The 144179-nt window shown below is 31.1% G+C and overlaps 1 protein-coding gene across 1 annotated transcript; it reads right to left on the reverse strand.

The window, feature by feature from the left end:
* Positions 1-138793: 138793 nt before the first annotated feature.
* LOC113402257 (NADH-ubiquinone oxidoreductase subunit 8-like) lies at positions 138794-140571 on the reverse strand. The gene is made up of 2 exons (XM_026642453.2): positions 140229-140571; positions 138794-139362 (listed from the first exon to the last, which is right to left on the reverse strand). The coding sequence occupies exons 1-2, from the start codon at positions 140500-140502 to the stop codon at positions 138929-138931; spliced, it is 708 nt and encodes a 235-aa protein (XP_026498238.2). The 5' UTR covers positions 140503-140571; the 3' UTR covers positions 138794-138928.
* Positions 140572-144179: the final 3608 nt, after the last annotated feature.

Here is a 144179-nt window from a genome sequence, read left to right on the forward strand (position 1 = left end):
TGAAAAAGATAAAAGCAGTCTACGTTTTTCTTTTGACATGAACGCGTGTCGTTAAAACTTATAGCAGATAGATCGTATGTATGTGCCGCCACCATTATGTGCCGCTACGGGCGTTCGGTAAGAGACAGGTGACAATAAGGCTTGGCGTGGTCGATGCGCAAACAAAGCCCTACAAATACTAGTTTACGGGTGGTTAAAAGCGTCCTGAACACGCTTGGCTTTTTTAACGATGTAACATGTAGCTAACTCCTCTTATAAGCATTAAATCTACATCTAATCTTAACTATTAATCCATATTTTTTTAAATCAGAAGCCGTAATACACAGTTACAATAAAGATAATTAATTTAAAACAAAAATGTAATAAAATATATATTTTTTTTATACAAAAAAAAAACGTTTCAGAATAATAACTTCCTAAAATGCAGATTGTGTGATTTTGTCCGGACTCGCTCCAATACCAATTTCGTCCATCACCTCTCACTTTATTTGATTGTCGTGTCGTGTCAGCGAGGCTTAACGCTATAAAATATTTTAGTTGTTATCTGGGTAGTCGGCTGGATAACATATTGAGGTATTTTCAATTGTTGCTGAAAAAAAATCCACCATCTATCGAATACTATTATTACGTATACTTTTGACGCAACAATTTTATAATAATCAAACCCAGAAAAGTGTGTCAACATTTTGTGCTCTTTAATTCGTTTGAATGATGAAAAGCTAACATTAATTATAAAAATAACATATTATCAATTCAAAATTTTAAATAACCATCAATTCGTTTCAAGCTATTTAATCTTTTGATAAAAGGAAAGACATTCGGAAGCACTTCGAATAGGATGTCGATAGAAAAACTTGCTTTTGAAGCATTGTTCTTGTGAACACTTAAGTAATTGGCTCTATTTTAACTTGTCCATCCAATTTCTCAAGGAGCTGAACAATAAAATTACCATCCACTAAAAGGTTGTATCAGTGACGGAGTGCTCCTCTGCAACTAGAATGTAATTAGCGTGTAACTTTTCTGGGTAATTGCCAAATTAACAGAGAGCTCGGAGAGTTGGTAAATTAGAAATGACGTCACGTTTTTGATTTCGTTTCGTATACGATGTGGTAATAATGTTAGAATGTAATGTTTCTTATATCACACGAAATTTAGTTTAATATTCGACTTATATGCTTTGAGTATTAGACACTGATTTTGTGAATCATTTTCTCTTATGCTTAGTGTTCAGATATGAGCAGTGGACTACCACAGCATGGTGGATTAGCTTCCTCAAACCTACCTCAAAATGAAATGAAATGAAATGCGTTAGCCTAGCAGTGGGATATTAACAGTCTATTCGTTAAAGGTAAAGTATTTAAGGTAGGTAAGAATAAAGACAAAGGTAAAATAATTTGAAAATCAATCGTTTATGAAATTGGTCGTGATATACAAACATATAGACCAATTTTTTGACATAAGAAATAACTTTGACGGTAACGGTACGGACATAAGTAATATGTGTTTTCACGACACGTATTAGTATGGAATTTAATCTGACAAATCGTTAAATTAGGTCTTAATAACCGTAATTATGTTAATATCAATCCAGTTATTTTTATTGTGTTGATATTGGAACAGCAGACAAGCCCAAGTGAATTATAACTGAAGACACCCAGTCAAACCCTGCAAACAACAATGTATTTTTTGCTACAAATTGATCTTATGAAGATTTTTATTATTATTTTGATGATATAAGAAACAGGGCCAGGAAAAGATAAGGATGGCATTCTGCCTCATATATACTCACTCGTAAGGAATCGTCTTGGTGTCATAAACTTTGTAACATTCCTCTTGAGATATCCGAGACATTTACAGGCTCCTGTTACTTTTGGCTGTATTCATATATCATTATCATAGCGATACGTTATATCATAATATGCAGTATAATTAACGATAATTAGCCTATTATATTATGATCGCAGCTGCATAGAAATTGGACAGTATTTGCGCTTTTTGGCAAACGTTGAGCGTGACTACACAATAGAAAATAATCTCTCATTAAATATTATAAGGTCTGTTTATTTGAACGCACTGATCTCAGCCTCTACCAGACTAATATGAAAAAAATATACATTTATTGAAATATATTATATAGTCAGTAAAAGGAAATAAAAACGGTAGAGCGCCAAAATTGTACTTTTGAGATATTATATTTAAAATAAAAACATTCTTTTTGAAAGCGGTAGATGGCCAGATAAACGAAGGACCTGTAAGAAATATTAAACATTCCTTACATCGCATCCACCAACCTTGCGAATAAGATGTTATGTCCCTTGTGCCTGTAGTTACACTGGCTCACACACCCTTCAAACCGGAACACAGCAATACCAAGTATTGCTGCTTGATGGCAGAATAATTGATGAGTGGGTGGTACCTATCTAGACGGGTATGCACAAATCCCTACCAAAATGTAAAAATCCTTATCCCCAATGAATTTTCATTATCCCTCATTTTCAGAAAGTAACACTCTAGCCCGTCCAGTTTTTCACTATCACTATATGACCTACTACCTAGCGTCAAGCTGTGACATACAGGCAGTGGAGATGTTTATTATATATAATGCACGGAAAAGTCTATGATAAAATCGCATGATTTGTGTATGATATAAAAATTCCTCGAGATATAGCATATATGGCCTATATAAGATTGAAGACTGTAACTTGTCTTTTAAAGGAGTCAAAAAGAAAATTTTCGTATTTATATTTCCACGAAAACACGAAACCTTCATCCGTCCGTGACGAACTCTTGGCAAACAGGCACACATGTCTTGTTTTTAGGGATCCGTCTTCCATGATTAGCTCTTCATTAATAATCAACTTTAAACGCGAAGGTACGCTGTACAAATTCTTACAGTACTCTGTTCTATCACAGAATTTTAATGTTGAACATTACACATGTTCATTGTTTTGTTATAAAAGAGAGATTTTGTTGAATTTTAGTTGTTGGTTCAAGAATTTCACAGGAAGGGTAAAACTTGGTAACAAAAGGGGCAATAGATAACGATCGAGGCGTATCAAATATTATTTTACAAATAAATTAACGGCGATATTGCAACACATACTAGCTATCGTATCGTAGAAGCCGATTCAACATACAATAATTTTGAACTTCATATCCTATCTATCTATCTATATAACTATCCTTGTGAATTATGATATGCTTACGTTTTCTTTGTTAATTATATTAAGCGTATATATGCCAATTAACAGCTTATTTTGTCTGTGTCACAAATAGACCACCTAATAGCATCATTATCAAGATATATTTTTTTTTTAATAAAACGCTTGACAAAATATAATACAAAAAAAAAATACTTTAGAAAACTAGTAAGAGTACGGTACCTACCCATACGGTAATTAGTTTAGTTAATAATTATTATATTTAGCGACATTGTGAACTGACGAATTTGAAAATATCATTGAATTGACAGATAATCGGTTTTCTTCAACAAACTTTCATTGAATTTGTTAAAATTGTCAAATAACATAGTTAGACATTAATTTCAAAGTTCTCTATCCCTTCTTGGATTAAGACCTTTCCTGTTGAGTTAAGTATTTCGGGTTTACTTCGCCTTCCTATATTGTTTCAATGCTCCATTGCACGTAACTTGATATAATTCTCCCAAAATGTCCGTACTAATAATATAAGCAATGAGAATATTATGCTGTTACGTAAATATAATTTATTTTGAGAATAAGACTTACAAATTACAATTTAATTTAAGCGTCCATCATTTAATTTAAAAGTGACCATATACTTTATATAAAAAAATATCGTCTGAAATTTATTACATTTCTGAGGTTTTAATCTGTTACTTATATTTTATATAATATATACTTACACTTATACTACTATAAAAAGGGGGAATTTTCAAACAGTCGTGGAGTGGAGACGAAGGGATGAAGCCAGGAATACCTACCACCGTACTTGGAAATTAATTAACCTTATGACTATTCGTTAACGACGAACGCTTACTTTTAAAACTTATTTTAAAACTCTACTTAAAACATATAAAAGAAAACGAACAATCCGCTTAAACTCATAATGAGATTAAATCAATTGTCCTAAACTCATTCATTCCTCTTCAATTTGCGTGTTCCGACTCGTGTTACTATGCGTAGGTTAGATGGAGCTGATTTACGTGGGATTGTAGAAAACATACGTACAATACTATTTGCAATGAGGTGGTTATTTTGCCGTTAATCTATAAATATTTAATAAATATTTTTTACAATTTTTATAAAAATAATATATAATAATCTTATATATAAAAATAAGTGGCATTTTTCGTTGTCACTTTATAACTCAAGAACGGGCTCATCTATCCAAACTAAATTTTCAGGGTTTGTTCAGACTATTTAGTAGATGGTTAATATGAAGTTTGCACAAAATCGGTCGAGTGGTTCTTTATTTATCACATTTTTTGTAACAAATGATTTCAATAAATGGCGGGTCATTTTGTTAATGGAGATTTTTTAGACGGGGAATTGTCTGTCAAATTAAAAGAAAGTATCAATTAAAAATGAGTACACTCATCCACCAGTTTCAATAGGTAATACGTCTTAATTCAATTTATTATTTCCAAATAACCCATGGCATAATTAAATACATATTAAATACTGGCATGTAACACAATTTCTTATTTTAAAAATGATTGAGCTGTCATTAGAAATAATACAAAAAACAGTTAGAACATCGATTCATTTCTTAAAAAAATATATTACTTAATTGCTAGCTATTTAAAAACTAAAATCATATAAATATTTATTTACGTTTGTCGATTTAAAAGTAGCGTGTACTTTCAATTTTTAAATTTTACTCAGTTTTTTAGTGCGCTGTGGGTGTTTCATGTAGTTAGCAGTTTTTTTTTAATTAAATTGTCAAACGCATTTACACAAACGGTAAGTTTTGAACTGTTGAAGTGATTACATGTATGTGTGTTTCTTAATTTGAAAAATACATATTACTGTGTATTTTATTATTTTGTAATGGATTACTTTATTGACATTTTTTTATACATTGACAACGAATGCAATTATATAGGTACAGGTTGAAATTTTGTTGGTTGTTTTCCCGCAAAGAATTGACTTTTGAATTACTTCTTTTTTATTTTTATTTTTACGCGAAACTGAATCGATATCTTGCGGGAAAATAACCACCAATATTTCATCCCGTATATTTCCAGACACACATATATAAATACTGATACACCACTTAATGTAGCAATTTGTTTTCAATTTCATTTTTTCTTTTGTATATGAAGGATGAAGGATCAATGCTACGAGCCAGACGAGCAAATATAGGTCGGCGAACGCGTAATACAAATTATGTGACATCATAAAGACGATCACAGACTGCAGATGAACGCACACAAGCTAATGCATCGCAGTGTGAACGTAGTGAACGAAATAGATCTGCTGACCCTGTGCCTGTACTGAATCTTCCACGGCGATCACGAATACGTCGTGCTACTTTATCTGAAACGATGTGTGCTGCTTTTAATTACAACAGTCAGATTGATTATAGTATGTACGGATACATTGGAATGATGGACGTAATATGTCCACATTGTGATGCGGCAAAATTTTCAGGTGAAACGCCCGGCATGATTTGTGCTAATGGCAAAGTTAGATTGCCAGCATTAGAAATTCCACCAGAACCATTATATTCATTAATATTTGGGACATCTCAAACATCGAACCATTTTTTGAGTCATATTCAACAATACAATTTGGCATTTCAAATGACTTCTTTTGGTGCTACTAAAATTATTAGAGATAATTTCATGCCGACGTTTAAGGTAAATACTTCAACTGGATTGTCCCATATTTATATCAATCTTAATCATAAAGTATTCGATAGTTTTAAAAGTTCTTATTCAACAACCTAAATTGCATACATGTTACAAATTCTGGGCCAGATTTATCATCAAGTTGGTTCGTTATTGCTGTATCCCGACGCTGATTATCAATTTTTGCAAATTTATTTTATTGGTGATGAAAATCGTGAATTGGATCAATGTTGTATAATTGTTTCTAATACAAGACGAGAAATTATTCGAGAGCTACAATGGTTTTTCCTTCAGCATAACGCATTAGTTCAATTGTTTCAAATTGCTCTCGATCTTATGCCATCTGATAATCACAAAATCGTAATAAGGGCTAATAGAACACCTTTTGGAGAGCATGCCAGGCGATTCAATGCACCGACAATTGATGAGGTTGCAATTGTAATTGTTGGTGATCAATTTCAATCCCGTGATATTGTATTTCATCACAGAAATGAGGAATTGCAACGTGTTTCGGAACTTCATCGTAGTTATGATTCATTCCAATATTGCATTGGAAAGGTTACGATGGCTACCATAACAATATACCAATGACTGATCCACAAACCGGTAAATAATTATCCTATTTTCTGTGTGTTGACATTTTCATTTTCCAAAGTTACATTTTGCATTTATTTTCAGGTCTACATATACAGAAAAAAGTTAGTGCCATGAATTTTTATTCGTATCGATTGATGGTTCGTCCACAAGCACAAAATTATATCTTGAGATGTGGTAAACTATATCATCAGTACATCGATGATATGTATGCCAAAATAGAAACTGAACGTCTTAATTTTATTCGTTTCAACCAAGCAAAATTAAGATCCGAAGAATATATTCATTTGCAAGATGCGATAAAGAATGATGCTAATGTAAATGACATCGGGCGATAATATAGTCAATATTGCCATCTTCGTTTACTGGTAGCCCACGGCATATGAACGAATATGTACAAGACGCAATGTCTTATGTACGAAAATATGGTCGACCTGATCTGTTCATTACATTTACATGTAATCCGCAGTGGGATGATATTAAAAACAATTTATTTGAAGAACAGTCGACAACTGATCGTCATGACATTACAGCACGTGTTTTTCGGTAAAAATTGAAAGCACTTATGGATTTAATTGTAAAATTATGTGTATTTGGAGAAGTGCGTTGCCATAACCCTTTTTTGCCACTCCATTGAATGGCAAAAAAGGGGATTTCCGCAAGCACTTGTATTAATTTGTCTGGTACATAAAATAGCTCCGGATCAAATCGATAACGTTATATCAGCTGAAATTTCCGATCAAACTGTTGATCCAGAGTTATTTCACGTTGTCGTTAAAAACATGAGTTTTTAACGACAACGTGAAATGTATCATACATGGTCCGTGCGGTGAAATAAATATGAATTCGCCATGTATGATTGATGGAAAGTGTTCGAAACGATACCCAAGGCAATTGACTTCAGACACAATAACGGGCATTGACGGATATCCGTCGTATCGACGTAGATCACCTAACGGAAATGGAAAAACTGCAATCATTAGGATGCGTAACCAGGACGTTGAAATTGATAATCGTTGGATAGTTCCGTATTGTCCATTATTATCAAAGATATTCAATGCTCATATAAATGTGGAGTATTGTAATTCAGTCAAATCCATTAAATATATTTGCAAGCAATTGGGAGAATATATACAGTACATCCAAAAAATGCTGAGTGTTTTTATTTGCGATTGTTATTAGTTAACGTCAATGTCCCAAAATAATTTCAAGAATTGAGAACAGTCAATGGTCATTTGTGTCAAACATATCGTGAAGCATATCAACTCTTGCATTTGTTGGAGGATGATGCACATTGGGATTCAACACTTCATGATGCATCTACTTCATAATACGAATGCTATTTGCCATTATATTATCAACGTGTATGCTATCAAATCCACTTGAATTATGGAACAAATATAAATATTATATGGCAGAAGATATTTTAGTTCATATGCGTCATCATGCAAGAAATCCTGATTTGTTGATTACCTTGGAAATATACAACGAATCTTTAATAATAATTGAAGATCTTTGTCTAACAATTGCAAATAAAGCATTAGCACAATTGGGTATGACCGCACCAAATCGTGACATGCATGATTTGTTTGATCGAGAATTGCAACATGAGCAGGAATTCAATTCTAATGATTTGCGTTTATTTATACAATCGAATATTACCAAATTGAATATTCAGCAAAAACATGTATATGACACAATCGTGCAAGCCGTTTCCAATAATTCAGGTGGATTATATTTCTTGGATGTACCTGGTGGTACAGGCAATACGTTTGTTATATCATTAGCAACTATTCGATCGGAACAGAAAATTGCATTGGCACTTGCATCATCGGGAATTGCTGCTACATTATTAGAAGGTGGTCGAACCGCACACTCTACATTAAAATTGCCATTGAAAGTACAGATGATTGAAACTCCAATTTGCAATATTTCGAGAAATTCTGTAATGGCAAAATTTCTGCGATTAACGTCAATTATTTTAGGGGATGAGTGTACAATGGCTAATAAAAAATCACTAGAAGCATTTAATCGAACAATGCAAGATTTACGTGGTAATCAACAGCTTTTTGGTGACGCTTTGATATTCAGTCCAGTCATGATTTGATGTCAGGGGATTTTCGTCAAACATTGCCTGTCCTTCCTCAATCAACTCCTGCTGATGAAATAAATGCCTGTTTGAAGTCATCAGTTCTTTGGAGATATGTACAAAAATTGACACTAAACATTAATATGCGTTTTAACCTACAAAATGATCCAGCTGCCCATGAGTTTTCAAAACAATTGTTAGAAATTTGTGATGGCAAAATACAAATCGAGAGGACCAATGGATTGACCGCTATACCAAACATTGCAAAACAAAAAGTTATTGCCAAATATGATCAAAGCTACGATCTTAACTGATCTAAAGGTGAAGTTTGTTTGATACCGCGTATCCCTATGATTCAAACTGATATGCCATTCGAGTTCAAACGATTACAATATCCTGTTCGTTTATCATTTGCGATGTCCATCAACAAGGCCCAAGGGCAAATACTTCACGTTTGTGGTGTGAATTTGGAAGAATCATGTTTTTTACACGGCCAACTTTATGTTGCCTGTTCCAGAGTCGGTACCCCCAGCCGTTTATTTAATCACACTCAAAATGGAAAAACCAAAAATATTGTCTATTCAAATGTTTTGAATTGAACATTTTTTAAATAGCTAGCAATTAAGTAAATATATTTTTTTAAGAAAAGAATCGATGTTCTAACTCATTTTTGTATTATATGTCTTTATACGTAGCGAAGCACGTACCGGGCCGCTAGTATTAATATATATACATATATAATATATAGAACTTTATTAATATTTTTAAGTTTGTATAACAATTTTTAATTTAAATTGTTAGTATTAATTTTAATCCATTATATAATAGAAAGTTTTACCTAAAAATTAAACTTACCTATTATTTTTTCATCAATATTCGGAATCCCGGTAAGATCTACCTGGTGCATCATGAGTGCCATTATGACAAAACGTCACCTAGTGCCCAATCTACCAAAGCTTGTAAAGTATCTTTAAATTTATCATTCATTTACGTAAAAGGACATTCCAACAAATATAAATAATCGGCACCTTAAGTTCAACAAAACCGGGGGCTGTTAAAAATTTATAAAGTGTGTAATTGAATTATTGTGTTATTATTTTTTAGGTAAATATTTATGACTAGATTTCGAATATATAGTATATTTGACAGTAGTATTCAGATCAGATATATTTAGTTGGTTACTTTTTTATGTAGCTTTCTTTTCGTCAACGTAAATTTAGATAATTTCATCGGACTTTTGGGTTAATTTTTCGTTAGTAACTTTTATATTATTACTGTTATTCGTGATAAGGTTCATCAAATAAGGAACTTGTTGGGATAAAAATTCGAAATGTGCATTGTTCACGGTTACCGAATCCTTTCTAGATTTACGTCTTTTTACGGAATGACATCACTAACAATATTTGTATTATTCGCTATATGCTTTTCGCTGTCTAAACTCGTTGTTGAACACAACCATTTTTTGGTTTGTATATTCTTCGATGACGGCTATTAGTTCTAAATTTTCATTTTTCATTTTTACGGAGAGGCTTCTCATAGTCTTAAATACTTAATTTAATGTAGTAAAGTACACTATATATAAATTTTAAAGATCGACTTATGACGACGTAAAAAGACGGCGCTATAATGACATAACGGCACCCAGTGCTTAACCTTGTAACAAGTTTAAAGCAATCAAGGACTCGTCATTATCGGAGAGGAAGTAGAAAAGCTGATTTACGGCAGAAAGATCGGTGCTTGACTCAAGATGGATTCCGGATATTGATACAAAACAAATAATAAAATGTATTTATGCTTGTGTCAGAATTATAAATCATGTTGTACCTTAAAATATTTTGCATTTCGATGTGTTACTTATATAATCATAGAAAAATATACATTGAAAAGAAAAAATATTCTGTTTTATTTATGTTTCCCTTCCATACCGCGGAGTGTTCGTCCTTTCCTCGTATATTAGAAACTTCCGGGAGTTTCCAAGATACGAGGAAAAGTCGCGAAGGACTTACCCTACAAAATATGATATCTTAGAGTGTGTTATTGATAATATATTATACATTGAATAAGTAATCCGTGTTGATGTGAATCTGTTTTTCATTTTAGTCACATAGTTGGGCAAACGGATAGCTTGAGACGCTTTGCAGAATGTAATGGTTAAGGTGTTGAAGAGCTAAATTCCTACATATGTCTTACCACTAGGAAAATAACTGTAATAAATAATAATTAACTTTTTAAATATATAATATTACCGAAAAATATTAAAATTTGATTGTTACAGCCGATTGGTTTTGTATTCGACCGTCTATTTTGCGTTAAACAATTTTTTGTTGCATACAATTTGGAATCGGCGTTTTCTTCTTCGATAATATAAACTATTTTGAGAATTATTTCTTTACGACTTGTTAGACAAAATGTTATAGCTCGGCTAATATAGACAACATAAATATAATTTATACGCTATATCACTTTGGAACAACGTATCTATCTAGCAAATATATATATATATATATATATATAAAATTAATGGAATTGAATCCTGACAAACAAATTTTACTTCTTTATAATATTAGTATATAACTTGTATAAGATTATTAGTAGTTGTTCTTCCTTGTTTCATTGTAGTGAAATTAATGAGTATTATTAGTAAATATTTTTTAACAAAATATACATATATAGCATCAAGGTAGTATACGTGCTACGCACATACGACGGAGTAGAGAAAAAAATTAAGTATCAAGTAGCAATCTGTGGCTTAAACAATACACTAACACCAGTTTATTTGAATTTATTATGTTGTAATCTGGTATCGCGTCTTTTCAATTAGGCTGGACCGATCGGATGAAGCGGGCGGTTGCATCGCTACACTTGTCTGTGTATAATATTACATTTAGGGAACTATCGAATAAGAACGTGATAAAATTAATTTGATTTAATTTAAGCAATGCTTTCGCGGAACACGAATTTTTCTTTTAATAATATGCCTGGAGCATTATTCAGTTATTCATTTCGGAACGTCACATTTTATTTAAATAAATGTAATTAATAAAAAAAATACATAGAAACCTATCGTTAAAATATTAATAATAAAATTAATCAATTCCTTCTACATATGTAATATATTTTTAAATGAATAATTTTACATTTAATTTAAGACACAATATCTTAATAAAGTTACAATATAAATACGTGTTAATATGGAATAACATGTCGACGCCCATTTTTTCACGAATTTTAGATATTTATTTGTGATCATCTATGACATACTTTTAAATGATATTATAATTTAATTCAAGAAATGCGCAATAATTTGCGCGAGTAAATGTATTGATGAGGGTTTATATTCGTTTATAATAATATTCCTCTAATTGGCCATTGCACTGTTATCAGAGGTAGAATTTATTGATGCATTCATTGATTTGTGCACTAAAGTAATTGCTGGACTGTGTGGTTATCTCTTTATCAAAGTGCAGTCATGTGTATACATTTAATTGTCATATTAGTAATACTGTTCAAATTTACAATTATGTTAGAATACGCTTCGCAGGTCACAAATGATCATATAGATTATAATAATTATTACTAATTTATTGCGTTCAATTGAGAGGAATAAACTTGTAGTATATATTGGTTTCATAGTATACGGCGTTTCAATTCTGTACGGTATTGTTTAACTATATTTATGTTAACTTCGTAATCCTTTGAGCGGTTTTTATATTCGTTTATATTTGCGGAATTGGTTTTTATTTTCGTTGTACGAAATTCTTGACGGTTGGGTATAAAAAAAGGATTATGAATGTAAATTCTAATATCTTAATTGATATAAACGTTGTTTTATGTTTTTAAGTATAATGTTTAACATCTCTAAGGATGAATAATAATTAAATTATACATTTTTTATATTTACATAAACCTAGTATATTCGAAAAGCTTATCTGATATTCTAAAATCATACATAATATGTAGTCGTTTGAATAAGTATTCGATCCATCCATTCATATATTTAGATTGAAAAAGGAAATATAAGATAAGGAAATATAAAATCTTATGAATTTCGTGGAAATTAGTATAGTCGCTCGACAATTCGGTAATAATACTGAATTACACTATAGCAGTCATTATTAGCCAATCATAATCCACTGCTCGACAAAGCCTCTCCAAAAATATTCCAAAGTTCCCAGTTCTCCACTTTTCGCATCCAGTCGGGTCTCGCCATCTTATTCAGGTCATCGTTCCACCTGGCTAGAGGATTAAATATGTGCAAAACATAACATCGACTTGTTCAATTGCTTCGCGTAAGAAGGACATAAGAACAAATATACTTTCCTATTTATATTACCAATAAGGATCATTGTGCTGAGTGTTCTGCTTAATAAAAAAACATTCTTATATTGATTTTATATAATTAACAGAATTTATCTTTCGCAAAAGTTACATACGTACGATGGAAATGTTTGTAACTTAAATACGTTGTGAACTAGCATTCCACGTATTCGAATTTTGTTAGTAGTGGTTTAGTTTTCACCAAATGATTTAACTTTGGTAAACATTATTTGAAACTTTGTGAAATCAAACATTTGGAACGTTATATTAATTTACTAATTGATGTTATTAATTTAAAAGACGTAATAAGTATTTTAGTGTATCTTATTGTATCAGAAATTTTATATAACCGCTTAAATTAATTTGTGTAGACCGGAAGACGGGTCAAGGAGCAGTACTAATATTGTTTTGTTTAATTTCCTGGTATGAAAAGGCCAAAAAAATATTTTATAATAGTATTGGCAGTCAAAGGTTTCTTCATCCACGGAATTAGTCACTCTTTCCTGAAACTTGGTTGCGTTTGCGATCCCTGGGATTTTCGACGTCACCTTAGTCTTTCTCATCTGCATCCTAAGACTTAGCATTAAATAAGCACTCACAAATTTGTATGTCATTAGTGGAAAATCGATCCTATTTACCGAGAAATTCTCGGTAAATAGGATTACATCGTTTGCTAATTTGAGGTGAAAGATGTACATCCTTTTAATTTTAATTTCAGACAAATCCCATGATAGGATTTCTGGAAATTCCTATAATTTAGGGCAATTACTCGATTGATATAACATAACATAATTATATAATATATTTATGTCCATAAAAAGTCAAATTTCATAAATTTAAGTGGCATTTTATGGTTTAAATCCACCGCTTAGTAATTGTTATCGCTTAGCGATTTCGACATGAGTAAATGACTCCAAAACGTCGTATTTCCTCATTAAAGTCCGTTCTAAGCCGTTGCTGTTAAGCCACGACAATAATTATTAATTAAAAACCAGGAGACATTTCTGTTTTCTCTTAATTAACTGGTGGGAGGGCCATTATCGATCAAATTAATTTATTTAATATTAGTACTCATGCAATGTGTACACTTTAAATGATTTAGAAATAAAATAAATTAAATACAATAATGTAAGGATGATTTTAATTAAAGTACAAGTAAATTCTATGTGAAAAATTTCAAGGAATTCGACAAACAAGTGTTGATGCCAATCTTAATTTAAATCTTAAAGCCAACATTTTTCTCTAAATGAATTAAGATATATTATTAATTTTGTTTAAAATTTATTATTGGTTATAATATTTTAGATAAAAGAAAATATAATAAGGCACAAGTATTTTATCTTTTCTCCGGGTGGGTTTTTATTTTGAAATTCCACCAGTTGTAAATATCGTTAAAGAATTTCATATAAAAATTGAAAAATTGTTCTCGTCTGAAACAGAGCTAAGGGAAGACACAGCGGACAGTGCTTAATCTGAAACGGCACTAATATTTGTCTCATATTTCAAATTACTTATTTGTCCTGATTGCGGTTCTGAAAGAATTATTAGAACGTTGGAGTTAAAGAGTTATATAATAAATAACAATTATATTGGGTCTTAAAATTTCGTCTCACTGCCTCTACTAGTCACAGAAAGGAGTAATTCGTTACCGACTTGTAACAGTTTTCTTTTTAATGAATGTAATGTTTTCTTATATTTCTATCGTGCAATTAAAATTATGTGACTCACTCTTATTAAACTTAATTCTTTTCTTTTTAATAGTGTTATTAATATTTTTTTTAAATTGGTATTTGATCGGGAGCTGAGATGGATTACCATGACTGCGTATTCAAACCCAGACAAGCATCACTGAATTATGTGTACTAAATTTGTGTTTATCATTTGTCTTAGCGGTATTGGAAAACATCATAAGATAACCTGCATGTGTATCCACCAACCCGCATTGGAGCAGCGTGGTAGAATATGCTCGAAACCTTTTCCTCAAAGGGAGAGGAGGCCTTAGCCCGGCAGTGGGAAATTTACAGGTGGTAATGTGAGTGAAAAAATATGTGCAAATGGTAAATAATCAGCAACCCCTAGGAAATTGAGGTCGAAAAGAAATATTAACCATTACTTAAATTTTCAATTTGCAACCAAACTTTACAGGCACACACAGCCTGTAGTTACATTGGCTTAGTCACCCCTCACACCGGAATACAATCGTGATAAGTTTTGTCGTTTGGCGGCAGAATATGTAATGAGATGTATGTATGTATATAATAAGATGTATCTATCCAGACGAGCTTGCACTGAGCAGTCTTGTAATTAGAAAGATAATATGTGCCATTTTTAACGATAAACAATTCTGGAACAGATATAATAACAATACATTATGCAAATATATTATACGAAAATTGTTAAGATGTTTTGTTATCATAATATCACGGACGCCGTTCAGCTTATAAAATTTTCTTTGCAGAGTTAAAACTGTTATACATAAATTTATTATAATGAGTCATTACAGTTGCTTTGCTAGTGCTAACTTAGACTGATGTTTAACGGCAACTTACGTAGTTCTTACATTAGTTATATTCGTCTTTAATGAATGGCTAAGTCATTTCAAATTTTATGAATTAAGGAAGTGTAGGGAAGTATTAAGACGTGAAATCGTAAAAATGCTATTATTTTTTCCATAAACAAATTCATATTTAAATGAATTTATTTTATAAATGTACAGGACTCAAAATTGCAATGTACTTTAATTCACATAACATTTGCTTTGTCAGCATACAGGATTAAATATAAAGCTACTAACGTTTCGAAATACCCACTGACCGAATATAAACCTTATAAACCTATTAGTTACTCTATTTTACAAATTTGATCATACCATCAAAGCAAAACATACATACAATTCTATTAATGTAACATTATGAAAAATGTACGTATAATAATTAAGTTAGCCTTAACTTTATATTAAAAACGGTTTTAGAATTTTATCATAAATGTTTCGTTTAATATTACAGTTTTTAACCCTTTGATAATTATCTTTCTAAACGAACATATAAACTACATTAAGGGTAATTTTTATATGCAAATATAGATTTATTAAACAACATAAAGGTTGCATGGCAATAAACGATAACTCTATATTGTAGGCTACGTTTCCATTATTGTATTTTAGTAGAATACATAATATTTAAGTTCTTTTAGATTTTATGCAATAGTATTTATTACAACGATCATCGAAATGTTACGGATAACGGGATTAATGTATCGGAAAACTGAGGACGTAGGAAGAGGCAATAAAGATTTTTCGACTTCATTTTTTACATTGAATTGTGGTTTTACAAACCGATCGGGAGCGGTTAAACGGTTTAAAGGATTTTTTTTCATTTATCTAATACGGTTAACTGAGTTACAATATCATTATTTTATTATTTATTGCATTCAATAAATCTATACGAATACCGTAAAGAGTCTAAATTTTGAGACTTAGTCTATATTCGTAAAGTAATCTCGTAGGCCACTGCAGGCATGATTTTGGAGTATTGGAGTTGGAATATTAGCTATGTATATATAATATAAATATACACAAATCAACCAAATTCATGATGATTTGCTTTACTAAGTCGTAAAGAGTTGCAAATCGTGAATAGTTTGCGTAATTTTTAGTCATACGGATGTTCTAAAAAAATGTCTGGAATAGCATCTATCTTATAGGCATAACTCACAGTTTCTATTTTTATAGCTGCCGATGTTTTTAAATAAGGGTAGAGAAGTACAAAAATTTGTATGATATTCTTTTTTTCAAATAGCGAACAGATTTGGTTGAATTGCAGTACAAAATAAAACCTTAAAGTTTATACCAAACTGTATGCAAAGCCAAATATTCATTGTATCTTAAGGTTGATTCATTCGTTTAAATACAAAAAATAAAAAAGTCTCAAAGTGTATTACTTATAAACTAAGGCCTTTTCTTGCACACATGTTGCAGTATTTCATTTATATACGTAGACATCTCTAGTTACCTTAGCCGCCGAGTGTGATAATATTATTTAAAAGGCCATTACAGCCCACAGCAACAAAAACTACGTGTTGTTTGCCCCAGCTTAAACCCGCAATATGTGGTAAAGATTGATCACCTCCAATATCTATTAATTATTATAAATTTTGCGTAATAATAAAATAAAACAGTGTATAAATTTTTAAATAATCGTGAAAGTTTTCGATAAAATGCTGATTAATTTTTTAATGAAGTCAAAGATAGAAAGATTCTTATTTCATTTTACAATAGTATCTTAGTTATAGTAGGTCTCTCTTAATTAGTTACAATGCCCAAAATGATTATTGACATTATATTATCTAGATATCCGATTTTATTAAAAATATACGATTTTCATCACCATGTTAATTTAAAATTAAAATGAGGTAGCTGGAAAGAAATTGACATAAACGATCAACAAATGTTTAATGGAGAGTAATTTCCTTCACTAGGTGGTAGGCTTCGTAAGGTGGGTACCACCCACTCATCAATTATTCTCCTGCCACCACAGTAATACTTTATGATTGGTGTGTTCCAATTTGAAGGGTGAGTGAGCTGGTGTAATTACAGGTATAAAGTTATTAACATAACATTTTATTTCCCATGATTGGTGACACGTTATCTTTATATTCTTTCTCCGTATATTTTTAATTTTGTTATTATTCAGACATTAGTATCAGTCATTAATCCATTGCGTATTTTTTTTTCTTTTTTTTTTTATAATTATTAATGGTCGATGACAACATATTATTATTATTATATCTATTTGAGTTATTCGTTTCTTTACTTTAGTTATTAGTTTTAGGGTAAATTGGTATTACGTTTCACACAGTGTCTTTTTTTAAAATGAGTATACTTATTAGTACAATGTACCTTATTCGAATTTCAATGTAGACGTTAAAAAATCAAGTTATAAAGTTTTCGACTTATGAATGGTTTCCAATTAAACGGAATTTGTAAAGAAATATTCGACTTGTATTATATTGATATCGAATTAAAAGGATTACTTCCTATTATTTTTATTTCACCTGAAACATTTGATGTATATTTCCTACAACAATCGATAATCAGGTAAATAATTACAAAGACAACGACGACTATGGTAGACTATGACACAAATAACTGTACTTTTGTAAAACTCAGAATAATTTATTGGGTCACAATACTAAAATTTACTAAGATTTTCCTCATACCTCTTATAGAATACAAGCACTTTTCACATTCGTTTATAATATTTCCTAAATCTTAAGGCGAACCCTCAAAAAGCGTGACTGTAGCGTGCATTAAATTGCGCTAGTTGATTTTTTGGGTTTGCAATTTGTGAGGGAGTTGGAGACTGGCCGAAAACTGCATGCCAAAGGCACATTTGGAAGAAAACGTGACCGCTACGCTACAATGGATTGTGCATATTTGCACATAATCATTAATATTTTTACTTTGGTAATATTAACGTTACGTAATCATGGCATTGTGAAAGGCTTGTTTCAAAACAAATTGCCAATGACGTATATCCATTGCCAACAAATAACTCTGCTACTACAATTGCTCGACGGAATCAAATTGATGTGTGAAGTGTGAAATGTTTAAAAAAACTGGTGTTTTTTATATTTTAAATTTATGAAGCACTGGTATAATTTGTATGAAGCCCTTTGAAGCAACCTTTAAATCTTTGAAATCTCTACATTTCGTTACCAGCTTTTACATTCAAAACAAACGCTTTTCTATAATTTATGGAAAATATTATATAATATTAAAGGCGCAGGAGGAGACCGTAGACTGGGAGTGTGCTCCGCCGGAGAAGACAGGGGACAAAACTTCGGTGCTATGAGCTTCTTCTCTCCCTTGTTGATAGCTTCGCCTAGTCTATGAAGTTTCTTTTACTCTGGAACCCTCCACTGGTTTTTATTGGATATGCCCGTGCACTTGACACTAGTGAGCCTCTCACTTCATATGAAAAGCGTTTATACAGCCAAACCAAAATAAAGTGGTTGTATTTCTAATTTATTTTACGGCCAATCATCGATTCCTGCATAAGCGCCCTGGCATCTTCATTCTTCTAGTCGATAGATAGATAGTTGACGGTATAAGCGAGTAATTTCCTTTATTCTTAATAAGAATTTAAATTTCACCAATACTATTATCAAAAAAAAACATTTTGTAAGTTTTAAGACACATTTAAAGAATTAAACGTGAATGCTTTAATACTGTATGATATTTGAAGCAATTGAACCGCCAGCGATATGTTACGTAAATAATTTTAAGCTGATAATCAATCTTTCAAAACGGTACTTATAATAATAACTATTTAAAACTAAAAATTAACTAAATCAAATACTTACTACTGAAGCACTTGCATATTCAATTTTAAGTACTGATTTGGATGAATTCATACAATAGAACGAATCGTGCAAAACGTCTAATCATACGTTTCACTGGATTATTAAATGAATGTTTCATAAGTTCATATCGGTAAAGTATAGTCTATATTTCGTTCGTTAATTATGCAATGCGTACTTACGTATGGCGCTACCTGCCTCGGACGTGAATTGCTAGTCCGGTTATTAACTTGTATACCGTAAATAAGGTTTTATATGTGTACAATATTCCGGTACAATAACGGCCAGTACATGCTGCTAGAACTAATTTCGTGTAACAAAAACTATAGTTTCCCCTGAAATACAACGTCCGTTGGTTATGTTTATACAACCGAATCGTACCACATATATGTAAGCTGTTGTTATTTAGGATTAAATTCTAATTTTATAAATAGATAATATTATCATTAGTTATTTTTTCAAATAGCGACGTAGTAGATACGGTGACAGCATTGAAATTTTCTAGATGTATTAATAATAAATCATAAGAACAAAGGAAATAGTATTTTATAGATTTATAAATAAATTATCAAAATTTTACACGACACCCACGTACGCGCCCACGCAATGTTGTCCGAAGACATAAACTTTAATTCTATTTGATGAAAGTATCGTACATATATGTCAATATTTATTTAGCTTAATCTACTTACTATGTGAGAGTGGTATAAGGGTATAAGATTTACGTATATGTAGAATGAATTCGCATCGCGTTAATCTATTTAAAAGTTCCAAGCACAAATGCTTAGAACTTTTAAATAGATTAATGTGATCAGTCACGACAAATCGTGATGGGTTTGAAGAAATGACGCAGTTTAAAGTAACAGATTAAAATTGGCATCGGGTTCCATGATTTTTATAACCGTACCCATATAAAGTCGGGTCGTACAGCTAGTATGGTATACTGTTGTGTTGGCTTTTTTGATATATCGAGCGTTATGTCAACTTAGTCGAAGCAAAATTTGTTCGGGTGCCTTCCAAGCGGGCGTTATAACTATATCAGATATGAAAACTTTTTGCGTATTATATGATAATATGAAGATTGAAGTATTTCCAAAAAAAAACAGCGATAGCATATAGGATTAGTAAGAATTTTTATATTAATAATAATGGAATAAATAATCTAAAAGTTTTTTTACAATAATTCTCATATAGATATATAAATAGGTAAAATTTATTCGTTTGTATGAAGGAAGTAATCTCCTGAACTATTGGTCAAATAATGTTTTGTTCCCTTGTAAAAAGCTACATTATTCTTGAGTGAAGATCCAGAGGTTAATCCACCAAACTATTCAATGCAAGTTTGTGGATACTATTTTATATATATTCAAATATATAATGATATTTGAATAAAAACATTAGAAAAAAGAGATATTCGATATCGATATTAATAGTATTAAATGTTTATGTAATATTAATTAAAACAATACTATATTATGTATATAGGCATATGCTAATAAAAAATGGACTGTAACTGGACATCCGGGAGAGGGAGTTTTGCACATCGAAATAGATGACTATTGAAAATAATTATAAAAAAAAAACAGTAATTTGTTAATAAAATAAATATATTTTTGTTATAATAATAATAATAATAATATATAGCAACGAAGTATATATATATGATACACTACGCAAACACAAGGGAGTAATGAGTGACGGCAAACGAGACCGTTGTGCCGTCACGGCATACGTCTGTCTTACTCCCAAGGCGCACCGAGAGATATTTTATACCAATAGATGTAGTATGTGAATTCGAAAACCGTAAAATAAACTTTGTTAAAGGAACCTAAGCAATAAGGTTTACGAATCTCTTTATAAACTTAAGTATACCTTGTCTTAAATGTTGTATTAATCTTAATCGAATAATTTTTGAATGTTTTAATCTATTCCCTAATTTTCAACAATGATATTATATGTGATATAATCATTATTATTTAAATTAATACAGTACGCTTAAAATTTCGATAATTTTATTTTAAATAGAATAGTAGCAATGTTACATACTAATAAACCTTACCCTTCCAATTAATCTTTTAGCTTGTGCTAGAAGTAGGAATGACAATAGGGGTCAGGATTAAACCTGTGACTTTTTACATCTCTAGACGGCCCTTATACCATAGCGGTATTGTCATATAAAAATTCACTCTTGAAAATAGAACTGCTAAAAAGATTTCACATAAATTGCCAAAGAAGAATTATATATTTCGCACGAATATTTACGAGCAAAAATGGATGTATGTACAGGCATACTAATAAAAGTCACAATAATCTTTGCATCCTATGTTCACTGACTGAACATAGCATATACAGTCGAATAAAAGATGACCTAAAGAAGTATAATAGATGAACAGCAAAAACTACTCTTCTTCGTTTGACTAAAGGCCTTTTTTTCCTTTGATAAGCTTTTTCTCCAGTACGTTATTACTCGTTTGGATGTAGCGCACCTGGTATTTGTATCGTTCACAAATTCGGTTACCGTTCCTCTATACTTTTTATCGTGAACTCTTATTCGACACAAAATATGGGTAAAGCTAGGATGCTATGAGGAAAACCGTTTACGTGTTAAATAAATATACAGATTTTCGTTTTTTTTTGTTAAATAGAAAACAAAATAAAAATAGTATAAAATACCTGTTCTTTTTATTGTCAAATAAATAGCTCAACGGTGACGGAGACGCCTGGTGCCGTGAAAGTCATAGAGTCGGTCTTGTGAGTTATTGTCGTCCCCAAACTACTAGCGCCATTTTTAAGTATATGGGAAGGTTTATTACATTTTTAGACATTAGGATAATTTGAATATTATTAAAATCAAATGCAATATCTATATACAAATGGAAAAAAAATCTATGCATTATGTTTACTGTGAAAATTAAATAAGCCAAGAGTGATAAGATATGTCATAATTTTTTCATGAGTATATAAAGTATTTTGTTTAAATGGACGATGGCTCTTAAATAAGGAGATTAGGATCTGAATATATTTTATTTCAAATATTCTGTTGCTCTAACCATATTTAATTGCTAATTATATACTGAATAACAGTATAACGAATTCCGACGATTATTTATTAAATGATATAAGGACACGCCCATTTTTAAATATAAGATTTTACGAAATAAATAATATAACTTTTTATTGACTCAATATCAAATCGATTCCTAAAATCGAATCTTGAGTCGGACTAATAAAGGATTAATCGATTTTTGAATTGATAACGTCTCGAAGCACATTTAACGCTCTTTCTGAGTAGTGAACTAAACTAAACCAGAGATATGATCAGGTCTACTCGGCTCCAATCGATAGCGAGTGTTAATTTTAAAATTTACAATATACATATGATGGTTTAAAAATATCTTAAAGAACTTAAATGATCAAACTATGGAGTTTATATGAACATACCGAACATAACATCGCAATTTGCTGTGTTTGTTCATCCAGCATAAGTCAGATACAATCTCTACCTATATTGGCTGTATATATTAAAATATTATATATATATATATATATAATATACGTCCACTTTTTTAATAAGATTGTTTCTGCGTAGAGTTCAATTTAATCGTTTTTGACTTATTGAATATTCTGTTCTGTACGGACATCGTTTGTTCCAGCGATTAATATTCAAGTCGTAAAAGGAATTACAAACATTGAGGTGTTTAGTGTGCTTTGTGCGCAGATACATATTTAAACTATATATATATTTATATATATTTAAAATATATTTCTACATTGCTTAGATTATTACTAAAGGATTTAAAATCATACAATTTCGCAAAAGCAAATTTTTCTTAGGACTGACCTCGATATACTTGAAACTTGTATGTGTTCAATAAAGATTGGTCTGACGATATATTTTTTATATATGTAATATCTATTTATTTCTTGGGATTTAAAATCCGGCAGGTATGACTTCTTCAGTATATTAATTATCAGTACTTTACTTCCTCGGTCTAACGAGAGTATCATAAAATAGATAATGAAATAGTAGCGTACACGTCCGAGGTAAATTTGGCGAAGACATGTTTGTTTAAAGTTTAAATGAAAACTGTGAAGCTTGCATGCTTTAGCTTGAAAAATTTTCTGAACTAATTAAAAATATATAATTATAAAATTATTCAGTTACAGGTCTACTGGCTGATGATTCTATCAGGTGCTATAGCGTTCAATTTATACTGAAGTGTAGATATTTTTGAAAACATGCATTTTAACAAATAAAATTTGTCAAATATCAGTAATATTTGTTTAGGATTTTTTCTAAACATTCTATTAAATAGAGACTAAACTTTTGATTTGTTTGAGTAAATGATAAATATTTGACTCTCAATGCATTTAAAAAGTGTCGTGAAAACGGCTAATCCGGCAGAAGAGCTCTTAAATATGTAACACAAAAGTATTGAACTACCGTCGTTTCGGAAAATCAATTTATTAAGTCGTTTAAGCATATTTTCACATAAAGAATGTCATTTAAAAAAAAAGAAGTTTTTGTGGTATTATAAATTAGCTTTGCTTCAAAAGTGTTTATGTAGTACTAAAGGCCGCTATATTCAAAATAATATATTTTAAAATATCTCCTTTCATTATAACCTATAACTAACTAAGGCTAACCTCCCAGTGAATCTAAAAATATTCCTATATTTCTAAGACTTGAACCCGTTTACTACTATACCCTGCCCTAATGCTTCGTCTAAGCTAATCTTACTTTTACTAATATAAACGCTCTCTCAAAACTTGTCTCAACTAGTGTTGTTGTAATGTATCTGGTGATGAAATTTGAAAGTCCACCCGGATCACGTCATAGTAGGGTGTCACACGGCTCTGTTTTGTTGCGTGGTTGGGCCTTTGTTTATGCATAAACTCACGCGGCTCAGACATACGGCTTGGCACGGAATCTAAAACTTGAAGCGGCGTGCGGAGTCTGGTTTCGTGATGCCAAGCCTTTATCTTACCTTTCTTAGCTGTCATCTAGCATCTTTTATGGTTGAAAGTACGATGTGTTGTTAAAATATTTATTAGCTCTTACTATCCAGACGAGCGAGCAACATTATCAGGAAATTTAATCTCAATCTCATTGGTTATGCTGTCTATCAAAGCATAATAATGAACATTATTGTTTATGTTGAATACCAATATTTGTCGAACATGACTGTGTCGTGTCTGGAGGTTGAAATCTAATTTTAACGTGCAAGCAAAATGACAAATTCCATTTCTCGATTATTCGATACAAACAATGAACTCAATTGGAGTTTCGAATTGACAGAGTTCGGACATTTGAAAGTCACGTTCCAGTTCCATGCGTTACATATTGACGATTGGGTATTAGTTTGTTACGTTTTTCAAATTTGAATATAATTGGAGTGTAATTTGCTTGCCACTAGTAACAATCAGACTTTCATACTAATATTTGCATTTTAGATTATTTAGTGACTTAAAAAGAAGCGTGATAAAAGCTTCCTAACTTTTAATGAAAAGGTAAGGCTTATTACACAATAACAGATACACCTATATTGTATGACTTGATCTAAATATACATGTATATTACATTTATGTATAAAATTAATATTCTTTCATGAATTTAATTGTCATGTTAAATCATTTGCGGAAAAAATAACTAAGTAACTTTGGAAATTCTTGCAACCAACGAAGGTAGAATCAAAAGGATTTACGCTCAAAAGAATCGAATCAAAACATTTACTTTAAATAATGAAATAAAAAGGCCGATAATTGCTTTTGGGTTATAAGAACGAGGGATAATGAGTGCTGCAGGTTTTATGCACTTACCGATGTTTTAAAATATGATTTGTGTTGTTGGCTGGTATACGTTTAGAATAAACCTGGATTCGTTGAGGATCAGGAAGATATCAAATTTATTTTAAAGAACGACCGATTCTCGTCTAGTGTTTTATACTTTTGAATACTCGTCGTACGAGAAATAGGTCGTGTTAATTTAATTTAATACGTATTAAATGCATAATTTTATTCCTGCATGGTTGAGCAAAACAACGGTTGAGTGAAATTGCACTTTTCATAATATAGATAGTACTAGCTCAGCACGCTCCACGCATAAGCTTAATAACTACTAATTTATAAGCATAGAGTATTAATATTACAAAAATACTTAGTTTGCTGTAAATTGCCTCGATGGTAATTTATTAATTATAAGACAAGAATTTGGTCTATGTTATAATAAAAACTGACAACTGCGATTCGGACTCGTGCACTGAGGGTTCCGTACCACCAGACGGATAAAAATCAGACACTAATGTAACAACCAATTACAAGATATTGCTTCTTGCTAAATTTCTATTCTAGATCACAGGAAAGTACCCATAGGTTTAGATTCCCTTTGAAAATGTATGGGAAATGTGACATAAACGGCCATATCTTTTGATTGTTAAAAAAAAGTCTCTCAAAATATAATTTGAACGATCAGCCCCATAATTTAGTTCTTTTTTTTTTACAAATCTGAAGCAATTTAACCCCAAGAAAAAACGGCGTATGACCTTTATTAATCTAACTAAATCGATTCCCATCGAATGAACTTTGATCGTTATCAATACATATCGATGTTAAAATAATCAATTCTTATACAAATTTTCAATTAAATTAATTACCAATTGAATAGGGGAAATCAATTAATTCCAACATTAACTTATGCATTAATAATTATATTATTAATGAAAACAATTATTCCATTTCTACAAACTTCTGCTCGTCTGTTCATAAAATATTCATACTTTTTACAGAGATAACTACGTTATTATATGTTAAATATTAGTAGGTAATATTTTCTACTCAAGATATTTTTGTTCAATTCTTAATACCGTAAAATTATCAGTGAATATAGAGGATCACGTGTCAAATTGAATTTTTCAAATTAACGCTACATACAAACAGAATGTCATCTAATGTTATCCGTCCCCACACGCTCCCTTCGGCTTTTCTTACCGTAAAATCCTTTCCAAGATGATGATTACAACAGCAGCTTTTATCGTCCTAAAAATGTGCCACTTTATCTTGATTCTTTCTTTTATTCTTGGATGTTATATTTTGTCAAATCACAATAAAGCATAAACGCTTTGTATGATCTAGCAGAACCTGCAGCTTTACCCGCGCGAAATTTATAAAACACAACCTTCCAACCCCCATTTTACTCCCTTAAAACTCTACTCGAGTTTCGTAAAATCCGATATCTACACCCTATAAGGAATCTACTTGCCAAATTTCAAGTTTGTAGGTGTATTTTTTTCTGAGATTTAGTGATTAATCAGTGAGTGGTATTTCGCTTTTATATAAATATATAGAAAATTTATTCACATAAAAAATATTTATAACTAGGCTTGTACCTGATTGGATGGGAACTTTCGTAAGGATTAAAGACAAAAAGGAAAGTCGGCAAAATTTGAATCTCCGGTATCACCATTTTTGGTGACGTATTTTTAATTTTGCTGTTTCAGTTGTCTTTTATCAAGTAATATAAGGAATTCCTGTGCAAATTTGAATCCTGCTAAACCTAACGGTGTAAGAAGTGCGTTGAGTGTCAGTAAGTCATTTTAAAATTTTATGAAGTAGATGTTTACATTTATGTTTTTAAGCTGATATGACTAAAATCAACAAAGAGTATTTAATAGATTTTTGTACTTTTTACTTGTACCATCTTATTTGAATATAAATATGTTACTACTTATATAAAAGTGCACAATCATTCTGGCACTGGCACCCTTAGCACATCAGCTGTGGTCGGCGCTTGCTGCGATTGGAGTCTTGCTCAAAACTCGGCTCACGTACGCTAAATCCATATTTTCTCCGCATGAATATAAGCAAGTTTGAGAACATCTGTTGGCTCATATTCATGAAAAAATAAATAGTTTGAATCTCAACTTTATCCTATAATTTTCTATTATTCGTAAAAAAATGCTGTATATGGGTTTATGATATTTGTGAAATACATGTGTTGAAAAGTAAATGGAGGAATAGTCTCTAGAAATGTCAATTTTGTATATTAGTGAAGAATAAATTATTATTTTTAGGATTTTCTATTTATCTAAAATTTAACTACTGAAAAAAGGTTCAAGATTTTAAGAAGTCCTGACCGATTTCCTGTCGTGGTAAGCTTATCGATTAGAAAATAACTGTGTGCACATGTGCGCAAATATATGTGCATTCACTCCGCAAGACTCTCATAGTCCGTAGAACTTTTCAAGGCGTAGGAGTGTATCACTGCCAATATACTAACTTTAGGTCTCTACTCAGAATTTGTTTTCGAAATCTGCAGCATTTTAAGCTAGACACCAGACCAGGTACAGTTAATGACACTCAAACAATGTGTACTATTCTATGACACAACCAAATTTTAAAATAAAAAATGAATAGATCAGAAAACTTTATTTAAACGGCTAAAGGAAAAGCTACAGTATACGAGATACAAACTTTAACTTTTCTTGAAACTTTACGGAAAACACAAAAATGTGAACAAAGTTACATCCTGAACGCGATTCGATTTTCAAATGCGGTAATACAAAGTCTAAAAACAGCCTGTTCAATTTTTAACAGCCGCCGTCGTATAGCTTCATGTATCTTACGAGCGCCAGATAGCGTCCTTATTTCCATTCGTTTTTACTGAAATAACATACCGAAAAATAATCCAGACATTCTGTAATTATTAAATGAGCTAAAATAGATTAGATGTATGTCTAACACTTTAATGTGATTAATTATATGTCCTTTATATGTGACTCATATAACTATAGATATTTAGGAGTTAAGTCTTTCACATACGTAAACACTATCGACGTGATCTTAGTTTCACTTTGAAATATATATAAACCATCAACCACAGCCGTTCATGTTTACACTAAGTACATACATATATTACATAAGGCTTGTTCGTTGACTTGCCATGCGTGCTATATATGTACATACGGGTATAATTTAGTTAGCTATTGCCTTTGCCTGATATAGATAGATTATTGTCGTTGTATTCCTGACATATTTGATCTAAATATTATTATCGAGCCAGTAAATAATAATAGAATTATTTGTGTATTGTTACTTGTGTATTTTAGCGAAAAGAGTAATTACGGGATTTAATGGAACAAGTAAATCTGTCATTTACAATATATACATATATATTGGCGGGCAAATATTTGGGTCACCTGATGGTAAGTAGTCGCGATTACTCACAGACTTTGGCGTTGTAAGAAATATTATAAATGTATTCCTTACGTCGATAATGCACCACCAACCTTTGGAACAAAGTTGTCATGTCCTTATGCCTGTAGTGGGACGGGCTCACTCACCCTTAAAATCGGACCAAAATAATACTAAGTTTGACGGAAGAATATCTAATAAGAAGGTGTACCTAACCATGCACATTGCCCTACCAAGTAGCAAATATATACATATTCAAATATTCTTAGACATGCGCTTCCTCCGGTATAAGATTTATGATTGATTAAGTATTGTTTTTAGTTTGGGAACACAAAAAAAATCTTCTCCTTATGTATTCACATTTTGCATATTACATTTAATTTGTGCATATAAATCGTTATAAAACTGGAAACAGGTGAAATGAGAATGTGGAGATAATGAAAACAGTTATCGGTTTGACAGTTGGTTAATTACCAACATATTTATTTTTAACCTCTCAACAAATACTTGAATTTCGGGAAAATATTACAATATTATACGTGATACTACTCGCCTGTCCCAATTTCGTTCAGATTAAATTAATATTCATTTACTCTATTTTATTAGTTTTTTTTTTATCATTATATTCATATCATTAGTAAAAAAATCTGTACCCACCTCTCGCCTATGACGGTGACCCACCAGTTGAACCACCTACCATCTCCATCCAACACTGCCGAGCAGGGCGTTAATAATGCTCTTCAATGACAGCTTTCCGCCGATCGCCAACTGGAAATTCCTAGTGAGCCCTGATTCACCTAAACTTCGTAGACCCTGGCTGGATATTTCGCTCATTCTTGCTTCCACCCGCACCGGTATATTTCCACGAGCACTTCTGCCTGGAGTTCCCAAGAAAGAAACAACCGTTATAATCACAAGTCATTTAAATAATATTAATACTGCGCTAAATATTTATTTGCATGTCACATGTCAAAAGAATTGCACCTAAAACATATAGCGAATATGAGTAACAACACAATACACGAGCGTTAGCGTTACATACAATAACTGCCTTAATAATAAACGCTGTATTTAATATATGTCTGTGTTTTTCTGTCAGCTGGAATTTGACGTTTAAAAGAAGAAAAAAAAATGGCTGTTATTTTTGACGAAGATACAAACTATACACAAAATAATATGATTGCACGTCTGTGCAATAATATTAGTATGTGGCACACTGACTTCGTCCTTCAGTCTCATAATCTGATAGGACAACACTCCATCAGCTAGAGAGTCTTCAGGTGTGGTATCAACGACATTGTATTCTTTTAAAGCACTGGATTATCAGTACTGCAATCTTCCAAACCTTTGGGCTGGTGCTGATCATTTCTTAACAGAACAACCCAATAACATTTTACTATGTCAACAGGAAGGATCACCCCAAGATCATGATTTGATTGTTTTAATCCTTTGAAAACTTTTTACGTTCCAGTTATGTCGTGTCAAATTCAATAAAAAACATTATAATATTATTAATTATACCATATTTTAAGAATTATTAATCCGTTCTAAGAAAAGAAACGATTGAATTATAAGAAGATGGTTCTGTTCTGTACTAGCAATTGTCCGAATATAAACTTGAGTTGAGTTTGAGTTGATTGTTTTTTCATTCCGATAGAATCTAAACACGGCAATCCTGTAATATTGCTCACATATACTACGTTAGCATTCACACTGCCAAAATATATAAAATATTAGTGCAAATAAATTGTCTAATAATTGTCATTGCAAATAATTGTTACTGTCTACGTCATGCCTACGCGTGCGCTACGTCTGACTCGCCGTAGATACTTTGCGTAACCGTGTAGATAATCGATGCATACTGCTTACATTATTGTTATGCTTTCGCTAAGTAAATACTAAGTTTTGTAACCGTAGTAGCATTAAATTATTGTAACTTCTACCTTAGCACCTATAGGGATTTCCGTTGTTGCGAGATTAGTTACTAAGTCCTATCCTGTCTTGACTTGGCCTCTAGCCTAACTGCACCAACTAATATAAACTTATCTGTCGTACCGAAGCTTGTTTATGTTAAGATTATTTGTAAGCAAACATGTCTGTTTCAAGTATCGCAAAACGGCTTTAAAAGTTTTTGAAATCGTTCGTGGTAAGTAAAAACGGCAAAATAGCTATCTCCAAATTATAACATACAAAAACTGACTGTAGTTAATGTATTTTTGAATAAAGAAATTCTTGAATAAAATCCTTTTCGTACCAATGAATTAAAAGTGAATTATTTAATGGATTAAACACATTAAAAAAAAATTGCACAACCGCTCTTTTCAAGATATGAAAGTAGACTAACTGTCAATCCAGTAGCGTCATATTGAGCTACTTATTAGATAGACAGGAGGGATACTTATGCAGCATTTACCCCTACATATTAGTACATTGACAGTGCTAAAAGTAGTATTATTAAGATATTGTTAATCGAGTTGACTGAATTGAATAAGGTCCAAGAGAAAAAAACATATAATTTATATATTTTTAATACAAAAATTATTTGTAAAAGTCGCAACTTATTTACTTACTAAATATTTTTTATCTATTTTAGATAGGTTGTCATTTTTGCAAAATATGAAGTTCATTATTTTGGCACCGGTGACCACATAGCTTCTTGTACTGTCAATGAGCTACTAATTATTTTGCGATCCTGAATATATTGTTCCTGAATATATGAGTTTATAGATAGACTAGATTGATCTGTTAAATTCCTACCACTGGTTAATGAATGCTAATTATATATATTAATGTATTGTACTTTACTATATAACATATTCTGTAAATATATTCGTATAAAAGAGTAACTATTGAGTTTCTAGTCGGTTCTCAGTGGAATCTATTTTATGAACTGGAGGTAACTTTAGATTTAATTCTACACTGTAACATAACTATTCAATAATTCTTTTATTAGCCTATTTGAATAAAAAATATTTTGAATTTGATTCTGATTTTAATGATTTAGTGTAACGTATTATAAACAATTCGCCAGCTATGATTATATACATGAGTAATTTTCCAAAGGGGTCGTAAAAGAAACGCCACTCAAGTAGCAGATGCCGATAATGACGCGAAGATATTTTGGTGTGATATGTGTTACAGGCGAAGCAAATATAGAAGCATTTGTGATTGATGTCAGCCGTTTGGTCCGCGTGAGTGTTATCTATCCCTTTATAAATAAGTATATTTAGTACGACTTTTTTAGGAATTTAAGTATTGTATTATATTATAAATTGATTATCAGATTATAAAAATATTTTTTGTAAATTGCGTAAGTTACACCAATGCCATGTATAGATGGCGCTGATTCAAAATATCTACATTCCTGAATCATGCTGGCTAGATTTTCGTTTTTCGCCATTATTGCTGACAAATGAATGAATGATTCAACGGAGTGACGGCACCGCGTACGCCCATCCCTGGCATCAGGTCCAAATATTGCGAGTATTTGTTACGTGCGTTTATTTTTCTGCAAACATTATCATATTCATAATGGAAAGGATTTTGTTATCTTAGTTTTTTTTTAATATTCCTATTTTATGTCAATAATATATAAGTTTTTCTTTGAAGTAGATATTATTAAACAAAAAAATAATTATTCATGGTAATACTTCATACCAGATCGATAATCGAATACCGCCAATTAATATAATTATTATTTTACAGAATTATAAATGTATTCAACAGAATAAACATAAACGGTAAAATAATTAATCAAAAGTGCATGTAAAAGTCTACTGAAATAAAGCATATTTTCTTTAATTGATTGATATCCTAAAATACTTAAATTGTGATACTGACTAGTAATAAAAACATGCGGGTTTACCAAAATTAAAAATATATCAAAGGCACGGAAAACGTGTCTGTGAAGTCAAAAATATAACAGAAAAAGAAAATCTGCCAGTGTCACACATACTAAAAAATGGGTCAGTACTCGATAAACAGTTTAAACCCTGAAAAAATAGTGTTAAAAGAACAGATAAAAAATGCTTTTTATAAATTATAATGCAACTCAGCAATTTCGCACACAATCGGTGCAGTTTTATGACGATGACTACTATAGTATTCAATTAATTGATCACAAAATTGAAATATTTTTCAGTGTCCAAATTTTCTGTTCCGAATAAACTTAATGTGGTTTTGAATACATGTTATTTTTTTGGCTTCTTTTATTATGTTATTTCGTTAAACCGTAGTTGTAATAACGTTTCATTGATTGAAGATATTATCTAAAAAAACATTCGTATTATATTCATAATAATTAATCATGGACATGATAATTAAGAAGGTATTATTATTTACAACGAACATAATAAGAAAAAACCTCATTATGATAACATTATTAATCCATTACCGTTAATTATCAGCCAAACGCAATTCGAGCCTATCTTTCAAGGTACACCAAAGCTCCCGGTTCACCGCATTCCGCATCGTGTCGGATCCCACTAAATTCTTCATGTCATTATTTAAACAAAAGACGGGAAATACTGACTAGCTGCGTTTATCGAAAAGTTACCTTCATGTTTTTTAGCAACTAAACAAACCGTAAATAATTCAATAATAATTGTATAGTTATACGTCCATTGATCATTTTCTCTCAATTTATAATTTGATAATTATATTTTAAGCATAATTTCTACCTTGGATTGAAAAATACACACACACACACATATATTCATAGTTGTGTTACTTTTTTAAAGCTTTAACACCCTTAGACTTTATATTATCAAAACTCACGAACAGCAGATGTCTATATTACAAAAAACACAGTCGTACCAACTTTAAGTCCCATTTATTTCAAGGTCAGAAAGCTCTTCATGGTAAAATTTATCAAAATACTTTCAGCTGCCTTAGAATGAATTGGAATTACAATGATAGAAAGTTGCATATGTGCATGCATGCATGTTACTCTACATTCTATAACTAAACTATTACCTAAATAATAATATTGACGTCAACAATTTCCTTGTATATAACATTTTTATAACATTATTATCTTAAAATATTTATTAGTGTGTAAGTTTACCGCTGCACCGCCTACCCAGATTAGATAAAAAACTCTCTCAGATTGGGTTGTCTGGAAGAAATCGCTAATTAGGCATAAGTCCACCCGTCATACAACACATCAAATATTTGTTGATGTTTTTGTTTTTATTATGAGTATTATTTCTATTTTCGTTTTATTTGACTTTTTTGTGTTTAGTCCTAAACGTTATGTTGATCCGTAACTCGTTGCAACGTGAAAGAAGGAGAAACGAAAAAAGGTAAAAATAAAAATATTCTAATTAGTAAAGGTTTAAAATTAATGATAATCATAAGAGATATAAAAACACGTAAGAACGATTTCTGACAAACACATAATTAAAATAAAACTTCAAGTTATTTTTATAATATTTGTATTTATTAATATTAAGAGCTGGTTTCATAGTGGAGAAAGAAAAGAGCATTATTCGCTTATAATCGTCCAAGCTTCACACGGATACGATAAATGCTTTATAAAACTTTTCATTTGGCTAGGTAATAAAAATGTTGGCTTATATATATATTTTTTTCTAATTCACTTCAACTTAATTAATATTACATATTATTTTTTTTATATTAAACTATTTATTTAAGTTTTAAGAATTAATTTTGCAGTAATTGCATTAGTTTATTATAAAAAGTTGTAGTTGCGGATATCCGTTTTAATTCATTCGAAGGCACGCTTAAGAAACGAGCATTGTTATAACGACGCCAAGTTGCATTATCACATTTGTAAATAATAAACTGTTACAAATAAAGTTTATCTATATTAAGTGTGTTTCACTGTAATGGAAACTGTACCACAAAACCCATCAAATCGCCGACATATACATAGAAACCTTCTCGAATCAAAATTATTGAAAACCGTATTAAAATCCGAGCTTAATAAGTATAATCTAAGTATACGAGATGCGACTTTGTTTTGTAATCTGTTGTTGTTTTTGTCGAGACTCATTTAAGTGCTATGAATACGACATGACATCGTACTGGTTCGCCACCCTTTCGTTTTTGTGATTACAAAATGCTTTTAGTCCTGCTGGCGGCAGTTTTAAAGCGTCACCGAGTTAGTATCAGTAATAGAATTTGCCTTGTAATTTAAAATATCTCGGACTGCAAATGACGTCCATCATGAGGGGTCCTCCTATAACATCGCACGCCAACACATAACGTGGTTAGTAGGGTGGAGAACGTTTCTGTTCGTAGCACTAGACTTGATTGACCGAGAGTCGAATGAATACGCTTGTTACTATAACCTACACAGTTTTTTTTAATTTATATATTAATTTTAACATTATATTTCATTATATAAATCATTATATCATTTTAATTAATAATTTTAGAGCTGTGATAAACCGCTTAACGATTTAACAGTACTTTTAATAAATTAAACACTATCTGAATAAATAAATATCAATATTAATTATATTAATAATGATTTTATTTATATATATATGATGATTAATATTATGCAATAACTAACATTTTGTTGTGCCAGGTTATATATTAGAAAAACGATTAGTTTTTTCTTACAGATACTACAATTGTTAACGAGTCGTTATTCCAAAGCCAACTTTTGTTTGTTATTACTTATTACGAAGACTACGTACAAAGATTATTACTAGGAAACGAAAAAAAAAAATTGAAACTTTTACTGTCCGCAGGGAAAACGAGTCGTGACTGGTTGAAATAATCTGCATCCGTTTAGAATAACTAAAAGCCATGAAGTTAAGATTTTAAATTAAATGAAAACAAGACGTTTTTTGAATAAATTAACAACATTTAAACCTTTTTTTACGGTTACTTGTAAAAAATAAATAATAAGATTACGTATTATTCAAATTACTTTACATTTTCGCACTAACAACAAATCTTCTAACTCATTATTTGCAAATAATAAGAGTACACACTCATTAAACATTGATCATCGTTTTCTTATAAAACGGTATTGAGCCAACAATATTCAGCTATTGAAAAATGGTCACTACCCAACTGCGTAGAAAATAAGATAACGAACAGCACGTCAACACAGTTTTTATCTATGTTCCCTCACTCTTACAGTTTAATCAGTGTAAGCGAAGAAACTACGTATTTACTTTTTAAGTAAGACTGCCAACCAGGACAGAACTGCTGAGAACTTCTATACAGAAAAACCCAATATATTTTGATTGTAATATATAAATAGTCAAATTAAAATGTTTATAATATAACTTATAAAACAAAAGTCTTAATTTTTGTGGAGTTCTTGCAACTTTTTCTACCTAATATGTCTCATTTAGAGGCGCATTTTGGACTTGATAGTAGGATATAAATTCTCGTCCGGCAAAGTTTTCTCATATAGCGGCCCGTCTGGGACATTAATGACCTATCCGCATTTACTCGTAGCTAGTAAATTAACCGACCTGGCGGTCTAAGACAATATATCACTGTCAAAAATCATTTAACGTCATACTACTTAATTACTATTTGAAACAATACACTAAATATATTAATTAAAGTCGCAATTTTATACCATTTCAAAGCGATATATTTATTAAATAAATAATTATATAAATATATTTATTTTTTTAAATATGCAAACAAACTGGATTGAAATCAATCTCGAATATTTTTTACACTAATGAGGCATGTTCACTATTTTATCGCGTATTTTCCGTTAAAATACAGGAAATCTTTAGTTCGTTGTCAAAGACAGCTTAGACCGCAACCCTCAGCTGTTTGCAATTCCAGCCGTTTAAGGGATATTATTCTGAAAATAATATAGAAAACTAGTCACGGAATAAGCATCTGTAACTTAAAGGCTATAAACACTAAAATTGTTTGTGTTATCAAAATGTGTGTGGGTCAGATACTGCGTAACCGGATTCCTGCTAGTATATTGTTTGAAGATCTTCAATATTATTAATCCTTAAGAAACCGCGTGTAGGCGAACAGAGTGTTTATTGGATGTTATATTTTTATTTTTTTAATTCTAGAAAAACATATTGTTCGTTTATAATATAAATTTTGTATCAGAGACGTTAAACTGCTTATTTCTCGTTTGCTTTTAATTTAACATCTACAATATACTTTAATGAAATAAGTATAACACAGGATCTATTTCTAAAAATGTTTAAATAATAAACACAGTTTCAGCATAAAACATTCCCTGCTATTATTAGTAGCAAAATCCTATTGTATCATTTTGTTAAAGTTAATAAGTTATTTCTTTTATATAAAATAAACTAATAAATGAATTATTACGCATCGTTTTTGATTTGATACTTTTAGTATAGGGTCTCAAGTAACCGATTTTTACCATGAAGATTAATTTAATTAATAAGACTGTAAACGGGATTTTACTGCAAAAAAAAAACCAAGATACAGACTGCAAGTCAAAGATGGACAAAAGCCAAGCTTTGGTATATATCACCACAAAAAAAAAAATCTTTTTTCTTTATATTATTAAATAAAACGGTGATTAAACTTGTAAGTTTGTTTATGATTTAACGTCTAATTTAAATTATATAGAGTCGCTTGTAATAATCTACAGTCACTTGTTCGTCCAATCTATTTCAGGTAATTCAAATGTCGGTAGAGGCTTACCACTTGAATGTTACTTGACCTGTCAAGTGCCAGGATTTCAGTTAACTGCTATGTGATTATTCATACAAAGACAATCGATTACTTCGGACAACCCTAAAGCATTCGATTTATAGCCTACAAAGACCAGTTTAATTTGATAAATAATTGAATATATATATATAGATATACACAGGTTGATTAAAATAAACTTAAACGACTAGTTTTATATTTATTATTTATATAAATTAGTTATAAATGAAGTCGTAAGTGTACTGTAAATACTATAGATTTTTATTTATATAAAGTTGTTATTTTACAGTCGATATTAAAATAAAAAAGACGATTGTTGTAACAGAAACCGAACAAGAGTTATCAAAGGATAATCATGTTTCCCTATTTCTAATACCAGGACTTGTTCAGGTTTGTCTGTTTGGGTACGCCATAATCACTCATTATTCTACCGTCCAACATTTGTACTGGTTTGAATAGTGAGGAAGCAATTATAGGGTTCTAACATCTAAGATACCGTGACTAGCGTATTGAAAGGAGAGGTACCTCTAGAGGTAGTTTTATATTAAATATAATGCTGTGACAAGATTGATTAATTATTCAAAAGTACTTAAAGTAGCGTATTTACTTAAATCAATAATATTTTGACTTTAACGTGTTTCAAATTTGAGACAAAACGAGAAAATATTGAGAGCCTTTTTGATTCATACTTCAATATCCTCTGTCCTGTTTTGTATACGTGTGCGTGGGTATCACTCGTTAATGCTAATCTTTCACAACGAATTTTTGTAATGGTCTTTGTACAGCTTTTCAGTAAACACTGCTCGTTGATACATAAACCGGATTACATGAGTAAGCCCATTCACAAAGATTTATTTTTGTTTACGCTGTCAAGTTAACTGGTCATATTATAAATGCAATAAGTCATTTAAAAATAATGAACAATCATAGTCCGATCAGATTTAATTATTAATGAAATATGATCTTTTAATTATTTCTTCAAAAACATCGAAACTTTATTTTATTGTTTATTGATGCATTTCTGTGCATCTATGTTTACGGATACTCACATAGAAAATTATTGCGCAACAATGAGAAAACAAGCTTCAATCGAGCGATTACGTTGCAAAGAAAACCAAATAGATTTTTGAAAACCCCAATAATGAAGATCGAAAAACCCGTTTGACGAACACTGGTTACGCATGCAATTTAATTTAACTTTCAAGCGAGGTTATCGTTTATAAACGTAATATACATTATGGAAATCAGGAATAATGTATTGTCACAGAAATGTTTTTATGAGATTTAATCGAACATTATACGAGTATGTTATACAGGAAATCTTGCAACTGAATTTTAGCAGTCAAAAATATAAACTTTACTTATAGAGCTCGTAATAATACACTGAATTTTATTTTATATTTGGTGGTACCACCAAATATAAAAATTATTGTGCAAACCCGTCTGGGTAGGTACAGAAATACTTTGTTTCTTTGTATTACAATATTCTTTTTTTTTTTTTTTATAATTAAGCAACAAAGACGGTTGTCCACATTCGACCATTCATAAGTAAAGTGATTGGCTGTTAAAGCTCTACTACTGTTAAACCATCGTTAACTTTGATAAGTGGCTTTTCTACCAATATATTGATTTAATCTTTGTTTCATCAAAAAAATTGTGTCTGCTCATGCTCTCTGGTGGAAGTGGAAAATTCGTATCAGTGGTGGTGGGTTCAGCGAGGAGGAATAAGCACCAATGTTTCTCTTCGGGTGATCCTTTGCCCAGCAGTGGGACATACATACATTACAACTAAATCACTCTTAAATAATGTCGGAGTTCTACCATAATTTTAGAAACTCTACTGTCATATTAAACACTAATATATATAATATATATATTCTAAACCAATATGTATATATCAGTACCGGTCCCGACTAAGTCATACAAAACTACCTTCAAGTTGAAATTTCCAAAAATACTTTCTAAGTACACCTCTATATATAGATAAGCGTAATATAATAGCTTAGCATAGTTCCTTCTATAGTGTATGGACATAGCATAGCGTATATATTATATGCCTCAAAATCCGGCTAAAATATATAAAATCTATCTCAAACAAGTATGGGTTTAGTTCATTTAGCTAAAATTGATATTATTAATTACCCTTTGTTACGTTTATTAATTTCCTTCTTTGATCAGAATTCAACAATATATCATGCAATGGCAAGTCCACCTAAACGCACCCGTAATTGTCACATGAAATTCACGCACGTTCAATTGTTCAATCATCAAATAGTTTGCAAAACATCGCTCAGTAAGCGTAAGCAATTCGCATACAGACGAATTAAGCTGTTAGCCTGTCGACATATGCACATCAGCGAACACTATTATGTGTTTAAGCTATTAGAGAGTATAGGATACTATTTCCAACTATGTTAATCGTATGTTCTAAATTAATCGTGGTTCATCTGGACGGATAGTTTAATATAAATGATCGAGTGCTTTGGCTGAATTAATATTCAGTTGGTGGGTTATTAACAAAATTCATAAATAAATTTATTAGCTAAAACAATTAAGTTAATATTAATAATAATATACAGAAATCGTATTATATTTATTTATACTATTAATAATCACTTCAATTGACATGGATAGTGCGTATATGACTCTCAGCCTAGCTACTGAAAGTTTATGTAAAATTATGAATTTTGAATTTTTAGATTGATTGTTCCCTTAAATTGTAACATAAGTTAAATAGTCCACACATACACACACATTTTTAGCTTTCTACAAAAATATTGTCGGAGTTGATAAGAGGTTGTTTTGATATTAAAGTAAAAACGATATTAAATTGTAGAGAAATGTTATATAACAGTAATAGAAAACAACATGTTTTTGGAATATGATTACCTAATGTATTTTCGCAATAAATGGACGATATAATAAGGCTAATTAATACGTAGTGAGTTGGCTTTAAGTTAAGTCAAGTAAACTTAATGTTACAATAGTTGCTTTTGCAGGAACGTTTGCCGATTTTTTTTAGATAAATTTTGAAATAGTGTCTTTAATTCAGCTTGCAAGATTCAATCTTAACCAACCGAAAACAAAATTTGAAAGTAAAATATAAGCATTATGTGAAATAAAAAAAATAATATCAAAACTGTAATTATCACAAAGTTAGAGATGAAAGAATATATAATAACAACTGAGAAAATCTTATTCAACCGTGGCAACTTATACTGTCTTGTACTTAATAAATAGTTTCTAAATATGTTACAATTGCATACGCATACAGTATCAGATAAATATCATTTTTATTTTTGTATCCTTATTCAATTTCTCAACGTAAATAATTCTCATGAAATTTGACAAAGAAAATAAAGATATTATACTAATGAGATATTATTAAATATGTCAACGAAACCCAAATAAGGTCACGCTTTCGTAACGAAGGCTTGCAAAATTGATACAAACCCGCTTTGTTTAACATCGTAGATCTTGAAAATGTCAACGAAAACACCGTCAATTTTATTCCCTTAGTGATGAAATAGATTTGTTAAAGAAAGGTGGAAAGGTAAAGGTAAGCTTAAAAAATTAGCGGTATGCTGTAGAAACTCATTTTATATCTCACTCGTGTTGAAAACCAACTTACTTGTGATATTTTAGAGAGTTAGAAATATTTCAGTCGCATACTTTTTTTTTTATTTAGTTTTGTATTGGTTACAGATATGCTCTAGCTATCTGCATAATACATTAAATGTTTTGGCAAATTTCATAAAATCATAAATATTTACATTTTAAATAAAAAGTGTACGTGTAATCAAAGATATATAATATGGCAATAGAAATATTAATTAATCTAATATATTTTAAATCAACAACGTACCTATGTCCTATCTAACCTTCAAATAACGTTCCTGGAGCTAAACTCTAATGACCTAAAACATCTAAGATCCGTTTACTGAAGGGCTCTCAATTAAATCTCTTTAAGCCCTACAAGATCACGATTAAATGTAATTGTATTTGTTGAGCGACGTGAAGTACAATCGTCAAAGAACTTTGACCCTTAAATTTAGCTGTATTAACGCTATTTTGTAATAAAAGGGATTTTGACTACTGAATCAACTGACTCATTTATTTTATCCCCGTTATGTCCAAGAAGCGTCCAAATGACAGTTTTGTTTTAGAGCCATTTTGATATCGTTCTAAAATATTATAACTAAGTGTAAACGTAAATTAAAACGTGTAGAATTAATTATTATGTTGCATTATTTATTGTACGTTTCGGTATTTATTACAATTTATTACATTTTAAACAATTATTGAACACTTTGAATTTGGATTTAATAAATCATTGAACACAAAGCGTTCAGTACTCAGATATCCACAATGAATCTATTTCGTTTTTCTAACAGAGATAAACTAGAATTTATTACGGCAACTTTCTCCAACCCTAAGTCGCGTCCCTTTCGCAAGAAGGTGCCTCTCTTTCAACGCCGTAATCTCTCTTAATTCGATATAAGGCTCAAATCCTAGCAGATTATCCGTTGAGGCCTTGAGGTAACATAAATCCTGAGCTTTGTGACACTTAATTTATGATTTATTTTACACTGACATAACTGAGTGTAAGAGCCAGTGGAGCAACGAAAACTCTTTAGTGGATTAGAAGAGCATTAGTTTTACTTCACGAGCAGCATAAGCAGTCTTACTAAGAACATATATATATATTTACAATACATACGCACATAGTATTAATATTTTGCAAATAAAATGTATAAGTAAATTAAAGAAATATATATTGTAAATAATTGTAATGTTCAAAAATCAAGCTGATTAAAAATATTAAAAAACATGTAACTTAATTTGCAATTTTACTAATTTGATCACATTTCGTAGCATTAAATTTACCTAAATAACGTAATGTAAACTATAAACGTAAAGGTGATTAGTTCTTCAATCTTCGATGGAATAATTGAAACAATCTAATATTTATTTTTATGCCTAAAGTTATGAAACATATTTTTTGAAGAATTAACTAAATTCCAATCTATAATAATAGAAAGAAATGTCAAATTAATATACATATAATGCGCACAATCTATATTGAGCTAATTAACCTCTAGTTTCTGATGGAAGTTACATTAACTAATTAAAATCGAGTCTGAACAGTTATTAGGCGATGGCAATCGGCGACCAATAAGCGATCGGTATTTAGTCCGATTAGTAAATCTTACTTTGATCAGGGTTTCACAAATGATTAGATTAGTAAACAAGATGGAAACATAAATGTTTTGATAATGATGGATTTTTTATTTGATAGGATTATTACGTCATTTTTTTTTTTTGTTGCAATAAGACGAACTGAATAATGACAGAAATAGATACATCCTTACATTGTTTAAGCGCCAATATATTGTATTGGGAGAATTTATAAATACTCTACTAAATTAAAGGTGTCAGTGTGAAAATATCTAAGCCATTTTGATAAAGCTAAAGGTATTGTGTTACATTTTTTTAATACGTTTGAAAAATGTTAGCAAGCTTTTTGGTAATGTAGAGATAATGTAAACCAGAAACACCACGAATATAAATTAAAATGGCCGTTATATTACATCATCCGGATCAGCAGTTTCCGTAATATTAGGGGATGTTTAAAAATCGAAAAAGAGAACCTTGATCGTTAATTTCTCGCTTCGTGTGCTTATTTCGCTTTCATCAAATGAGTCTTTTTTGCATAAAAAAATTTAAAAGTCTGACTACCGTTTAGTCTGGAAAGCTTATATGCTGTCTGAGGTAGTACGTTACGCTAAATAACATATATTTTTATTATTTTTAAAAGTAGCTAAGTCTGATGGTGGAGTTCTTGTAAAATAAAAACGTATATTAATTTTAATTTAAAAATAAACACGTTATATTTCGCACCAAATAAAGTATAAAAGGATCAGTGGTTGGAACTTTTAAAATATTTGTAATTGTAGTATATGTCGTGCCCGATATTGAACATTGTGAGGAAACCTCCGCATTTCATCGGATGAAATTCTGCCATATCAGCGTAATAAACTTCAAGACCTTCTTCTTATTAGAGGAAGAATTAACCCAGCAAATTTTTCATTTCAATGTATTTTATAGATGCATATCCCGTGGACATTATTATAGCAAGCTAAGTTAAATTACTTCATTTAGCGGCCAACTTGTGCCAGACTTCTTGGAACGATTTTGTCTTGTACTTTTAATTACATTTAAATCTTTCTTTTCTATAAAATATTTAGTGTACAATTCGTATCTAATATTTATATATTTTATTCTGGAAAAATGTTAAATATAATTTTTTGTGTGCGTTTTATATAAAATTGTAATTAGGATTACTTACGTAAATTAATTTAATTAATCCAGTCACTCATTCTCCTTAAACTCGTCAGCGTGGAATCTACTACGGCCTTACAACAAAGAAGTAACTTAAATTAAAAATAAAATAAAAATATTTTTAAAAAAATACATAAAACATGGGCACAAATATCTGCTAGTTACCATGGTTATCGACGGATCGATAGATTAAGGATTATTTAGAATTTCTTATGATTTGTTATGAGGGTATATAAAACCGGTTCACACCGGTTATCATCGGATTGTTTATTCGTCCAAATACGTTATTAAATTTCTAAATACCTTTACTTGTATTAGAGTTTTGTGCAAGTTATTTTTGGGCAAATGGTAACCTAGGAGAGATGTAAGGTTCACCGATAAACAAATTTCTTTACTTAAGCAACTTAACAGAACAAATAGGATTGTGCGCGTAAATCGTAGCACGTTGAGAAATGTTATTATTAAATAATAATTTTCGCGTTGAAATTGTCGTTTTGTCCCAGAATATAATATAGTACAACCTAAATTATTGTGAAAATTTACATTAAAAAAAAAAGGTTTATTCTTTACCAAAGTATACCTAACATATTTAAAGTCGAGACTCTCTAGTGAGTATAATACATACTCACTAGATCGTCTTTGAATTAGCTCTAAGGGAGTCTTTGGCACGTTATGTTTTACTATAAAGCATTAACTAAAAACTAAATAATTATATATTTATTTAAATACCGATATGGCGCAGTGGCTTAAAAATTAATTCCGGACAAGTAACACGAAATTTTTGTATGAATCATTTGTGTTTAATTAACGCCAATAATTGAGAGATCATTCATCTCATGCTTGGCGTCAAAAATCTGCATCTTGTGTATCCACAACGCAAAGATGAAGCCTATTGGTCAAGAAGCAAAAAAAATTTAGTCGCCACATTTACAGGCTGTTTATAACTTTCGTCATCCTCTTGCCCTTATCCCAATTTTATTTGGTGTCGGCGCAGCATGTCTTCTATACTTATCTGACGTCATCTCACACAAGTAACCTTATTTCTAGCCATATCGTCGTTCACATAATCCATCCATCGTTTATTTGATCGTCCCCTACCTCTGTATTCATCCTCATCCATGCTCAAATTCTTCCTCACAACATGTCCTCATTCCTCCGCATAACATGCTCATACCATGACAGGTTTACACATAGCTTCTCGGTTACAACTTGTTCTTCTTCTTTCAAACTTCTTCTTATGTGCTCATTCCATACTCTAACCATTCGCATAACACCACATATTCCTCTCAACATTATCATTTGCACCACATGGAATTGTCTTTCAGTCATCCGTTTTGTAGCCCAACTCTCTGATCCATATAGAACAGCAGAGCTGACCATGGTCTTATAGATCTTCCCCTTAAGTTTAACGGGAATACGGGGATCACAAATTGTTCCTGTAACCTGCCGCCTTTGCATCTACCTTGTGTCAATCCTGTGCTTCGCCTTTGCTTAATATTATGGGAATACTACACGATTAAATGTGTTAAATAGTCTGGGTTTTAATACTAGGAAACTACTGAAATATGTATAAAATATTACCTCTGTCTTTACTCTCTTAAATGCAGGTTTTAAAGTCTTGTGTGAGAATAATAATAGCCCATTTAAATCTTGATAGCCTACAAGTATACCGGCTAGTTGGGTAAGTGAAAATTTTAGTTCTATCTTGACCTCTTTGAACTTACCTAACTCTCTCGTACTAACTTTCTTTTAAAGCGGGAGATGCAAATCGTGTTTTGTATTTATATTTTCATGTTAATAATATATTGTATTTTTTTTTTTTTTATGTCATAGGTGGCAAACGAGTTGGAGGCTCACCTGATGGAAAGTGACTACCACCGCCCATGGACATCTGCAACACCGGGGGGCTTGCAGGTGCGTTGCCGGCCTTTCAGGAAAGAGTACGCTCTTTTCTTGAAGGTTCCCAAGTCGTATCGGTTCGGAAAAACCGCCGGCGAAAGCTGATTCCACAGAGTGGTTGTGCGAGGCAGAAAATCTGTTTTATTTTTTTGCATCCAGTTGAGCTTTGTTGTAAGAACTTCAGTTCTCACTCAAGGATTTGATAACTAACTTACTATGACGAGCTTATTTTCATGCGCGTATTATTATGATTAATTATTTGATAAATTTTGCATATCACATACAATAAAGAGTTTCGGATAAAAATATTCTTAAATTCACAAAATAAGTACAAGATCGCTGTGTGTGTATACAAATAAACCATTTTTCTCTTTGATCACTACGAGAAACTAGTTCTGCGCAACCAAATAAAGAAATCACAAAATAATCCTATACAAACATTCTTATTTTGATTCGAGAACGTAAGTAAAGGATTACGAAAACATATAGCAATGAAATAATAATAATAAAATAATAATGAAATAATTTAAATAAGTACCATTTGAATATAAATCGTTAATATGGTTCTTCTAAGGTTAAGTCGTCTATTTTTAAATTTACGAACCTTTAATTAAACACACATTGAATTCGTTCTCAAAGTACCATACATCATTACAATATAATATTTATTATGTGATTTTTTTCATTGTAATGTTTAAAAGCATAGAATCTGCTACATGACAATTAAACTATGGACTTTCGTATATATAAATATTAAAAATAACTTTGTGTATAATGTCAAAAACTACATTTCATTTCTGTAACACTTTGTATTGAAAATAAGACTAATAGTGCTGAATAGTAAAATACTACTACATATATTATACAAATCTGTCTTACATTATGTTTCGTATCTTGGTAAGGGTCGATGACCATTCACTATACGATCTTACGTTTCATGCAGCTGTTGTATGTGGAATACATAACTAAGGTTTGGTCTAACCATTGAAATGATGATGGGTCTAATTGGCTCGTGGATAAGCGCTTAGTTAACTTTATATGCTGAATATGGCTTGAGTTGTCTGACTATTAAGATATTATTACAGCAAATTTAATTCGTGACTGACGATTTACCATATAAATAAAAACCTAATATAAATACAGAAATTTATAATTTATATTCAGTTAAATAAATATTAGTATAAGAAAGGTAGCCAACTACGTAAGTAAACGATTGACCTCATTCAATTGGGATCCATAAGGAATATCGGAACCTGGCCTTCGTGCTTCTGGTTAGCAGGGGTATTAAAAAAACACATCATATCAATCATAACGAATACGCAATCTTAATCATTTAGAATTAATCTTGTAAGAGTCGAATGTAAAGTAGAAGACAGACCATGTGATCTTTAAGATTATCACAAATGTATTTTGTTTATGACGAGTGTCAACAGTGTCGATCTAAATATCACGTCTATTGCATCTATGAAAGTTGATGTTTTTTTTCTCATATAGTTTTTTGTAATTTCTTATTTATAAAATTTATTTATAAGTATTTTTAAAATTAAAAAGCTTCATTAGGTTAAGATTTTAATTTGTTTTCTCTTTGTGGATGCTGTATTTTTTTTTAATGAATTCGGACGCTTAGCTTTAATTTTACTTTTGCTGTACACGACACGTTTGATGGTACACGATTATTTTAATCAGTGTACGCATTGTCGAAAACCAAACGAAGTGAACAAATTAATAATACATAAGTAGGAAAAAAAAATGTTCGTCCAGCATAAATTGTGAACATCCTAATTATTTTCACTTCTGACTTTCGTATAAAATGCAACGGATTTTTCCAAGATGCGGACATGTTTTCTGAGTGGGAATGAATTAACGCTATCCTCTAATGGCGCGCCTCACCTTCGTCTGGTAATTATTTTGAGCGGAAATCGAGGAACCTTACATAGAATTACATTTATGCTTACAAATGAAAATTCAGTTTCCAATTTCGTCTAACACGTGTACGTAACCATTGAAGTGTGCTTTGATCGAATGCATGTTATTCAAATAGTTCATGTATATAATTCGTTTTGAAATGTGTGGTGTGCCAAATCGTTATAACCATTCTAAAACATATTCGATAGTGTAATAGTAATATAGTTTCGTTCATTGATCTTCAATGTACAAATAAATTGGGATCATTGAATTTTCAGCTATATATTTATTTTTTCATTTGTAAAATGATTGGTACTAATATTTAGAAGATAGTATTATATAAATTATATAATATATACTGAGCATTATCTATACTAAAAATAATTTATTTTTATTTAAGCAAGAAGTGACATGTTATACAACTATGCCAGTTGCTATAGAAAGAAATGTAAGCAACGTATACTGTATCGTGGAACCAGCTATGGGGCTTAAGTTGTATGTCCCTGTGCTTGTAATAACACCGACTCACTCACCCTTCAAACCTAAATACAGTTATATTGATGTTTGACGCTAGAATAACTGATGAGAGTGCCCAAGCTTCCAGGCCCCTTCATAAGTTTCACGTAATATTGTTTTAAGTCCTAATAACATTAGCATTTTAATATTGGATACATTATTATAATAAGATTAACTGTTGTATTATTTTAAAACTTTACGACTTTGATAGTTGGTGAGATAATAATTCACAAAACGAATATATGTTTATTAATATATATGTAAACGATTTTTTATATTATATATAATGACAACTGTGAGTCTTGGAAACTAATATATGACGTCCATTGAGTGTAGACTCATCTTGTAAATCAGAACACAACAATAAGATTACTGTTTGGTGATAGAAGGTGTGATGATTGAAATAATAACCTGACCAGACAAGCATACACAAAGCCCTACCACCAACTTATTGTAAAAACAGATCTTCCTCCTCGCTGTGACACAGCTGAGCACACACATGCAGTAGGAAGTAAATTGAAATAAACCCAAATAAAGTACATAAAAACTAAATAGTGCTGCAGGATTAAATCCCGCGATCTTTATTTAAGATTCATGTTTTCTATTCAATAGGCCAATTTAAACTTAGTATGTGTGAAAGCTTGCGACTGAATTTTAAGCCCGTTTTACCCGACTGATTTAACTGCAATTTTGCGTGCAAAATTCTGTCTCGGTACCAATTACATCAAATTGTAATACATATGTGGTACAGAAATACATATATTAAAATGTATATGTCCTATTTTTTAAGTTGTAATTGATATTAGTTCTATTTTACACTGATAAGAACTTTTTACTGAATATAAACTATAGATTAACTACTACTCATTTACTTACTCACATTAACACAAAACCTTCGTACTCAAGTCCGGCTCGTGATTTTTGAGGGTTACTCTTGTGTCATTTGTCATATAGTTACTTAAAAATTCTACGTATTTTTGATATTAGAGTTCTGTCATCTGTTGCAGACATTATATTTAGAGGACTTGAAAAAGGGTTATCAATTTTGGTTGATGGTAAATTACCATTTTCAAAATTATTATTCTATATATTTTATTCGATAGGTTTCCTAACCTTTTTTTTACTTGGCAGTATAAACATTGAGTCATTTGTTTCTGAAATTAGTCACTAATATATGTATGAAAAATTATATTGTTATACTTCAAAAAAAAATTAAGTGAGTTCTTATTGTTATTTGCATAAATATTTTTTATTAATTTGTAGCACGCATGATTTCATACTATATTATATCTCACACGTGAATATAAAAGTAGCAGTCTAGAAACATCCTTTACTGTACAAACGCTTTACTTCTATTAAGGATTTAGCATCGCACGAATGAAACATTGCGTTTACAAAGTCGTTCCTCTCGACTCTACGCATGATCTCACGTTTTTAAAATATCACTCCACGTGACCTTGCTCCTTATTCGAAGTAAAGCCGTTGATTAGTAAATGCATATTCCTTTTAGATGTCTCGTATTTAAGATATCAAAAACTAAAATAAATTAAGCATATTGACCAGTAATTTTAATTGACTTACTTTACTCTGCTTCCATGATTTTTTTTTTATCTGCAAATCTGCGGGTTATTTTTGTCAGCGTATTAAGTTTTCACAGAATCTTGGTTTAGTTTGAGTTTCTTTCTTAAGTCCAATTCATAGAAATAAATAATTTAAGCGCTCATAAACGTTCAAGGACGTAATAATAATGGGAACTGCCGATCCCGATGCTTAGGGCCTGACCCAAATGCTAACCTTGTAATCCCAAACACTGCGATCGTTATCTATTAGTGACTATGTGAGTTATCGCGTCCGTGAATCTGCTCCGTAATTATTCAATAACGTTAAGTACACCGTCTGATACCGTTGTAACTTCTCCTTTAACTTTTAACTATGAGTTTTTTTATTTGTTGATTGGGTATTTTCAACCCTATATACTGGCACGATAATGATAGCCGCTTAATATCTGTGATTACACGACCTTTTAAAGTTACCAATTTTGGTTGCATACGATCGACCCCTACAGGTGAGTCCGCGCCTGTAAAGGCGGCACGACTTATACGACGCTGTCACGCGAACTGTCGCAATGCGCCCCTTGAAATGACAAGCCATTTAAAGGAATATAAACTATTTCTTACAACCTAATTAGGCCCTGATCAGCACCTAAGTTGTTATGTCTCTTGTGACTTTAATAACACGGACCATAATCCGTAATAATTAATAAAGCAATTTAAAAAAAAATTCAAACTAATTAAACTGATATATTTAATTGAAAATTTCAACCCCCATTAAATCAATGTTCAAAACAAGGGGAACATTTTTTTTTAAATTATTTGTTAAGCAATATGCCCAAGTTTCTAATATCAAAAATAGCTAACTTCCATACAACATGCATTCCTCAATTCCATTTTTTTAAAGAGTGAATTAATCACTTTACTTTAAGGAAAATACTTTTGGTATTTTCCTTAAAATAAATAGACGTCGATTTGGTATTTCAAACATCAAGTAAAAGTCAATTTTGTATACAAACTTCCATTTTTTCACAACACAATTACTGTTTTTGATTGTTTTTTTGGGCGCGGATACAGTACATCAACTCGCTTCCCGCAGCCTCTCCGATCCTTGCCGAAAACGACCATCGCATTGGTTTTAGTAGGCACGAATACCACAATCACATAAGCCGGCTCCCTCTCTTGGGGCCCGGTTATCTTTCTGTAGGTTTCCACTACGTGAAAAATAAGCATTATGCCATTTGAGATTACGGCATATGAGTCAGCCTTGCCCCAGAGGCGCGCTAATAAATGTTGCACATCAAAAAATTAAGAGATATTGAAATTCTAATCAAAATTCAGCCCTGACGCTATGATAGTGACGATAAACTCGTACTTATATACTAAGTTTATAAATAAACTGAAGTTGTATGAGACACCAACTATTCAAATATATATATATATATATATATATATAAATATCAGAATATCGTTTTTACCGATCGTATTATAGTAGAAATACTTTGTTATTTTGCAATGGCTACACAATCTCAGCTTTGTAACACATCAATGTGGCACGTGCGGATATATACTTTATTTACCTGTATTCGTGAGCGATAGACGACTCCTGAAAATACGCGAAAGGTCAGATTGAAGTTTTCTTTGTATATAGACTTTATTATACCTAAAATAAACAAGTTTCTATTGATCATTGTTCAAATCATTCGATTTTATACTAAATTAATTCAAACGTATTGTAATGACATTATGTTAAGTAATATTAGTAATTAATGTAATTTATTTAGAGGAGAAGCCATTTGAGCCGAAAAATCTTGCGGCAAAATGAGTAACAATATAGAATATTAAAATTGTATGTTTGAATAAACATTTTACTAAAGTTTCAAGCATCCGGACCATCAGAACGAATACCTTAGAATCGTCATTTTGTCTTTGCTTCTTATACATCACTGGCAAAACCCGACGGACGTTATGTGACGGAAATTGTCATGGCGATATAACTGCAACGCCAGTGGCATGTTACAATGGATTGGACAGTACCCATCACTATTAAAATATTAATATTAATATTAATTACTATTAAATATACTAAAATTATGTACTAAGTTTTGTGATGATTGAAAAACGGTGTCAGATTTCGTGGAATCAGCTATCAGTATGCTCAGCTAATAAATTATACGTTGATTATTATTGTGCTCCGGTTTGAAGCGTGAGTGAATAATATGGGACATCAATTCTCATTTCCCGAGGTTGATGGCACTTTGGCAATGCAAGGGATGGTTAATATTTCCTACAATGCCAATGACAATGAACGATAGTGACCACTTATCATCTGGTCATCGTCATGGTATCACTTATCAGGTGGTCCATTACTAAGTTTCTTTTTAATAAGTAAAATTAAATATTATAAGCGATTTGCAACCGTGGCCAAATTGGCCTATTAGACAGTTAAACAAAAAATAATAATATTTATTAAATTATTAATTTAAAGTCATTATGAAATGCTGTCGGAGAGCTCATTCCAAGTTTGAGCCTTGGCTGGAAATAGTTGTAGTTTCAGTGTATGCAAGTTCCATTCTTTTCCGATCAAATATTTTTGGAACGAAGTTCTTTAACACGGTTTACAAAAGAGTGAACTGGCTTTCCTTCTCTCTCTTTTTCTATGCTTCTTTCTATTGTAAACGGATTTATATAAAAAAAATGCATTTTTTTTTTTTTAATGTTTTAATTCAAACGAGATTTTAATAACATTGTTATATCCCGTCATTTATTTAATATCAAAGGTTGTTAATTAATTTTATTGTGTTTGTCATTTAATACATAATATTTTATACATATTTATCAGTCGTTGTAATTTCAAAATTAAAGAGGCCGAATATGTTCCCTTATGTTATTGTTAGGAAAGTCATCGATATTTTAAAATAAAGCTGAGAAATATATCACACAAGGTTTACTCAAAATATAATAATGTATGTGCTAGTACGTAGTACGTGTGGGCGTGTCCAGCAAGACACGTTTGTTCAATCCCAATAATTTATATTAATATTGAAATTTTGTCTTGATATACTATAAATAATGACTGTTGAAAATTTAATTTTCCAAAGAATTACATGTGTAAACGCCCTCGAAATATAATTTTAAAACAATTTCTTAGCGTGAGTCTATATCATAAAGCAATCCAGTCTATATATATTATTGTGTAAGCTGTTCTTAATTTTACTATTAGTCACAGTATAGCCAGTAAAGATATTGTCTTTTATGAAGAGCTATTAAGGCTCAGTGCTCGAGATTCCCTTCGGAATATTCTTAATAATGTTAAAATACATTATATTCACAGAGGTATTATACATAATAATATTGATTATTTCTATGAAAATAGTTACAAACATGCACGTGAACTGTGTCCAATTTTGCGTCTACCTAAAGCATTTCATCCTTCATTTGGTGTTCGTTTGTATAATAACACTTATGCGTACAACTCAAATTATATTATTATATAATATGATTTAAAGTTAAATTTTTCAATGTATTCAATACAAAGTTACAATAATCTCTGCACATGCATGCAGATTAATAAATAATAATTTGGTTGTATGTAATGAACACTATTCAACTATTATTAAAATATTATTATATTATTACGTTAAAATTTTACTTTGTCATAAATAGTTATATTTTATGTAACATCAAAATTAGTCCACTTCCCTGTTAAAACAGTAGTGGAAACTTAACTGGCATAAGTGTTAAAATATGATTATTATATTAAGTTGTAATATACGATATGCTGTATGTTTCCCTAATAAATAAAAAAAAAAAAAAGTATCCTATATGTTTTTACAATCCAAACCGGTGGTAACTTAAGTTTTGAATTAAAAAATAAAATTACTAAAAAGTTCTTGTAAGACTTGAACAGACGTTTTAAGTTTAATATTCTGATAAAATTATAGAAAAAAAATAGATAATTAACGGTGTCTATCAAAACAACCGAAATAAATATTATATTTTTGAGTACAGTGATATTACAGTATATATTTGATATAAACATTTGATAGGTATACATTTGATATGCTGAAACGAATATCTGAAGTACTGATTAGCATTCATAGGCCGCTTTATTATAGCACTACGTAGTTTTTCGCGGCTTCATCACAGTTCTTTGTTCGTTTTTTTTTTGAAGTCGTACTTAAAGAAATCTAAATTCAGTGTTATTAAATTATGTTGTGTTATGTGACCGAGGCATTTTAGTTCAGATTAATAGCTTGAAATCTAGCTGGGTCTTTCTCTTTATAGCGCAATAATAATTTTCAACAACGCATAAGTCGTTAAGTTATTTTAATTGTTATTCTTTAGTGATTAGATTTACATTTAATTTTTACGTTTATACACCACGTTTTTACAGTCAAATTTGTAACATTATCAGATTTTTTTAACTAGCATACACGCCAAAAAAGAAAAAAGATCAGTTTTTCGTTTCATTTAAAAGTAACGTCTCCTTCTGTCTGGTACGTCGACAATACAGCGGCGGCTGTCGCCGGGTGACAATTGTGGGTAAATATGTCCGTCATGTGAAAAAATTAACACAGCACGGAAATCTGATTCACCGATAGCAAATTCCACAATTAAGTTACGATGGAACATGACTAACATAGGCTTCCATTTCATTTACTATTTGATTACCTCGAATCAAATGAATATCGAAATTGCAATTTTGAGTATGTGCAAACAATGAATAAATTAAATTGGCGGGAAACCATAATACAAAATACAGTCATAAGTATTCATTTAACAGTATTCAGCAATTGTTTTATATATTAATTTATATTTAATGAACATTGAACATACATATGTAATTTAATTCGTGGAAAACAGTAACTATATTGAGTTTATTGGCAATACGTACCACAATTACAAGCGGAGGTGACTTTAGATTTAATTGAACCTAAAATGACGATACCAAAGAAAGCTTTCTTTTGATAAAAGTATATTTTAATTAAGCGACTAATTAAAGAATAAGAATATTTGATAAGAATAGTGAGGAGGTATACTGCACACCAAATCGACGATACCTATACAAATTATAAATTAATTTCAATTGATTGGAATAAATTCCTGTAAATGTACGAATATCATATTGATATGACATGTTTTATAATAAATTAGTCTTGATCGGTGAAAAGTATTCGTGGCTAACGCTTATTTAAGTTTTTTTTTTAATAGCGAGTGTGTAGGCTCTTATATAATTATCTTTTTGTTGTTATGTATTATGTTTATCTGTTTTTAATATTTATACAATAATCGATCATCTTATGTTATAATATAATTAGAATTGACGATAATATTACATCTATTTAAAAGTGTGTTATTTCAAAAAAATTGTTTACTTAAAACATAGTTTTGAAGGTTTTTTTATTTCAAAACTTACTTAAGAGATAGTTTATTAATCTTTTCGGATTTCATCTAATTCATTCAACGTTTTTATTCACAAGGTTCCAGCGCTTGATTTAAATAAACATAAATCAATACGGAACTGCTTTTATTGGTATTTATTTTTAACTAGTGAGCACTCCATTTGACGCTCCAATCATTTACGTTAACATATTTGATTAGCCAATTGCTAGTCTGTCTGGGTCTTTAAATATTCAACGAACTTTAGGCAACATTAAATATTTTTTGCTGTAGACAATTTAATAGTTCCCAGTACAAGAGAAATAAGAGAATAAATTCAAAGTCGATTGAGGTCAATAAATTGCTACGACGACGAGGGCAACAACCAATATTAAGAATATTAAAGCGAATATTGTTTTAATAATGGCAATTTTTCTACAATTTGAATCTTATAAATAAGTTTACCTAATTTAGTACTCATAGCTAATTGATAGTAATATTTTATCAAACAAATTACAAATCATTAGAGTAAAAACAAAATTGCGACCTTTAATTCAATGGTTATAAAATATTTTAATACGCTACCAAATGACATATACCAATAACTGTAATATTTATTAACTCAAGAGTTTTTCTAAGGATACAATAACAGAATATATTTTATCAAAATCCAGATGTAAGCTAAAAAAACTGCTCTTAAGTACTATATCTTATAATTCAAAATAATCAAATCACCGTTAATTAAACCTTAATGCACAAAGGTCGGCACAAAAGTGAATTTGAGGATGTCATCTACCCGTCAAACATCTACATTGTCAAATCATGACAATTAATTTTAGGATAGGAAATGCTGGCTTTGTCTTACTTCCTTGCAAATTCTCTAAATTTGAATTTAAACTATTCGTCGACAGTTTCATAAAAATGTCAATATCATTGCATCATAACACGAACGGCAGCTCAGGTAGGCAGATAGGTTTTCATAGATTCGCATAACCCAAAATAGCAAACGTACGAGTTAAAAGTATTTTTATTTTTTGTTCAAAGTGCTTTGAATTTCATACGGTAATTTTATTTTCGATAGATATGTGTACAAAAAATAAAGCTAAAATACTCGTACTTCATTTATTTCGATGTAAAAGTTCGATTCAAACGCTATAGAAAGGTATTCGAAATTTGAAATAACGAAGACTTATTGCTTTGTAAGAAGAGTGCATTTCTTTTACAAAGAAAATCACACTGACGCAGACGTTTGCAAGACGCAGAAACAAGTAAAGAAGGTACACCGTTAGGTTGTGGTTTTACCCTGTATAGAGGAGAAATACCAGCATTAATAAATAAATGCACGAGACTCCAGAGACATTGGAATCTAATACTTATCTCCCATATGTATTCGATAAATAAAATACATACGTATGAACTGTTTGATGACAAAAAAGCATGATGCTGGGAACAAATCGTAGCACCTTGTATTAAAATGTATTTCATGTAATACTACTAGAAAGGTGAAAAAATGTTTTAAAACTGCCTATTACGTCCGCCTGCTTGATGCTGGTGCGTTTCTTGGTTACCGATCAACATTGAGCTCTTGATGGTATTGACGGATGCGCTTATCATGAAAGAATACTCATCAAGTATATTAGTGAACTAATATAAGTATAATACTTATTTGCTCGTCGATTTTTATCAGCAGTTTTTTTTATGATTTAGGTGGTCTTACGAAATATGTAAGCTCCTTTCTTGACGGTTCCCAAGTTGTATCGGTTCGGAAAAACGGTCGGCGAAAGCTAGTTCGACAGAGGGGTTTACTTAGACAGAAACTTACCATTTAAAATACCTTCAAAATTGCGCTGTTGTGGTCTTTTGGACATTTAAGTGGTGCGGGTGATACATTAAATTTTGACGCGATGTCCAAAGGTGAAATTCAATTCATTTAAATTTTGAACCGGTCTTGCGTTTCATTTATTTTACAAAATTGAAATAATTTTATTTATATAGGGTTTTTGATGTAATGGTTGCAAACTAATGGAAACTGCAATCCATGGACATCTGCAAATGTTATATATCTATTAATTGGTATATCATATAATATGTACACTTATATAACTTTTTTAATATGTGTACATGGTACATAATTTAAAAAGACACGAAAAACCAAGTTCAATGATAATAATTAAAAAGAAAATTTATGTTTTTATTCATAATCCGTTACGCATTTTATAAACTTCACAACGTATTAAGAAGATTAAGCTGACGCTATTAATATCCTGTGAGGTAATATTTTCTGCAGTTAATGGGACGTCAGATGGTCGCTTTAAACTATGTGTGAGAAATTATATGCTCTCACAAACGGAAGCCTTGCAGAATGCATACTAGTGTACGAGAGATAAACTGCCACATATATAAAGACAGTTCACAATACTTCACTAAGTACTTTAGTGACCTCAGAACATTGTCTTATAGAAATGGTTCCAGTGCTTATATACTTTTATCATAATATCTCCTTAACGGTTTTTCACATAGACAATTATGTACCATAAATAAAAATGATGTTAGAAGATAATAATTTAAAGTATTATTCTAAGAAGATAAGAAATTTACAAGGTTTTAGTAAGTTAAAGGATTTGATGAATATTTTTAATGTAGTACGTATACAGACATGATCGCCATTAAAGACTAAAACAATCGTCATAGAAATGTGATTCACTACAAAGGAGGTTTCACTATGATGTTTCTTTATATATTTAATAATCATTATTACCTAATTTAATTTATGTATATGGGTGTATAATGTCTCTTACAAATTTATATTCTATAGTTTAATTATATATTGTATTGTATTGTAGTGTAATTTCTGTTATAAAGTTTGCTTGAACCTAATTTCACACTTATTGCCGTTTGGTATAACTGTGCTGTAACAATGTATTACATTTATATTTATATATGTAAATAAACATCCCATTTTGCATTCTTACAAGCACGTTTCGAAATGTTTACAAATCACAAAGCTGCTTGAAAATGGATTTCCGTCTCTACCGATTTCGTGGTTTCCGTCTCTATATTAGCGTACTATCTGTTGTTTGAAGTCGCTTGTTCAAAATAGATACTAAGAAATTCAATTGTGAACGAGCAACTGGAAATAACAAATTGAATTTATAAGTAAATTTTAATCCAAACCTTCTAAAAGGTTTTTAAGCGTACTTTAATATCTGATTACTATAAAAAACTTTTTTTGTAAATTTATGATCATTTGTGACTGTGAAAACGTGGTTTTAATGCTAGTAATCTAGTCAGTACTTAAATACTTACCAACTGTTCTACCAACTAAAAACAATATATTTTACGCCTATAGGCAGAATAAATTCCGCGGCATATAAAGGGTTTTTCAATAAGGACTTGATAACTTTTTTTCAAAATAAAATGAAAACCATTTAAGATATTTCAAAAACTTTATAATCGGGTTGAAGTACATTCAATACATTTATGTATGAAACTCGACTTCGCTCATATGGCCACCGCGGGCACGTTTGCAGCGGTCGATTCGTTGGACCCAATTTTCCATGACTCGGCCACACATTTCGGCCGACACGGCTGCTATTTCGCGTTCAATGTTGGCTATGAGCTCTTCCAACGTCGGCGGCTTATTAGCATAGACCAACGACTTGATGTAGCCCCAAAGATCAAGAAAATCTAGAGGCGTTAAATCGCACGAACGAGAATCGGAGAACGTACGTCGCTTCGAATGGTCCATCGGCTTCAATTCTTGAGTGAACCTGATCTTGTATGGGTGTAAAGCAAGATCCTTACGCAAAATTCGCCATAAAGTAGTCTTGGCGATGACCAACTCTTGAGAACGACGTGGATTGGACTGATTTGGTTCATTTGCTACGGACACTTCAACGGCAGCGATATTTTCCACACTTCGACCAACCCGTTGTCTCTCTGTTACGGTAACATCACACACCGAACATGTAGACTGAAACTTTAGTGAAATAAACTTGTTACTGCCTGTCTATTAGGGCGAGAATTACGACCAAAAATCGGAGTTAATGCTCTTAAAGTAGCGGCCACCGACTCCGAATTTCTGTAGTATTTTTTTATGATTTGCAGACGTTTTTCGTTTGTGTACTTCACCATGATGAAAATGTTATGTCTACTGTATAAACTGACAGTGACGATTCGATGTTAAGTGAAAAGATTAGTTCTTATATAAAACATAAAAAAACACATTTCTTTTTATTCAGCTATTTTTCTAGGAAATAAACTGTTTTGTAGATACCAAATAAACAATCTTTAAGTTTACTAAGTTAAGTTGTATAAACAGTTACTCCTAACTAAGGTCCTCATGACCATGTTGAACCGACGGAGACTGATTTAAAACTCATAGTTACGAAAACTATGTGTTTTAAAACTTTGAAATTTTGAATGAGTAAGTAAGTAACTAGTAAGTAATAAAAATAGCTATTTTTTTTCACTAAAAAAGCTTAAGATTAAGAGTAATTATTTCTTATCAGCTAGTACATTAGTATAACAGCAATTCAACTCCAAAAAAAGCAGTTATACAATAGTCTTTTTAATGAAATCTTCTCAGTTTACTACTTCATTTATAAATAACAATAATACATATATATCATACAATCACTATGGTATCACACACGGAGATTAATTACATTATACAAATTCAGTGGTTTTTTTTTCTAATTATATACATAATACTTATTACTTAAGCCTTATGTTACAGCAATTAGCTTCAAAAATTTAATAAAATGTTTAAATATTCGACGAAGCATAGCGAAGATCTTGGCTTCAGAATTGTTTTTATTTAAGAACTAGCTAAATGCTACAATAAGAATAATATGCATATTTATGTTTTAGAACGAATAACACGATATTATTTTGCACCGCAACTACCTACATAAAAATAAACAAACAACTAATTGCTTGATCATTATTAAAGGATTGTGTCCATCGAATCATCTCGGATTGAACAATCAAATTTATTATTCAATTTATTAAAAAATCGATTAAAATATTATTCATTCAGTTAAATTATCTGAAGACGCGATAGCTCACGTATTTAATAATAATAAATAAATATTTTACGATCAGGAAACAATATTCAAGAGGTCTTTATTTAGGTTCAGAGACTACTTAGAAATGATACCTACTCCATTTTAAAAATTATAGTAGTGTTGATAGCTTAGAAGGAAACAAGTCGCTTCGTGATGTGAAAGTCCTAAGTTCATCCTCGTTCACGTTTACTTTCTCGTTTAAACTACTCTTAGTTGAATAGGGGCTAAATCTTGTTTTTTTTTTTTATCTTTTTAATAACACATTGAATCAATGCTAAAAAACTGCTAAATAAAAAAAAAAAAAAAATGTTTTTTTTTGTATTTAGCAGTACTATTCTAAAACACTTCTAATCTCACTCGTGGAATGTTGATAACCGAGTTACTGTCATATACTATTTTAGTGCGTGCATCCTTTAAATTTTGTAAATTTTAAATTATAATAATCAATGTAATATTATTTTCTGACATATTATTCACGATTTGTGTTCGGTGGTTGGTCCTTGCTGAATAGCTCCACAAATGACAACTGTAAAATATAAAATTTTATTACTTATATTTCAAATTTATTTTGGAAATATTTGAGGTAATTATTTTAATATTATTTATACTACGTAATACTAACGGTTAAAATATTATATAAACGAATCTTAGATTTATTGTTCAAATGTGATGTTTTATAAAACATCATTTTTTAATAACAATTAAATATCCGATCGAAGTAATCGAATATAACCATCCTAAAGCCCTCCTGGATTGTGAGATCCTACTTATTCAACCGAAAAATATTTTGGGGAATAGAGATTTATGAAGTCAAGATTTCAATGATGGATGAGCCAGTTACAGAGTCACACGTGAATTCAATGAATATTTACAATCAAGAGGGTATTTCACTCGTCTGTCTCTTCTTAAATGAACGGAATAAAAACGAGAGTTTATTGCGATCATAGGTTTCCACTAAAAATAAGACGAAAGTAAGGTGCTCCATTAGACGGTAGCGCTAATTCATTTCCACTTAAGAAGCAAACCCGAGGAAAAACTCTAAGAAAAATTCGTACCGTTTTATACGAAAACCTAAAGTGAAAACAATTAGAACGTTAACTTTTTCCGTCGCTGGAATTTAAGCTTAAAATTTTATAAGCATAAATTTTGTTCACGTGAACTGAACATGAAAGTATAGTTTTTTATTTCCATCCAATGAGTGCAGTCCCAGTGAGAAACTTCTTGTGGTCAGATTTCCTTGTAAATATAAGCATCATATCATTAGAATAAATATTATTGCTAATGTGCTGTCAACCGTCCGTCCGTCCGTCTGTCAACCGTCCGTCCATTCATATATTTATTCAACGTATGCTCTGGATCCTCTGTTAGTATTTACTTTAGCTTCGATTGGAGATAAGTCACCGTTTTGTGGTGCACATTAGGTGTGATCGGAGGGTACTCTTCGGATTGTCTGCCAGCCTGCCTGAGTTTCTACCATGACAATAAAAAAACGGATTTATTAGAGTTTACCTTTTTTTTTTAAATGTAAAACACAGTATGGCGGTATGATATTATTTATGATTTTTGATTATCAAATTTGATTTTATAGATTATATCAATTGAATAATACAGGCAAAAAATTGGTAATATACCGTGAATCAAATTTTCTCTTTACCCTCCCTTACTTTTAATAATAATCGTACACACACAAGTACACACGTGTCGTGTACACAAGTAAGCATAATTATATATAGACCCATGATAAAAAGTCAGCATCCGCCTCATTATCAGTGGTAATGCCACAAATAAGTATAGAAATAGATAACACTTAATTTGGTGGTAAGTGCAGGCTCGTCTGAATAGGTACCACTCAATAATCATATATACTACCGCCAAGCCACAATAGTTGTGTTCCAGTTTGAAGGATAAGTGAGCTAGTGTAACCACAGGCACAAGGTACATAATAACTTAGGTTCCAAGGTTGGTGGCGCATTGGAGATACAAGGAATGATTAAAAAATGTATTTACAAAAACATTGATTCACAAATTTGTTTGAAATTCTAAAATATAACTCGGTCCATTTTCAGTCGGAAAAATTGGTCTTTTCAATAATAGTGCACAGCCATTTGTAAAACATATAACATCTAGTCTTACTGCATTTCAAGTGACAGAGAGCTTGTTAAATTTTCGCCGAGAAAATTCCATGCTGTCTTGATTTGTAACGTACATGTTTTTTTAGATAAATATTTTGATGTACACTAATATGTATTCTATAAACACTAGAAATATAAAAAAAAAATTGTAGCAGTTTTATGTAATTAGTATTCTAGCAGTGTTATGTAATTTAACTCAGTACTTGTATATTTATATAATTGTATATAAAATATATAATTCGATTAATATAAACTTGAATAATAGAAACTGTTGAAATACTTGTCTTTTTTTCTTGGTATGTAATATGTACTTATCTGTTAGATGGTTTAATTATATTTTAAAAATGCTTGTGAGGAGTGTGTTTGAAACTAGTGTTTTTTTTCTTTAATATAAACAATAAAATCAACACGGTTACGTTGGTTTACAACTCTTTTGTAGATCAAAATACCTTAATACTTGAATTACGTTTACGTATTTCATTTACAACATACAACGTAGTTTGTCAAAATCTTAATCAAAAGCCCATCGTGAACCCCATATTAGACAAGTGCGTGTACAACAACTAAGCGTTACCTTAATTTCCGTAACAGACAAAGCTAAGCGAGCCGACACTTTCAAACTGTTATTACTTCACGAGAGGCCTCGCTTAAGGGTAAAATATTGGATATTCTAATTACTTAAAGACATATTACCTTATATCACAACATTGTTCGTATCGATATAAGCGAAACAAATGATTACACGTCACATACATACAGTTAATTTTATATATTTAGTAGACTGTGTGTAATAAATAAATAAAAGCCTAAATAATACATCTAGCTGTGTCTGCGACTTTGTGCGCGTTTGAGTTTAACAAAAAAGTTGTTGCATCAGCTTTCTGCCAGTGAAAGTCCCGTCAAAATCGGTCCAGCCGTTCCAGAGATTAGCCGGAACAAACAGACAGACAGACTTTGGTATATGTACCATGTATACAAACATATTGTTCAATCCAAGGAACTCATTTAAATTTTCAATATTTATTAGAGTCGAATTTCGACCAACGGGCGAATATTAGTCAAGTAAACGGTTTGATGTCGGCAGACTCATTTTAATTGCTCAAATCAATGGTCTTTACACAATTATGTATAATTTTAATTTATAATTTTCTTGTATTCGTGTAACTCTTAGTAGAAAGATACCTCGTATTATTGCATTAAAACTCGCTTTATTTTTCCAGTTTTAACGTTTTTACCGTCGCTACTAACGAGCAAATATGTTCGTACAACCTGTCTAATTACATTTTGACTTTAGATACGTTAAATTTTGTACGAACTTAATTTCTACAAGATATTTATGAACCAGTTTTCGTGTAATTAAAAAATAGAGTTAAATGTCTTCATAATTTCGAAATAAAACATCCTCGATTGAAAATGAAAACAATTTTATATTAACTTAATCTTGAATAAATTTATTTTCTTAATACTTTATTGCACGCTTATTCCTAAAAGCATTACGAACCAGCTAACCTTGGTAAGTACAGGAATGATATTTGTAGATATGCAAATTAAATGACTTATATGATTTAAAAGAATAAAAAGTTTATTCTTAAATATATATATATAATATAAATAGATATGCGATATACTTAAAATCGTATTCGAAGTGGTGTTTACATTTTTTAATAAATAGGACGAACTAGAGGTCACTCATTCGTCGAACTTCGACCATCATTCATTGCTAATAAATATGCATTGATTCAAGAGATAGGAAAAATGAGGCTCAACTAGACATCTCGTCATTATATAGTTTTTACTGCGACAAAGATCATACTCATCCGACCACGTAATTTTCATATAAAGAGGTACAAAGTTTAAGCCTCACGAATTAAAATAAAGATTAAGAAAAAAATCAAATATTTACCATTCCTTAGTCATGATAATTAAATATTTACTAATTTTAACTTTTATAATTTTGTTTACGATGCAACGCAATTTCCATGTTGTCAACATATTCTTTTTGTTCCAAAATTAATGTACATTCTACGCGCGAGCCTAATCTGGAAATATCCTAGGCTTACCAATCACATCGATGCCATGCTAAACCGTCTAAAACTTTTAGGAACCTTTTAGATAATGAATGTTTCCGCATTTCAATTGGTCTCCGCCTGGGAACACCGCTGTACTTTGAGCACAGACGCCCATGTGGAACAGAGGTGGATTCTTTCGGTTTACATGGTCTCCCTTGTCCAAGGAGTTGAGGTAGACTTTTCAGAAATAAATAAAGTAGTATTGTCTTATTAAATTAAATTTAATAAAAATTAAAGCAAGGTGATAACTGGTTCTTTATCTGGAAATACACCGAACAATAAAGAAAATAAATCTTAAGTCAATAATAGATATTATATCAAAAGACCAACCACAACGGAAACGACTACAAATCCAAAAAAATATGCTTTATATCGTCGCGTATTTTTCCCTTTACTGAGTTATTTTATACAGTCGTAAAGAAAAAAAACATACGATTAAGCGATGTATTTGTGCAGGTAGAAAATAAAATAGCCTTCTCGAGAATGATTTATGCGCTAGATTGTACCCGAAGTAAGCGACAGTCACACGTCGTACGTTAGAGATAATACGCTCTGAGACAAATGTCGGCGGCGTGGACCTGACGCGCGGATGTAAAAATAAATAAAGGAATGATGACGTCCTATGTCGAGACCATACAATGTAATGGCCCAACACAATAGAGATAAGTTTGAGTGCTTGTTAAATGTGTTGCACGGCAAAATTCATCGAACGCGCTCGCTACCATTAAATTTTAAATTGTTTTAGTTAGCACAAACTCATTGAATGCAAAAACCAATAGATCAAATATGATTTACTTACATATAAATAAAGAAGGATTTTTAATCTTATAACTTTAAAAGTTTTGTTATTGTCCTAACGATATATTTTTGCAATTATATCAATAAGTAGTATATTTATGTGAATCGTACCTATATTGAAGCAAACACTCTATATCAATATCAACATTTTGTATTACGTAGGGTTTTTAGACATTAAAGTTTACTTTTAAAAAAAAACACTGTAAGTATATATTTTTCTTCGGGTTTCCCCGAAATGAAAATGTAAAAGAGGGCTTTATAAATATTAGGTTCGTTTTTGTTATAATATATTTACGTTTAAAAAATATTTTAAATAAACATTTTTATGTAATTATAATTTACTCTTACACTGTACATATTGTTCCTTACAAAAATATAGTTAGTGCGCGCCTATTCAAAGAAATAAATCATTCAGCTTTATATATAAGTAAAGCAATGCGTATAAGTTAGATTTTAAAGTCGTACTGTGAAAAAATATACAACAAAATATAATTCCTTTAAATTATCGAATTTATGTTTTCGACCGTGAATTTGAAACGATCCGCGATCTCTTTTCAGGCTCCCCGTTATTTGCTCTGATTGATCTCTTCTGCTTGTTACACCGATTTAAGTCTAGGAAATTACCATAATTAGGATCGAGGATATCCTTAAACGACCCCGACGAGCATAGGTAATTCAGGACCATAAGTATTTCAGACATAAAATAGTTGAAACGATGAAAAAACTAAAACCTATGGTTCAAACAAAAACCATACAACTATATATATAAATAAATAGTAGAGGTAATAGTCAAATTTTCTAATATTCAAATTCATTAAACAAATTTTTTTCATTGGATTTTTCGAACCAAATATTTAAAAAACATGGTGGAAAGGCTGTGTGCATCCCTGTTTGAGTAGTTGTTGTCCATGCATCAGACATTCTACCACCAAATAGAAATAATATGTCTGGTTCCGGTTTGACGGGTTAGTAGCCAGTATAATTACAAGCACAAGGGCTACAGCATGTTATTTCCCAAGGTTGGTAGCACATTAGCGATTTAAGGTATGTTTGATATTTTTAACGCCAATGTCTATAGGGGGCACCACTTACGATCATATGGCCCATTAGCTCGTCCGATGAACTTTATCATAAAACAAATAGTTTCATTGTTTGCGGTATGGTTTATTATGAACCAACCGAAATAATACGGGTTTTTTTTAAATAATTCAATGATTTAAATTATATTATTAGAAATTACACAATTAATTCCATTAATAATTAGAATAAAATCGAGCAAAAGATACAGATAATACGAAAAAGAAAATCAAATAAGCATAAAGACAAAAGTGAAGTTTGAATTGAACTGTGATAACAGAAACAAACATGCTTAAAAAGATCAAGTCAAATTAATTGCAGCCTTAATTATACAGTCGATTTAGCCGTAATGACGTATATTGTTCCAAAAAGATACGCACGACTTCATAGAAATGGAGGTAATCATCTTAAAATACTTCGTTCATACGTGTAGCTTGAATATTGAAATTAATTTTAGCGCACGTCAAAGACTTTAATGTAGAAGTAATTACTACGCTTCCTGTTTGGAGCATCGCTTACTTGTTAATAATTTCTAGATTGGACATCGCCTGCCTTATAATTGCATCAAGTCACATTTTTAGTATGTATATTCATAGTATAGACCCTTATAGTTCTATTAGAATTATAAACATGTTTACTAAATGTCATGAAATATCGTTTTATAATAACAAATGTAAATGTTTTGATATTTCCTTAAGAATTATTACTTCGCTAATGCTTCTTGTCTCTAAAAGAAATAATCCTCTTGTAGATTTGGCTGTCTCTGTTGTAGCCCTGGTATTGCAGATGCACATGAGAAATAAATACAAGATACAAGAAATAAGATACAAGAGACATTGTGTCTCTTGTATCTCTTTCATAAACGTGACTCATTCACGCTTTGAGCCAGGAACATCATGGCAGCAAAATAAAACAAACTCGTCGTTTATATTATTACCCATTAATGTTTATACAAATAGAATCTTATTTTGCTAAAATAAATATAAAGTCTTAAAAACCTAATATACTTGTTTCTCTAAGCATAATTTGCTACGCTACGTGTTTACGACGTGATCGTGGCCGATGTAACATTTAATAATATTTCCGATAAAGAAGGGTCCTTTGATTGTAAATACTCACAACATATCTAGGTACTAATTTGCCGCGGGCCTTTGACAAGCCCTTAGTAATATTAATGTTCACGCAACCGTGCGATCAAATATGGCAAGCCCTGGCTAGCTCACCCTTATTTATAAACCTAACAGACAATAAAAGCGTCATGTAAAATATTCAAATTAAATTGTTTGTGATGTTATTATTATATCAGCAGTTGATTTTTTACTGAGTATTTTTTTTTATTATTAGAAAATCGAAAGAGATTAGTTTCACAAACAACAGCTTTCTGATAATTTAAAGAGCGTAGGTAAATCTTTTGAGAAATAATTTTATGAAACATCTAAAGAAAATACGAAAATAGATAAAGCCACTTCGATATTATTTTCCGACGGCGTATTTTGTGATGAAGGAAACAAGCATTTATTGTAAGATAATTTATTATTATTATGGCTTTTATAGACTTTTTACTGCTATTTCATTTAACACTTAAAAAAAGGGACCGTTTTTTTTTAAATATCAATTTGTTTCGAACTCGTACATATTCGTATTGACTTAAAATATTTTCAGCCAATTTCCGCTTCGGTCAATATGAGAGGACTTCAAGTAGGTACGATGCAAATTTGATGCGATCTCCTGTTCAATTCCGTCCCTATTCCACTTGATGTAGACGGAATATTGTATTCCGTCTACAATTTTACATAGCAATTTTATACTATTGTTATAAAAAAGCAAAACAAACATATTTTTTGAAAATAAATAATGAAATACAATGAGATAACTATAGTAAAGCGTATATTTGGTTTATGGCAGTGAATATAAAACTCTGGAGTAAATTTGAATAACGTATACGTACATACATAATTATAAAATGTAATGTCAAACGAAAAAGATTTTACAGTCATGATAGCCAATCCGAAGCAACGCTCGTTGATCAAGCCCCGAATCCATTTCCTTTATTAGCGAATCCACTAGTACTTTGACAGATAACATATGAGCCGTGTACTCAAAATATAGGATTTCTTACGAGAAATGTTCATATTAAATGGATTAGTAATTGTTACGAGAGTTAAAAATAAACAAAACAATTCAACCTTATCAATTTATAATATTGCAAATTGAATTAATGTCAATTTTTGATCCTCCTATAATCCAGTACTATTCAGAACATACAACCTATAGCTGTATTTACCACTTAGCTCCCCTTAGTTATTAGGGGATCTGACGGCCCTATCTCCACCATTATGTATAAATCAGTGATGTATGTGCAATATTCATGTATCGGGAAGGGTCGCCGGTAAAACGTCACGTGTCCACTAATTTAGTTCAACCCTCGTATTAATCTGCAATGCATTCTGTAATAAAGTTGAATTATAAACTTTTTTTTTTTTTTGTTGTTATGCAAAAGAGTGTTCGGTTCTGATTTTAATTTTTTCTATCGAAGTATTTGTTATGTCGAGAGAAACTGCGTTTAGTAACTCGTCGCATAGTTGAATTACATTTTTGGAGCGCTTTCATTCATACCATCTAGCTGAATATAAAAGCTCGCACGGAAATCATTGTCGAGTGAAAAAAACTTAAAAGTATTTCGAATATGGAGTGTATATAATTTTGTCAAACTTAATTCATTTCCTTTTTTATAATATGACGTTCTGAATATACTATAGAATACGTACATGTAGTGGTTCTCCACTACAAATTATTTAAAATAAAAACACATAAAAAATAATAGGTCAAAAATAATAATATTTTTGAAGGTAAAAGACTATCTGCAAATTAAGTTTAAACTGGTATCGTTACTTATTTAATGTCATTTGATGGCGTCTTCGTGCGATTCGATAAATAGTAAGATATGATGATATCCACAAATTTTCAAAACATTGTATTGCCCTATTTCTGTTTGAACGTCGAGTAAACTAGTTTAATTACATACACGGGGAACATGCTCAAATCCCGTGGTTTGTGGTCAGGCACATTGACAGTGTAAGAAGGTTAATACTATAAATCGTTACTACATTAATACTATAACAGTGTTTATGAGCGATCGTGAGCTTACTGACTCTATCTTACTATATATTGTGTGTCAAAATGAATTATTATATTATTATGATTTATCCATTAAATTAGCGCGAGGATATTAGCTATTGGTAATTATTTTAAAGGGAAGAGTATTTTAATTCTAAGTTGATAAGAAAGAAATTCTCTTTCAAATTTTCCTTTCCTTTTCCAGGAAATATTATACGGATTAAACAATGCGATGTCGAGACGTTCAAACGTTCCTTGATCTATGATTATTAGATGGTAAACTAAATAGGAAATTATACAAGAAGTGTTCTTGTGCTTCGTGGTTTTAGTGGAACTGGTTTATAATTCAAATTCAAGATTTGCCTCACACAAACTAATATGTGAAGTTAATTAAACTGTTGCTAAAATACCTAACATGTTAAACAGCAGTAACTATATTTACATTTAACATATATATTATTAGGAATAAAGTACATAATTTATAGTATTTATGTAACTACATGCTGAGTTGAGAATTTGATACGGTGGAGAAGTTGTTATAGTTAAAATAGTTAATTAGTATTCTAGAAATCTTCGTAGTTGTTTTCCAATAGATCCGTAATTAAGAAATACTCGTAAAACTTTCGAAGACGTTAGAAGCATAACAAAACAATTCATTAGTTCTCAATTTAATTGAACAACGTAAGAAAGAGGGAGAAAATATTGTTTTATTTATAACAGTGGGTACACAACTATTCATCAAAGGAGGTCTTATATATTTATTTTTTTATGATTATACATCAGATAAACTTTTATATGAAATATTTCGGTAAAAAACGGGACTATGCCGCCAAATTAATATATGATCCGTTCAAAAGCTCATTACATTTTTATTTTAATCAATAAATGATTAAACCTTAAATTAATCGGTAATTGTTTTATTATTTTAACATTTATTTTTGACACGAAGCTCAAATTCATAGGAAAAATAACTTACAAAAACTTATATTTCTAAAATATTGATTATCTAAAAGTAGCCTAACAAATACTATTTGTTGAAATGCATTTATTTTATTTACGAGATTCTTTATACGCGGTATCTTGTTTTTCTTGTTTTGCTTCTTGTAAATTGAAATTCGATAATTTGAAAATTCTTTTAAACATTTGAATGTCAGTTCGTCAAATTTAAATATTTAAAAAAAGAATAGGTATACAAAAAAATACGGCTTTTAAATTAAATATACTAATTAATTATTTAAATTAAATGATAACATGTGTTATTTAAACTTTTTATATAAATGATTATAACAGCAGTATTATAATATTTATAAATATGTTCTTTTTAGATCACGTGATGATTATGTTTTTGTTAAGTTTATCATATGAATTTGTGTTTCATGTTAAAAATATGTATTAAATTAATAAAACAACTACAAATTAATTTAAATTTTATTAGTTGATTAAAATTAAAATAAAACAATGTTTCTTGTTTGCATCTTATTTTACGCTTCGTCGCTTTATGTGTAAGAATATCCAATAAAATAACTCTCGACGTGATACGATATTGCTTATATTAGAAACGCATACACAAGTACTCATAGTAAATGCTGTCTTAAAAGAATAATATTATTCGATTAGGGATTTTTTGTTGTATTACAAATAAAATAAAATTCAATAAGAATGTAAATTTACTATAAGTCCGCAAGATTATGTTTGCATTAAGTTTCATTAGTATTCATAATAAAATTTTCGTTTCAAATGTGAATGTAACGATGTTCAAATTATCAAATAAGTAAAATAACAAAATTTTCTACATTCAATAAATTTCCAAAGGAATGTGTTCATTTTCATAATTGTTGTACATTGCTCAACAAAATGAGACTTTAACTAAAAAATAAGTTATACATAACTTATTTATATACTAGATGAGAACCCGGCTTCGCTCGGGTAGGATAAATAGAACTGAACAAATACGGTAAATCGTTTACTATTCATATAACATATAACTTTTTCATATACAATGTGATTATCAAACATCTATAACATCACCTGTTTACGTCAAACATGGCCGCACGTTGAACTTAATATATATATATATATATTTATTAATAGTATACATATATACGTTGTATTAATCTGGCCGAAATTTATGACAATGAATTTACTGGATCATCTATATTAATTTATCCTTGAAATCAAAACAACAGCTTAAGAGTTGACGAAGTTAATCAACAGGCAATGAAAAAATTGTAACATATTCGTAGCTTTTGTTGTAGTTAAATGACATCATTAAAATTTAATTTCAACGAGAAATTGTGCTCATGAGCTTTTCGTTATGATTTCCATCAATACTACAATAATACTAACCAGAAATATTAACTCAAATACCTTTAGTTATTAAACGATAATACAGAGATTGACTTTTTTATATGACCGACAATCAACGGAAACAATAAATAAATATTTAAGAAATGTGCCATCGAAAAGTTTGAAGCGACGTTAGTAATACATCTAGCGAGTTATCTGAAGAAATATTGTAAACAGAATATTCCTTTCAACAATTTTTTTATAGGATATAATAATTTGTGTCATGTTAGGTTAGAAATTGTTTACTTGGTTGTACGGTCCCATCCACACAACACTTTTCTACCATTAAAAAGCACTGCGTACTATGGTTTGAAGAGCGAGTGAGACAGTTTAATTACACAATTAGATACGCAATTTACAAAAAGAAAAAATGCATCTTTTCTAACACTTAAATATAGAAAGTACTAATTTATTTATGTTTGCAATCCTTCTTGAGTTCTGCGTGGGTAGAAAATTTAAATATTTCTGTAGCAACAAAAATATAAAAAGGGAACCTTAATGCAAAAGTCTGTTTGCACTACTGTTATTGCTTGACGCTTTTTACTAGTATTGAATTTATAAGCCCTGTGTATACGTGTAATGTTATAGTGATAACAATGAATCGACAAAATGAACAATTTCAATATTGTTTTAAAACTTAACTGAGCTTTAAAAATTAATCTTATAAAATACTTTACCATATATTTGGCAATTGAATTCAGAGATACATTTCAATCTGCTCAGGAAGCAATTTTAAATAAAACCGGCCATGTGCGATTCGAACTTGCGCACGAAGGGTTCCGTACCATTATTATTATTGTTAATTTTATTTTATTATTTAGGTAAATGTAAATTAAGTATTTTTTGAGTATTTAACGTGTCTGCCTGTTACCATTTATTGATATTGAGCAAAAAATAATTTTATCATTTATTATTGAAGTAAAAATACAACTGAGTATTTTGTGAATATTTCATGTGTCTACCTGTTGCCATTATTCATATACAAAATCGCGTTTGTTGTATGGGAACCCCACTTAAATATTTATTTTATTTTGTTTTTAGTTGTTATTTGTTGTTATAGCGGCAATGGAAATACATAAAAATACAGTGGCTAGCTATCGCGTTTCTTGAGATACACCCTGGTGACAGACAGACGGACGAATAGACGAACGGACAGACAGCGAAGTCCGGTTTTTAACCTTTGGGTACGGAACCCTAAAACTGTCATTGGGTACTTTGGATAACTAAAAAACGATCAGAAATAAATGTATATTCTATAGTCTCAAAGTTTTAAAGTGCATTTTTATTACTTAAAGTCGTCAAATGTTTCACTACGGGCCGTGGACTTTTTATTTCTTTTCTTTAAAAGATTCGAATTAAAATAATTCACCACACAATTTTACAGTGAGTTCAAATAAATATAATATTAAACTGACACGGTTTCTCACAATGTTATTAACGTGACGAATTTAACTATGAAAATACTCGGCGACATTGGTCCGAGTTTGAAACTAATATCCTTAGTTTGATTTTAATGTTCCATAAAGCAAATATCTCCTCTAATTGTGCCTTAAAAATTATCTGAGTACTTTTTGTTTCAGAGACTAAGCCTCGGGTTATTCTAAGCGAGTTTTTACGTAAAATGTAGTCGTAACAATAAAAACTATGTAACTTTGTATATGGAAATATCTCAGTAATTCCACACTCATACTTACAAAATGGAAACATCCATTTTCCAGATGAATTTTTCGTCGTACCCTGAGTAAGGATCGCCTTATTCCTCGTGCTTTGCAGTTGTACCATTCATTTCGAGATGACATAGTTCTAGCAATTATTTTGGTAAATATTTTTGTTCAATACTATTTGAAATCTAAACTTATTAATTTTACTTATGAATTTATCATCGTGCAAAGAGTATTTTAATGCAGCGAGATTAGTTGCCAATTAAAAAATTGTTCATTCACAAGATCCAAATTTTTTTTTTCTTCATAATAATTGATTGATTACCCATAACGATAATGATATCAGAGAAACATTATAATAAAATTGATGATTATGTTTCTTTCGATTGAGTATTTACTTAGTCAAACAGTAAGCAATTTTACAGTCACGTCAATATGATATAATAAAACATAATAATAACTTTACAGTATTGCAGCGAAGATTATAAAAAATTGCTTGTGACATTGTAATGATACGCCTACGACCATTGAAATATTGTTACAAGTTGTTTTAATTGTTTGAGTGGTTAGTATAGTACATGTTTATTGACTGCCTCGTTTGTTCAAGGGCTAATTTATAAGGTTGCAGATTCTGAGAAATCGAGACGGGCAATAAAATTTCTTGGATTTTTCTATCAACTAATTCAGTGGAAAGTTGGCAGCGTTTATAGTTATGTTTTGGAAAACAATTAAAGTTCAGATTAACCTGTGCTAGCTTTTATATGTATTCACTAGTATATCTCCTAAGCAATTAGCTAGTTCTTGAGATTCGTCACTGTGACTAAAATTTTGCTAAGAAATTTAAATTTATTATAATTTTAGATATGAGTAAGAAAAACACTTTCATGTACATAATCTATGTAGGATAAAATATTCTGATAATATCATGAAATCTTATAACATTATATTTATTTTGTGTTTCTCAGAAACAGCTCTATACGATGTTTATTCCCCAGTAGAAACGTAAGTTGTTACTAAAAAACAAAAAATACATTTAATTTAAAATAACGATAGGAACTTTTTTATAAAATAGGTTGGCGGACGTGCAAATGGAGCACCTGACGGAGACCCTTAACATTGGTGCTGTAAAAATACTAAGCATTTCTTATATCGAAAATGAGCCAACAGTCAGTTTAACAAATAATAAATAATTATTATAACTAGAGCGGAGTGAAGCTCGGTTACATGGATACGGAAACATTTGATGAATTCCATTTTACACATTTTGGATCTCGAAACAATTCAGAATATATCTTTAGCCATCATTTGAAATCATATACCATTTTTAATTCTTGAATTATTTAAACTTAAAATATTAACAATTTTAACCATAATTTATTTAATGAATTGAACATGATGTCCTCCTGGTCATTCTCAGTGGAGACTGGCTAACTATGCAGGTCTTACTCTCGTAATCTGATGGAAAGGTAATCCATGACGACCGGAAAGATCTCCGACGTAGGACCAACGGCTTTACGTGGTTTCCGAGGCACAGGAATATAAATATTTCCAACTCTCAGAATCCAATTTGTTATTGATCGATATTAAAGAAATAAAATAAGTATATGAATCTAAATTAAAAATAACTACGGTGCAAATAATCGCATAGAGTGGTGGATATTATTTCCTTGGCAGCATTATCATTTATCATAATAATTATCTATACCTAAAATTAACCAACTTCTTGTTAAATGTGGTGAGGGACGTAGTTTAGAATGTATGTACTAATACTCCAAGGTACGAGTGCTTCAACTCCAACTTCAAAATATAGGTATGATATGATGCTAGCAAAATCTCATACACCGGCCGTGTTAATATTTCTCGGAAAAACGTCGAAGAAAACCGGAACAAACTTGTGTCTGAAATCGAGTCTTCGTTAAACAAAGTCTCGAACTGGGGTCGGCTAAACCTAGTCCATTTCAACCCCAAAAAGACGCAAGTTTGCGCGTTAACTGCTAAAAAAACACCATTTGTCGTATCTCCACGATTCGAAAACATTCCGTTAGCCGCCACAGCTAGTATCGGAATACTTGGCGTCGATGTTTCGAGCCTCGTTCAGTTCCGCGGTCAATTGGAAGGCAAAGCCAAATTGGCATCAAAAAAGCTCGGTGTGCTCAGCAAGGCAAGACAGTATTTCACGTCGGCCCATCGTCTAAGACTATACAAGGCGCAAATTCGGCCTCACATGGAATACTGTTCTCACCTCTGGGCGGGTGCTCCCCAGTACCAGCTCCTTCCATTTGACCGTATCCAACGTAGAGCAGCTCAAATTATCGACGATCAAGCCCTCTCCGATCTGCTTGATCCTTTAGCTTTGCGTAGAGATGTTGGATCGCTCTGCATCTTCTACAGAATTTATCACGGGGAATGTTCCGAGGAATTGTTCGGATTAGTCCCGGCTGCTGAATTTCACCTTCGGACATCTCGTCAAAATTCCAAATATCACCCGCACCACATAGATGTCCGAAAATCCACAACAGCGCGATTTTTGAGACACTTTCTGCCTCGCACAACCACTCTGTGGAACCAGCTTTCGCCGGCGGTTTTTCCGAACTGATACGACTTGGAAACCTTCAAGAAAAGTGCGTACTCTTTCCTGAAAGGCCGGCAACGCACCTGCAAGCCCCCCGGTGTTGCAGATGTCCATGGGCGGTGGTAGTCACTTTCCATCAGGTGAGCCTCCTACTCGTTTGCCACCTCTACTATAAAAAAAAAAAAAATCGAAATCCAGACGTTATAGCTACGTCGAAGAGATTATAACGCTTTTAACGTGGGCGCAGGTAAGACACTAATAGGCTTTGCTTCGCAATAAACCTAGACGATAATAATCCACGTTCTTGCAACGCTATTTATCAGATAAAAACAAAATATCTTCAGTATTATCGTGTACCGACAAATAATAATAACATTTTCTTTTTATCTTTAACATATTTTTCTACTTCACGGCGCTAATTAGTTGACTTTGACTGATATTTTTTTTAGCAAACATATTATGAGATAAGTTTTATTGTTTATTGTACGCAAAAATTAGAAATCTGATTGACGTATCATACTATCTTGAGGATTATAATGGTTGTTTATTGTTGTCACTTTAATGTTAATATGAGTAAAATTTACATAAACAGACCAAATCCAGTCTTACTTGATATTTACATGGAACCGTAATTTGGTTACGTGTAATAAATATATTTTTTTTTATCCGAGTAGACATATTCAGAATCCAAACGCGAAGACGACTAGTACAGTCAGAAAGAATGAGCTGCACTTGTCACCCTCACCATGCCGGCCCGCAAGATACCTCTTCACGCCTCGTTTGAAGGCACCCAGGTTATAAGAGGTGGGGAACACGTTAATATAAAACAAAAAAAAAAATTTGCTCTACATACAGTCTCCACTAATTAAAGGAGATTAATGGTGAATGTTTTATAAATATTCTTTATTTCTAATATCAGGAATATGGTCTAAAGTATTTAGGTTTCTATTAATGAGTTAGTTAAGTAATATAGTAGCATTTTAGTATATTTTTGTTTAGGTTTCCAATCAAAAGCGATATCCCAAATCGGAACCAAAAATAGTTCCACTAAATGTAGGTTACCAAAAAGCTCTAATATTTAAACAAATTTGGTTGATACCCGATTGAATATCCCATGCATATCCCATGCAATGGATAATAATGATAGTAGGGGAAGTCCGGGCAAAGCGGACACCTTAATCTTTAACTTATTATGGGAAGAAAAGCTTTATATAAGTGGTGTAGATATTATTAAAGTTTTTATATAATCAACAAAAAGTTGTAACATTAATCGAAATATTTTACGTAAAATTATTAATTATATTGCAATTGCTATTCGGTAAAGTGAATAGGAAGAAGAGGTATGATAAACATATCAGTAATTTCAGTAATTCATTAAATTTAAATATTCGATAAAACATGCATTACATTCACACACGCACACAATGTTAAATAAGTAGGAATTGATAAGCTATTTAGTATTTCCCTCGCTTTACCATAAATATCATATTAATTTATGTTATTTGTTACAGTTGGAGGCACTATGATATATTATTCAGTAGTCAGCTCGCGAGTCACATCGGATAATTGTTTATGAAAATTTTCTCTACATTCACATTTGACTATGCAACGGATTGATCGTAAGCTAACGTAATATAAAACTTAAACCATGTAACATAATTAAGTATCATTCATACAAGGACGTCCACTGCTGGACATAGGCCTCCCCCAAAGATCGCCACAACGACTGGTCTTGTGCAGCCCGCAACCAGCGGCTTCCCGCGACCTTCACCAGGTCATCAGACCACCTTGTGGGGGCCCTACCCACGCTGCGTCTTCCGGTCAATTAAGTATCAGTCAATGATATTTCATACAATTTCTATTGGATAGGTACATACATAATGAATTTCAGAATGAATTCACCCATTCGATTCAATACCTTATTATATTGATGATAAGATACAAATTAAAAGGAAAGGTATGATCTCACTTGGATGACGATGAAATCGGCATGGACGCGAAATAGAATTACAGGTTACGGTAAAACCCGTGAGACATAGCAACTGTGACATTATTATAAGAGTTGCCTCACTTGGTAGACAACGTTACGCTCATTTGCACTTCGTCTGGTCGCACACGTGTTTTTAACTATCGACTTTATATAAAGGTATTTACAGAAGTTACACGAAGTATCTCATATTTCCTAGAGGGTAAACTTACCTACAATAATGTCTTCAAAGTAAAACTTTTATCATTCATAAGGAATAATGTGGAATACAATAGTTTGAATTTGACTTTAATAAATTTAATATAATTCTCAAATTGATAAGATATAAGGTTAGATTTGATAGCTCTGAGAAGGACGGCAGGCAGGATAGCCGTACGCACTTGTGAGGATTAGGTGGCTTGAAGGCAAGATCACCTTTGCGCACTGAGGAACGCGGATGCGTTATATCAACACGATCCCGCAGCCTCTTCGATTCGTGTCGATTATCATGCCCATCGCAGTGTGCATAAAAAGAAAAAAGGTTTTGTCTGTATTTTGCAATTTATAAGATTGAATTATTTAAAAAAAAAAATCCCTAGAATAGAATTCATCCGTGTGATTCTGTAAGAATTCACATCACTCGTAAAATGACAACCGATTTACGGTGATGCGCAATTTCGATACGTTTATACTTTATAATTATTATACGAATATACGAATATTATCATTATTTTTGTTTACGTATCAAATACAGACAATGTTATTTTATGAATGATAAAATTATACATGTTAACCTCATTGCAAGCAAACAGCAAATTCTTGATATACCAGTCTCGTTAGTTCGATATTCAGTTCTGTTTTATCGAAATAATACAATATGTTTAACATTTCAACGTTTAATGTCAGAAACATTCATATGATTATTAGGTTAATACGATTTCACGAATTATCAATACTGCATTCAGCCAAAACCTAGGAACAGAAATGAACATACGAGGGTATATTCATTTTGTTCATTTGGTACGTTTATCAAAATGTTTAACCATTCAAAATATTCAAATGAACCACATATTGAGTTACTTCATACCTTTTATTGCTTACGGATTCAACACAATACAAATACGATTTATTGTTCCATATCGAAACGCAAATGTCACAGCGTTATTGTAAAAGTCATGATTTCACCGGCAATATTACAAATGCATGGAATTTGACAATCGTCTCATTTCATACAATATCCCGGGCTAATTTTTGCCGCATTGTAACGTAACTGGACAAATTTGGATCAATTGTTTCTTTGACAATCGTACAAAATGAACAGTGATGTTTGATTTTGAATGTAGCAGTCACTGATTGGTCGGCTTTTAATAAATCTTTTGATTTAGTCACACCAATTGAACAAGCTGCAGTTACCGTCGACCAATCAAAACGCGATATTCTTCTACCATAACTTCCAATAAGTTAGTTTGTATATACTTTCATAATTTAATAATGTTATTTGTAAAAGCAAATACAAAAATAATATGAATTGTAAAATCATGTAAAATTCACGTGTAAAAATCAAATATTTCCATAAGCAATAGTATATTTATGACACTACTCATCATCCCACGCCTCTTCTTAGAATTTATCTCAAGCAATTTGAAACAGCTATGAATTTACAAAATGTATATTATAGCTTTTTTGGTTTAGCACCATCACAATAATCGGTTGCTACAAATCTTTCTCTGTCTTGGTCAGTCGTGACTTCTCTAAAAGAAACTTGTATCATATTGCTTACTTAAGAAATGATTTATTCCCCATGCAATTTCACCCATCTTTTCACACCCTACGAACCCTTGGACATCCATATATGATTTCCATGATAAAAACTAACTCCTTCCTAACTGATTCAAAATATCTCCATGTGATATTTTATCTAAATCAGCTGTTTAAGAGTGAAGAGGGCACAGAAATACTTTCGCATTTATAATATTAGTAGTACAAATGTACATATTTTTGTATATGGTACAATACCGTTAACTACTTAAACTAACATAGTGAATGGTTAACTTTTAATTAGTGGCCGTTTCCTGAGGTTAAATGATAATACGCTAGACAGTACGAAAAGTTATTATTTGTTTAACTTCCGCCGACAGCGGGAGACGTTTGCAATTGCTTAAAATTCAATTAAATTTTTTAGGGCGAAATTTATTCACTATTATTTTAAATCAATGTTAATATAATTTCACTTATTTAGACAGAAATTCGTTACAACTTTTTATGTATATTTTTTAAATCATATTTTAGCTTTGTTTAATTTAACTGACATCTATTACAACTGCGAAGAAATTATTTTTATTTGAAGCTCTTTGTTCTATGAAAAAAAAAATCATGAAGAGAATCGTAGCCTTGAAGGAAAATTCTCAAGTTTGCTGAGATATTTAATGATTCAATTATCCTCAGTCTCATTTTTCAGGATGAAGGTGTTCTATTATTTATTAAAGTTAAAGCATTATGAATTCCAAATATTTTTAATTTTTTTTAATTTAACAACAAAATCAGCCTATATATAGAGAGTAAATATTATTAAGATATGTGTACGATGCTATTTTATATAGCAGTTAGGTGGATTCATTAAGGGATGACCTGATGTTCAGTGGTCACATAAGCATTGGCGTTTTATGAAATATTATATAATCGTCACTGAGCCGTTAGTGTTGTTTAGCAGTATAATAAGATGAGTAGATTGTGTTCATCTAGACCGATAGCTCTACGAATAAGCAACGCAGCAAAGCAGCAATGAACTTTAAACACGTCAAATTTTCAAAAGAAACGGTTTTATATAATAAATTAAATTTTTACTATATAAATATCAATAAAAAAACAAAATATTGATCGTGTATTATGAAATTTATTATTATCGATTAGATATTAAATAGTTATGCAATGAGCAATGACAATATTTATCAAAAATATAAAATACGCGTGCGTCTCTGGACGCCCGACAGAAGTGATAACTTAAACTAATCTAAGCTGCATGCACTATTTAATATTGAAATTTTACGTTGCCGCCATCACTAGTTCAATCGGTCAAGAATTGAATGGCGCCATAAGGCGTTACGCAAGGAAGCGGTTTACCCTCCCATAAGAAGTTATCACTTCAATACTTGGATAACATTCCCAAATCCTTCTTATGCATATGTCATAAGTCGGCTTACAGTTAGTAAGCTTAGGGACGTGTCAAGTCGATGTCAGGTCTTCATAATTAAGCTTATACTCGTAAGCGTTGAAGCGCTGAAACATATATAAAAAATATATTTGAAAATCAATGTAGCTTGAAATCTTATAACGTCATTTAGATTTACCAAACGTATTTAAGCATTAGTACGAGTACTAAAAGCAATAAAATAAATAAAATCTGTATCATTTTTTAATTTAAATAATGGTCCTTATCGAATTAAATATACAAACCTTTTTGTTATCTATAACGCACAATTTTTTATTCAGTTTATATGCAAAATAATTTGGCAACGTTTAGGTATAAATATTCTATGAGATCATATACGAGTATAATTTAGTAAGTTAATAAAAAATCCATAAAATTATACATTATACACTTGTTCGATATATTAAATTAAGCGTATTTGATCGCTTCCGATAAAATATATGATTTTAGTCATTATTTTTGACATTGTTGATATAATGACATTGACATTGTTTATATAATGCGTAACTGAAAAGTCTACTCAGCCAATATACATGAAACTAATACCACGACGATGGAGCAAGTGTCGAGAACGTTCTAGTTTATAATATAATTATATAACTGGCTACGTGTAATTCGCTTAAAATAAAATAATATTTACATGACAAGTGCGATTCATGCTCTAAATAGTACAAGAAAGTAGTTCACTGACCATACATTCTCTTCTCTTATAAGGAGGAATTTAGTAACCAGACAGTTTAATTAGGTATTTAAATTTAATTAAAACACTTTATATAGACGAGATGCTTCAACTCTTATAACAATTTAGTTTTTAATGTTCTTAAGACAGAAACACATTGTTGTTAACTTCACAAGGTTATAGATACATGTAGGGTTATGTCTAAATCTTATTTATTAAGGTGCCTTTTATTCGTTATCTTTATTTACTTTTTAAGATACTTCTAACCCGAAATATTAAAGTACTACTAAGTATACTAACACGAGTTATACTTATAAGGTGCCTCGTTATCTTTTACTTCTACAATTATTTTAAAATATAAGAGTCATAAAAATGCTCGCGTATTTCTCATGAAAACTGCTTCGAATTTTTATTCGGAATTTTATGATCTGTTTTGATTTAATTTAGTTTATAAATAATATCTATAGTAATAAACGAAGAACCTTTTTTGTAATGCCTATGTGAAAAAAATATAAAACTTATGTGTTGACGCAGCACCTTTCGGAGAATAATATATAATATTATTATATTAGTAACTATTTATGTAAGCCAGTGCAACTACATGCACAAAGGACATATTAACTTCTGTAGTTGCCAAGGTTGGTAGCGCATTAGAGATGTAAGGAATGATTAAAATTTCTTACGGCTCTAATGACTATGGGTGGTGGCATCGGGAAGATGTGCGTTATTGACTAAAACCTTTCTACATTTATCAAATATTTAGTAGACTTAAATTATCCAAACTAAAATAATATAAAACTGCACTCTTAATTTCTAAAGAGTATTAGCTTGTCAGCTAGATACGATTTTAGGTCATATACATATGTCTATATGAAAACTAAAGTAAGATAAATTGAAAGCCACACTAGATTATCGATTTTAAAATAACCTCTCACACCTCCGCCGATGTTGCTCAATGATTGATTACGACTGGCCCATTACGGTCTGCAGGCTATCGACAAAAACATGAATCAATAAGGCAAGAAAGTCAAGCCAAGCTACTAAATTAATAGTTAAGAAAACATGAGAATTTTAATTGCAACCCTTTTTTAATTAAATGTACGTTTTATGTAGAAAGTGACAGTCTTTTTAGTCTAATTGCTTGCTTATTTCTTAGTCTTATAAGGTCATAGAGTAAACGGAACGGTGTTGTGTACAATGGATGCCGCAACAACAACCATTCTATTATAGGTGATCGGTGTGGACTACAATTGATCCATTTAAGCCGTTCGTAACGAGTAAAACAGTGAGGAAACGAGCAAAGAACAAAGCTATTTTTCCGCATGACAAACCTCACGTCAGAAAATTTGTATACTCTATTCCATTGGGAATAGGAAAGAACCAAAACAAACCGTACTTTTCAATATCACGAGTGTTTTGTTGATAAGTCCGCTTTATGATTTACTACAAACAGTTCTTGATTAATATATCTTCACTTTTAATATAACAATATTTCACTTAACTATGTAAATCCACTTAAATTTGACTTTCAGAGTAACGAAAACAGTTTTGCCGACATTCAAAACGCCATTTTTCGATGAATGAACAATTAAAATGGAGGCCTCACTAAGGATGTTCGGTAAACGAATGGAGAATGAATAAACTTATACAGATAAAAAATATATTATTTTAGTTTTAACATACAGCTTAGATTTTTTTTTAAATATATATATATTTAATTGGTTGTAATATGGATTATAATATAATATAGAAATATAATACATAATATAGAAAGTTACATATTCTTCGATAAAAATATTATTATTTTATATAGTAAGGTATAGATAAAAAATTTCAAAGAATTAATTCATTTTACAGAAATAAAAAATCTTAAAATATAGATCAGTTTTATGCAAAGCAACACTTAATTTATAGTTTTGAAAATAATACAAAATATTATTCGGAATTATCAAAAGTTTTTTTCTTACGACCTGGCTTTGTTTAAGCGAACTGTAATTGTAACCGATTTAGTATTTACGACCTTTTGCTTTTGCCTACTGATTACTTGATTTGCCATCAACACGGCCTACGCTGATTGAACATTACTTTTTCGGTTTGAAGATTAAGATAAGATGTTATTTTTAATTACATTTTGCTTTTTTTTTCAAAAAAATTAATGTTAAGAAATGTGTTTCAAGATCAAAGTCGTTTTAGATATAAGATAAAGTAAAAGTTTCTTTGAAAGATATATAAAATTTTATTTATTTAAAACCTTAGTATTATACAATATGTCATATGTCTTGAAAATGCCACTTCATTATTGAAACATACAATGTTTCTTTTTATTAATGATGGAATAAAAATCTATTCATATAAATGAAATTGTAAGTGTGTTTCTATGACTTATCACTGAAAATAACTACCTCTTTATAAGTTAATAAGGCTATTTACGAAATACCACGATTCAAATCAAACCTAACGACCTAATTTTTATTTAAGCCTAAAAATGCTGCTATCTAAAAATTTGAATATGTACCTTTCTTGCAATTTATATAAAATATATTTAAAAAATTAAGTAAAACCCATAAAATATATCGTTCCTTAGCATTCTTTACCCATTCACTCAATAATTTTCTTCTCACTAGTGTAACTAAAATGTCATGTCAATTCAAGGTCAAAGTTGTTTATTTATCTTTTCTCCTATTCCCATTGGAATAGAGGATAGAAAATATTTGAAAACACTCAAATTAGCAGTCCCTAAATACCTCTCCTTCCAAGTGTTGGTTGTTCCGATGAATGTAGCACGACCACAAGTCATCAGTTCAATTATTTTGTAGAAATCGTAAATTCACTCTTAATTTAGATCGCCTCATAAAACATAACAAATTTTCGACATAGAATTTGAAAATTGCCTGTGAGGTGTAATATTATAGTAACCAACGATGGACAAAACTTTAATTATTGTTTTCGTTCATTTTGTTCTATGCATTACATTTTTGTCCATGAAAAAACCGGACCGAACTAACTTGTACTATTAATAATTTGCATTCATATAATTAGTAATCGATTATTATATTATAAAACCAACAATTTATTAAACATTTTACATTTGGCAACTTTGTTATAATAGATAATAATTAAAAATTGATTAATTAATAATGTAATAAAAAAATAATAAATAACTTATCTCCGGAGAAGATAAAGGAATATTCATTTTTAGCAGATACCCAAAATACTTATTTCCTCAAATATTATATTTCTCAAGCCTATATAAAAACGCTTCACGGTCGAATGTTTCTGATAAGTCAAGTTCAAATGGAATAATGAAATTAAAAAAAATACTCTAGTACGAAATATCTAAAAAAATTATATAGTAATTTTTAGAATAGCTTTTGTTTCAGATGTTAACTATATTTTAATAAATCGATACATTAATCCAACCCCAAACACCTGTTTAAAACTAAAGTTATATTTGGAGTGGCATCATAAATTATATCTCTGATAAATTGCAACGCAACGAAATACCCTATAAGTCTCTGTTTAATATTAAGAATTTTATATATTTTATAATATCTACTGCAATCACTGGCGCCAAAGAAGATTCAATGGTTCATTTGGATTTAAAAAAAAAAAAACTTTTCTTCACAAAGTTAAAGCTATTACCGTCCATATCTTATAATTATTATTGAATTTACTATTGAGGTCGAACTGGTAGTACTCGTATTATGGTTCAAAAATTTTTGTTTTGAATATAAAAATAAACTTGTACAGAAGAGTTAAAAATCAGCATTTTCAAAGAAATTTGGCAAAGAAAGAAAATCGTGTAAATGGAGACAGAATTAGTTTAATATATGACTATTAGTCGTATCCGTTATTTTGCTTTTGTATTTTAAAACTCCTTGCTCTGGTTGGCACGGACGGCCAGCGGCGTACTCACTGTAGTGTATAGCGCCACGGCCAGTGATATTTAAGAAGAAAATGATGCCAACTCGCCGGGTGGATCTACGATTATTATAAGGAAACTTTTCCTATTATTTACTTATAAGACACAGAATATATCTTGAACGAAGTTCTCACTAAAGTTTTATTTATATTCGCTATCGTATATTGCAAGCAGATTTCGTAATAAACTTGGTAGATAAACGCTTGTGAAATGACATCAATCTATTATTGTAATATTTACTAGCGTCGCATACAAATTATTAGTAATAATTTTCTTTTTTTATTAGTAGATTTTTTATCTCGTATGTTTTTTTACCATTAATTGTCTAGTGTTTAAAAGTTGTATTGTCTGATTTTAGAATCGACAAAGTCATAAACGATGTCTACGCTTGCCTTAAAGATACCTGTTAACTCTAGATTTGAAGACGCCAAGGTTGTATCGGAAAATACAGACTCAGGCAAATTATTCCACAGTTGAGCGGTGCGAATGATAAAGGTGAATTTGACGCACTTCGTACGTATGAATAAATAATATATACAATTATAATACGGGGAATTTTCATGTCCTACGTCGCTTGGTCGCGTTTGCCTGACCGTTCGGTAGTAAAAGGGGGCGGAATTAATTCGTGTAATTCCCGAGCACATTCTCCGAAATGTGCTCGATAGAAGACAGATGTTCCAGACTTTGGAGCCTAGATTCGATCAAAGTGTCGTCTCCTATCAGCCTCCTGGCACGCCTCTCAATCAACTCTAAAGCTAGAAGGTGGTACTTAGCAGAACTGTCCCAAAGGTACGAGCAGTACTCCATACTTGACCTCGATTGGGGTTTGTATAACCGTTGTTCTGAAGTAAAATAACGTCTCACCTTGGAGAGGAGTAGTGATATTAAGCTTTCGAGCGGCAATTTGGGTTTTGGTTTCAATTAAGAGCCGAAATTTAGTGTCGACGTGAGAGTAACGACAAGAAGGGCAAGGTTGAATTGAACTGACATGATCTCATTGTTCGAGATATTGAATTATCAAATAATAACATGGTCTTATAAAACAAAAGGCGGAAGGAAATTTCAACGCACGACTGGGAATCTAATGTAATACGTAATTCTAAGATTACTTTATCTCTCCTGAAATAAATTATAGAACATATATTCGACGAAATAGTAATATAATAAAACGAATAAACCACTAAATTAACTTAGCCATTGCAAGTACATTGTAACATGTTAACTAAATTATATCATTAGTGTGGAATAATTATTGTATTTAACACACGTGTACCAATTAGTATTGTTTAATAATAGAATCAATATCGGTACTGTTAAATCAATTATTCGGCATTGAATTAATTTCCATTTAAATTGGAGACCGAATTAAGTATTACCAACATAATAACACGGAGGATTACTTGTTTATTTGTAACAAAACGGTACATACAAAATTGAAAAATTCAGGTAAAAATTAAATCAAAATGACGTCTATTTTGGATTTACATTATCTATGTGCAACAGTTAAGGTTAACTCTTTTTATAATATAGTTTATAGAGATCTAGAGGTAGAGTTGGGTGGGAAAATGGGTTACCGATGACTGGTGATGGTAAGTGGTCGCTACCCACGTAGGCATTGGTGCTGCATGTTAAAACCACTAAACATTCTTATATTGCCAATGCCCCGACAACTTTGGGAGGTAGTAGTTATCCATCACTCATCAGATAATTATTTTCCCTCTTTTAAGTAAGTATCAGTTTAACTTCTTGGATATTTCCCAATAAATTATATATTTTTACGCAACATATTCTTTTATAAATATGAGAAAGTGTAAATGAATACAAAGTACTACATAAACTATTATAACTATATATAAAAGATCTAAATATTCGTGTCTTATTTCAAATTACTTTTTTGTCCCATTTGCTGTTGGCCCATTTGGCCCTTGGAGTAATGGTGCAAAAAGCTTCATCAAAAGTATAAAACCTCGCCTTATTGCCTCCACTGGTGACAGGAGGGCTGATTCGTTTTTAGCCCAGAGGATCGGAATTGCGATTCAACGGGGAAATGCTGCTAGCATTCTTGCCACCATTCCATACGGTCAAGATTTATACAGCAACTATTTTTAATTGTTTATATTTGTATATATTTTAGCACTTAATGTTATCAATTCTTATGTTAATAAATCTTTATGTGAAATTATTATCATTTCATTAACTATTTCATTTTTGAAACGCTTTTCTTTTTCAATTAACAGGAGTAACCTTATAACTTCCCTTGTGTGTATCAGTCAATAATAACATGATGGCATCATACCAATTGATTTAGAATTTCCAATACCTGCTAATATAATACTAGCCGTATTAGATATTCCATCACATATTGCATGAATTATAACCTATCATGCATGTCCTACAGGGTCCAATGAGCTGATGAGACGCTTTTAGAGTTCGTAAAGCGTACGTAAATTATGCTCTACAAAGATTCCAGCCCAATGCATCCTTATACACGTACCTGTATGTAATTATTGTACACGTTATCGGATATTGTATATATTAACGGACGTTGTGTGCAACGAATTTATGTATATGTACTATCGAAGTATAGTGAACGGAGCACTCACTTCACAATAATACTGATCAATTTCAATTTAATCACTACTAATTATAAAACAAAGTTACCCCGCCTCGTATGTCGCCGTATTCTTGTTTGTCTGAACGTAATAAACTCAAAAACTATTTTCGTATGGTTTTCACCTAATCGAAAATAAAAAATTCATGAGGCAAGTTGAGGTGTATAATTCACTAAAGTTTTTAAGCAAATTGACTGATTAGGATTGCTTTTAGGTCGGAAAAAAATCAAGTCACTGGGTGTTGAAGTTAGCTGTAAATATACTAATCTAATTTATTTTCATTCGAAATAGTATGCGTATTATGTATCTACTTTAAAAAGGAGGAGGTTCACAATTATCGGCATTACTGTTGTTTATGAACTGCTTTCAATGAATCTTCTGAAGTGAAAGTTCTTTTCTCTTTCTGTTGACATTTGAAACTCGATGAAACTAAAATGTGACACAAGAAATGGACGAACAAAAGAAACATTATTAAGTTTCGGTCACGGTCACACGTTTGAAGCGTGTGCGAATTGCGCACACACACACTTTTTTGTTTACTTTTGATTTAAATATAGCCCTAAGGTAGATCCATATATATATAAAATATGATTTAAGTGGGATTACCATTTTTTTTCAGATTCATTGCGAGACGACCGATTGACATGCGTCAATCAAATCCCAAGTACTTGCGTCAAATATGCCCTGATTTACCATTTATCGTCTTTTGTAAGCTTATTATAGATCGGACGTAATACATTTTTATGGATTTTTTTAAAATATAATAAGATTAAATTTATCATAAAATTAGTAAAACAAAGGTTACACAAGCTGTTGAGGAACATCGAATTGAGAAGTAAGCTCTCACGCCTACTTTGGTGACTTGACAGTTCAAGTAGCCTGTTACCTTAAGCCAAATGTATTGTCCACTCGGGAGTGGCCGGTGATGCGTTATATCGACTCGATCGCGCAGTCTTCCCGACCTGTGCCGAGGACAAGAATCTCACATAACCTGGTTTCCCCCTCCTCCAGAGGCCCGTGTAACTTTCGGGAGGATTGTACTGGGTGAACAAAAGTGTCTTGTCCACTGTGTATGTTTAAATTAATTATGGGTATGTTTAATCTTGGGGAAAAGAGAGAGGAAATTCACCAATGATGGTAGCATGTGACCAATGTTTGATCATTCTGACCTATCCATCTGATCGATCCCGCAACCTCGCCAATCCACGATGACCTACGAATCCCATACAACCCGGTTACTGCAAGACCCTGATACTGTATAAGATTTCCCCAGCGGAAAAAATTATATGATAATTTATTAAACTGCTTAATCCAATTTTTCAACCGAGCCAAATCCATTCAAGTCAATCCAAAGTTTTTTAACCAACAGCCGGATTTTAAGTCGGAACTTTTAGCTAGTTTTTTTTCTTTATATTTTCATTAATTTTTCAGTGACGATTTAATTTGTAATTTCATATTGACCTAATTATGAGCAATTATATATGTAATACTATACTTATACGCCACAGTCATCATTGTTTAACTTTTTAATAATCTCTAGTTTGTATCTAAAAACTTCGAGCGGTCCGACAAAATTTTACTCACAAGTGTTCTTAACACCTAAGTCGTGCCTGAAGATGGAAATTTTCAACATTTTAACCAGCACATACTAGTCACGTTTTTCAAAACAAATGTTTTCTCTGCATGCGGTGTACAAATTGTCTATTTTTTATATATTTCAATTATAAACGAATATATAATGTTATAAAATATATATTCATGTGCTATAAATGTTAACAGCACTGATCAAATATTATTTTAAATTTATCGAATCGTTAGACAGTTAAAATAACAATAGATATATTTCGAATATTATCTACACTAGTATTATAAATGCGAAAGTAGGTAACTCTGTCTGTTACCTCTCCACGCTTAAAATGCTAAACCTATTTATATAAAATTTAGTACGGATATAGTATATGTCCCGTGGAAGGACTTTTATGAAGGACTTTTAATTGACGCCTCGAGGAGGTTAAATGGAGGTGTAACCGTCACCCCCATTTGTGGTATAGGCAAAGTTTTATAAATATCACTCGGGTAAAGCCGCAGGTTCATCTAGTATTGAATAATAATCCGAGTCCACATTTTTGATCATATTTATTATTTTGAACACTGAAACATTTGTTTATTTATTTCGTTACTAGAACATTCAATTCGCGCAAGGATCTGTCTTTATCATGTTATATTTTATTAACAGAATTTTATTTGATTTGGCCATTTACCCGGCCTTATATATTGCAGCTACGAGTGCGTGGCAACCTGTGTGCTAATGGCAGCCTGGTCTACATAAGCACACAAGTCACGTAGAGCAAATCCGTTCTTCTCAACTTCGAGCATATAAGGCATAATAACGAATTCGAATTACGATAAATAGAAAATTATTCAGAACTTACATGTTATGATACAATCTAAATACGTAGAGACATTATATTTAAGGAAAGATGTGAAATGTTTAAACCAAAATTGCTATTTGCTTTCATAAATTCTGATATATTTCGCATTAACATAATTTTATGTGATTTAGCTCCGAGAAACGTCGACGGCAGTTTGGCAAGGATAGAAGGAAAATATTTATAAACGTGTAAATTTAACACTTAAATTTATTTTTATCGTGAAATCAAACATTGAAAATAAAATAATTTAGATAAATGTGTTACCAAACCACTGACCAGATGAGACCAGATATCACAGACTATTTTCACAACTCGATCCAATTTTCAAATGCGAAAAAAAATAGGGCTATCTGAGCTTGTTTTCAATTCTCATCTCTTGGGAAATAAGTTGCTGCGATCTTAGGAAATTATCCTTTACATCAGACCAATAGCCGTTAAGCGTTGGAAGTAACACACGAGAGATTTACGTTCAGAATTATTTATATTTTTACTGTTGCCTACTTCTTTTATCATCCCTTTTTTTCAATTCTACGAGATTTGGTTAATTTTACGTCAAGTTCGTGATTTTTAAGGAATAAATTAGTAGCAAATTCGGTTCTTGACGATATGTGGTCTTTATTTAATAGATTTTTAATATCTTTATCTCGTATACTGGACTCTGCAACAAATAAAAAACGGTCAACACCTCCAACCAAATGATCTAAGATACTATGTTCCATGTGCTTGTAATTAAATAAAAAAAACCTTGACTCTTAAAAGCGGAACAGTCATGGGTAAAAACTGTTGATTTTTTTACAAAACTTTACCCAAACTAAGCTTATAAGTGATAGAAGAACACTAACAAAAGTTGAATTTATCTTTTATCTTCTCGCATTATAGGCTAGTTAGCAGTGCCTTATATATATTTTTGCTGGAAACGACGTAGTTACTTAGAAGACTTTTATTTAAATCTTCTATACTATATCTATATCTATAAAAAAAAAATCGTTGTATTTGTTTAACGTACCTCACCCATAAACCACTGAATATGTTGACACAAAATTTTTGTTATTATATTCAGCGTATTTCAGAGCTTTGTAATGGATAAATATTATAATAATATAATTCAACGTATAACGTAACTACAGCAACTGGTGGTCGGGTCTGTTTGTATTTGTATAAAAACATTGATATTATAGTAACATAAATTGTATGTATAAAAAAACAATTTTTTTATACAAAAATAAATACATATTTTAATTGCAGAACTACGTTACTAAATTTTGAAAATACTGTTTAATTATTTTCGTTTCTAGATTTTAATACATTATATATATTCTCTGAAATTTCGTTATTCATTTCGAAATTACTTTAAAACGGACCCCGAATCGGTGCGTTTTCGTAGAAGTAAAATAATCAACGCTGTTATCATTCAAAAATAATACGTAAATGTGAATACCCTTGTGTCAGTTTATATATAAACCAAATTGTTTAAAATAATTTGAGCGATATTTTAAATTTTTAAACTAGCGACCTGCCCCGGCTTCTGCACAGGTGCAATGCTAATAATAAATATACTATAAATTGTCTTTATATACAACGTTCACAGCTTTTTGTCATTAGACAATACAAACCGCTATGTCCCTGCATTTAAGAGGCGTATTCATTTATATTAAATGCTCAATGTACTTAAGATACTTAATTAAAGGTAAGGATTAATGCTGTATTGCTTAAAATCACTTTGTAAAGAAAAAATATTTATTGTGGGATATCCCTAAAAGATAGACGTATATCATCGTAGAATTTATTGTAGACCTTTTTACGGTGTACAATACTGAGTACATTATTTTAATCTACCTCAAACGGTTTAGCCAGCGTTTGCAATGTAGGCGCAAAAAATGTGTTTATTTACGATATCACATTAGAAACCTCTAAAATTATCAGTGTTTCTCTAAAATATTATTCATGTTTTAAACATATAAACATTTCTCTGGAATCAATCTAACTATTAAAAAAACCTCATCAAAATACGTTGCGCAGTTTTAAAAGTTTAAGCTTACACAGGAACAGACAGACAGTGGGAAGTGATTTTTATATGCTATGTAGTGACAAGAAGTTTTTAATTCATGCATTTTTATTATATATGTGGCAAACGAGGTAGAGCCTGATGTCACCTGATGGAAAGCGACTTTCACCGCCCGGTGCGTTGCCGGCGATTAAGAAATGTGTAGGCTCTTTTCTTGAAGGTTCCCAAGTCATGTCGGTTCGATAAGACTGCCAGCGAAATCTGGTTAAACGTTGTCAAAGTCAAAATTTTCACCGGAAATTCCCCGTGAAAATGGCGGTAGAAGATGCAGAGCGATCCAACATCTCTACGCAGAGCCAAAGGGTCAAGCATGTCGAAAAGGGCTTGATCGTCGATGATTCGAGTCATTCTATATTGAATACGGTCAAAGAAGAAGCTGGCACTGGCTTTTTAAATTATATATTGTGTATTATACATGTAATATTACGAAAAATTACATTACGAGCTGTACTGTATATATAATCTTAGACAGGTTATTTTGTATAGTTACTATATTGATCCGAAATCTGATGTTTTAGTTCTATTCCACTATTTATCCATACTAATAAATTCGAAAGTATATCTGTCTATTTTTCTATCTTTTATTCTCTCACAGTGGAAACTACTGAAGCAAAAATAACGAAATTTCTTACGAAGCAAGATTGAGCCCCAAGAAAGAACAAAAGCTACTTCTATACCTAAAACTTGCAAACCTGTAGGCTAGTTCGTAATAAGAAGAAAAAAATTAATTGCCTAATTTAATTCTATAAGATGCATCGTGCTTGCGGTATTTATTATTAATATATTTATGTCTCTTAATATATATAAAGTAAACTTAAATCCTGCGTTAGAACTTTTATGGCTTACACTATTAAGAAGGTGTTGCCCACGCTGAGCTCGGTCGGCTGTAGATCATTTTTGTTGAAAATAACATCGTATGCGGCTGCGCGTAATAGGTTAAGTAAAAATAATTATATTGTGTAGTAAGTTTACCAACAGTTATAAGTGATTTATAAATGCACTTTTAAATTTTCTTTATAATAAGAATTATTTAAATATATACTAGAAAATAAATACTCCAGGTTGAGTATTATGGCATTTTTCGAAGTGATCATACGTACGAGACAAAACAGAGAAATATGCTATAAGTAATCAAATGTTTGTTACTAGCTGTATACCGGATGAAATATCCTATCAAAAACATTATTAAAATTATTAAAAACCTAAACATCAGATTTTATATTCTTAAAATCAAATATACCGAATTTCATAGTCTTTGGTGAAGAAATAAAAAAAAAAAACAGATTTTAAATCTGTTGTAAATGTTAAATATAAGCGGCATGTATAGACAACGTTGACAACCAAATACTGTTGGAAAGGAAATTGGACGTTTCATTAGTCACAAAAATTCTATTAAATAACTGATTGAAGTATATCAGTAACAACTGTTTTCCTATTTGTGCCTGACATGCCTTTTATTTGTCAGGTCGACAACTTCTTGTTGTATTGAAGAGAAATTAGACAAACTATACTAATGCTAATATTATAAATCGAATCTGAATCGAATTTGATTTAATTTGATACGATGTAAGCTTGAGCCATAGGCTACTTAGTATATAGACATAGACTACGTAAAATCTAAAACAATACACGTGGGCGAACAGTAGTATTTTTATAATTCAGCTGAGTCGATCAATATTGAATAGTATTAGCCCATTATATAGTTAGGCAACCCATTTGTGATTTATCAATTTATATATGAACATTGAACAAATGTTTGACATCTTCAACCGATGAGGGTATAGGTATTTTTAACACTAAATTAAAACCCGACTTCGCTCTGGTTAAACAAATAGAATTACACAAATACAGTAAATCATTTACTTTTGCATATAACATATAACTTTATCATAAGCGTTGTGATTATCAAACATCTATAACATCTATACGATCTAACTAATTTTAATATAATTGTGGCTAGGTTTCGATCGATTCTATCGTAGACCTGCACGAAATTATTTATATACAAAGATACCATATCTTAGACGATTCAATACCAAACTACCCTTTGGAACACGAAAGCTCTAAACCTTCTCAAAAGAAGAAGTTGTCTTAACCGAGCTATGCAACACATACATTGCGTTCCGAAATGAAATCAGTTTATATTTACAAGTAGAACCTTTCATGAACTAATCTACAAAAGAATGGTGGGTATTTTTTTATTGCCACTTACTACGTTTTCAGTTTTCCGATACATTGAACCCGTTACCCTTAACATTTCATCGAGCGCTATAATAAACCCGATTGCTATATCAGAAAAGACCTAAATTGGAATTGAAACTGCGAAGTGGATATATACTTAAAGAGGAACCCGAAGGGTCTAGCAGGCCCGTCCTTTAAATTTTTCCTTTACCTCTTCAAATATTATGTTAATACACACCAAGTTTATGACTGGGAAATACTCGTGTCTATTTTCTTTTTAATATTTGCCACTTTTCTTTTACATAAATCATTTGATATTCTGTAAACATTTTATAAAAGTTTAACAAAAATAATAATCATGAAATGTGTTTTTTTTTTAAAGATTTTTTGATATACCTGGTATTCCTGTTATGCGGAGAAATAAGGACCATGTTGTGAGGAAGGTCTTGAGTATGGATGTGGAGGTAGGGGGCTACAAAGGAACGATAGATGGATTGTTGGACGATGATATGAGATGACGTCAGACAGAGTAGTATGGAAGAAGAAGACATGCTGCGCCAACCTCAAATAAAATTGTGACCCTGAATGTGATGTACCTGATACATTTCGCCCTTTATAGGCAAGCAAAGGAATATAAATTAATTTTAGTAATATTGCATTATCACTCATTGAAAGTAACATAATTATTTATTTAAACCATAAGTAAAATTAGTAGATATGATTAAATAATAATAAATTAAAATAAATTTTAATAAAATGAATTAACTAATTCAAAGTTAAATTTTAAACTTAATTATTTAAAAAATACTGAATTTTTTTTATTGATTACAACTTTTAAATAGTAATCTTTATAAAAAAATAATTAAGATATATATATAAAAAAAAACAATTAAATTATATAATAATACTAGCGATACTTGGAATGCAATAAAAAAATAAATTGTCAACTCCACTCATACATTAACATCTATATATAAATAGGTAGAGGCAAAACAGTTCAAAATCTCGTTTTTTCTTTTGTTAATTAGCTACAGGCGACCTTTAGCATTATCAACAAAAAATACCACAACTACTAGAAACTAGATATACGATTACAAAAAACACTAACAAAACAATACAAAACCTTAAGTTCGGGTCATATGAAATATGCATCAATCATTAAACCGTCATAGTCCAACCAACCGTGGAATCTAAGCTTATATTTAGTGCGTGTATTAAACTGGTTTCCGCAGTCCTTAATCGGTGTTATAATTGTGTCTTAATTTAGAAATACTCTCAAAAAGCATTTAATCAGTCAATCATCAGCCTGTCGTAATTTTGAGTGGACAATGGTGTACCTCAGGCCTCTCGGAGGTTCCAAAGTTTGTCGTGCTCCGCTTCCCGCCCAGTCGGATCGTTTTATCTTTGTTTAAGTCACCAGTCAACCTGGCTCAAGAGCGCTCCGCGTTAACCGCGGTTTCCAATGTAAGACTCGTCTACACCATCGGCCATCGGTCCTGGGACAGATGTCCACTGTCACTTGGTCTGCGAATCATGCCAGCTGTAATTCCAGTTCTTCAGACCTCACATTCATGTTAATAAACTAACATAATGGGGTCTAAATATAATTTCCCTTAACATTATGTTTATAAAGTGACGATAAAACTTAAAGAAGAAACTTTCTAGTCGGTATAGTTCGTATACAGTGTGAAACAATTTTAGTAAGTTTAAGTCAATAGAAATTCGTTAACACCTCAAAGTGCATTCAAGCCACAAATGGAACTAGCGAAACTATGCAGGTATACTTTATCAAGAGGTCACTTAGCGTGGCAAAACTACGGTTAATTTCAAGACTTATTTGAAAATAACTTAGTCGTATAAACTTTTGCATCGCAATTTAATATGAGCTATTGCTATTGAACTAGATTCCATTCAATCTTAACACGGGTAAATTTATTTGAAATATTTGTTTATACATCATATAACAACATAAAAGCGGCTTCTCTAACGTATAGTTGTAGATCTCGTATAGAAATTTGTTATTTTTCTGAAGCTGCTGCTGCTGCTAATTGCTAATAACGCATTTAATCTACAAAATAATATAAAAATATATAGAAAATTATTCCTTATGTCAAAATCTTACCATCATCATAGTATAAAACAAAGTCGCTTACCGCTGTCTGTCCCTATGTATGCATAGATCTTTAAAATTAAACAACGGGTTTTAATGCAGTTTTTTTAATAGATAGATTGATTCAAGAGGAAGTTTTATAAGTATAAGAACATGCACAATATAGTAAAGAAACACTGATCATTTTAGAGGTTTCTGAAGTTATGTCGTAAATAAACAATGTTTTTGCGCTTCCATTGCAAACGCTGGCTGAACCCTACGAGATAGATCAAAATAATGTACTACAATATTGTACACCTTAAAAAAGTCTTCAAAAAAGTCCACGTTGGTATATGTCCACGTAGGTATATCTCTTAGGGATATCCCAAAACAAACATTTTTTATTCTTTCGAGAAATAATGGCTTATTTTCGAAGTGATTTTAAGCAATATAGCATTAATTATTCTGAATGCACTTTGAGCCGATGGTTTATTTATCTTTTTAAGACTATTATTGACTATACATACATAATTATATTCGTTACCACTGATGCGTCATATTCGACTGTACACAATGATAAATATCTAGATTTTTGAGTATAATACCTTCTAAAGTTATAAATCACTATTAGATAATTAATTTCATTGTATAAGCGTACATCCATATCTTACTTGATACTTAATTTTATACAAAAGAGCGAAGATGGCTCAATGCCTAATACGCATCAATCTTATTCGAAGGTTCTGAGCTCAGGCCCAGGCAAGCAGCGCCGAGTTTTTCCTGAGCTTGATTTTAAATTCATCTTGTGATGATGAAGGAAAAACATCGCGACGAAATCTACAAGTGTTGGATGAAATTCTGTAATATGAAAAACCGCAAACTAGAATTGTAGCTGCGTAGTATGAAATAAAGCCTATGTTGACAATATATTTATCGGATGTTATTATGCTGAAATAATAAAGAAATCTCCACAGACAATTTTCCCGTCTCTGTTATATATCTTACCTTATTTTATTTTATTTGAATTTACTTTATTTTTCATGTGTATAATTGTTTTTATTTCTAAAACGCTAAACTATCAAAATGTTAGTATTACCTACTGATGGACTATGATGAGGCTGTTACTTTACCTACTTTTTGTAACGGATTTATGTTTTGTTTTTTTATGATATTGTTTGGCGGACGAGCAAGAAAAAGCGCGCCGCAAAAACTTTTAACCATTCCTCACACACTTCCTCACTTTCATAATCCGACGGGACGGCAATTCCGACACGACCGTAAAGATTTCAGGACTAACGGTACAAGACGACTATACACGCTTTGCGAAGAACGATACTGTAGACACGTCCAACTTACAGACTCCGGGCTGTTACTGAGATTTTTTCTACAGATTAACTCAAAACAAATTATAGGCCCGACCTGTGGTTTGAACCTAGAACCTCAAGATGTTTGGCCTTATATCTAACCACTAGACCAACGAGGCAGTCCGTATATATATAAGTACACGACTAAAATCTATATCAATGTTATTACAAATTCTAGCTACCCTTAGCGCGGATAAAACGACATTGAAGGACTAACGGAAAATAGAAAAAATAGTTGTTTTTTTAACTAAAAACGCTTGCGAACGGGCGCTGGATATAAAACTTTCATCACAATCTGATGAATAGTTTAGGAAAACATAGAAGATAAACATTTTAACATTCATTTTATTTACGAAGAAGAGGAAAATAATATAATCAATAGTGTGTTCATTTATTTGTATTATATTTATTTACTTAAAAGATTTCGAGATTTCTCTAATATAATTATATTGAGTATTTTTTCCTTAGCGTTTTTTTTTTTCGTTTGTCCTTAGTTTATTTTTCTCGGGACATCGCAGTTAAATTAGACACATGCAGGTTTCCTCACGATGTTTTCCTTCACCGCCGAGCACGAGATGAATTATAAACACAAATTAAGCACATGAAAATTCAGTGGTGCTTGTCTGGGTTTGTACCCGCAATCATCAATTAAGATGCACGCGTTCTAACCCTTTGGGCCATCTGGGCTCTCTGACATGAAAACTTGAATCGATTTGCTTCAAAAACTTTCTGGAAGTTTCTAAAATGTGTTAGTATTACTAATCTAAATTAACCCTAATCGCTCATTGGCCAGTTATCGCGTCATCAGTACCCATTGATCAATTACCATTCAAATTGAAGTGAAAAGTCGTAAATCTGACTCTGAGCGATGCCGAGCAAGTAATAAGACATTAGGACTTAAGCATATAATTACTCTAACCCTTGTGTTATATATCTTGAATCTGGTAGGAAAAGTGCTATTTCGTTAAATTGACATTGACATAACTACGTCTACTAATAATAATATAATATCTTTAGACATCAATTATTAAACTAGGTTATTAGTACAAAGTTAAAATAAAATGTCATCTGTATTTTAGACATCGGCTCAATTTAGATCCTTTATTACGTACTTTGATAAACTGCTAATTGTGTTAGTACATCCATACGAGAATATGTTCTTAAATCGAAATTTCCAGTTACCGACAGAGACTAAGCTAGCTGAACCATACAGAGTACGTCAACGCCTCACCCGTACGTTGAACATAATCTGTGTGCAAGTTCCAGATAATATATACATAGGCACTTGTGGTTACGCTTCATGCACCGCTTCCGGCTCTAAAATGAACCTAACGCGGTAACATCGGATGGAAGTAAACGTTGAAAATTTCCACACGTTTTCGTCTCTATGAAACCTCAATTAAAATAACAAAAACAAAGGTTTTTTTTTTTTGTTTTAAACAAAGTGAAGTCCTTGAACTTCTTGACATCGATAATTTACCAGGAAATAAACAAAAAAACAAAATAATTTTCTTGAAGTCTATATTTACCTTCCGAGAATTTCATTGAAACAAATAAACAAGTCTTTATTTACTCGAAATGACTTATATAAACAAATCTGCATTGGCTTCGTATTGTAAATTAGTAGACGACGACGGCGACGTTTATTGAAAATATCATTGAAATTAATTGCGAAATATAAACAGTTATTGATATTAGATAATTTATTAGGTGAGTTTTGTGGTGAAAAGAGTGGGTCACAGCCGTCATAAAAGTTATAATGCCCGAGCTTGTGGCTGGCAGTTCATCGAATATTATGAATAATTTGTGAGTCATAGATTGCATGTTGTAGAGCGATTAGGTGGTTCCAATGCTCCATGCCAAAACTTTCGACAAAAATATCGTCTTATTTAGTAACAAGAAATCAAAGTTACGTGGTCATCATTATTTTTGGACATTCGCTTACTTTGACAATGACGAAGCTTCGTCAAATCAGAAACTATATTTATGTGCTGTTTGAATAATTAGATTTCAATATAAAAATTACATACCAAAATTCACTTTCGTTTTAAATAAAACACGCGGGCGAAGACGCGATCGGACGTAAAACATACGATTTTACTTGCGCCAATGAATCTGATATTTTGAACCACTACGTTAATTTAATATAAAGGCGAACATTAGGCGAGTATGTTTCAATGGAGATGTAATATTGTAATATTATTTCAGTGATTTCGATACAATTCCAGAAAGGGAATATTTTTATGATAATATAACTATAAAATAAATAGCGAATATATATCATACTACATTCATTAATCAACACGCTAATGTAAATAAATAGGGAAATTATATATATGGGGCGAAGCTTCCAATGAAACATATCCGACATACTTCTTACCGACATAATTCTTGCTCGTCTAGAAACTGGCTTGATGAACTAACGCTTTCGAGTAATCGTTTAAAGTACATTTAATAAAAAAATATTCATAGATTAAACTATTTTTGATTTATTTTATCATATTTCTATTATATCGTTTATCAATACTGTCACCATATAAAAGAGTAAATTTACTATTTGTAAGCTGTCTACAGCTAAGTATAAGTCTACTGTATGGAACCTTCGTTTTTACTAAACAAATATTTTGGTGTGAATATGATATCAATTAGTTAAATTAATTGAGTAAATAAGACAATGACTAACGCACGCACCAACTATTAGATATAATAAAGATTATCTTAACGTATTATTTAGGCTTATTAAATTTATGGATGTAAGATTAAACACAACGTTTTCGACATATTACATTATGTGTGATGTAGTATGTGTAGCTTAAGCATAAAATACCTTGCGGTGTACGACAAGCAGTAAACTGGATTAGCGTGCGGTTATTGCGTTTCCTACGCCAGGAGATTAGCGATTTTGGTGTTGTATTTGCCTTAAAGTTTTATTCCAACATTTAGCAAGAACATTATCTTGCAAATAGGAATTATTGGGTATATATCTCATAAGCTATTTTTTGTAACTTTTTCTGGTCCCTTTGAATTGAAATTACATATTAAAATACGCAAAATAAATGCATTTTAAATTTGATGATCCGTTCACCAATGTCCGTCAATTTAAAAACTTGTTTGATTTTCAATAAATATTCTAAATATAATGACAAAAAACTTTACTAAAGGTTCATAAAAAGGCGAGTATCACTTTTTATTAAAATCATCTTAAGTATTACAGGAGCAGAAATTGTTTATATGTAACTACGAAAACATAAAATTATCGCGTCATTTGTCGAAACTTAAAGCGAATTAAACTGTAAAGAACACTACTTATATAAAAAATATACACTAAAATCTTCTCTAGAACGCGCTATTTTTGCTAAAATTGGTTATACACAAAACTTATACCAGAAAGTAAACAGTAGTTGCTTCAGTTAGATATTATTATGCCGTTATAATATTAAACATTATAATTACAAAATATTATTGCAACAGCGGCCTCAACGGCGATAATTGAGTCAAATATATTATTATTTATTGATTGACTCGTTTTACTAAATTATAATCACGTGGAAAACATTGGAGTAGTAATAAAAATAAAATAAAGTCAAATATAAGATCAAAAGGCTCAAGCATATTATAATTATATTATTATTAACCCGGCCGCGATGTTAGACTTTATTATAAATAAAAAAAATGGAAATACAAAAAAATTAAATTAACTTCGTTTCAATTTAATGGTATGTATTTCGTGTATAGATAGTTCAATCCACGATGACGCGCTTCAATCTTTTCCCGATCCCTTCAGTGCCACTTGCGTTGTACAATATAAGATGCTAGAATCAGAGTTCTATTGGTACGTACAATGTAGCTAGTGGGCATAATATGTTAAATTACCAACGGAACCATAGATAAGTGGAAATATGCTCTACTACATAATTTCAACATTAAATAACGATGTTATTGATTCCATTTGCACTATTATGTAGCATTATTTTTTAATAATAATTTTTTAATGAAAAAATTATATTCTCTCGAGAATGGATTGCGCAGAATGTCAATGCCCGATTCTGCCCCTTATCGTTTATATGCTAGAATTGACAGTTTCATGTCCCAGAAAGATGAATTAACAAAAAAAACGAATATAATATGAACAATAAATAAAGAATAAAGAAATTGTTGAAAATTGGAATTTAACCCCGCTATTGTTTCCCAATTTTCGATGATTTTATTTCTACGTTATACACAAACTGACGAGAATCTGAATAAATAATTCAAACTATCTGCCTACTTAGATAAATGTGAAGTTGGTGTCCGATGTTTGATTATGTCATTATTACTGGTCAAGCGGATTAGTTAATTATGTTGGTATATAACTGTCCAGCATCAACGTTATTTAAACAAATATGTTGTCATTGTTACAATACACAATGCAAACTGTTCTGACAAAATGAAAATCATTGCAACAGGTTAAATTATTTAATTTTAATAGGCGAGACCACCTACAATAACGTTGTATGATAATATAATTAAAACAAAACATATGTTATAATACTATCTAATCTAATACTATTTAAAAACTGACATAACTGAAATGTCAATATAATAATAAAATGTTCAAATAAAAATTAAATTTCAATATCCTAAGACATTTAGTTTCTTTAGTTATCATTGATGAGGATACAATACATGCTAAATACGTCAGTCATACTTGTAAGTTAAATTTTTCGAGTGAGGCTAAGTTTTATAGAATTTCGGGCATTGCCCTTTATTTTATTGATGTAAAACTATTTTTTGTAAATCTTTGAATATGATTTATATTGAATTCCAATAATACTGAATCTAATATATATAATCTATTAAAACGAAAACATATTAATTTGAAACCATCACTTAAATGAGAAATTTTTGGGAACCGATTACATTTATAGTTAACTAAAATCTACGTCAAGATAATTCAAATACTCAACATCTATATTTGCAACGTGTCGAAAAACATTACTCAAATGTATTGTTTATTTGTTATATATCAAAAACTTATTTAAAATGCAATTTTAATTGATATTAAGACTGTCAACGCATCCGAAGCTCCAACAGCCTGTTACTGCACAGTTATTATTTTTTAAATATTTTAGTATTAAAAAAATAAGCATATAAAAAAAAATAAGTAAAGCAACTTCCTCGACGACTCAAGATCCGTGGCAACGTGAAGTAAAATAGTCGTTTATTACATCCAGCCGCGGTCGACTTGAAATATACATTCGGTCTGGGCACCTCGCACCCCACGCTTTCCCCTCACAAAAAATAGTGGGGCGCATGTTCGTGGATTCAATAACTGACATTCTATTAATTGAGTTAATATTAATACAATAATTTAAAATTATCTTAATTTAAATGATTAGTATAAGATCAATATTTAATTATGTTTCAAAATAATAAATTAAATCTGGCATTACAAAGTAACTTGAATGCCTCGTAAAGCTAATAATATAAATATCTATAAACATTTGTAAAACTTTTGATTTAGTTGAAATGTCACTGGTAATAATATCAGAAGTTGCAGCCCGACAAATTTAAAACCAGATCCCTCGGGCACCGCCAACAAGATACGTGTGACCAAATATTACGCTATCCAGGATGGAAATTTGAGATGGGACAGTAAGTGCAGCCAACATAACCGTTCTAGCTAAAGGAAAACATTCTTCGAACACTGTCTTTATATTTTTACTCAGACAATTTTCTTTATAGCATTATATTTTTTAAGTAAAACCTTCTACGAGAGTTTTGTAATGAAGAGTAACGATATACCTAAGAAAAACGCGTTTTAATGTAATCGTAATTTTGCTTTATATTTTAGTTAACGTTATATTAAGGACAACTAAATACGTACCTTTGAGTTAAGGACACCATAACGTTAATACTGCAGAACAAATAATCAAAGTAAAACTGGTTTTTTTTTGGGTCAATAGTCTCTATAAGTGTATACAACTGATCAAATTTCATCACAATCGGATGAATTATTATAAAGCATTGCTTTGTGGCCTGTATATTAAATAAACAATATAGTTTCTTTAATGTACTACGGCAGCAATTAATCAATAAAATTAAGCGACGACGTAAAAAGGATTTATTTTTATAAAGATCCACCGACCATAGACAATGTCGGTGAATGACAAAGGCGCTGTAACAAATATTAAGCATTTCTTACACCGCCAAGGCGCCACCAACCTTGGGATGTAATATCCCTTGAGCCTATAGTTACACTGGCTCACTCACCCTTCAAACCGGAACACAACAATACTGAGTACTGCTGTTTGGTTGTAGAATTATATGGTGAGTGGGTGGTACCTACCCAGGCGGGCTTGCATTACAAAGTCATAATCACGTAAGTCGCACATGACAATGTCATCGCACGAACCATTTATTTATGCATATAAACGCACTATTTATCTAATCTGAACTTTAATGTAAAATGTATAAACATCTGAAATCCATACAAATTCACAAATCTATTCAGTTCAAAATATATAAAAAAATATAAATCAGTTTATGAGAAAGTTACCGTCTAGCTATAAAGATTAAAGTAGCCGCCCTTAACGCCCCGTCTCAAATTTTCATCCAGTAAAGGACTACTAACGAGTTAACAAGAAACGAGTATTTCAAATTACCTGCCGTGGCATTCTTTATATGCATAAATTAAACCACGCAAATGCAATACTAAAATGTTTTTAGAATTTATAATGATGTCTTATTAGTTAGCATAGTGAAAGCGTAATGAGGAAGGTAAATAACCGCGTGTAAAGTGAAACAACAGCTTTAATGTATGTTAAACTACGATTACGCCCGTGCAACTGAGCAAGTGCAATTTCTTTGTTGTAACTATTATATATCTACGGGAAATACCCCGTCGCGGTCGCTTCCACTTCACATGGCAACAGTGTTCGATGCTTAGCATTTACCCGCACACGTGAAAACACCAATACAACACGGTTTACGAATACGAATTTCAAATTAATTAGTGTGATGATACGTAGAAAAACGAAAAAAATTAATACTTTCAATAGGTACGACGATTTTTCTATATTTTTTACTGGCATATTCGGTAAGTGTCATGCCCTTCAAACATCGACTCGCTTACCAATTTGTACTAAAAACATATTCACGTTAATTCGTCGTGACTGAAATTTACATCAAACATTTTTAGATTTTGAATAGACGGTTTTATACGAACAAGGAAAAGTAGCCTTTATCGACTTTATATTGGCTAATGCCATGACGTGATTATTGCCGAGCACACCAATCATAGCTGAAGATTGTAGATTCGAAGCGTATTGTTTATTTGCTGCAGTAGTTTATTTGTATTCAATATAGTTAATCACTTGCTCGGAGGTGAAGGTAAAAAACTTGAGTTGGATGAAATTCTGACACATCTGTACCGAGTTCTGTGACTTTTGACTTTTTCGTAATAAGGCCGATGCCGATTTTTACTTTATTAATACGGTATAATTTATTAGTATACGACAGGGCATAAATTACGGTATATAAAATTTGGTAATACTGCTTTTTTTATCTCGCTTGAAAAAATACTCTTACGCGTTACTCTCACCAACTACTAATTAGGCTGAATTAATTATAATGAAATGCTTTTTAAACTACGAATAGGTTATATATCCGTGTATAGCTTTTTACATGTATATATCTATTACCCTCTGCTCACTGAAACAAGTGAACCGATTGTAACGAATAGAACATTATTTATATCGAGTTTTTGTTAAAGTGAATAACAAAAGTCACAAATCTCGAGAGTATATGGTGTGTGAAAAGAGTTATTCGCTTTTGGAAAACAGGCGAATTATACATATATATATATATATTATTTATTTATGTATCTAAAGTGCTCGCTCATGTTAAATATTAGATTCATTACACTGTAGACTTGCGTTTCAAGTAGTTACCAGTAACAGGAATACCACCGAAACGTAGGCTTGATCCCAGACAGTACTCTTTCCCAAATCCCAAATTTTACAGTTCTAACTGGCAGTCTTAATATGATCAATATAAATAATATAGTAATACAATACGAATTATAATTACTACGTTTTTATTTTGTAGTATAGTATAGTGAGTGTTTTAAATATTAATATTAACGTGTCTGAAAAAACTGCTGCTTCGCGTTCGAGGTATATAAAAACGGTATTATTTTTATTATTTTTGCCGCCTGCGAAGCACTCTAGAACTACTACTCGATAATTATTAAGCATTTTAAGCCCAGCGAAGCGGACGGAATACCTACTTTATTCATATTTTAGTCTGAAGAGGGAGCCGAACAACTATGCGTTCATTATTCCGGAATAAAAAATATCCTTTATGCTGTTCTAAGTTCTAAGACTTGTATAAAATCACATTACACTTACACGGTAAATACACAATAATACTACGGATTTATTTCAAACAGACCATGCCTTTTTCTCGGATAAAGGATATTATGATGAATAAATTCCTCGTTTATTTTTACATATTTTAAATGAATACTATGATTTATTTTCACTATATATATGCAATATTTCAACGTAAAATCTACAAAAAATGTTATGTTTTTAAAATTACCTTATACCTGTTAAAGTTGTGACAGCGTTGATTGCAAATATCCCAGCTGACATTTTTCTCTTTGACAACGTTGATATTTTTTTTTTAAATCAATGAACTATATAGCTCGTGTCCACAACTAATACAGTCTCAAAGCGTGAAACATATTAATCACCATACAGATATAGTAAACAATACATACGCACTTACTATACATAAGTGCATTTAAGAATAAACGGCTGAACAAATATTAACTGCAAAAAATAATTCTAATAATTTTTAATAAGTAATATAATGTAAGAAAAATAATATAACATATGTGTATTTTTTTCATATTAAGTATCCGACAACAGCTAGCTTTAAATTATAATATCGATACAAACAGCAACGCCAACTACATTCAATTAAAAATAATTATTATATCACCGCATACGAAATTAACCACAATAGCAATATGTTATGAAACAATAATTAAATTTAATTTTGCTAATATTTAATGCGTATTGAATAAATTCATCAACTTTATTGAGTATCGTATGAATATTAATGTGATATTATATGATATGATTTTCATATTATTTATTAACTGTTTTCCTATATCCATGACGGACATAACTTTATTTAAAATGATTATAGAACATTTCAATGTTTCATTATATAATCCTTACTTACTAAAACGTCGGCTATAAAAATGTTTAAAAATTAAAAATAAAATTCGACGACCTTTGACAAATAAATGGAATAAGCGAATACATAATTAATTATAATACCACTTTTGTCACGTTTAAAATTGCATCAGAGAACTAAATATCGCATGTAAGTTACTACTACTATATTTATTTTATTTTGCGGTACAGTTTTGGCAAAATAAGGTCCGCAGGAAGGAAGAATAATCGTGTTCGTCTTTCACAATTAGTTTTTTTCGCCGGTTCTTCTTATGTCAGGGTATCTTTTCTGAACCGATGGCAGCTGTTAATTTGACAATATACAAAAAAAAATTTTTAGTTTTTTTTTATGATCATTTCAATACTATATATATAAATATACCTGTATAAAATTTTAAGATAATAAAGAACAACATAATCATTCCTTTTCATTTTATTTCACATGTAGGTACTTACTATATTTACTTAATTAAATAAGTTCAATTACAACCGTAACTGTTACTAGCATTTTAGTACTACCTATTTAAAAAAAAAAAGTTAATATGCAATCATATATTTTTTAAATTGCTTAGTTTGATAGAAATCGAAACAAATGATAAACGAGAAATTATTAATGATAAGTCGAGCGAATTACTATCCTTATAAGTAAATAGAGGTAATAAATAAAAGTATTAATTTTATTAGTTTTAAACCTTTGCCAAAAATAATATATGAAAATTTTTTCCCCTTTTTTTAAAACAAATTGCCCAATTTATCTTCCTCCCAAATTCACTTAACATTAATTATGCCTGAATATAAACCGAGGCAGCTATTATCTGAAAGGTGTAATTATTGAAATTTTTCGAACGTTATTTAAAAGTTCCGTCCTCAAATTGCTGATCGCCGTGCGAAACGTATGGAATTGTTTGCTATTTTTAGCTACCGTATGAAAGATGCTATGTCAAATCGATGAACAATCGGGCTAATTGCTGACTTCATTAAAACCTGTTTCAATAGCGTTCCCGTCATATACGAGTACGTGCAAGGAATATTAATGTAACTTAGTGATAACTTCTTGAATGTGCATTCCTGTTTTCTGTTACAGATTTTATAATTAATTTCATGCTTGTGTAAGAGAAAAAATTATTAAAAGTCTCCTCAAAATTGAATTACCATAAAATAAGATTTTTTGTCATATATATTTATAAAAAAATGCTTGTTGTAGTAGCAGCCTTTTGTTACATTATTGTTGGATAAATATTACTATTGAGATTCAAGCTTAAAAATAATCTTGTAAAATGACGATTCAAAAAGGCTTTTAGAAGCTTATCTCGTTAAAATATATTTTCATTTTGATATGTGTCACCAAAATCAACGACGTTGTGTTATTATATTAATATACATAATGATGAAATATATAAAGAGATATTAAAATAATCGATAATGATTATACACAAGATCTTAGTTCCCAAGGCGCATTTGTGATATATCTATGGGTAGAAATATCAGTTTATCGACACAAAATGATAACTTTATTCAATCGTAAAAAGCGAACCGTGTTTTAATGAAAATAGCATTTAGCTCCAAAATATTACACCAATGTTTTTTGCGCTTTCATTTTAAAGTATTTTGTGAATGTTAAATTTACTTTCGTCTTAAGTATTGTTCACCAAAAGGCAAAGGCAATGTTCTTAATAAAATTGACACCCCTTGCTGAAGTAAGTACAACTAAATAAGGGTATAGTATACTAGCATATTCAACTCATTTATTCTACCGCGTTAAATTATACCACCCGTATACTTGTAGGTACTGTTTTAGTGCTCGTACGAAAGTTAAAATAGGTGTTCCAGTAGAAAATAGTTTATGCCGAACACAAATATGTGTTTACCAAATGAAAACAATCTGACAACGAAGCATGACATCGTTGAAATAAAAAAATGGGATTATTAAAAATATTTGAGAATTATTTTGATTGTAATGATACAATAACTCGAGCGCAAAGCGTATCATTGACGCGCCGAAGGATTTTAACAATAAAGTCAAGTCTTCCTTTCGTCCGTTTTTAATGAAACTGCAGAGAAGTGATTTTCATAAACACGGAAAGATGAGTTCGCATTCAAACGGCGCTCTGACTAAAGTTATCACAATTTAAGAGCTTATTAAATAGAAGTGTAAAGGAATATTTCCTTTTTCTCAAAGGTTTATTGCTCATTGTTTATAACTCCAGAGGTCGTTGTATTCGATAAATAAAGACATTCCTTTCGCAACTTTCTTTTCATCGAGGTGCATTGTATTTTATTTAATTAAATAAACGACACGCGCCGCTTCTTTTCTATCATCTCGTCTAGCCGATTTATTGAAATATAAAATACATATTTCATACAAAAACATTGCACAATATTAAAAATATCTAAGAAAATTTCCCAAATGTAAAAGCAACTGGGACGGATCGGTAACTAGTTTGAACTAGTTCTGAAATGCAGTTCCGAATATAACGTGATCAAGCGCAATATCTCCGAATAACGTCTTCGGTACATAAAAATAGTTTTAACAAAAATGGCTTCTGAAATGATATCTTCAGTTTATCGTTGACTTTGGAAATAATAGATCTATCCCAGTATTATTACACATCCGTGCAAAACTTTGCTTTATAAAGTAGGCGGATTTTATAACTTTTTTGTTTCGTATGCAATACAAGTCTGGAAATAGTTGATTGCCTCTGGAACGGACTGCAAGTTTCCGATTCTGAATCCAAAATTAGACGAACTGAGTACAAACGTTTATTTTTCTATTATCACAATGACGAGTATGCGGCTGTTATTATAAGCGTAAATATAATTCCTGCACATAATAGCTACAAAGAGATTTTCTGCTTAAAAAAATATCTATTCCTAAAATAATAATGTATCTACAATCTTCTGTCGCATACAAGTTTCCTCAGAACCACCAGACCAGAATAACCAGATTTCAACTTGAAAGTATTTTTTAATGAAAATTATTTAACAATTTCATTGACTAATTTCCTTGAGTTGACTAACCAACAAAAAAATTAAAACGAATTTGAATCAAAATCTTCAGACGTTTCATTTAAAACTGATTTAACATTTGTAAGTAAGTCGACAGTGGCGAATTCATAAAGCCGAACGAAGTCAACGTTATTGATTATTTTGTTGACATTTTATAATCACATCCATAATGAAACACAACACGCTAGGTTAGACGTAAGACTTTAACAAGCGATTGAAATTTGAACAACAACATTTAAAAGGTGGATACATCTTTCATATATTAAATCAATAATGAGAGCAAAACGAGTCGTGGTGGTCCAGTAATTACAAGCCGAACCCTAACTGATGATTCGGAGGGCAAGTACCACTGTATACATGTACTTAATTTGTATTTATAATTCATTACGAGATAAATTGATGAATGATTCATTTAACACCGGGCTCGTGCCCGGCGTTAAATGGAAACATCGCGAGGAAACCTGCACTTAGGGAATGAGAATATGCCAAGTGTATATCCGCATTGGATCGTGGTGGAGTAGAGGCATTTGTCCAGCAGTGAGAAGTTAACAGGCTGTTACTTAACTTTTTTTTTCACTTTAAAATGAGAGAAAGAGAAAAATAACATCTCACTTTTATAGTTTATAAGTTCTTACTTATTAAAGTCGGTTTTCGGGTTTTTAGTTGATCATTGATTTTTTATTAACTATTTGGTTTGCTGGAGTACAAATGGGTTACCAAATGGTAAGTACTAAAATAAAATTACCACTCGTTACATCACCAATGAGCCATCAACCGTAGGGACTAAAATAGTTACCTTATTGACAGAACGCAACAGTACTAGGTTTTGCGTCTCTTTCCCTCATATTTAATTCGATATTCGGAAGAAGACAACGCATTGTTGAACTAATCACTGCTAAACAATTGGTAATGAAAGTAAGGGTGACATTAATGCAATTTTTATATTTTTTTTGCCACTTCAAAGACACAAACCAACCTCTACAATACACAGTAGGTATAATTTTCTGTTGTAAGTAGGTTGACACGACTGAGCACAGCTTGACAGATGTGACCTTAGTTCGCTTGGACTTAGTTCCAAACGACAGTTTGTAGCCAAATTCCTATTGGTTTTTTAGTCACGTCTTTTAGCTTCAAGATACACGTTTGCTTACTTTGAAGAAAACGATTATTTCTATTCTAAAGAATACTATTATATTAGTATTATTTTGTAACGTATGTAGGTGTACTGGCCAAGAGGCCATCTGGTGAGCAGTGGTTACCACTGCCCACAGACATTGACGCCTTAAGAAATATTAACGACTCCTTACATCGCCAATGCGCCAACGACCTTAGGAATTAAAATGTGATGTCCATTCTGCTTGTAGTTACACTTTATAGTAACACTCATCCTTCAGACTAGAACACTATAGTCCTAAGTATTGCTTTTTGATAATAGAATATATGATCAGTGGATGGCTTGCACAAAGACCTACCACCAAATATATTCAGACATTTAGTTACAAATAAAATTATTTTTTTCCTTTTAAGAACAGTATCGATGCCCCATTTCACGGCATTGATAATTCCTAATTGCCCATGCACTAAAGCTCCAAATGGGATAGGAGTAGACGCCAACAGGCTGAGGGATCAGAATCTGCATTTTTATACATTGCAAGGCATCCCATAAACCAATGCGACATTGGAGTAATAGCAAGAATGTTTGCAATTCTGACTTTAGGTGATATAAGAACCAGCCCTTACTTCTCTTGTTTTACTTTGCCTTAATTTTCATCAATATCTTCATATTTTATTATTATGCGTGTGTTCACCTTAAAATTAAGTATTCAGTAGTGTTTAAAAACATGTATATTGATTCCGTTTATTAAATAAAGATTATATTTCTGACAGTGTCAAATTACGATTACGATTCTTAATAGCCGCAATAATTTGACTTGAGTAAAATCGCAGCAACCGTTAAAGCAATAAATGAATCTCATTACGGCTGTGACGAGGTGGTCTAGTGGAAAAAGTGGGAGGAGCTTAACTGAAGCTTTTGATATCAAATGCAGATATCATTGACTCCTTCGAGTGCTTTTATGTTCACGATACATTTCGTGTTTGCAATGAAAACGCCTTGAGAAAATAATAATATCTCGTTTGAAATGAACTCCAATTTTATAAGCTGAACAGCATCCAGACTAAAGCTCATTAAAATTCTTAACAAGTGATATTTTGTCAATGTAAAACATTTTAAAATGTTATAAATATTTTATGCCAAAATATACGAATTTACAAATACCTAAACCAGTATAACAACAGACACGAGGGTCATACCATATCTGTTGGTGGCGCATTGGTTATGTAAATAATGGTTCAAATTGTCTATTGGCAGTGGTGACTACTTACCATCTAGTGGTCCAATTGCTCGTCCACCTTCCGATAAACAATCGCCGTTTAATTATAAGGTATCGTATAGACTTTCACACTTAAGCAGTTTGAAAACTCCAACTTAATTTCTGGGATAAAGTTGCTCCTCACGAAAGTCCGGCGTTCATTATACATGCTTGTATTTTCTGTTAATATCGTATAAGAGCATCTAACCGTGTGCGAATTAGCTTGACATAAAAAAAAAAACATTCAATAATTTACTAATGGGCAACAACCCACGCCGAATGCGACAAACGACTTTTGCTAACAAATATTATAAATCACATACAGATTTTGTTGTTTTGTTTGTTGAATGTAGTTTTTTTTTTTAATTATATTCTTGGACGACACTATTCATACTACATTGCACTAGAACCTAACTCATGTTTGACAATGACAATATGACTATAAAACAATTGTTTTATTTAATGTCACTAGAAGTACGACGATCGAACACCTCCATCGATTTTCTAATACGAAACTAAATAATATGTACATAATATATTCCGTAATTCCTCGATCGAGCCCGTCTTTCTGAAGTTTTCTGTACCTTCTCAAACTCGACTTAAACGTAACACTAAATGTTGCGGTGACTAATCTAACTTATCTGCCTTACAAACTTAGAGATTGCAATAAACTAAAGATGCTACAACTTTAAATGACTTATAGTAAATGACCTTTGAAATAAAAATTACGACTATAAATTGAATATAAACCTAATATTCGAGAAGTATCTTATAAATTTATATAAGATTTTTAAGAGAAGAGATATCGCTGTTGCACTGTATAGGTTATTGATTTAGAGTACCTGAAGTGGAAACTCCATTCCGTTTAAATGTTGAGTACACTCAAATTTTCAAAAATAAGTCTTTCGAACCTATTAGTATTTTTTAAATAGTTTTAAGATCTCGATTACGAATCTCACTAAAAAACAGTAAAGTTATTCACTTACTATGTATATGTAAATTAAAGAGTAAAACGCCCTTATTTTGTCTACAGAATTTCGACAGAGTAACTAAAATTGAAACTTGTACGTTACGCTCAGACAACTTTGAGGTTAGACTTTGATAGCATTTAAAGTCACTGGTAGTGTGAGCCATCACATTACACTGGGTTCTAAATAAACTTACACCGACAGTAACTAGTCGCGGAATATCAAAGTGACTTCAAAACGGATCTTATGCGCACAAAGGCATGCTTTACGTTACAATACAGAAAATGAAAGTGTATATTTGGTGGAAATTCCTCTTACAATGAAATATTGAATATACAGCTGTCACAAACTGGCAACGCATTGGCTTCCCTGGTTCTATAAAGGTTGTTAAGTCATAAATGACCACTACTTTAGAATGGTAAGTTGTCTTTTTTAGCCATTACCCAAAAAAATGCGTACGTCACGTGTGGCGCGTGTTTTTGTTTTGTGTAAGATCTGACCCTTCTTATATAGTTATACGATGCACGCTTGGTCCCTTAGCTGTTCATTATATGTTTCACTTTTTCTTTATGTCGTATTTTTCTTCTCTTATGTACCGAAAAGTGCCTAAGCGTGATGTATTTATCATATTTTACTTTCAATTATCGTCCACCTATCGATTATTGAAACGCCATCCCCTGAGAAATTCCGCAAAAAAATAATCATATATGGCGATGCGTTTAAAATATATTCAAATACAAATAATTTTACGATGCTTATATTCACAGTGATGAATTGACTACTACTACTATTGAACTACTGAACTAAGCTAGGGTTTAACGTAAATCGTAATTCTCTCTGTGTTGGTAATACCTACTACCTCGTAATTCTACCTCTAAATAGATGACACTTAACGTTGCTAATAGCACTCGTACTTATGTGTATAAACAGGGACGAGGGCGACCCCTTTTGCAGGGACAATATCTACAATGCTAAAGTACCTCTTATTATGCCAAAGCTGACGTCTACCAAAATCGAACAATTCGAATAGAGAAAATAATACATTTTCCTAAATAAAAAAATATGTGGCCGTAACGGCGTACCCGCGGCAGACGTAGGACATCGAAGCTGATGATGATGACTAAAATAAATAAAAACATACGAATTTCGTTACTAAAATAAATATATTTGTATTATTATGACAATATTATATAGCCTCGAAGTAGATCGACAGTACGCGCAACGCACGAGGGAATTAAATGAGTCATCAGATAGGGGACATAGCCGCATCATGACATTTGCCGTCACGGTATACGGGTCGGGCGCTATTTTACGCCAAACGCTAGCCAATAGAAGTTTAACCCATAAAAAAAAGTCACTATGCCAACAGCTACTAGTATATAAAAATGCGTAGACCCCTAAAAAAGCGAAGAGATTCATTGCAATAAAATATTCAACTGTCTCTTTGTGCTACGCTTATTTTCCCTCGTGCTCTTCGTTTGCGCTAATGCTTACACTCACATAGTTAAGCCTCCAAACACATTCAAGAGCACACTTCCTAGCAAATATATTTAAAGTATAGTTTTAAAAAGCTTAGTACGTCGCAGTTTCTAAAGTATTTAAACGTAGCAGAGTAATAGATATAGAAAGTAAATGCTAACCAAACCTTATCCTTAGATGTAAAGGAGGGCTTTGCCAAGTAAATCGTAGAGTAAGCCTGTAGCCCATTGCTGCTAGACCTCTCTCTTTTTAATGCGGGTTTGTTGCCCCAGTACTTTCATTCGTTACCAAATCCAAACGCCATGTAGGTGTTAAAATTTAAACATTTACCTACTATATAGAGTTATTGACACAATTTTAACAACACTATTACAAAAATACTTTTAATTCTAAAATCTATGATCAACAGACTGCAACAGTAAGTTGTTACTTAGAACGTAATTGTAACAATTGATAAGGAATTCTGCACAATTGTTCAAATATCTCTTGATCAAAGGAACAATAATGTTACGTTTAACTACGAAATATTATCGCAGTTCTACCATGCATGGCGCAATACAAATTAAATTTCCGTCTTTAGTACATATTTCGCTCTTCCATCATAACTTCTTGATGTTGTTTATTTGTTTGCAGCAGAACCATTGAGAATCGTGATGAAATCGAGCGAGCCGGCCTAATTATTTTAATTTAAAAATGAAGTTTGTATTGCTTTGCAGCAATAGCGCGTTCGAAGCACGGTTATATATTATTTAAGTTGGCAATCCTGCAATAATTGGAAGTAGGTCAGCTATATGTTTTGTTTTTCTCGTAAACTTCATTTTTCTTTCCAGCATTTTCCCGGTAGTCATACTCCAGGATCAACTTATTTCTATAATACAGATTTGACACTTTTTATTTATTTAAACCAATATAAAATGTATATTTCGGAAAAAAATTAAAAATAGACCTATTATTCGCATAGATAATATAGATTTCGCATAGATAATTCGAATAGAAATATAGAGCTATTATTCGCATCGTGTATCTATCAAGATATTTTGTGTCAAGCGTAACAATAAATCAGCTTGTCATATTTATTTCACAAATTTTTGAAAGAAAACCTTTCTTGAAGGTTTTTAATAAAAAGCGTATGTAACATAACATATATAATATTTTTGTACCATTTTTACTGCCCAGCAAAACAAAAATATGCAGGTACCTTAAAATAACATAAATAAAAATATTTTAAATTGTTGTTATTTAAAATTTTAATGACGACATCTTATGTTCGTTTTGGAATCGTTGTCAAAGTATTAATATAATATGAATAGAAGTACCAAATGAAGGTTTATTATGTTTGTAAATAAAAATATTTACATGAGATATATCCTTATAAAAGTATTTATAAATAAGTTTGCATCCTAAACTTATTGGTAAATCCAAGCTATTCAGAGACTAACCTTTAGAGAATTGTCTTTGTGTTGCCGGAATAAGCATTTCCAGTTGCCAATAACTAACTTTTCAGACATCTTCTTGACGCTATTCCTTTCGGGAGGAATGTATATGACACTTGTGAAGTGATTGTCGTAAGTGTCGCCAGATAAAATAACCTTGTCAAAAATGTCTTGTTTCGTATTTCACGATATCAGACTCTACAGGGAAATAAAAAATCGATGAACTATATTAAAGCTGCACTTCACTTGAGCAAAGTTAAAATATGAAATTTTCCACCTAGCCTCTAAAATTTAAACTTCTGGATCGAACTTTTCATGTACAAGTAATGAGTAGTTTCTGAGTCACAATATTGTCAGGATCGTAAATGTATTTTACCTAAATTTTCATTTCATTAAAATTTAATGCACCCGTAAATGAATTGAGTAGGTTACTTTATAGTTAAAAGCTTTTATTTAGTTTGCTATATTTGATTGTCAGTTAGTTTGTTTAGGTCAAATCTTCTAAGCTGAAATAGAACTACTTATACTTGTATGAAGCTTTAGCCTTAGTTACATTAGCACACTCATCCTTCAAACCGGAACATAACCGCCCACTCATTATTATATATTCTACTGCCAAACACTAAGAATTAGTAGAATATATTGTAATAATTAAGTGGTACGTCCCAGAGGGATTTTCACCAAATCCAACCAGCGAGTGAAAGCCCGTTCTAAGTTCTAACACATGACATGACATAACTGCTACGTTTAGGGTTGGCTGACGACGAGCGAACTCCTCGACCATTAACAGCACAGACTTGAATTTCGTATACACGTGCTATTGAAATAGCTAAAGCCATTATGTAACTTCTGCACTCAGGTATAACTGCCAAAATCCTCAACATGTTAATTGTTCTTTGACCTCTCATATACAGTACAATATTACATTCAAAAAAATGTATGACGTAATATTATGTATTAAGTATATTTTTCTTTTTAGAACATTGAATATTATTTTTAAAAAAAAATAGTTTTATTATGCACTATCTCTGTACGGACTATCTCCATAGTTCCCAATCTACACTAACTTTGAAATTATCAAAGTTCCTAATCCAAAGATTGACTGGTAGGAAATGCTATCAAGCAATAAGACTCATGGTGCTGCAAAAATTACTCGAACTCGTTACTCTGTGATGTCCAATAAAGAGTATATAAATCAGATTATATGTATTTTTTTGTAGTACAATGAAGAAAAAGTCCATGATTATTTATAAAATAATACAATACCGTACAAGAAGCATTGGCGTGGGTAGGAAATCCTACGAGGATTATTCAAGTATCCTCTCAAATATTATTCAAGAAAACCTTTTTGCCTATTTTAAAAACAATCTTAGAACCGATAAAAATAGAAATGCACTTTAAAATACTAATAATTTTATTCTAAGAAATATTATATTTGCGAGTAAAATATTATTTGATTTCAATATTTGTGTTCAGCAATTGGACGAAATAAAAAATAGAAGTGAAATATGCAACACGTATGCGTTTGGGTTTGGTTTACGTGGAATATTTGAATATATTTTTAATACAATTTCCATAACAATACAGTTTTATGGACACTTTTTGTATTAATATTTTGTATATAAAAAAAGCTATCTTTTTTCGCACATCGAAATAAAAAGCATGAATATTTGATTGACAATTGCTCTCTTGATTGCCAACTCGCTATGAAAATATGATTTAAAATAAAAAAAATACTTAAAACGTACAAGAATACTTATGACCTCTATTATAGTGAAAATATTTATTATTTACTAGTTGAAATTTAAATCGACACATTATATATAAATTTTCATTCAAATCAGTACTAAATTATTTTTATAATATTACGTCTTGACAGTACGCGTGTGTTTGAAATTTCAATTAATTAGAGGTGTCATCGAATTGCTTAGAAACACAGCTTTACAGCGAAGTAAGTTAAAACGTTTGTTACATATCAAATGACGCGTATTTTGTTTGATTATCCTTTAATTTTATAAGCAGTATTAAATGTGAAAGATTTTACATGTTTGACGCATATGTGTTTACTCCAAAACGGGTGGACAGACTTGAATGATTTAATTTTCCGTTTAAGACTAATTTGACGTACGACATACCGGATTTTTTTTCAGAATCTGTCATTAATGTATGCTTTTCATGGCTTTTGTTTTTATTGCCCAATAAAGTATACTATGTGTGAAGTATTGAACTATGAATATATTGTAGAAATTGATACCAGGTTTTTTAGCTGAAGTAAAGCAGCTTACATTAAATCTCATTTACCGATATTCTACCACTTCAAAAAATGTATATTAAGTACAATAACATGATGATTGTAATTTGGACAAGTACATTTATATTTACAATTTCAAATAGCGTTCGGATTTCTCATGATTATACACTTATCGATATTGTTTCTTTTTTATGAAATAATTAAAAGGACGGGAAAATGGGCCACATGATGGCAAGTGGTCACTACTGCCAATATAAATAAACACGATAAGATTTTAACCATTTTCTTAAATTACAAATACGTCACCAAGCTTTAACACTAAGATGATCTGCTAAGTAATTTATTAAGTTATATTAATACTGCACTTTGATTATATTACGAATAAAACCGTTTCAGAAGCTTATACCTTCTACTCTACTAGCTTCTATAAACTTTCTTTGTTTATGAAAGTTCTATTCATATAATTTATATATATATATATATATATATATATATCCATTTTACATAATTAACGCAGCTAGTCTTTACTAATATAATTATATAATATGTAAATCATATTTTAAATTATAAACTTTAGTCGGCAGTTAATTCAATATTTATTACAGCGTATAAAACATTCATCAAAACCCACGACTATAAAAATCCGATAGAAATCCCAAATGGGGTAATGGTTTAGAAAGTATGTTGAAATCCATTTTTTATAGGGCATCTATTTCATAAAATGATAAATATGATAAAATAAAATTCAATTTGAACAGAGTTTAAAAAATCAGAAATAAAACTGAAAACGTTTATATTCATTTTATCTAAAGCATATCAGTCGCAAAGAAACGACTCACATTTATTTTAAATTTAAATACTAGAGAATGCACGTTGTCGCTATTCCTTGTTTATTTATATATAAATAAAAATATACTTCTTTATATATTAATGTTCCTTTTGCTTCGCAAATCTTAAAAGAAAATAATATTCTTGTAATATCCTCAAAGGCATGATAACAAAATAAATATACGTTTTATTTTTCTTTCTCTTCAGCTAAAAACTTAAAATACCTTAAATAATATCAATATAAACCTCATCGTCATATTATCATAACAATTTTCTATATAATATATATGTATGAAATCTATTAAAGTGAAATTAAACTAGTACCTCTTCGTTTACACCATTGGAATTTAAGCAGTTCAGTCCAAACAAATAAATGTTAAATTAGCCGATCTAAAAGAATATTGTCAGCACAAAACTTTTGCTATTTTATAGATATTTTAAACAAATATAAAATATTGTGTATTTTATAAAATTTGTGTATTTTATAAAATTTTATTGTGTATTTTATAAAATACACAATATTTATACAAATGAAGGTGTGAGTAGATATTTTATCAGGTAGTGTGTATCGTATGACTAGTTTGTATAATGTAACGAAGGGACAATGAGCAACTCAACACTTTCAAGGCATTTTCTCTTAACGATAACTTTGGAAACTTTGCACCAAGCTTCTACATTTGCGACGACGTCTTCAGGATTAAATTGTATCAGTTTTACTGCACCGCACCAGGACTGGCACTTGATTAGTAACACTACAATATTACTCAACAACTTAGTGCTACTATTTTCTTCCGAGGACGACTCCCGGTATCCCACTTCTGATAAAGGCAGATCCACCTCTATCAGGATAAGCCATTTGTTTAGTCTTTTCTTAAGAAATTATAATACAAAAATAGAACAATTATGAGGAATGAAGGAGATTCGTCGCAGACGTCGTAGCACATTCAATCGACTACTCCACAATAATGTCGGCGTTCAACGTTCCCGCCAATCATCGATACGACGCATCAACAGGCCAACTAGCTGTCAAATCTTGATTCCTCGGAATTTAAAAGATGGCGCTAGCGATGCGTCCTTATATATCAGTATATGTTTTCCTTCCATTCTCCTTTATTATTCATAATCTGATCGTTCACATCCATCTCTCATATGCCTCCTCACTTACTCCATCTACGTCTTCTTAGGTCACCCTCTTTCCATCCGTCCCTCTACGCTCATGCTAATCACTGTTTTATTAACGTGTGTCTCCTCTCTGAGTCTCACATTTCCATATCAACTCAAAGGGTTTCCTTTGACTTTATTTGTTATTGGTGCGACGTTACGGCTTCCTCTTGTGTACTCGTTTCTTATTCTATCCATTCTTCTCTGCTACATGCAATTTATTTTCATCCTTCATCTTCACGGCCCAGCATTCCGATCCATACATAACGACAAGTCTAATTACGGATTTGTAAATTTTCAATTTGAACGGCATCTGTGGGTCACACGTTGTTGCAGTGACCTGTCGCTATTTTAACCAACCTTGAAAGATCGGAATCGGAGATCGGATCTTTGAATTGATCAGATTTGTAACAACATGCACTAGGGTGCCTCCGAGAGCGTCCAATATCAATATAAAATACTGTGATTCTATTGGGACATACTTTTTACCTTCAGTGTTTAAAGCAAGATGTAGTTTTATCTAAGCTCAACTGACGCTAATAATAATTTGTAACTATTTTAGAAAACTTGGCAAAATTACATTTAGACTGGGTTGATTAGAGGTAACCCAACTCTATCAAAATTAGCTATTAGTCATCGTCAGTTGGACATTAATTAATATTTTATGTAAGAATAAACGTTATAGTTTGCTGCCTAGTCACACATGTCAGAAGTTTTATTATTTCTTTAACTAAAATATTTCCTTAAAGTCTATCATTCAACTCACAAGATCGATTTATGTTTGCAATATTAGCTCATATCTATTTCAAGGGTTTGCTTGAGTGTTAAACAGATGTATTGATTCATTCGAAAATTAAATTATTTCAGCAACACTTTTTTTTATCCAAAACACAATGTAGACACAAAATTGTGTGCAAGAATTTTATGTCGGCATTACAATACAAAAGGCATGTAGAAATCCCTTATAGAATTACATTCTGTAAGTGAAAACTCTAGTCACTCGTTAAAGAGTTTCAATGCACTTTGTTAGTGACGGCCGTAATAAGTTACAAAGGACACGACAAACATTTGATATTTACAAGAATACTTTAAAAGCTTAAATTTGACTGTCTCTTTTTTCTAGTAAGTAAATACAAAGTTGAGTTGAATTCCGAGGTCCTCGACTTAAACCCAGACCGGGCCAATAAAAAGTTATGGGGTTTTAATATCGAAAAATTCTCAGTAACAGCCCGGAATCAGATAGTTGAAAGTGTAGATTCCCGTACCTTTTTCAGCACGTAAACCCGTTGTTTTTGCGCCTGAACTCTTTCTAGTCGTGTCGAATTTGCCATCCCATCGGATAATGAGAGTACGGGAATAGACAACTTGTGCACTATACTATTTCCTGCATATGGCCAAATTGGTCAGTGCGATATCAAATACCAAAACGTTTCTGTTTTGGTAGAGAGAAATGCCTTGAATATTTTATAGTTAAAGTGTCGTCACTTTTCAAACGCACAATGACTACGTCATAGAATATTTGTATAGAAACCAAATAGATTTAAAAATCTCTCAACACACACACATGTTGAAAAAAATCGCTACACATATATTCTCTAATATTACACACTAAATTAAGCCCGCGGCGCAAATTTAGTCGACCTATTAATAGAGACGCTAAAAGTGTAAAATCTAAAATCATCTTCTGCCTCCTTTCACCACATAAAGGCAGTTCCGTCTTTTATTTATCTATATTTCGATGCGTGACTGAAGAAATCTTTTTCCATTTGAAAGAACTTTTTCTTTCAAATGGAAAAAGACACAGTAATGTTTAACATATTTTCGTCTAAATAACCTTTATCAGTTAAAGATGACTCATTAAATTAAACTCATTTAAATAATAGTGAATGTAAATAATACTAAACAAGGATAATTTATTAAAAACGAGTAAAAAGTATAAAACTTTTTTACTATAATTAAATATTCTACCGCCAAACAGCAGTACTCAGTATTGTTGTGTTCCGGTTTGAAGGATGAGTGAGCCAGTGTAACTACAAGCACAAAGGACACAACATCTTAGTTCCCAAGGTTGGTGGCGCATTGGCGATGTAAGGAATGATTAATATTTCTTACAGCCACTTACCATCAGGTGGTCCATTTGCTCGTCCGCCGATCTATACTATCAAATAAATTAAATAAATAAAAACAAAAAAATCATACTTCAAATTAGAAATGAACTATAAATATAATGCCTAAAGCGAAAACTGGAACACCAATCTGAAATAAACTTCACCGTTCTCTAAAAATCGGAAAGCATGAAGCTTACGAATAAAAATAGAGTAGATTGAGCGAAACTCGAGACGAACTTACATGGGCTCTTGTTAAAAAGCTGCAGCACTTAACTTTGAAATATCTAATGTGATTGGTAATAGCATTAAAATAGTATCTAGTAAAATCTAGAACGTCGATTTAGTACTGACTTGATATGAACTCATACTCGAACTCATAATCAGTTCTCGAAAACCATAAGGAAAGTTCACAAAGAACGGGTTTTATGAAAATCCAATTCCAAGAAGATGAACGCGGGTGGGCTTTTAAGAAAGTTGAAAAGCGATACTTTCTTTAGAACTATCAGAAAATATACGGACTTTAGAGTTGGCATCTGTATTCCCTATCCTCTATAAGCATCCACTAAGGACGGAGTTTACGGAAATCAACTCCCAAGGGGATGAACGAAGGTGGATAGAGTACCCTATTATACAAGTCGAACTTTCTCATCGTACTACATCGTATTGCATGCATGTATTGTATTTATCTTTGAAGATAAGAAAACTTAGTTAAACAAAAAAAGATAAATAATAGATTATTTATTTTAAAGTACAATATCGTATGGAATTTAACGTTACATTACACTATTTGGCAAACGAAGGCGAAATAAACTAAGTCTTTTACCGACACGACATTTTTGCTATAGTGTGAGTATTTGCAGATGTGTGTCTATATTTATAAATATACTGCAATACAGATGTGATGTGCGACGTCTGTTCTATTCATATTTTCTAATAAAAATTCATTAAATGTTTATTTTCAGGCATTTTTATAATACTTCAATCAGTCATTCATTTTTTTATATTTAATTACGCACAAATATGATTAAACTCATAACTAAATCAAAATAAATAAAACTAAACAAATATATGTATAGACTAACTACCGTATCTTTAAATAAAATTATTATTTGGAACACACTTTCAGAAAGCACCCGTAAATTCAAACATGGCCGCCCGTTGAACTGTAATATCATTGAATTCCATGGATTACTCGATTATACGAATTTTGCATATATAATTGTGGATAAGTTTCGATCGTGTCTATCGTAGACCTGCACAATATTATTAATATTTATACTTTTTATTTAATACAGACTATACACATAATAAGGAACTATCTTGTCCCACAACACTATTATTTTTGCCAATATGACGGATTAGAAACGTAACAAGATATTATATTATTAAATGCGACATATAAGTCAAACCGTATTTATTATTTAAGATAAGGGACTGCCGCTATACGTGTAAGATATTCTAATATATTATATTGGCATGCCAATTTAAAAGTCATCTATTACAGCTACGAGACAAAAAGTTTTTGCTGCGCTTGCTGCACTTGTTTTTGTAGGAAAACATAACTGCAAGACTGTTTGTTTGTTTGTTTTTTTAGAAATTTCGAATCTACCATTTAATAATGTTTCTTTAGGAAAACTGAAACTGTTCTAGTTTCATATAAACTAATTTATGACATACAGCCGTTATTAACAATTTTACAATAACCATAATATATCGATTCCTGATAATAAAAAATCTTCCTACTTATAATCTGTTAGTAATTTACAATTATGTATTCGTCTTACAATACCTATTTTTCGTAGTGATATCTTCGAAAAACTATCTAACAGATTAATAATAATTAAAAAAAAAGAATAGAAAAATTATTTTGCAGATTGACAACTGTCCCTTATATTTGAAATACAAACGTCTAGTATTCTGGCCTAATTCATTTTTGTTAAGTCGCTCCGTGATTTCGTGTCGTTTCTTAATCGGACGAATGATGTTTTTGAGCCCAATTTTGCAGTCTAAAGATATGATTGACACTACTAGGGTGACACGCCTTAGCAAGTCTTTATTATGTGCAATCATTTCTGAGGTGCCACAGTTGGCAACAATTAGAGAGCTTTATAATTGTTAAAAGTACTTCAAGACTTTAAAAGAACTGCTGGTGGTTTCAAATTCATTCGAGTGGTAACGAGACCTTAGAGAACGTTGTTTTTCACAAATTTGCTGTAACGGGACGATTTTTTAACCCTATGTTCTTTTGAAATAATTCCCGCGTAACCTATAGAGCTTGCATATGTGTGTTATTCAAATGATCAAATATAGCGAGCGAGCACAGATCCGGTAATCAAGTGCTCGATTATAAATCTACGCGTATTTGAAAATGCTTACTACCGCATAAAAATACAAACCTGTATGAATCAGTCTCGCGACAGACGCGGTCTTTGTGGTATAGTCAAGGACATACCGTCAGAAATATTCTACTAATCGTAGCAACCGTCAATGTGATCGTAAATCAAAGACAAAGGTAAACGCTTCCTTAAAACTTATATTATAATGGAACTTCTTATTAATTAACTAGTAACATAATAATAACAGTAGTATTATTAGTTAGTAGTTAATAGACTATTAATAACATTTTGAGCTCTTGATGGTATTGCAAACCGTCGGGTTAGGTACCACCGACACATCACCGCCAGATTATATTTAGTTTGCGGTGAGTCAGCCAGTATAACTACCAGCTGAAGGGACATAAAGTCTTATTTATCAAGGTTTGCGTCGTATTGGCGATGCGCATTCAGGTGGAAAGTGCACCCCATACCAATTTTAAAAAAATACGAGTACTTCTCGTGACGCCCGACAGATGTGATAACTTAAACTAATCTAAATTGAATTACTTAATATTAAAATTTGTTTAACTCGAGAAAAGCTTTGGTTTTTACTTAAATTTTATGTACATATTTATATATTATAATTAATATGATAATGTAAGGAAAAAATATTTAATAATAAAAACTTTTATTGATTATAAGCCAGACAGACAGGTATCGTAACGCGTTACGTAACGAAGATGTTTACCCTCCCATAAGAAGTTATTATTTAAAAAAATATGTAATTATTATGTATTCGCTTGAATATTATATAAACAATTACAGTCTTTCATTAATTAACATTCAATATGCATAATTATTTTTATTTATTATGACGGTTTTATTTATTTTACTACCAAATAACAGCAACAATTCTGAATACCAGTGTTTATCATTTAGTTCACATTAGTCAATAAAACCAATATTTTTTTCATATTTCATTAATGTTTAAATGTAATATAGTTTATTAATAATTTTAAGTTTATTGAAGGAATCAATGATTGAAAATCGTACAGACGTACACTTTATAGTTTTGCTAGAGCGAATAGCCTTAGGACGTGCGCAATCTAAGCATGTAAGTTGGTTTACAACAGTCAGCTTGAATTGAATTGCTTTTAAGCAATAGCGATCTTAGTCATCATTTTGTAATTTTGAGAATTATTTTATAATACCCGGATAAATTACAAAATTAAGGTTGTGTACATCAGCATTTTAAGATGTACACATTCCCTTTCCCTTTTTGTTTATTGTATATATCTCTATCCATCGTCTATCTCTCTCTATCTATCCAGTATAACTACTACTACAATGCTCTAAATAATTGAATGTTTAAGTAAACCATATGTTCTAGTTGAACAAAATTTTATCGGCGTTTTATAGCATAGTATTTATCCAATAGTAGTAAGAACTTTTGTAATTAACTGAAATCTAAACGTAACTTTTGTTGTCCTACTTTTGGGCTAAGTTCTCGTTGTCTTTTGAAGAGAAGTATTGGAGCTCATTCCACCAACTTGTTCCATATACAAATTTGATGCAGATTTACATCCGACACATATATATATCCTTCGTCACTGAAAACGAGATGAATTATAAATTAAGCATATCAAAATTCAATGATTCTTGCCTGGGCTCGAGTCCGCAATCATTGGTTAAGATTCAAGTTTTATAACCACTAGGCCATTCTTCTTCCTCTTTTATAATTGCTCATTTGCAACTCTAATTATGTAAATCCATAAATAGTGTTGTTTCTTTTTTGTTTTTTTTTTTCACATTATTGAACAAACTTTGTTAATTTTCATTAATAAACGATAACATAAGATCTGGCAAGCATTCCCAACATACTACCGGTAGTCTTCCAATGATCAACTGGAATCCTTGCGCCTGGTGTACGACCATGAACATTTAACGCACGCCTATCGACGACTTATTCGTAGCAATTATCGACATACTCGTGATTTTATAGCGGGCGGCTGTAGGCGATGGCTTGTTTACTTTTTGTCCGACTACGGCGAAGCTAAAAGGAAGATGTTTATATAATATATTTTTATCTGCTTTATATATTTTTGAAACGAAGTTCTCTTACGCTGCTTACAGTAGAGTTAACTAGTAGAAATCTTCACGTAAGGTAAAAGCGTGATGACTTACTCGGCGGTTATTGTATTCGATTTTAAAACATTAAATCTTTCCTACTCCGAAGTTTGATGTTATAAAATAACATTTAAAACTAAATAATACCAACTACTAAAAAAATCGTATAGTGGCGCTGCATAAACTTTCTCCCGAAAACGAAAGGACAAGAAAAAAAAAAAAAGAAACAAAACAAGATTATAAACGTAAACGTACGACGATATACGAGAGCTATGGTCATCACTATATATATCTTAAATTAAAGCACATAGTGACATTTGTCGTCAGCCGCGTGATTCTGTAAGAATTCACTTTTGAAATGTTGACAACCGAATTACGGTGATACGCGATTTCGATACGTGTATACTATAAATGCTTATTATAGTCAACGTTACATATCAAATATTGACATTTCACGCTCGTGTTCTACGGTGAGATTAGAATTTCTTCTGACTGAATACTACAGGTATTCAAGGCAAGTAAAAAATAATTGAATAGTTAATTGATACAAATTTAGGACAATAATACTCTGTCGCTTGTAATTTTCATAGCACAATTTTTCCGTAGTCAGGTTTAATTTTTTTTCAGGTTTAACATATTTTTTGACACGGTCCGAATATACGTGCGTTCGTGCCAGAACGCGGTTGTCACTCCATTCACACACCATACAACCCTTTATCAAATTTTACGAAATACCATTTCTGTATTGTATTTGTAACGGATTATTTCTGTACTAGTAAAACCTTATATTTTTCAATATATTTTGTGTGAAGCGTTTGTTATTTAACAATATAGAATAACAAAAACTTTTGTTGTTTTATGGTTGAAATCGTAGTAGCTGGACGTTATCATGTATATACACCTTTACTATTCACGACTAGAGATAAATAATAGAATCAAATTATATTTATATAAACACATAAACAACATGAAAGCGTTGAATAAATTAATGGGCTTAGAGGCGTCAGGGTGAAATCCACTCATACGATCTTTACCTGTGATCTTTACATACGTTATTAACGTAGCGTAGCGTTGCATATACGAGAAACATAAAAAGTCAATGGATTTTCCCTCCCCTCCCTAATTATTTGCTACAGCTCTAAGAGTTTCTCATTTATTTATGCCATAAGGGTATTAAACTGAAAGGAAAACCAGGTCGAATGAGAATATTTTTACTTCGTACGAACATTTTTCAAGGATTTATGTTTGAATTGAATGGAACATAATTGAGCAGAACTTAAAACTAACGCATGTTATTAAGGAAGGTAGGTTAGGACTTGTATCGCATTGGAGGATATGTCTGTTTAAAAGGTTGCAGATTGCACATTCCTGAGTTCAAACCCGAGATCGGGCTATAAAAGGCTATAAATTGGGGAAAAAGGAATTATTGGTAAGGAATTCCCAGTGGCCGCCCTGAGTCTGGAAGCAGTGCATTGTTTTAACCCATGCCTCGGAAAGCACGTAAAGTCATTAATCCTGTGCCTGAACTATTTACAGTTATTTTAGATTGTAGATTTCTTTACACTCATAAAATCAGTGGGCCGACCCTTCTGATTACCTATACACTACAATGTACTACACTGAAACCTCTCGTCGAGTAAGTCTCTGTAAACTAACCAACTAACTGTAACAATAACGTAATCGTCAGGATAATATAGAAGCTGTATTCAAATTACTCTATAATATTACCAACAGTTGGAACTAATACGTTATGTCCCTTGTGCCTGTTATAATACTGACTCACTAACCACTTAAACCGGCACAGTAGGCTGGAGAATAATTTATGAGTTGGTGGTCTACTAACAGGAATTACTTATCTGGATTATATGGTCGTAACACTAAAATAAATTTAGCTTCAAAAGTGATATGTTTTTCACTAAATGCCGAGAGTTTCGTGGATTAGTTTATGTCGTTCCGCTATCAGACAAAACTAGGGTCCGGCATAATCTTAGGACGCTGGGATTCAGATAAACACTTTTATTAAGGATCGGGCCATAGAGTCGCCAAAAAAATTATATTTAAAAAATAAGTTGAAGAAAATAAAAACTCCATTTTAAGGATCGCGTTTCATTAAAAATGTACTTGTTTAAATATATTCAGAACGGAATATTGTTTATTTTGAGACAAACCCGTAGTTCAGATTTGCATAAATACATATACATACATATATAATATGAATGTTTATAGTATTATTATCGTTTAAATAACAGTATTTATCTTGAACGTAACTGTAAAATGTGATGAATCCATGTATTTTGGAAAGTATATAAATATAATAAATATATATAATAAAACAAAAATAAGGGGGGAACAACTGCTTGAAACGAAGTCGCTTTTGCTATATTATATATTAAATAATAGAAACAATCACGTAAATTAACAACATTTCAGAATGACTAAATTACAAGGAATAAAATTGTTATTAAAAATCTCGTGTGAATTAAAAAAATAACAAAAATAAGTTGAAATAAAACTGTATATAAAAGATAGGGAAAGAGAGGGAAAAGCCGTTTGGGGGGCATAACGCCTTTACCTTAAGAGACGGTTTCTGGCAAAGTTGTCACATCCATGTGACAAGTGAGAAATTTACGATTATTGAAAACGTTTATAATTGATAAAAAGGCAACAAAAAAATATAGAGTTATTTATATTAAAATATATGCTTTCGTTACTGAAATATATATAGTATTATAATGAATAGCTCAAAACCTATGGATTGAGCATAAAAACGGCATAATCCCTTATGCCGTTCACCGCCACGGCATTAATATAGCCAACAAATAATTCGAATCAAAATTATATTGTGTATATTTATATACTAGATATTCTAATATAATTAATTTATACATTTTTTAAAAGTTGAAATCGTCATGCAATTTTCGATACTACAATTGATTTCCTTTGAAATTTTAAAACTATTCAAGCATACCATTTTTTTTTAGTTCGGTTACATTCTGATGGTTAATGATATTAACCAAAAGTGAATCTTGCAGAACTATTCGGTCACGACCTAAAAAATACTATCGTTTATATGTATATATTAAGTTTACAAAATATGTCGGCTCACTGGCATGGCGAATTAAATAGTTTATCCCGTATGAACTAGCTACATTACAAAAGAATACCTATTCTAGTTTTTGATTCATTAAATTTATTTTATTATATTGCTTAATCAATTTATCAATTCTCAGAGTTGTTTTATTTTTAAACGTTATGTGGTAATAATTTACTTATATGACTTATTTGGCTCAGTGATTAGAAAGTAGTGTATCTTCACAAAAGATTGCGGATCCAAACAATAGTCGAATATTATTCTACCCGACAGACCGTATATATTTTCATGTGTAACAATTCTATAAGACAAACCCATTTCCATTTCTACATATAACTAGTTTGAAGGTGGCCATCTAGCCCGTTGAATTCAATTATCGTTCGTCAATGACCCAGCAAACGAGGACATCGGTCAAGCGCACTCCTAAATCGGTCCTATTTGTTCTGTTAGAGTATACGATCCGTCTATAGTGTGTGTAAGCAAATCGAAAGATTTAAATATATTATGTGGATGTGTGTGTTAATTATTATATCTACGAACTATGTGTCGTGGTAATCTAACAGCGTTATTACGTAACAGTAATATTATTTTTATATTCAATACATTTTTATGATATCCTAATTTGTCAGAGTAGTGATTAAAAAATTAAGTGTATTCAAACGTTATAACTAAATTCTGTAGATAATAAATAATTAAATTTAATTATATATATATGTATATACTGTTTTTGCTTATAAATTATAAGCAAAAACAGTCTTCGATTCAGTTTAATTATTATTAAATTGATATGAATGCATTCATTCATTTCAATAAAGAGTATAAAACAAAGTCTGTTTCTGTGTCTATCTGGTGCGATTTTCACTAATAGAAATAACGGTAAGCGAGGCAGGTTTATATATAATATAATTTGTAAATATTTCGTACAAGATAGTTGAACTTAGACGGTGCTTTCTGTATAAACTGTCTTTGTGCGCTTACACCGCTAACGCTGACTAAACCTTAAGACATACATCCAAATTCCAATTCATATCAAGAATCACCATCGCAGAAGTCGCTATGAGTAAAAATGAAAATGGAACTCGAAAGTGTGCCGCGGCTTTGCCGTATAGTTTAAGTCAGTGAGAGGAGATGATGGTAGATTATCCAGCTGTTACTGCTCTGCTACGTCTCAACTGTACTGTAACAACAACTGTAGACCTCGCACCTATTAATCTTCAGAGAAAAGCGGCCTTATAATACGTTTATTTATAATAACTTTCATTGTGAAGCGAAGCTGAAAAGCGACATATCGTGCTATGTGGAGGTGTCGTGACATTGCGCCCACAGCATCGACGTAGGCGGAGTGTTCGTTATGCTTATTAAATAGCCCGATTCTACTAAATGTGACTTCAGCTGAACACTAAAAATTATTATTGAAATTTTAATAATCATTACACTCATCCATACATACAATCAAATCCACTTATTAGCCAATGAAAACACCTTTTCTGTTACAAAGTGCTAAGAGTTGTGGTATGGTCACGGGCTACTGACAATGATATATACATAGGTATATTAAATGAAATTTTGGCTATATTATTAATAAAATTAGCATCATATTTGCTTGCGTAGTAACACACACAAAACACGCGAAAACTGTATTTTTTGTAATTCTGAATATGCGATGGAACCGGAGTGGCAGGATGATGGTAGTTAAACAATCCTCTTGTTAAACGGAAATAATTTGCCATAGCACTTTTCAAATACTTATATGCTGCATTACTTCTAAAATTAGTGTAAATACAGAGACGATTTGAGCAATGATTTCAATTAAAAAAAATAAAATAAAATTTTAAAATTTTTAGCGAAATTACACAAACATTCAAACGTAAATAACGTTTCATAGTAATGGAAGAATATCATTCCATTTTGTGGTTTCCCATAAAAACTAAATGTTAAATGGAATCAAAAAATAACCGCATGTTTAGTCATTAGTTGTAAATGTTTCATTTACTTTAAAAGAAATAAATGAAAGACAATTTACACTTTTGACGTTTGATATTTCCTCTAAGATGAACAGTCAAAGTATAAAATATATGAAATACATTGATGCGACGTGCCGTATCGGCAAAGATTGCCGTATTTGATACCAATTATTTCTTAAGTAATATACGTTTGCATATTTGGCAAAGGCTGCGTTACCGCAATATATTTAGTTATTTGCATTTTATTATCAGATTTTGTGATTTTCACGATGGCTCAGTGGTTAGGTATATGGCCGTAGATCTAGAGATCCATCCTATTATAAGTTCTTGGATTTTTCCATGGAAACTATTCTCAGTAAAAACACTGAAGTAAGAATTGTGTTCACTCGTCTTGGAAAGTACGTAAAGTCGTTAGGCTGCGGTCGAACTCTTTCCGTTCGTGTCGGATTTGTCCTCCCATCGGATTATGAGAATGCATCCATACTACGGCACACCCCTGTCTTTAATGTTCTGTGTAGTACGCCAGTCTCCCTTGAGATTGTCCAACGTTGCCGAAATACGTCAGAACGTAAATTAATTAAATTGTTGGTCATAAATTATCTTCATCTATTTTGAGGTATTAACAACTATTTACATTAACAGCCTTTAAATTTCCCACTGCTAGAAAAGCCTCCTCTCCCTGTGAGGAGAAGTTTGGAGCATATTCCACCGCGCTGCTCCAATGCAGGTTGTGGCAGAATTTCGTTGAAATTAGATACATGCATTTCTAGCAATGTTTTCCTTTACCGCTGAGCACTAGATGAATTATAAACACAAATGAAGCAGATGAATTCAGTGGTGCTTGCCTGGGTTTGAACCCGCAATCATCAATCAATGCACGTTCTAACCATTGGACCATCTCGGCTCTAACAACTATTTAACTTGCCGTAAATGCATTGCTATAAATGATGTAATTTGTGTTTGTGCTTATTCGCATTTACTTAAAATGTTATGTTAATGATTATAAGGATTGACATTATATAAACGTATAAATTATCATCATTAATAAAATCTTACTTTAGGTCACCATAAATAAACAAAGTATCAAGTGGTCACGTGTTGTGGTATGTAATAAAAGTTGCTCGCAGGTCGCGTTAGAGCCTTTTGACCTTTATCATACACGCTCTTACTCAAAACAGCATTCCTTTTATACTTTAACGGGTTAGATAGGGTGGTAGAACACAGTAATATGCAATTCAAGCAAATGACTTCTCTTACTACGATAAATACCATGGTTTTTCTCGTTGAGTTCCGGTGCAATGACATGCACTCGATAACCAATGCGGCATTCGTTCAAAAAATGTTATATTAAAAAGTCTATAAGCTAAACACCAATGGACCCGGGCGCAGTGCGGACAGCCTGGAAGGCGGCATTCCTTTGATTTACTATTTAGGCCGTAGCCATTTGCCATAAAGAGGACGCTTACGATGAATGATGTTGCTGACTTTATAATTTTGATACTCTAACATTTTATATTATTACGTTTTAAAAATGTTATTATTGTTAGTTAGATTTATTTATTACGTTTTATTGTTAATCATATTTTGAATTTATTATTAATTTTTAACTGAAATATTGTAGTTTTATTTGGTTGTAAGTCTTTGTGCAAACTCGTCTGGGTAGGTTATCCCTTATCAAATATTCTACCGCCAAACAGTAATGTTCAGTATTTTTGTATTTCGGTTTGAAGGGCTAATGAGAAAGTATTAATACACGCACAAGGGCCATAACATCTTAGTTCCCAAGTCGTAGGTTTGTGGTGAATTGACGATATCACTAATGGTTAATATTTCTTACATCGCCATTGTCTGTGGACGGTAGTGACCGCTTACCATCACGTGAACCATTTTTGCTCCTCCACCTACCACAAGTTATATTTTTAAAAAAAATCTTCAGATTCTCGTAATCTGAATTCTAGTGCAAGTGATATTATTAGAGACTTGATTTAAAGGTATTCCGATAATTTCAATTATCAATATCATTATTATTATCAAGAACGATTGCCGATATAATTTTATGCTCGATTAAATATTATATTTGAAAATGAAATCAGTAAAAAAAATAAGTATTGTTATCAAATTCTGCATATTTCTTTTTATTGAAGATTCAAATTCTCAATAAACGATACGACAAATATTGTACACACCAGTGCTCAAATTATTTTTATGCGTTGACTTATTTCAATTCAGCTGGAATAACTGCGAGAATATTTTATAACAACTACATTTGCTTGATAAATATTAATTTCTGACTTTTGAGAAAATACTTTTCAATAATACAATTTCGATTCGATTGAATATAAGACTTTAGGTGCGCGATAAGCCAACACTAAAGAATTTGAAATATAAAAATAAATCAAATTATAATATGACGTTTGAATTTAAACAAATAGTTTTATCATGTTTAGTTTCGTACAATAAGCTCTGCTTTGGAAAAAATGCTAAGAAATTGTTACAAAAAAAAATCAACAATTTATTTCAATAATGAAAAATAAATTATATTGTCCTAGTAACCAAAGTGTAACCACCATCTAATCTGGGAGAGGTAAAACGAGGCAGCTCAGGTATGAATCCCTAAATTGAGGACATAAAACGCACCGTCACGAACTCACTGCCCGTAATGACCGTTTACAAGCGCATTTAGCTAATGAACTACCTAGACAAGCCACAGTGTTATGTAATAGCCGCTTCAGTTCTTTATCTTATGTAGAACCTTTATTAGTATAGACAAGCTTTTTCTCGAGGTGATGATTTGGTCTTGACTCAAAAAGTACAGCATTATTTACTCTGTATGCAATTTGATGCCCAAAAGGATGATAATTTGAATTATCTGTTTCTAATGCTGGTAGAACAAGCTTGATTGACTTAATCTGTACCAACGAATTGTTCAATTTGATACCATGCTATGTTTTGAGTAAAACGAGTACTAGAGGGCAATATGTTCGGGTGATTCTATGAGTAAAAGTAAACTTATGAACTATTTTAATAACTTTCTTATAAAGACGTGTTCTATACTCAGAGTAAAATTATACAGTATGTTTAGATAAAAAAACCATATACTACTTTTTTATACGTTATAGATACTAATTTATACATATATGTGTAATGTATTTTAATGGAATGTTTGTTGTCATTTTAAGTTATTTAACACCTTCCGTAAGACTATATCCAGGAGGGATCGTGCCGGATGGCATATTTTTCACGGCTCGTAATATAGGCAATGTAGTATTCATATATAAAGGTGAGGTATCCGGCGATATGAATATGGTGTTGTCAAGCACCAAATAATTTAATTAGCGACAAAGCCATCGCAATTTCAAATTAATTACAAATCGCTTACACACATAAATGATATCAGGCGATACTGAGTGGCGATGACATCGAATTTCATTGTTTTATAATAATATTTTTGCAAACTACAAATTTACGCAAAGCCATTACTAACCTTCTTAATGTTATTTAGCCAGTAAAGAAGTCATCGTCGTCGATGAAAACATGCCAAGTCATCCATAATCCTGAAAATTAGATTTATTTGGTTTAAGATTTATTTGACATATTATACATTAATTGTTATATTTTTGTCATCACGTGTTGCTCTTTGGTCTTATTGAACATCTTTAATTTTTATAACCAGTCAGCATCACAATTGAAGTTCGAGGATTTATTATTAATATTCTTCTTCTTTGTCGATATTTAAAAAATATATATTATATTATGCTGCAAAAACATGCAGGCAAGTCTAAATAAATCTAAATTTTAGAAAATTTACACCAGAGGCTCGTAAAACGTATCTGTGATGTAACGATTAAGTTTGGAGTGAGCTCTGTACTTAACTAGCCATACACCCAATAGGATATCCCATCGGAAACATTACGCAGAAAGGGCGAAATAGTGTCCCTCGTTATAAAATTTGCTTAGGCGATGCAGTTGGTAGTGTGCACAATGACTTAATTTATCTGTTTTTTTCATTACACGGCTTAGCTAACAGAATTCCATAGTAACAGGGATATATACACTCACGTTTTTTTTTTTAAATAAAATAAACCTAACGAACGTAATTATATAAGAACGTAATTTTTTTTACATTTTTGTGGTATCTCTACTCCTTGTCACCTCACGCACTCTAAGACACCACATGAGCATGAGCGTCACTTTGTCATACTAATCCACGCCGATACTATTAATTTGACATGGAGGGGCCTTCGTGAGTTAATAAATCTATACTGGTTATGTTTATCAGCATGTCAGCGTTAAAATGGCTACACTTATAATATATTTGGATTGCCTTAGGTAAACACTAAAATGATACGACTAAAGCACATAGCGTTAAGATTATGTCAAAGATAGAGTTAGGGTACTGAATAAAGCATATGAGATCCATAAAATTTATATAAAGAAGCCTTCGACATGCATATTTGAAAGTCTTAGTGCGTTAAGTGCGATTACTAGTATATATATTAATAACCAATATCACAGTAAAATAATAAAACTGCTACGGTTAACATTCAATGGTTCCCCCGTGGTTACAATATTTATTCAATTGAATATAAAAGACTTACAATTCTATAAACGGACTTGACATCGATATTCACTATCAGAATCTCTTTAGCTTTAAGAAATCGGTATTACACGCTGTAAGTGGGTAACATTACCATTGTTTTTATTGTAACTTTATTTTTATTTTTAGAGTTTATAATTGTTATGTTTGTATTAAGCCTTAAGCCGTGTATTTTGAATTTTCTTTTAGTTTTATCATTATTGTTCTATCTTATATACAGATAAAGCTGTTATACCCAGTAGTCCAGAGTCTACATTATATAACACCTTGATGACTTATCAGTTATCTAAACACCCTTATATTAGCTATGTTACCTACTAATGCTACTGATAAACCAAATTTGTAGTAATACTTGACGATTTTTACTTGTAAAAGTATATTAAAGAGGTTTTAAAATAGATGATCAAATTTTGAGAGAAATCTGTCACCCTGAATATTTCTCCCTCGTTGAATTTGAAGCTAAACATCACAATTTACTAAGTCACAAATCCAGACTAATACTATAATAGACATTCACTTAGATTCATATACACTTGGTAAATTTATTTTTAATTTATATACAATTGCGTCACAGTGAAGTATCCTTAGTTATTTTTGTCACCGCAACTTACGGGGCAACGATATTTCATAAATTCAACAACCAAGCTTGAATTTTTTTAAATTAAAAATATAGTTATTACGATATTCTTTTAATCAGTGTTGAAAGCAATGCGACGATGTCGGAATTCGTCTGTGAAAGCATTATGATTTCGTGAAAACATTTTATAAATAATAACCAAATCTTTTCGGAGCTGTGAATATTCTAAAAAAAATGAAACCATAATACTTTAATGTACGTCGCAACTAATAGACAGTTACGATTAAACTGTGTAGAAATAAAACTTCACATGAGCTCTTACTAAAATATTTATTTTGTAATAATGTTTTACATATGAATAAACGTCCCCAAAGAACAAAAATACTGTCAGTGTATGGCTACACTGTGTTACCATTGTGATTAAAAACTAAGCTATTTTTTATTTCTGCTAATCATCAAACAGCGCAGTTTCAAAGCTAGCAAGTATTTAAGTTTTTTTTATTATTTTAGCCTTAATTAGTTAAACGTAGGTATAAAAAGAAATTAATAAAAAAATTACCGATCTCGAAACTGATTATACCTAGTAAATAAAAAAAACACAATGCTTCTAATAATATATTAAAAAATGGTAAACTGTTGTGCGACAATATACAATTAGCAAGTGACGTCATTTAAAAAAATATTATTGTGAGGATGGATTGATGGATCTTTGATACTCTTTCGTGCAAAAACTACTAAAAAGATTTGGATGAAAATTGGAATAGAGATAGCTTATACCGTGACTTAACATGAATGCTACGTAAAAACTCCCCTCTTCTGAAACGCGCGCGAAGACGCGAGCGGAAGCAAGTAGTTAATAATTCGGCTGGTTGTGCATTGAAACTGTTATTTACGATTCTTATTATTTTTTTTTCAATTCAATTAGACAATATAGGTAGACATGGAGCTAAACATTTAAGTTTTATTCGATAGCTGACTAACTCACATTTTTTTTATGTTTTATAATTAAACTGTTTTTGTTCATCGAATACAAGGGCTCTATACAATGCTGATGATAATGTTTAATGGACTTTTGCTCTTAGGGATAACGATAGTCTGAAATTGAAATTTCACTCGTAATAGCCATCCTATCTTATTCCAAACGCCATCGAGGTCGTAATAAAGTAATTTACTAAAATTTCCACCTTCGTAATTAAATACATTATGTAATGTATTGCCAATAAAATTTAAGCAGCTGGATGTTAATATTAGACTACATTTATAATTTCGTTTTCGTAGAATTATACACGATATAATAATTTAAGAAAGCCGAATAAATTTGATTAACACTTAAACCGATACTTTTCATTTTATAGCGGATTGATACTTTTCGATACGTATTCAATTAAAAATGAAGCCACATTAAAGTAAAATAAAAACATCAATGAATTTTATTATCTATCGATATAAATGATTATCTCTCAAATTGCTAACAATCTCCGGCTCCCAGCGGTCACCATTGCTTAAAAGTTTTTCTTTATTATACAATAATTCTTCGCGTGTTTCGGTTGAATATTCGAAATTAGGTCCTTCGACTATTGCATCGACTGGACAGGCTTCTTGGCAGTATCCGCAAAATATACATTTGGTAAGATCTATATCGTACCTGATGGCCCGTCGGGAACCATCAGGACGTTCTTCTGCTTCTATTGTTATTGCTTGAGCTGGACAGAACGCTTCGCATAATTTGCAAGCGATACATCTCTCCTCTCCCGAAGGATACCTCCTAAGTGCGTGCTCGCCGCGAAACCGAGGTGACAGCGGTCCCTTTTCAAATGGATAGTTAATCGTCGCCGGTTCTTTGAATATATGTCCGAGCGTCACGGCAAAACCTATCAAATATAATATTATAAATGTCTCTTTTAAATTAAAACTCAGATTGATATTACATACACTATTAGAAAAAAAAATGAGCTTATATTCGTTGTTTATATATTATCACGTTAGTTATGAATTATAACATTTATCTTAATAACTATAAGCTGTTATCTCTAAAGTCATAAATATTATATGATATCGACATAAATTCATGTTAAATAATATTTAATGCGATAGCCATAGTTTCATATTATATGATAAGCTGTAAAACCAACAATGCATACGGCGTTTTGGATTCGCCATTCAAGCTTATCAGCAGAGAGATCGAACGATGCAAGGCAAAATGGATTCTGATGAATGAAAATAAAACGGCAATTTATGAAAACGATTAAAATCTTCTTAAGACTGTTTTTTTTATATCTCATTTTAAATGCTTTGTTAAGTACTGGTACATTTTTTATATCCTTATGCCGATGATATTTAAAATTAATACTTATTCTTTATTTAAACTTCTACTTTATTTGTGGTACGTGCATGATATTATTAACATACAGTAACATATATGTATAATATATGACGATAATTTCTTAAATATAAAAAATCAAAATATACATTATACTGCGAGGTTAATATAAGCACTTTGAATTAAATTAATTTCAGTGCAACGCTATTTGTTCATAATAGAAAGATCGCGCACACTGCGACAACATTGTTACTCATTATGCTTGTAATTACACTGGCTCACTCATAATCATCAGTGGATCGTGGAATATTAAAACACAACTAGAATATTTTAAGATCACTAATTAGAGTCATTAAATATAAATTTAGCTATAAAGTTTAATTTACATTTAATAATAGTATATTCGGTACAAAATACCTCTAACAATTTCCGTCCAAAAAAGAGTTTGTGCAGTTCTATCAACGAAGTCCCTTAACGCTGTGCTCGGTGGCTTATCATTTACGTAGATAAAGTTAACATCGTATTTTGTTCTTGGGCAGCAGTAGTAAGTTGGTAACTGGGAGCAGGTGGGACTTGAGGACGGTGGGCATATTTGGTAGCTCGGCGGAGATTCTTCACATGGATCACAATATCCCCGAATAAAAACAACAGTTTTGTTTATGGTTTTAGTTATGCGCATAAACTTAAGCATTAGTGTAACTAAATCGAGTTTGGAGTTATGTTCTTGTAATAATGACACTTTATTTAAAGAATAAAGGTTATTTTATTATTATTCAATTTATTTGATTAACGTATAAAATAGTATTTAAATAATTAACAGTGAATAATACAAATGACGTATCGTAATATTTTTAAATTATTTCGTTACACAAAGAAGGTTTGAATGTTTTTATTAAAACTTATTTTATGCCATTATTAAAATGCGTCATCACAACAATGGAAGCGCTGAAATAATGACCACCTTAACGTGAAATTCTAAAATCGGAACACAGATAACAATAATCAATACTTCGACAATCGATAGACTGCTTATATCAAATGAACTATAGTGACTGCTGAAAAAGAATCGATCCGCATTACGATAGTTCTATTTCAATTTCCTTTCTAGCGCAGACCTTCGCAAGTATCGTACTAAAATGGCGGTTACTTAAAGTAAGTTAAGTGAAGCAAATAGCGATTGTTAAATTTTGCGGTCACAGTCTGCTTGGACACTTTTATCGTCCCCAATTTTTATGAAAGCCTTATATAACCGAGATGACAAACGATTTCAGATCAACATAGCGTGTATACGTTATACGGGGGTATTGTATCAGTTTGTGAATCGATAACTTCCAAGTTATTTCTTACTATTAATACGCTGGGTATTAGCTATCGTATAATATTCTAAATTTACTAGTTTATTAAGGTTTTACACTGACAAAGTTTCATTAAGATCGAAATCTTTTTTAAATTTTTATATATTAAGAGGCTATATATCTATATTTTATTACATAATGTTGTCAATTGAATAGTCTATAACAAAACATATAAAATTGGTTCATTGAGTAACTTTTTATTTAAATTTGTATTCATTCCAAAATATATTTTTTATTTAAAATTTCAAAGTAACATCATCAAAAACAATACAATCGGTTAAAGAAAAATCTGCCTCAAGTATGATATTTATTAATAGGAAACATACAAAATAGACAACAAAAATCCTGAATTGTGTATATATGAGTTCAAGTCAGAATGCTAGTAAAATGACAACATTCAGCTCTGTGAATTAACACTTTAGTTTACCCAAACTATTACCAAGTATGCGACTCAGCCGTCTTCAACAAAGGAGTGTGACAGATTAAACAATGTCAAGTCTCCTCTACTCGCCCAAATAGAGTAATCTACATACATTCGGAACAGTGAGTGCATAACACTGCCGTTAGTTACATTCTACATTATATAGTCAGAATCGTACGACACGACTAAATATATGAAATAATATTACTTTATAATAAACGTTCAATAAATAAATTCAAATATTTTGCTTATTTGTTTGTAAATAATTGATTGTATGTGTTTGTCTGTGTTTGTGACTTACAAACACACACAAATCATTTGTACCACTTTTACGAAAATTACGCAGAAGGTGGATATTGTAATAGTAACGACACTCTGATATTTATACTATTATATATTATTATATTATTAAGTCTGAGAGACTGTTCGTTGACATTTGTAAACTAACTTTTAAAAGGTTATGTGCAAACATTAAAATCAAAGTTCCCTATATGTGTCTGCTTTCCGCTCGTAGCAAAGTCTGTATAAGTCAATCGGAACTACATTTATTTTATGTAAACCACTGAAGTTACTCATTTCCATTCGCTTCCTTTTGCGCAGAACATCCGTATACAACACAAAACTTGTGCAAAAAGTAGATATCCAGTTGTAATTTATATTTGTCTTGTTCCAGTATATTAATAAGGCTTATATTAAAATATACGTAAGTTATTTTTGTCTTTTTATTAATGTAGATTGTAGGTACATGTGAAAAATAATATTAATCCAATGAATTTTAGATTTCCAAAATGACAAATCTCCATTGTGAAAAAAGTAGCAAGATTTCGAATTTGTACTCATTAAAAAAATGTGTGTGCGTATAATATATCTATGAAATTGATTCAATAATCAAAAAAAAATATATATATTTAAATATTTGATGAAAAAATGCAAATTATTTTATATTTGATGCAGCAATGGACTGTAGCAGAGGAGCGTAGAGAAAACCCAGTCAGGTAACCAAAGTATGCAGTATCAGACAAGACTAAAGACGAAATCGACAAGAAAACCTCGTATCAAATTTCTTTGAGACATCACAATTCGGTTAGTTTAACTATTTTAGTAGACGATTAATATTTATCAAAGAAAACGATACAAGCTTCTCATAATTCTATGAGTATAAATTAACAGACCGACTGGAAAGCAATGAATAGGAACGAATAATCGTAATATGATTTTGGATATACCCTTTATACATAATATATCTTTATCAGGCATATAATCTTTTCGAAAATATAAATTGATGTGTATGTAAGTATTTTGGTATAAATATTTTATTCGAAATATGTTAAAAATCTTTTTAAAAAAGCCATTATTTTATTCGATGATGTCTTAATGACTACTCTCGAGGAATAAAGAAATTGTAAGTGAAGCAAGACAAAGTTAAGTCCATTCTAAGTCTAACTGAGCCGAAAGGCTCTTCCGAATCAACATAATTTTTGTAAGCCTCCTTTTTTGTACTCAGTTTTTTTCACGCTCTAAGCTCTATGTGTCTTTATTATATTTTCAAACAATTGAGCAAACTAGTGGAGAAACATAGAAAAGCAAGCATTTGATATAAAATTTTCTAATAAATTACGGCGGATGCTCATCGAAAATTGTCATTTTCGATTTATGTCCTCACCTTTCATAAACATATAAGTTTCAAATATCAAAATTAGCGAAAAGCTAATTTATCATCCATTCATTTACCAGAAAATCTTGACGGAAGACAAAATAATAAAACTGATTCCCGTATTCGGGTATCTCTTAGCTTAAAAAATCCGTTGCTAATTTTTTCTATAAATTTCTGCTCTTTATTTCGGAAAAACTACAAATAATTATCATCCGCCCTAAGCGCGTTTTGTCTATAACTACATTCACACAGTAAAGATATTACAAGAGAGAGAGATTTATATTTATAGTAATTCTTTTGTTTTTGTGTTAGCAGGAAGACAGACGGATATATAGGTCACTTAGCGGTAAGAACACAATGACATTGTAATTACGGGCTTTGTTTGTTGTGGCAGGCAAAGCCGGTGTCTTTAAATCACACCGCGATGTCACTTTTATCAGAGAGCAATGATGGTTGCCCATAGTTGAAAATGTTTTGCTATTGTCGATTACAAATGATCGTATTGTTATTTACAAGATATAACATAATCTATATATCATGTTTCATAAACAACTTACTCTACTAACTTCAGCGATTACAACAACGATATTGCAGTATCTGCAGTTAGCGAAGCACACTAACAAAGTCACTGTGAAAGCGACGACAAAAAGAGGGCGGAATGTATTCAATAAATTGCCAATTCACCGCTCACAATGGAATCTAAGACTTCAAATCCATTGTGCTTGTAATTACACTGGCTTACTCGCCCCACAAACCGAAGCACACACACAAAAATATGGTATAAATGATCAGTAATAGAATAACTATGAGTGAAAGATCCCTACCAAACCCTACAAAAAAAACTAATTATATTAAGCATATCAATCATATCCAGTATATTTTGGTATTTACACACTCAAGTATTTTTTTATGTATGAGTAACAGTAATTTTTGCACAC

This window comes from Vanessa tameamea, chromosome Z (genome assembly GCF_037043105.1).
Source record: "Vanessa tameamea isolate UH-Manoa-2023 chromosome Z, ilVanTame1 primary haplotype, whole genome shotgun sequence".
Taxonomy (NCBI): Eukaryota; Metazoa; Arthropoda; class Insecta; order Lepidoptera; family Nymphalidae; genus Vanessa; species Vanessa tameamea.

Coding starts and splice junctions, on each gene's coding strand:
- LOC113402257 (XM_026642453.2), bottom strand. CDS start 140,502: ATGCTTAAGTTTATGCGCATAACTAAAACCATAAACAAAACTGTTGTT. Junction 139,363..140,228: donor TTGGACGGAAATTGTTAGAG/GTATTTTGTACC, acceptor TATATTTGATAG/GTTTTGCCGTGACGCTCGGA.